Source organism: Lynx rufus, unplaced genomic scaffold, assembly GCF_022079265.1.
Source record: "Lynx rufus isolate CCGP_SWC_20201006 ecotype Redwood Valley unplaced genomic scaffold, mLynRuf1.p SCAF_11, whole genome shotgun sequence".
Lineage (NCBI taxonomy): Eukaryota > Metazoa > Chordata > Mammalia > Carnivora > Felidae > Lynx > Lynx rufus.
In genome coordinates this window covers 35797706-35901650 of record NW_025814825.1, presented here as the reverse complement: position 1 = coordinate 35901650, position 103945 = coordinate 35797706, and the positions used below count along the sequence as shown (strand labels likewise).

The 103945-nt window shown below is 37.7% G+C and overlaps 2 protein-coding genes and 1 non-coding gene across 4 annotated transcripts; 1 reads left to right on the top strand and 2 right to left on the bottom strand.

The window, feature by feature from the left end:
• Nucleotides 1–17996: 17996 nt before the first annotated feature.
• LOC124507012 (cytochrome P450 2C41-like) lies at nt 17997–50687 on the bottom strand. Of its 2 annotated transcripts, XM_047073199.1 has the most exons (9): nt 49884–50687; nt 48174–48336; nt 47867–48016; nt 43290–43450; nt 39627–39803; nt 35557–35698; nt 29383–29570; nt 20620–20761; nt 17997–18335 (listed from the first exon to the last, which is right to left on the bottom strand). In XM_047073199.1, the coding sequence occupies exons 1-9, from the start codon at nt 50049–50051 to the stop codon at nt 18154–18156; spliced, it is 1473 nt and encodes a 490-aa protein (XP_046929155.1). In that variant the 5' UTR covers nt 50052–50687; the 3' UTR covers nt 17997–18153. The 2 variants fall into 2 exon arrangements, with proteins under 2 accessions (XP_046929155.1, XP_046929153.1); XM_047073197.1 differs by lacking the exon at nt 49884–50687 and having other exon boundaries at nt 48174–48884.
• LOC124507327 (U6 spliceosomal RNA) lies at nt 43959–44065 on the top strand. The gene has a single exon (XR_006960982.1). It is a non-coding gene; the product is annotated as a U6 spliceosomal RNA (small nuclear RNA).
• Nucleotides 50688–65330: 14643 nt separating the features above from the next.
• HELLS (helicase, lymphoid specific) lies at nt 65331–103489 on the bottom strand. Its single transcript, XM_047073196.1, has 22 exons — nt 103336–103489; nt 102787–102908; nt 97052–97174; nt 93958–94014; nt 90570–90606; nt 90420–90484; nt 87654–87695; nt 84102–84326; nt 83558–83740; nt 82610–82753; nt 79613–79809; nt 79328–79424; nt 77367–77528; nt 76251–76390; nt 76026–76164; nt 74605–74688; nt 74404–74523; nt 72913–73029; nt 72441–72600; nt 69615–69711; nt 69460–69536; nt 65331–65899 (listed from the first exon to the last, which is right to left on the bottom strand). The coding sequence occupies exons 1-22, from the start codon at nt 103364–103366 to the stop codon at nt 65805–65807; spliced, it is 2514 nt and encodes an 837-aa protein (XP_046929152.1). The 5' UTR covers nt 103367–103489; the 3' UTR covers nt 65331–65804.
• Nucleotides 103490–103945: the final 456 nt, after the last annotated feature.

Genomic DNA, 103945 nt, shown 5'->3' with positions numbered 1-103945 from the left:
ATACATGTATGTATAAGTATATACATGCAGGGAGAAAACAGAAGATCATTCTAGCCAGAGGCAATAACATGAGATAAAACTTGAATTTGCTGCTCTGTCCAAGGATGCCCTTCCTGTTTTCTCCTACTGGTTAAACACACAAATGGAGACACACACATACACAGACATAGTAAGGCAAAGAATAGGGGAAGGTGATGTGTATGTATGGTTATATTTGAATACACATATCAGAAATATGGGTTTTTATGTATGTGTGTATACACATATACCTATGATTTGCTGGTGACATATTTTTACAAGTCATATAAATAAAAATACCCTGTTGTATGGCTATAATTTTTAAAATTATCTCCTTATTCAAGGGTATTTATTTTTGAATTTTTGTTGATATAAAAAGGCTGCTATACACTCTCAACAATAGCCAAATTATGGAAAGAGCCTAAATGTCCATCAACTGATGAATGGATAAAGAAATTGTGGTATATATACACAATGGAATACTATGTGGCAATGAGAAAAAATGAAATATGGCCTTTTGTAGCAACGTGGATGGAACTGGAGAGTGTGATGCTAAGTGAAATAAGCCATACAGAGAAAGACAGATACCATATGGTTTCACTCTTATGTGGATCCTGAGAAACTTAACAGGAACCCATGGGGGAGGGGAAGGAAAAAAAAAAAAAAGAGGTTAGAGTGGGAGAGAGCCAAAGCATAAGAGACTGTTAAAAACTGAGAACAAACTGAGGGTTGATGGGGGGTGGGAGGGAGGGGAGGGTGGGTGATGGGTATTGAGGAGGGCACCTTTTGGGATGAGCACTGGGTGTTGTATGGAAACCAATTTGTCAATAAATTTCATATATAAAAAAAATCAATATTAAAAAATTAAAAACACCCAAAAAAAAATAAAAAAAATAAAATGACTATTTACTCAGTAAAAAAAAAAAAAAAAAAAGGCTGCTATATGTGTCTTTCATTATTCAGGAATAAATGTGAAATGGCTGCACATACATGTGCACTTTTATTTTTCATACATACTGAAGCATAAGACAAAAATTATGTGTCTGTTTACTTTTCTATCATGAGTATATAATCAAAACAGTATTTGACCAAATCCTTGTATAATATTGAGGATTGAATTCTTTGGTAGATTTAGTAATTTTTAACTAAAACTTCATAGATTTTCAAGTAGGAAATCCTATCACCTGTAAATATTTCATTGCAATGACCAGGAATTTCCAGAAATAAATAACATCTATATATCTAGGTCTTGGTCTCTCTGTCTCTTTCTGACTTATCACACACACACGTGCATATAAATTTGTCAGCATGGAAAAAAGAAAGCTGTGAGGATTTGTGGGGACAAGATAACAGAGGGCTTGGGAAATCTATATTGGGAACTCTGATATTTGTATGATTTTATTCTTGAGGTGATTTCTAATTTGAAATCAGGTGCTGAGTGGCTGAAAGGCTAACTATAAAATATTTAAGAGCCTTAGAATCTGAAAAGAATTTTTGCAGATTCTCCGGAGTAGAAGAAAAAGAATAGAGATCAGAGCTGGCCAAGTAAGAAGGACCAAGTAAACACCTCCACTTGAGCTGAAGCCTGAAAGTCTTGGGGGAGCTGCACGCAAGGATCAAGAATAAACCTGGGGATGCCTGGCTGGCTCAGTCGGAAAAGCATGCAACTCCTGATCTCGGGGTTGTGAGTTTGAGCCCCACGATGGGTATGGAGATTACTGAAAAATAAAATCTTAAAAACAAAAGCCTGAAGCTAAACAGGCTGATTACTAGTAAGGAAATTTAATCAGTAATCAAAAAACTCCCAATAAAAACAAGTCCAGGACCAGATGGCTTCACTAGTGAATTCTACCAAACATTTAAAAGAAGAAGACCTAAAACATATTCCCCTTAAACTATTCCAAAAAATAAGTGAAGGATAAAAAAAAAAAAATCACATGATCGCAATAACTTCGGAAAAAGTATTTGACAAAATTCAACATCCATTCATGATAAAAGCTCTCAACAAAGTGGGCTCAGAGGGAACATACCACAACATAACAAAGGCCATATCTGACAAACCCACAGCTAACGTCAACCTCAATGGTGAAAAACTTAGAGCTTTTCCTCTAATATAAGGAAACAAAGGTGCCCACTCTCACCACTTTTATTCAACATAGTACTAGAAGTGCAAAGCACAGCATTCAGATAAGAAAAAGGAAAAAAGGGGGTGGCAGGGGAAGAAAAGAAACATCCAAATTGGTAAGGAAATAAAATTGTCACTATTTGCAGATGATGTGATACTATACAGAGAAAACACTAAAGCTTCCTCTGTGTATAACTTTTGACTCCCTCAAAACTTAACTACTAAAGCCTACTGTTCACCAGAAGCCTTACTGATAACATAAACAGTTGCTTAACACATATTTTGTATATTAGGTAGTGTATTCTTATAATAAAGCAAAGCTAGGGAAAAAATATTAAGAAAATCATGAGAAAATATATTTACAGTACTGTATATTTTTATTAAAAAATTTTAAAAATAAATATACAGTACTATATATTTATTTCAAACCTCTTCTGGTCACAGGTCAATTGTATATACAATGGAGTATTATTCACCCATAAAAAAAATCTGCCATTTGCAACAACATGGTTGGATCTTCAACACGTTATGCTAAATGAAGTCAGAGAAAGACAAATACTGTATGATCTCACTTATATATGGAATCTAAAAAACTGGATAGACACAGAGAACAGATTAGTGGTTGCCAGGGGTGGGTGGTGGGGTAAATGAGTTAATATGGTCAAATGGTACAAGCTTCCAGTTGTAAGATGAGTAAGTTGTGGGGATGTAATGTATAGCATGGTGACTATAGTTAACAAAACTATATCATATTGTTGAAAGTTGCTAAGAGAATAGATTTTAAAAGTTCTCACCATATGCAAAAAAATTGTAACTATGGAGGGAGGCTTGTGTTAAATAACCTTATTGTGGTAATCTGTAATATATACATATATCAAATCATTATGCTGTACACCTTATGTTTATACAATGTTATATGTCTGATCTCAAGGCTAGAAAAAATTCCTTATATAAAAATTAAAGAAAAAAACTTTATACTGATTTTATATGGCTTTAAGCAAAGATAAAGGACTTTCCAGAAAGGGTTTCTTAGTATTTACAACTGTATAAACTATATAAATGCATGTTGTACTGGGAATTAATGCTTCTAGCTCATCAGGAGCTTCGTGTCCTCCTGTTGGTAAATACATGAGAAATCTGAAGTGTTCTGCGCATGTAATTTTTTCTCTTTCATCTCAAAAGAAAATAGCCACACAGAATGGTATAAATGAGTTAGGTCAAAATATAAAGGAGATTGCCCTGTCCCAGCAAGTAGTTTATTTACATTTTTTTTTAAAGATTTATTTTTGAGAGAGAGAGAGTACAAGCAGGGGAAGGGCAGAGAGAGAGGAGGACAAAGGATCTGAGGCAGGCTCTGTGCTGACAGTGGAGGCTGAGCAGATGTGGGGTTTGAACTCACAAACCTTAAGATCATGACCTGAGCCAAAGTGAGGTGCTTAACCAACAGAGCCACCCAGGCAACCCCCTCACCCCCCGCTGCCGACCCCCAGGAAGGACTTTAAAGTTAAATCTTTAGCTCAAGCCATAGTCTGACCACACAATTACTGCAGAAAACAAAGAGCAAATAAAGAAATAGAAATCTGGCTATGAACTCCAAATGGATTCCCTAGCTTGCTCAAGAGAGTTTGATAGAATTTTTCCATTTTCTGACTATGAAATGTTTTCTTAACAAATTAGTTTACCTTGACTTATCTCCAAATTAAATAACTAATGAATTAGATTATAAATTTTCCTAAATTCAACAGAACTCTTTTTTAACTTGACTATAAAGGTTAATAAACATTTATATAAATTCAAAACAAAAGAAAATCTCTAGATGGGGCACCTGGGGTGGCTCAGTCGGTTAAGCGTCCGACTTCGGCTCAGGTCATGATCTCACGGTCCGTGAGTTCGAGCCCTGCATCGGGCTCTGTGCTGACAGCTCAGAGCCTGGAGCCTGCTTCAGATTCTGTGTCTCCCTCTCTTTCTGACCCTCCCCCATTCATGCTCTGTCTCTCTCTGTCTCAAAAATAAATAAAACATTAAAAAAAAATTAAAAAAAAAAAGGAAATCTCTAGAAAAGAAAACTTGAACTTCTAACACTTAAAATGGCAGATTTTTTTTTTTTTACTCTGTAACTCAGAGCAGAAAATTTTAACTGTGCCTTAAAATAAATGACCTGAATTACTAGTTTGCAAGATAATAAACTAATGAATGCAAATTGAAAGAAAACCATACTAAGTAAACTTTAGTAGTAATTTTAAAAATATCAGATACATGAATAGACACTTCTCTAAAGAAGACATCCAGATGGCCAACAGGCACATGAAAAGATGTTCAGCGTCGCTCCTTATCAGGGAAATACAAATCAAAACCACACTCAGGTATCACCTCACGCCAGTCAGAGTGGCCAAAATGAACAAATCAGGAGACTATAGATGCTGGCGAGGATGTGGAGAAACGGGAACCCTCTTGCACTGTTGGTGGGAATGCAAATTGGTGCAGCCGCTCTGGAAAGCAGTGTGGAGGTTCCTCAGAAAATTAAAAATAGACCTACCCTATGACCCAGCAATAGCACTGCTAGGAATCTACCCAAGGGATACAGGAGTACTGATGCATAGGGGCACTTGTACCCCAATGTTCATAGCAGCACTCTCCACAATAGCCAAATTATGGAAAGAGCCTAAATGTCCATCAACTGATGAATGGATAAAGAAATTGTGGTTTATATACACAATGGAATACTACGTGGCAATGAGAAAAAATGAAATATGGCCTTTTGTAGCAACGTGGATGGAACTGGAGAGTGTGATGCTAAGTGAAATAAGCCATACAGAGAAAGACAGATACCATATGGTTTCACTCTTATGTGGATCCTGAGAAACTTAACAGGAACCCATGGGGGAGGGGAAGGAAAAAAAAAAAAAAAAAAAAAGGACGTTAGAGTGGGAGAGAGCCAAAGCATAAGAGACTGTTAAAAACTGAGAACAAACTGAGGGTTGATGGGGGGTGGGAGGGAGGGGCGGGTGGGTGATGGGTATTGAGGAGGGCACCTTTTGGGATGAGCACTGGGTGTTGTATGGAAACCAATTTGTCAATAAACTTCATATAAAAAAAATAATAAAAAGATAAAGCAGTAATAAAATACATGTAAAATTTAAAAAAAAAAATATCAGATAACAAGAAAACCCCAAATATATGAAAATTAAACCACACACTTTCTAAGTCATCACTGGGTGAAAGAATAAGTCACAAGAAAAATATTTTTAATTGAATAATAATGAAAATACAACTTACCAGAATTTATGGGGATACATCCAACACAGGACACTTAGAGGAAAACTTAAAGCCTTAGAATACCTAAAATAGAAAAAGAAGAAAAGTCCCAAGTCAATGATATCATCTCCCACTTTAATAAAATATAAGAGAGAACATTAAATTCAAAGCAAGCAGGAAGGTGGAAATAAAATATAAAAGCAGAAATGAATGAAATAAAAAAGAGGAGCACCTGTGTAGCTCGGTTGAGTGTCCAACTCTTGATTTCAGCTCAGGTCATGATCTCACAGTTCATGGGATGGAGCCCCACATTGGACCCTGCATTGACAGTGAGGAGCCTGTTTGGCATTCTCTCTCTCCCCCTCTCTGCCCCTACCCTGCTTGTGTGTGGGTACATGAGTGCACATGCAATCAGTCTCAAAATAAATACATTTCTCTCTCTTTTGAAAAGAGAGAGAAAAGCAGAAGAGAAAAACTAATGAAAGCAGAAATTGACGCTTTTTAAAAAAAAATAATAAAATTTATAAACCTCTAGCTACAAAAAAAATGGAAAACATACATTGTACTGATATCAGTAATAAAAGAAGGGACATCACTATAGTGCCTTCAGAGCATTAAAGAATAAGAGATTATTATAAACACCTTTGACAACCCATGTAAGATGGACAAATTCCTTAAAAGACACAAGATCCATGCATGGGCACCTTGGTGGCTCAGTTGGTTAAGCATCCAATTCTTGACTTCAGCTCAGGTCATGATCCCAGGGTCATGGGATTGAGCCCCATGTTGGGCTCTGCACTGAGAGTGCATCCTTCTTAAGATTCTTTCTCTCCCCCTCTCTCTGCCCCTCCCCTGCTCATGCTGTCTTTCTAAAATTAAAAAAATTAAAAGAAAAAAAAAGACACAAAATCCCATATCTAACCCAACAAGAAATGGTAAGCTTGAGCAGCCTTACATAAATTTTAAAAGTTGTGTTAGTAATTAAAAACTTTCCAGCAAAGGAAACTCTAGGCTCATATGGCTTCATTGGTTAATTCTACCAACAATTAAAGGAAAAAGGAAAAAACAAAACAAAACAAAACATATCAATACTACACAAAATCATTCAGAAAAGTAAAGACACTTCTGAACTCATTTTATGAGGCCAGTAATACCCTGATTTCAGAACTGAAGACATCACAAGGCAAAAGAACTACAGATCACTAACGTTCATAAACATAGATGCAAAAAGACTTAACAAAACATTAACAAATTGAATTCAGTATTACACTAAAGGTATCATATGTCATGACGAAGTGGAGTTTATCTTCAGCATGTACGGTTGGTTTAACACCTGAAAATCAATCAGTATAATTCACAATATTAATAAAGGAGAAAACTATGTGATTTTTTTCAGTGGATACAGAAAAAACATTTAACAAAGCCTAATAGCCTTTCCTGTGTTAAAAAGAAAACCACAGGCCCCCCAAAAGAGTCACTTATATTATGGTCCCACATCAGCACCCCAAGACATAATGCCTAGCCTAACTGCAGTTTCAACCCACCTAGGAATGTAATCTTTAACCAGTCAACATAAAATTCACTAGCCAGCACTAGGAAATTTACAGATAGACCACTTCTGTTCCCCCTTAGGAGGGTTACGTTACCTAAAATAATGCATTTTTTCCAGCCTCCTCTCTGCCTTTATAAATCTTTCCTTTTCTTGGGCTCCATGGAGCTCCTTTCCATTTGCTGGATAGGATGTTGCCTTATCATGAATAGTTTGATAAGGCCAATTTGATATTTTAAATTACTCAATTGAATTTTGTTGTTTGACACATGATTAAAACTCTTAGCTAACTAGGAAGGAAACTTTCTCAACCTGATAAAGGGCATCCATGAAAAACCTACAGTTAATAACATATAAAATAAGGAAAGGCTGAAGTTTTCTACCAAAGATTAGGAATGGAGAAAAGACATCCAGTCTCACCATTTTTATTTAACATTGTACTGGACATTCTAATCAGTTTATTAAGACAAGGAAAAAATAGAAAGCATTTCAGCTGGGGGAAAGAAGTACAATTGTCATTATTTGTAGATGATATGATGCTGTAGGCAGAAAACACCAAAGAATCCACAAAAAAAGCCCCTGAAACTAATAAATTTAGCAAGATATAAGGCCAATGTCCAAAACTCAAGAACAAAATCAAGTGTTCTATGTACTAGTAACAAACTATCAGAAAATGACATTTCAAAAAAAATCCATCCACCAATAGCATTAGAAATAATAAAAGATTTAGAATTAAGAAATGATGTGAAACACATTTATATAGAAAACTATAAGACATTGCAAAGATAAATTATAGAATAATTTTCAACTTAATTTCAATTATCAACTGGCAAAATAAATTGAAATTTTGCCCTGTACTGCTTGAAATCATATTTAGAACCCCGAAGATCAATTTTTTTTAAGTACATCCAATGTAGGGCTTGAACTCATGACCTTGAGATTAAAGTCACATGCCCTACTGACGAAGACAGCCAGATGCCCCTCAAACTTCAGTTTTAATGGGGAAATCATGCTGCTTTTTGTAGTCTTCAAGCATATTGCCATATATAATCATTTTCAGTATAAATTTCAGTACTACCTTTTGAGGATATCCTCCAGCTTGCACGGTGAGAGGGCTCCCATTGATTTCACGTCACTCACTTGAGGCAAAGTTTATGCAATGAGATGGTTAAAATTAATCAATAAAATGTTTGTATTTATTGAACCACTGCTATCAATAATAGGAAATCTTTTGAGTCAGTCAACTCCTAAATAAAGTTCCTTCTTAACTGAAACATTACTAATTCTAAGTTTGGAGCAGAGTTTTTATATTCTTTGAAGAGAAAGACTGAAGTCACCAAGAAATGGTTTTCCTTCATTGTCAAGTGAAAAATTAAAGGGCTGAGAGACACTTCAGAAGCCAAGCTGATCATTGGACCCCTCAGTGGCTGTGGTTGGAGCTCAGCCCAGGCCAGTGAGATGGTTGCAGGCACAGTAATCACAGGTCACGGTGCTGGGAGGGGACAGTGGGTGCAGAGAGCCAACTTAGCGGGAGGCCTAAACAGAGCAGTTGACCAGTTATACAGTGCCAAGACAGTTTCTTTAAAAGAAATAAGAGCTAAGGACAGATTCATAGAAGACAAAATAAACAAAACTCAGAAAGTAATTGGTCACAGTAGAAATCTGGCAAAAGACAGCACCAATCTAGATCGTTTCCTAAAATACAGAAATATAAAAGCAGCTATTAGAGAATCATTATGCTGTTATTTGATATGCTTTGATTTTTTTAAAGGAAAAACAAGGCGTATTGGATTAGTAACTTGAACTCTGACATGGAAATATCCTTCACAGATGGCCTTGGAACAATATCATATTGAAAGATTTAGTGTAAAGTGCTTGGAACAATGCCTGACACACAGTAGCACTACACAAATATTTATGATCATACTATGGCTTTAGAATTTTGTCGTCTGCAAGCTGGCCTTGAACAAAAATTTTCTGAAATAGGATAGTACACAAAATGCTGGTAGAAAAACAACATTGCCCATTGGATGATTATAACAGCTTGTGACTCAAGCTTCATATCTCCCTGGCAAAAACTTTAAGTGTTTGAAATCTGGCTAAAACACGCTAGAAGCAAGTCTGTGTGCTCCTTTTTGTTTCTTGTAGGTCAGCGCAGCCAGGATTCCATGAAAGAAAAGTGACTTTTCCTCCATGACTACCAGACCCCCGGTTGCCCATCTCTGGAGATGCAAGCCTCTCTGCAGAAGCAGACAGTAACCAGGAGAGGCAGAGTGATGGCAAAATGCTATAGGGTCAGTCCTGTCTTCCCACTCCTTTCCCAGCAGGTCCCGGTGTGACTTCACTGCTTTTCTACTCAGGGAACTGTCTTGGCCACAAAACGTTCAGAATGTACCAAGCCAGAAAGGCTTGTTGTAAGAGAATGTATAGACAGCTTCCATTTTATTTTATTTTTTAAAAAAAAATTTTTTTTTCAACGTTTATTTATTTTTGGGACAGAGAGAGACAGAGCATGAACGGGGGAGGGGCAGAGAGAGAAGGAGACACAGAATCGGAAACAGGCTCCAGGCTCCGAGCCATCAGCCCAGAGCCTGACGCGGGGCTCGAACTCACGGACCGCGAGATCGTGACCTGGCTGAAGTCGGACGCTTAACCGACTGCGCCACCCAGGCGCCCCGACAGCTTCCATTTTAAAGAAAACAGTACTGGAGGGATTTTCCCAATTTTTAAAAGTAGTTACTGGGTGGTAAAATTACGTGATTTCTCTTAGGTATCTGATGTTTTGACACATACAACACAGAACATGTATTAGTTTAATTTATTTTTAAAAGTAATCTCTACACCCAGCATGGGCCCGAACTCACAACTCTGAGATCAAGAGTCCCATGCTCTACCAACTGAGCCAGCCAGGCACCCTGGGAACATGTATTAGTTTAGCAAAAAAGAAAACAAAATAGCACAAGTTATTTGGAAACAATGGTTTGATTTTTTAGAGCCTGGAGAGTTTCTGCATATGCACTTACCAGTCTGGTCTTAAATATTTTATTATTTAGCATCAGAAATCATTTTTATCAAGATTAACACTGTAATCAGAATGCAAAACATGAAGCCCAGCTGTACCTTGAAAGTAATATAAGCAGGCTGGGTCCAGAGACCCAGAGGGGGTCCTGCAAGACTAGCCAAGAAGGCCCTTGGCTTCACATAGATTGGAAATCAAACGTGAGGCAACAGGAGGTGGAAGCAGAGTTTACTGAAAACATAGAGCAGATACAGACTGAGTGTCCGGGAGACTCAGGAAGGAAAGGAGGGAGTCTCATCTTTGCTTGGTGTCTGGGATTTTCACTGACAACTGTGGTGTGGTACACACATCCCCAGGCATCCAGGAACCGGGCAGAACAAGGATAGGGTCCAGGTGTCCTTCATAAGTCACTTGTTCCCTGAAGCCCAGGGTCTTGGCGTCAAGGTGTTTGGAGTCAGTGGTCTTGGAGAACATTTATGATGAGGCTGCCTGGTCACTCCTTAGATGCTACCTATTGTGCTGGAAGACTCCAAAGAAATCATTAACCCCTGTAAGGAGGACATACGTTAAGGCATGTGTAAGGTGGGGGTGCAGGTCCCAGTAAGAAAAGAAGCAGGAAAAGCAAGGAAAAAGAATGGGTTTTTTTCATGGAGTCCCTTCACCCTCTCTGTCTCAAAAGGACAAGTATAAACATATGATCAGACAAGATCAGAATAGGAGAAAAGGCTTACTTTCAGATACTTGAAACATCTTCCCTTTTTGAAATGGCCTTAAACATCTTGCTCAATTGCAGGGGGGAGGGTGTGTCGGGGACTGGGGCCTTCTGGTAAGATCTGGGTTTATGGCTTATACAGTTTGGACAACCACCAGTAGCTGAGTAACCACATCGTATCAAGACACAGAACAATCCCATCCCCCTGGAAAATTCCTTCCCACCTCTTGCTGGCAATCCCCATCCTCAGAAGCAACCACTGTTTTAGCAATTAGTTTTTTACCTCTTTTAAGAACTTCATAGACGTAGACATTCTTCAATGATGAAATTGGCTCTTTGCAAACACAAATCTTCGAGGTTTAAAATTATCATTAATAAAATTATCTTTTTAAACGATTGAAGGAAGCCTTCCACTTTTGGAAGTCTACCTAGTTACTATGAGATTAGTCTCATACTTCAACCATCAAATGCTATTATATTTATACAACACAAAAATAAGATATGGGTAGCCTACATCTAATAATCTTAGGGAAAATAATCACTGGGAAGTTTGGGTGTGATTTGCTTCTGTTTCTTTTTAAAGAAACACTTCAAATAAGATCAGTTTAAATAAGCCTTGTTAAAAAACAAAATTCAACCAAGTAAATTTGAAGATCTGATTCCTGAATCAGGCAGCATCCCATCTAGCAAATAGAGGGGGCTCTAAGAAGACATACAAAAGAGAAGGCATTTATAAGAGGGTAGGGCAAGAGAGTTATTAGCAAAAGGATTGTTTCAAGACGTGGCTGCTTCCTAGAGAGAAAAGCAAGTTGTCTTTTCATACAGATTGACTCATCTTTCTTTGGGGGAGTGGAGAGGACCCAGGTGGCAGATTCATTGGCGCTGAATGACAAATTCTGGACTAACACTATGTTTCTGGCAAAGGTTGAAGTTGCACTTAGATTATGTATTAAGCCCCAGTTTGGGACTTCAGCCTAAATGACATCATTTTAGGCCTGTGGATTTTTTTTAACAGCCTTACTGAAATTTGGGCATTTTTTTCCTTATAGAAAAAAAAAAAAAGATATATGAGTACTTCTCGCAGGAGTTGAGGGACTTTCTGATATCCTAAAACCCTCTTTGAAGGTCTTCTTACTCTTTGATCTATGTGTTTAATCAGTAAATATTTACTGAACAATTAACACCAGGGTCTGGGCTAGGAATTAAGGGAAATACATGGGGCAGGGGGAGAGGAGTGCTTAAGTATCATATTTCCTTGTCTAGATGCCATGTCCTAACCCCAGGACAGGTGATTATATACTTTACAGGGTAAAGAGGAATGGTGTAAATACAGTTAAGTTCAGGATTTTAAAATAAGGAGGTTATCCTAAATTAGCCAGGTGGACCAAATGCAATGGCACAGTCCTTAGGAGAGAGAGGGAGCCAGGAAGATTAAGGTAAGCAGGGGAAGATAAGCAAGAGGATGGAGTGATGGGAGGAAGGAGTCATGAGCCAAGGAATTCTGGCAGCATCTCAAAGCTGCAAAGGCCAGGGAATGGGTTCTCTCCTAGAGCCTCAGAAGGAAGGAGCCTTGCCAGCACCTTAATTTTAGCCCAAAGAAACAGATATTGGACTTTTAACTCCAGAATTATAAGATAGTAAATCTGTATTGTTTTGAGCCATTAACTTGGTGGTAATTTGTTATACTAGCAGTAGGAAACAAATACAAATACTATCTTCCTCTTAAGTTTATGAGAAGGATTAATTAATACGAAACATGAGAAGTGGCAAAAACATTGTAAGGAGGTTCAGAATATGAAGGATGGGGAAAGTGGCAATGGAGAAGAGATTACAAGTTTCAGTAAGAATCTCAGGGTAGGTGTCATGGCACCTAATAACATTAGAACAAGGCACTTTGTGTTGGCACACACGTTTGCTAATACTACCATTAAAATCTTTTCATTTCCCAGCCTCTGCTCCTTCCTCACTCATGCTTTCTGTCTCAAAATAAATAAATAAATAATAAAAAAATTTAAAAGCAGGGGGAGGGGGGAGCACCTGGGTGGCACAGTCAGTTAAATCAAGTTAAACTTGATTTTCATTCAGATCATGACCTTACTGTTCATGGGATCAAGCCCTGCATCAGGCTCTGTGCTAACAGCTTGGAGCCTGCTTGGGATTCTCTCTCTCTCTCTCTCTCTCTCTCTCTGCTCCTTCCCCACTCACACTCTCTTTCTCAAAATAAATAGATAAATAACTTAAATTCTTTTACCAATCAAGGTTTAAAGAAATATAATACGGCTTTAGTTTGTGCATTTTTAAAACCTTTTCATTTGTTTAGTAACCATTTCATCACTTATTCTGTAATCTGTCCATTCAAATCATCTGCTCGAATTTTTATCACTTAGAACTTTCCCTGGCATACCATATAGTAGAAAACCAGCAAGTTGTAGAATATTATGTGTACTATGAGTCTAGCTGTAAAAAAAAAACAAAACATTTTTTAATTAATTTTATTTTTTAAATTTACATCCAAATTAGTTAGCATATAGTGCAACAATGATTTCAGGAGTAGATTCCTTAATGCCCCTTACCCATTTAGCCCATCCCCCCTCCCACAACCCCTCCAGTAACCCTCTGTTTGTTCTCCATATTTAAGAGTCTCTTATGTTTTGTCCCCCTCCCTGTTTTTATATTATTTTTGTTTCCCTTCCCTGTTTCATATCTTAAAGTCCTCATATGAGTGAAGCCATATGATACTTGTCTTTTCTCTGACTGACTGATTTTGCTTAGCATAATACCCTCTAGTTACATCCACGTAGTTGCAAATGGCAAGATTTCATTCTTTTTGATTGCCGGGTAATACTCCACTGTATATATATACTACATTTCTTTATCCATTCATCCATTGATGGACATTTGGGCTCTTTCCATACTTTGGGTACTGTTGATAGTGCTGCTATAAACATTGGGGTGCATGTGTCCCTTCGGAACAACATACATGTATCCCTTGGATAAATACCTAGTAGTAGCAATTGCTGGGTAATAGGGTAGTTCTATTTTTAATTTTTTGAGGAACCTCCATACTGTTTTCCAGAGTGGCTGCACGAGCTTGCATTCCCACCAACAATACAAAAGAGATCCTCTTTCTCCGCATCCTCGCCAACATCTGTTGTTGCCTGAGTTGTTAATGTTAGCCATTCTGACACGTGTGAGGTGGTATCTCATTGTGGTTTTGATTTGTATTTCCCTGATGATGAGTGAGTGATGTTGAGCATTTTTTCATGTGTCGGTTGGCCATCTGGATGTCTTCTTTGGAGAAGTGTCTATTCATGTCTTTTGCCCATTTCTTCACTGGATTATTTGTTTTTTGGGTGTTGAGTTTGATAAGTTCTTTGTAGATTTTGGATACTAACCCTTTATCTGATATGTCGTTTGCAAATATCTTCTCCCATTCCATAGGGTTGCCTTTTAGTTTTGCTGATTGTTTCCTTGGCTGTGCAGAGGCTTTTTATTTTGATGAGCTCCCAGTAGTTCATTTTTCCTTTTGTTTTCCTTGCCTCTGGAGATGTGTTGAGTAAGAAGTTGCTGCGGTCAAGATCAAAGAGGTTTTTGCCTGCTTTCTCCTCGAGGATTTTGATGGCTTCCTGTCTTACGTTTAGGTCTTTCATCCATTTTGAGTTTATTTTTGTGTATGGGGAAGAAAGTGGTCCAGGTTCATTCTTCTGCATATCTCTGTCCAGTTTTCGCAGCACCACTTGCTGCAGAGACTTCCTTTATTCCATTGGATATTCTTTCCTGCTTTGTCAAAGATTAGTTGGCCATACGTTTCTGGGTCCATTTCTGGGTTCTCTATTCTATTCCATTGATCTGAGTGTCTGTTCTTGTGCCAGTACCATACTGTCTTGATGATTACAGCTTTGTAATACAGCTTGAAGTCCGGGATTGTGATGCCTCCAGCTTTGGTCTTCTTTTTCAAGATTGCTTTGGCTATTCGGGGTCTTTTCTGGTTCCACACAAATTTTAGGATTATTTGTTCTAGCTCTGTGAGGAATGTTGGTGTTATTTTGATACAGATTGCATTGAATATGTAGATTGCTTTGGGTAGTATCGACATTTTAACAATATTTTCTTCCTATCCAGGAGCATGGAATCTTTTCCATTTTTTTGTGTCTTCTTCAATTTCTTTCATAAGCTTTCTATAGTTTCCAGTGTGTAGAGTTTTCACCTCTTTGGTTAGATTTATTCCTAAGTATCTTATGAGTTTTGGTGCAATTGTAAATGGGATCGATTCCTTGATTTTCTGTTGTTTCATTGTTGGTGTATAGGAATGCAACTGATTTCTGTGCATCAATTTTATATCCTGTAACTTTGCTGAATTCATGAGTCAGTTGTAGCAGTTTTTTGGTGGAATCTTTTGGGTTTTCCATGTAGAGTATCATGTCATCTACAAAGAGTGAAAGTTTGACCGCCTCCTGGCCGATTTAGATGCCTTTTCTTTGTGTTGTCTGATTGCTGAGGCTAAGACTTCCAATACTATGTTGAATAACAGTGGCGAGAGTGGACATCCCTGTCTTGTTCCTGACCTTAGGGGGGAAGCTCTCAGTTTTTCCCCATTGAGGATGATATTAGTGTTGGGTCTTTCGTATATGGCTTTTATGATCTTGAGGTATGATCCTTCTATTCCTTGTACAACAACATTTTTAACCTCATATGTATATGTGTATATATAATATATACTATGTGTGAATATATACTTTGGACATATGTATATGTACACTATCTCCATATGATATTTTAAAAATGCATGCTGATGGAAACCATCAAAACACTAGAGGAGAAAGCAGGAAAAGACCTCTCTGACCTCAGCCGCAGCAATTTCTTACTTGACACATCCCCAAAGGTAAGGGAATTAAAAGCAAAAATGAACTATTGGGACCTCATGAAGATAAAAAGCTTCTGCACAGCAAAGGAAACCATCAACAAAACTAAAAGGCAACCAACGGAATGGGAAAAGATATTTGCAAATGACATATCGAACAAAGGGCTAGTATCCAAAATCTATAAAGAGCTCACCAAACTCCACACTCAAAAAACGAATAATCCAGTGAAGAAATGGGCAGAAAACATGAATAGACACTTCTCTAAAGAAGACATCCAGATGGCCAACAGGCACATGAAAAGATGCTCAACATCGCTCCTTATCAGGGAAATACAAATCAAAACCACACTCAGATATCGCCTCACGCCAGTCAGAGTGGCCAAAATGAACAAATCAGGAGACTATAGATGCTGGCGAGGATGTGGAGAAACGGGAGCCCTCTTGCACTGTTGGTGGGAATGCAAACTGGTGCAGCCACTCTGGAAAACAGTGTGAAGGTGCCTCAAAAAATTAAAAATAGACCTATCCTATGACCCAGCAGTAGCACTGCTAGGAATTTACCCAAGGGATACAGGAGTACTGATGCATAGGGGCACTTGTATCCCAGTGTTTATAGCAGCACTCTCAACAATAGCCAAATTGTGGAAAAAGCCTAAATGTCCATCAACTGATGAATGGGATAAGAAATTGTGGTTTATATACACAATGGAGTACTACGTGGCAATGAGAAAGAATGAAATATGGCCCTTTGTAGCAACGTGGATGGAACTGGAGAGTGTTATACTAAGTGAAATAAGCCATACAGAGAAAGACAGATACCATATGTTTTCACTCTTATGTGGATCCTGAGAAACTTAACAGAAACCCATCGGGGAAGGGAAGGAAAAAAAAAAGAAAACAAAGAGGTTAGAGTGGGAGAGAGAGCCAAAGCATAACAGACTCTTAAAAACTGAGAACAAACTGAGGGTTGATGGGGGGGTGGGAGGGAGGGTAGGGTAGGTGATGGGCATTGAAGAGGGCATCCTTTGGGATGAGCACTGGGTGTTGTATGGAAACTAATTTGACAATAAATTTCATATAATAAAAAATAAATAAATAAAATAAAATAAAAAAATAAATTAAAAAAAATGCATGCCGAAATATAAAAGGTTTCCTCTAGGAGATGAGCAGGCAAAAGGTTAAATAGATTTCATTTCCTACATTTAAAGCCATAAGAAAACAAAAGATGAAAATTATTGGACTTGTATATGATGTTCTGTTGTCTATGTTTTAGATAAAGCCTTTATTTTTTTTCTTTTAAATGTTTATTTAGAGAGAGAGAGGGCCCACGTGAGTGGGGGAGGGGCATAGAGAGAGTGAGAGAGAGAATCCCAAGCAGGCTCTGCACTGTCAGCGCAGAGCCCGATGCGAGACTCAATCCCACAAACCATGAGATCATGACCTGAGCTGAGACTGAGTCAGATACTCAACTGACTGAGCCACAGAGGAGGCCCAATAAAGTGTTCAGATAAAGATTTTAGGATCATGGCATCACACTGCCATCACCCTTATGTTAGGTATAAAACAATGTGGTGGAAAGCAGAAAAAGATTATCTAGAGACGCCTTCCAGGGATTTTGTTTGAGGTTGGTGAGAAAAAAAATGACACATAGAAAAATTGATTAGGGGCACCTGGGTGGCTCAGTCAGTTAAGTGTCTGACTTCAGCTCAGGTCACGATCCTACAGTTGGTGAGTTCGAGCCCCACATCAGGCTCTGTGCTGACAGCTCCGAGCCTGGAGCCTGTGACTCCCTCTCTCTCTCTGCCCCTTCCCTCATCATACTGTCTCTCTCTGTCTCTCAAAAAGTGAATAAATGTTAAAAAATTTAAAAAAAAGAAAAGAAAAATTGACTAGCAATATGAAAGCATATGTTAATAGTTGACTCTAAGTTTGAAACACAAAGTAGTAAGAGCATGTCAAATCTTTGGTGTTCATAGTGGCACCAAAGCAGAGGAATGAATTTTAATGGTAATTATTCCTTCCTCCCTATTGCTGATCTTCCATTACCCGGCTCCTGGACACAACTCTGCTCACTTTCAAATCCAAGCCTCAAGTAACCCTAGGTGACATGTAGCCCAAAGAGCTTTTCTGCACTCTCCCCCTTTGCTCCTCTCTGTACTTATCAGTATGAGGACCAGTGTGGCCTCTTTGAACTTTATTTTTTTCCAATTGTTACCTGTATCATGCAAGGAAAAGTCTAAGAACTGGGTCAGCAAATAATAGTGCTTTCTATTTAGAACATGGAGAGGATAGATGGCTATGTGTTAGCCATTTTGCTTTGTTTCACAGTGATAACATAGTAATAGCCCAATATTTGATAATTATTAGTATACATGGTGGCAAATATAAGAGTTATTGAGTATAAAGAACAGCACGGCACGGCATTTGTGAAATGAAATTCTGGAAACTCTCCTTTAATTGAGGTTGGATGTTCAGTGGGTGTGGAGGCAATGGGGAAATATGAGGCAAGAGGTCAGAGAAAGCATCCCCAGTCGTGAGAAGAAGGCGGGTGACACCCAAGAGGAGGAGGAGTTATAGACAACAGCACAGTAGTGGCTAGATGGCCTGCCCTTCCTCACAAAGGAACAAAGCAAATCTTGTAGGGGGGTGGGATATGTCCAAACCCACTGGCAACTGGGGTGGTGTCAAGGTCCTTTATGTCGACCACAGGTTTCAGGGTAAAATTTTGTAAAATGGAGGTCAGGAATAAAAACAGCTCCATACGGGCCAGGCTTTCTCCCACACAAATCCGTTTTCCTGAAAATAAGAAACACAAGGGATTTTTTCCTTGAATATTATGTTTTGAACTGTCACAAGAAGTATGTCACAAGGAGTATTTGCTGAATGGCTGAACCGATGGAGAGCCGGCAGGAAGGGTCGAGGGACAGATGGATAGAAGGATGGGAACACCTGCTATTCACGTAGTGTCTTAATGGGAACCCTTCATTCAACAAATATCTATTGAGCATTAGGTCTACATCAAACACTTCATTATGTATTCCCATATTATAACTGCACTTTTCACATTTCCAGTTTCCATAAATCTTTGTAGAAACACACCCACTTGTCCAAGTGCATTGGAGGGAGGAGGACTGAGAGAAGGGAACTCATAAACCTGTGTCTCCCTTTCTACCTCTGGCACAAAATTTAGACAAAGTTTTTTCTCCTTCATGTGATTTCAGAGGCACATGTCTAAATGCGTCCTCTCTTGGAACGCCTGGGGAAGCTCAGTTGGTTAAGCGAACGACTCTTGATTTCAGCTCAGGTCACAATCTCTGAGTTTGTGGGATCAAGCTCTGCATAGGATCCGACCTGACAGCATGGAGACTGCTTGGGATTCTCTCTCTCTGCCCCTTCCTAATTCACACACATGTGTGCTCTCTCTGTCAAGATAAACATTTTTAAAAAATAAAAATAAAAAAATGTGTCACTTTCTCACTTTAAAATATTAATTTTTTTAAATGTTAATTTATTTTTGAGACAGAGGTAGACAGAGCGCGAGTAGGGGAGGGGCAGAGAGAGAGGGAGACACAGAATCTGAAACAAGCTCCAGGTTCTGAGCTGTCAGCACAGAGCCCGATGAGGGGCTCGAACCCATGAACCGTGAGATCACGACCTGAGCCGAAGTCGGACGCTTAACCGACTGAGCCACCCAGGTGCCCCTCACTTTAAATTATTAAATGCCTCCCTGATCTGTCCTATGAGATGATGTCAAATGGGTTGAACTGGCCCTCCACATTCTGTTCCCAGTCTGATGAGCCATAACCCTCCTTCCATCCTTCATATCTCTACTCTTGGTTCTAGCCATACCAACTCTTCATCGATCTCCAATATACTGTGAAGTTTCGAGCTGTATCTCCTGCTGTTCCCTTTGGTTAAGGCGCACTTCTCTTATACTTCTTCCAGGACCTATGTCTCATGTCATTTCCTCTTTATAATCTTTGTGATCCCCTTGGGAAGTATAGTCTTGCCCTCTCTGGGTTTCCTCAGAATCTTATTCGTTCTTCAGTTAAAGCATGGATCATCACCTTGAATCTCGATTCTCTGTTTATTTCTTTTTCTACCATGCTAAAATGTGTGTTTCCTTGTAGGGAAAGCTCAGTCTTTGACATCTTGGTATGTATGGCGTAAGACCCAAAGTAGGTATCAAAAGCTGTCAGATAAATAAAGGTGACTCTGTGGCCAGAGATTCAGAACACACACTGTAGATGTGGACACCCAAGATCCGAAATCTCTGATCTTGAGCAGAGGAATATCAGGTGCTTTGGAACCACTGCAGGGTATTCTGCCACTTGTTCAAGGTTTCCTTAATGCCACAGCTAGTTAGCACGTTCCGACTGCCCTGATCTATTGAAATGCCCTGCTCCTAAAGTCCACTCTCTAAAAGTGCCCTTCCTTCTCTTCTTTCCCTTGCTGCCTGTCCCCTGAGAGGCAGCACAAATTGCCTTTCTGCTATCAGAACGTTGCTTATTCCACTTTATGCCTCATAAAGTGATCAGGAAGCAGGCGGCTTCCTCCTCTGGTCTCCTGAGCAGCCTGTGCTTTCCTCTTCCACAACACCAGTCTCACTGGATTACAAGGACCTATTTACTAATCTGTTTCCCTAATTAGGATGTGAGCCCTTTTGGTGCCCATTCTGTGCTTGTGGATACTTGTAACCCTGGAGCCCACTCTGGGGAGTGGGGGATATCACATAGAAAATACTTAACTCAAAGTTGAGGAGTTATATTCCTTTTTCATGGCAGTGAGTAAAGTCTAAATGAGTTTCACCTGCTAAGAGGAGCTCTTGGTAGCTGTGTGATCTAGAGGCAGAATTCAATGAACCTATATTCACTTTGGAAGAACTGGGTCACCAAGCCAAAATTCTAATAATGGGACTGTATAGTGAGTGGGGGAAAGTGCATGGGCATTGGGAGTTATGCTTCCGGTCATGGACAAAGAACAATTCTATTCGTCCCAGACTAGGCACCATGTAAGTTTCTACGGATCACCCAAAAATATCTTGCCCCCTTCAGTACCTATGGAAATTAATTTTTATTACCTGCTGAGAAAACCATGAAGTAGTCACTCTTCTTAAAGTTGCCACTATCATCCAGGAAATGGGCAGGGTCAAATGTCTCTGGGTTGGGAAATTCTTTGTCATCATGTAGCACAGAAGTCAGTGATATTAGTACACTTGTGCCCTGGAATGAACAGATGAAGACAAACTTTATTATAAAGAAGTCGTGGAGCTGGAAGAAATTTTGCATATCACTTAGTTCACACTTTTGATCTATACGTGAGGAATCCCAGGTCCAAAAAGGGCAATGGCATTTCTAGTCAGACACACCAAGTAATAAACAGGGATGAGATTAAGACCAGTGCTAGTAAGGTTGCTAAAGTAGCCTCCCAATAGGATTTGAAATGCTGAGTGCTTAGTTACTTGGGTACCAGACCTCTGAATCCCCTCTACTGGTCACTATCTTTGGACGATGGTGTAGCTCCCACCCTCTGCTCTATTTCGTCACTTTGGTTTTCAAACATCTCACGTGGACTATGGTTTAAAATGGAAGCTTCTGGCATCCAAATTGGCAAGGAAGAAGTCAAACTTTCACTCTTTGAAGATGACACGATACTCTATATGGAAAACCCAAAAGACTCTACCAAAAAACTGCTAGAACTGATACATAAATTCAGCAAAGTTGTAGGATATAAAATCAATGTACAGAAATCTGTGGCATTTCTATATACCAATAATGAAGCAACAGAAGAGAAATCAAGGAACTGATCCCATTTACAATTGGATCAAAAACCATAAGATACCTAGGAATAAACCTAATCAAAGAGCTAAAATATCTGTATGCTGAAAACTGTAAGATGCTTATGAAACTGAAGAAGACACAAAGAAATGGAAAAACATCCCATGCTCATGGATTGGAAAAATACATATTATGAAAATGTCTATACTGCCCAAGGCATTCTACATGTTCAGTGTAATCTCTATCTAAATAACACCATCATTTTTTCACAGAGCTAGAACAAACAATTCTAAAATTTATATAAAACCAGAAAAGACCCCAAATAGCCAAAGCAATATTGAAAAAGAAAACCAAAGCTGGAGGCATCCCAATTCTGGACTTCAAGCTATGTTACAAAGATGTAATTATCAAGACGGTATGGTACAGACAGAAAAACAGACACATAGATCAATGGAACAGAATAGAAAGCCCAGAAATGGACCCACAAATGTATATGGCCAACTTATTTTCAACAAAGCAGGAAAGAATATCCAGTGGAAAAAAAGACAGTCTCTTCAACAAATGGTGCTGGGAAAAGTGGAGGGCGACATGCAAAAGAGTGAACCTGGACCACTTTCTTATAACATACACAAAAATAAATTCCAAAGATGAAAAACCTAGATGTAAGACAAGAAATCATCAAAATCCTAGAGAAGAAAACAGGCAGCAACCTCTCTAACGTCAGTCACAGCAACTTCCTACTAGACACGTCTCTGGAGGCAAGGGAAACAAAAGCAAAAATGAACTACTGGAACCTCATCAAGATAAAAGGCTTCTGCACAGTGAAGGAAATAATCAATAAAACTAAAAGGCAACTGATGGAATGGGAGAAGATATTTGCAAATTACGTTTCAGATAAAGGGTTAGTATTCAAAATCTGTAAGAAACAGGCAGAAGACATGAATAGATACTTTTCCAAAGAAGACATCCAGATGGCTAACAGACACATGAAAAGATGTTCAACATCACTCATCATCAGGGAAATACAAATCAAAACCACACTGAGATACCAACTCACACCTGTCAGAGTGGCTAAAATGAACAACTCAGGAAACAACAGATGTTGGTGAGGATGTGGAGAAAGGGGAACCCTCTTGCATTGTTGGTGGGAATGCAAACTGGTGCTGCCACTCTGGAAAACAGTAGGGAGTTTCCTCAAAAAGTTTATTTGTTTAAATGTTTATTTATATTTTTGTTTATTTTTGAGTGGGGGAGGGGTAGAGAGAGAGAGGGAAACAGAATCTGAAGCAGGCTCAAGGCTCTGAGTTGTCAGCACAGAGCCCAATGTAGGGCTTGAACCCACAAACCGTGAGACCATGACCTGAGTTGAAGTACAACACTTAACTGACTGAGCCACCCAGGTGCCCCATGGAAGATACCTCCTTAATAAATGACTACCTTAGCATCACCAATAATGATATAAATTGATATTACATGTCTCTAGCCAAAACGTAATTCACTGGGACGTATACAACATCATGTATGTAATGTTCTTCCCCAAAACACAGAACTTGAATCTAATCTAAAAAAACAAAAACAAAAACAAAAACAAAATTGCACAGGGCTTCTGGGTGCTTCAGTCGATTGAGCATCTGACTCTTGGTTTCAGCTCAGGTCATGATCGCAGGGTCATGGGATAGAGCCCTATGTCAGGCTCCGTGCTGAGCATGGAGCCTGCTGAAGATTCTCTCCCTCTGCCCCTTTCCCCTGCTCACATGCTCTCTCTTTTTCTCAAAAAAAAAAAAAAAAACAAAAAACAAAAAAAAACCCACCAAAAACAAAAACAAAAACAAAAAAATCATACAAAACCAGACTGAGGAATATTTTATATGACAACTATCCTGGACTCTTCAATAGTGTATTGAAATGAAATAAATAAAAGAAAAGGAACTGTTCTTTATAAAAGGGGCGTAAAGGGACCAATAATAAAATTGTATATTTATTCCTTTATTAGATACTAGATGCCCCCTCAAAAAAAGCTATAAAAGATACTTTAGGGGGGGCACCTGGGTGGCTCAGTTGGTTAAGCATCTGACTTCAACCCAGGTCTTGATCTCACAGTTTGAGTTCAAGCCCCGCATTGGGCTCTCTGCCATCAGCATGAAGCCTGCTTGAGATTCTCTATCTCCCTCTGCCCCTCCCACACTGGCATTCTAACTATCTCTCAAAAATAAACAAACATTAAAAAAAAAAAGATATTTTAGGATAACTGAAAAAATCTATAGCTATATTTTAGATAAAGTTATTGTATATATGATAATTCTTTGAGTGTGAATGCTATTACTGCTATGCAGAAGCCCTTGTTCTTAAAAGACACATATGAAATATTTAGGTGTTAAGTGTGATAGACAGATCAATGGATACAGATAGATATGTACTTAAAATATAGATGTATACACATTTTCATATGTATTATTTATATAAACATAAAACATTATATACCATTGTGTGTGTTTAAATGCTACTGAGATCTTTTTTATTTTTTAAATTCAAAATTGGAAGGAAGTTCCATCCTCTAAGTTTATCATATTTAAGGTCTATAATTTTGTTTTCAATATTATTGCCTTGTGCATTTTAAGACAAGTAATATGTGGAAGTGTTACTTTAAGATTTAAAAAGCAAGTGTATTTTCAATAAATGGTGCTGGAACAAATGGGTGTCCCTAACAAAAGGAATGAAGTATAAACTACTTCACACTATAAGTGAAAATGAATTTTAAATGGATCGCAGACCTAAATACAAAAGGTAAGAGCATAAAACTTGTAGAAGAATAGATAAGAGCAAATGTTTGGGAACCTGTGTTGGCAAAAAATTTTCCAGATAGGACACAGAAGCACAAGTCAAAAGAGAAATAACTGATAAATTGGACTTCATCAAAATTCAAAACTTCTGCTCCTTGAAAGACATTCTTTGGAGAAAAGAAAAAGAAAGAAAGAAAGAAAGAAAGAAAGAAAGAAAGAAAGAAAGAAAGAAAGAAAGAAAGAAAGAAAGAGGGAGGAAGGTAGGAATGAAGAAAAGGAAAGAAGAAAAAGCAAGCAAGCAAGCCCTTTACAGATTGAGAGTGAATATTAGCAACACTTACATATAATAAAAGACTTGTGTATACAATATATAAAGGATTGCAATAATTAAATAAGACAAATGACCCAATACAAAATAGGAATATAATTTGATAACTCAACCAAAGAATATATATGAATAGTCAATCAATACATGAAGAGAAGCCCAACATCATTATCCATCCAGAAAATAGAAATAAAACAAAATGTGACGTCACTACATAACCACTTATAGTACCTAAAATTTAAAAACACCAACTATGTGGCACCTGGGTGGCTCAGTAAGTTAAGCACCCGATTCTTGAGTTTGGCTCAGGTCATGATCTCACAGTCGTGAGTTCAAACACTGCATCAGGCTCCGCACTGACAGCACGGAGTCTGCTTGGGATTCTCTCTCTCTCTCTCTCTCTCTCTCTCTCTCTCTCTCTGCCCCTCCCTCGCTCATGTTCTCCCTCCCTCCCTCCCTCTAAAAATAAATAAATAAACATTAAAAAAAAAAAAAAAGGACCATCAATGGCAAGTGATGGAAGGTACCTGAAGCAATTGGAACTCTCACACATTGCTAGCAGGAATGTAAAATATCACAGCCACATTTAGAAAATATTTGATGGTTTTTTATAAAGTTAAACAGTTAAGCAAAAGTCCCACTCCTAAGCGTTCACCCAAAAGAAATGAAAATTTATATCCACACAAAAACCTGTATGCAAATGTTCACAGCACTTTTATTCAAATAGTCTCAAACTGGAAACAACCCAAATACCCATCAAGTAGTGAATGGATAAACAATTTGTGGTACTCTGTAGGATAGAAAATCATTCATCAAAAAAGAGAACAAATTAATGATAAGTGCAATAACAAAGTGCAATAAATCTCAAATACATTCTGTCACATAAAAAAGATAAAGGCTTATTTATATTGATTACAAGTTATTCTATTTATGTCACATTCTATTACATTGCATTCTTGAAAAGGCAAAACCGTAGAACTAAAAACAGATCAGTGGTTACCAAGAGCTGGAACTGGGGGAAGTGGATTGATTGTAAAAGGAGAATGAGGGAACTTTTTTGAGATGATAGAAATGTTTTACATCTTGGTTGTGGTGGTAGTTACTTGACTTCACATATTGGTCAGAACTCATTAGACTTTACCCTTAAAAATGTGAATTTTCTTTTGTATAACTTATACCTCAAGTTAAAAATAGAGGAATGCACTAAGTCACAAAAAGCACATATGGTGAAAAGTAGGTCTCCCTCCCATCTAAATACTTTCCAAAAACAACTGTTCACAACGAGTGATATGTCCTTCCAGGGAATATGCCCTTCCAGAGAGAATATATATATCAGGCAAATAAATCTACATGTTTATTCGGCCTATCACCTTCCTCTTCTTCTTTTTTTTTTTTTTATCAAATGACAAGCATCTACTACATCTTGATTTTTTTAATTTTACTTGAATTTGAGAGGCACAGCAGGAATTTTATTAGAAATTCTAGAATCATTGATGAAAATCATCTCAAGATGCAATGCTTCCATAGATGCATTGCTTAGCCTTCTAAACAAGATATAATTTGAAAGTGCATTTAGACTTACTTAGAGGCAACGATGTCATTGTCATGCTTTAGTACTTGTTTCATAAAAAGAAATAAAAATCTTATTTTTTATTTAATAAAATAATTTGGTACTGGCCCATATCAACACATGTACATCTGCCTTATTCATGCTATAGAATATGAATGTATCATTACACTACTGATGAACATTTAGATAGTTAAGAATATTTTTTTAGGGGCACCTGTGTGGCTCAGTTGGCTAAGCATCTGACTCTTGATTTTGGCTCAGGTCATGACCCAGGGTTGTGGGATCAAGCCCCATGTTGGGCTCAGTGCTGAGCATGGAGCCTGCTTAAGATATTCTCTCTCTCTCTCTCTCTCTCTCTCTCTCTCTCTCTCTCTCTCTCAGAAACAAAAACAGAATGCTTTTATTATAAACAGTGATGCAAGGACACATTTTTTGAACATTCCTCTGTTAGCACTTGTAGTAGATACCAAGAATTATAATTCTTCCGTTATAAGATTCTATATTTTATTTCTGACAGATATTGCCAAAATGTCCTCCAAAAAAGATGTAGTTATCTACAATCCTGCCACTAGTGATTGAAAGTGCTCATTTACACACTCCCTCACCAATACAACATTTTCTCAGCCTTTGACTTCATCAGTCTAATAAGTAAAAATGGTCATAGTTTTAGCTTGTATTTTGTATATGTTACCTGGTTGAATTCTTGCAACATTCTAGTGACGTAAAGGTCAGTGCTATCAACAGTTTACAAATGAGAAAACCAAGGCACATAGGATTAAGAAATTTATTCAAGATTATAGTAAAGGGTAACCGAGCCAGAGTTTATACAGAGGTTATCCTCCTGAATTTATCTCCTGCTGCCTTGCATTTCAAATATCTACTTGAGTTTTCCATTTTTAGGATACAGTTGGCAGAAGAAAGTGCCTGGTTCATTTAGAAAACCCAGAAGAGAAATAGCCCTCTCTGCACAAGTGTCACTTCTTTCACCCTTCTGCCCTAAGCATGCAACTGTGATTCTGACGAGGCATTTTCCTGGCTGGGAAATAACCTGAAAGCCAGATGAAGCCCAAATGGTTTCCTGCAACTCAGAGGAAGTCATCCCTCCCCCAAAGGTTTTTTGTTTGTTTAATATGTAAATCCATGTCTTTTAAAAATTATTTTAGAGAGAGAGAGAAAGCATGGGTGTGCACATGCTAGTGGATGAGAGGGGCAAAGGGAGACAGATTCCTAAGCAGGCTTGACGTCAGCGTGGAGGGGGATGCGGGGCTCAATCCCAAGACCCTAGGATCATGACCTGAGCTGAAATCAAGAGTCGGACGCTCAACCGACTGAGCCACCCAGGCACCCCAAAGTGTTTTTTTTAAGTTTATGTATTTTTTTTAGTAGTCTCTACACCCAATGTGGGGCTTGAACTCACAATCCCAAGATCAAGAATCGCATGCTCTACCGACTGAGCCAGCCACGCGCCAGCCCTCCAAAGTTGTTTTTATTAACCATTTCAAAGTTATATACAGCATGACTATTTTAGCTTATTTTTCTACATCAGCTCAACAAATATAAACATTTGTTTTCATGGAAGTATAAATACACAATCCTTCATCTGAACCTCCTGAGGCCTAATGTGTTTTCAAATTAAGTACTGTTTGATGATTTTAGAGAGGTATTATGATGTATATGCCATAAATTTTAAAATACTCCCAATAATGTGGTATCACATAATCAAACACATTGATACCTCTTTAGCAAAACATGAATATTCACACAAAGTGCATCAATAAGGAATATATAGATTGATTCACTTCAGTTCAAGATTCTGGCCACTGAAAGAAATTGCACTTCGATTTATTTTTAATTTTCTGAGTTTTTAATATTGCAGAATAAAGGTTTTAACATAAAGTTTCAAGTATTAAAAACAACAACAACAACTTAGATCGGTTCTGTCCAACACAGTAGCCTTGAGTGATCCATGATTATTTATATTTAAATTAAAGCTCATTGCAAGTATATAAAATTTAAAGTTCAAGTATTAATTATTAAAACAAATATTGGGGCACCTAGGTGGCTCAGTTGGTTAAGCATCTGACTTCGGCACAGGTCATGATCTCACTACTTGTGAGTTCAAGCCCCGCTTCAAGATTCTGTGTCTCCATCTCTCTCTGTCCCTCCCCTGTTTGCTCTCTGTCTCTGTCTCTCTCTCTCTCTCTTTCTCTCTCTCAAAAATAAATAAACATTAAAAAATATACATTAAACCAGGTTGAAGAATTCTGTGTATAGAAATTACAAATAAATCCACAAATTATTAGCAATAAGTCAATTTGGAAAGGTTGCTAGATGTAAAGTCATCAAAATAATAAAATCAAGTATATTTCCATATAACAAAAAAAGTAGAAAAGGCATTTTAAAAATTATACAATCTATAGTAACATCAAAAATACCACTCATCTAGGAAAAACCTAATAGATATTACAAGCCACTGCACTGAAAATATTGAAAAAATTAAAGAAAGTCCAAATAAATTGGGAGAATATGCCATATCCATGAATTGAAAGATTCAAGATACCAACATGTCAATTCTTTCTAAATTATTTTATTATCACCCTGATAAAAATCACAGCCAAATGCTTTGGATTATTGACAAACTGATACTCAAATTTATTTGGAAATGTAAATGGCTAAGAGTAGCCAAAACAATATTAAAGAAGCAGAACAAATTTGGAAGACTTACACAGCCAAATACCAAAACCTGTCATAAAAGTATGTAGCCTCAGTGGGGCACCTGGGTGGCTCGGTCGGTTAAGCGTCTGACTCTTGATTTCGTTCAGGTCGTGATTTCATGGTTCATGAGGTCACAATCTCATGGTTCATGAGTTTAAGCCCTGCATAGGGTTCTGCACTGGCAGCGTGGAGCCTGCTTGGGATTCTCTCTCCTCTCTGCCCCTCCCCCACTCATGCTGTCTCTCTCTCTCTCTCTTAAAATAAATAAATAGGGGCGCCTGGGTGGCTCAGTCAGTTAAACGTCCGACTTAGGATCAGGTCATGATCTCATGGTTTGTGAGTTCGAGCCCCCTATCGGGTTCTGTGCTGACAGCTCAGAGCCTGGATTCTGCTTCTTATTCTGTGTCTCCCTCTCTCTCTGTCCCTCCCATGCTCATGCTCTGTCTTTCTCTGTCTCTCAATAACAAATAAACATTACAAAATTTAAAAAAATAAAATAAATAAACTTTAAAAAAAGGTCTGTAGCCTCAAACTGGAAACAACACAAAATCCATCAAGCTGCCACATATATGAGTTTTGCACCTTTCTCATCTTGTATTGGTAGAGGACTGAGCCAATAGTGAGAACAGGGGAACTTCAAGAGCACTAAAGTCAGTGTAGGAGAAATATCTCTTACCTTGGGGATGACATAGTTTCTGAATTTAATGTCACGGGTCACTGCATGTGGCAGGTTGATTGGGATAAGGTCAATGTACCTCTGGATCTCATGCAACACTGCATTCGTGTAGGGCATGTGGCTCCTGTCCTGCATGCAGGGGCTCCGGTGTCTGCCAATTACATGGCCAATCTCTTCCTGGATTTTAGCTGATAAAACACAAATAAGACTGATGAAAAAAGTGAAAAATGCATAGACATGTGCATGCCAACTCAGGTTATCTGAACACTTTGAAGGTATTCCAACATCATCACAAACATCGGCTATGTGCCCAGAAGTACATCTGAGAGAGAGTTGCCGTAATATTGACACATATGACTCCAGACAAGCTAGGCTTTGAGATCAATCTGTGCACACCTATGATAAGCATAGGTTAATAGTACATTTTAACTCAAGAAATCACTGTCCTCAAAGAAAGGAAAACAGGGATTAAGTATTTTTTTCATATCAAAATAATGTTTTAAAAATCAAATTCTGTAACTGATGTGTATGTATGTATGGTTTGTGTGACTGTATGTATGTTGTATGTGTATAGTTATTTGCACCTTACAATGATATCTTCTCTCATCCTCACATTTCCCAAAGGTTTGAGATTTTGAAAGATTTGAAAGATTCTAGCAGTTTCTTCTGAAATTTATGCTTCACGTTTCTAAATATTGACTATTTCTATTTCTCAACTTACTAATTTTTTATTTTTTTCTTTATTCTATTTTTATTTCTTTATTTTTAAGTAGGTTTCACGCCCAGCACAGAGCCCAACGCAGGGCTTGAACTCATGACCATGAGGATCAAGACCTGAGCTGAGATCAAGAGCAGGACACTTAACTGACTGAGCCACCCAATTGCCCCCACAACTTACTCATTTTTAGACAATGTCCAATGATGTTCCGGTAAGAGAGCAGGACTTATGTTTCAACCCCCACCCCACACAAAATGCACACATCCACAGACAGATACATACACACACATGCTTCCCCTTGTTCCATTTTCCCCAATATATTCATATAATTTCTGATTATCTCAATATTCATTGTTTATATTATGACTATAATAAATATTACATAAGTGTGACAACTATGATTATGTTTCATTTTTTGTACATTCTTGGTTTTATTTGTACATTCTTTGCTTATTTCAATTCCTACTTTTTAGATGCTAATTTAGAATTACGGCAACTGCTCAGGTAGATGTTTCAAACTCCTAGTAATAATTTTTCTAATTACTGGTAAACCTCAAATAACTGATCCTTTCTCTTTTCTTCTTGGGTATGTCCTCTCACATCTGCTTTGTCCACCTAGTCCAATTTGAAATGGATATTTTCTAAGCCTGGTGCCCAGTACATTCTCACTTCCATTCTCCTACATGGGACCTCCTGATTCCTGGAGCCCATGACTTCCTCTAACTTGATTTCAGACGTCTGCATACAGCATACACTCTAGAATATTTTTTTTAATTAAAAATTTTATTTTATTTTATTTTTTATGTTTATTTACTTTTCAGAGAGAGACAGAGTGTGAGCAAAGGAGGGTCACAGAGAGAGGGAGACACAGAATCTGAAGCAGGCTCCGGGCTCTGAGCTATCTGCACAGAGCCTGACGCAGGGCTCAAACCCACAAACTGCAAGATCATGACCTGAGCTGAAGTCAGAGGCTTAACTGACTGAGCCACCCAGGCGCCCCTAATTAAAAAAAAAATTTTAAAGCAATCTCTATACCCAAAGTGGGGCTCAAACTTATAACCCTGATATCAAGAGACACATGTTCTACTGACTGAGCCAGTGTATTTCTAAGAAAATAAAATCAGAGGGTAAGTTTTTTGCCAACTTGTAGATCTGAAAATATCCTTTAATACTCAGGATATAGTTGCTCTTGAGAATTCTAATGCCACACAGTACTTGATTTATCTCTGAAAGTTTTTATGAATCTTTCTTTAATCATGGTATTCTGCAATTCCATGACCCTCTGTCTTAGGGAGGATATTATTATTTCATTCACTTTGCTGGGAATTTGGTGAGAATTTTCTGTCTAGATGGCAGAAGAGGGAGGTCTTTTCTCTGGAGTTGTTCATTCTCTGAGGTCTATATCTGGCTGCTGAATTTTAGGAAGAGGATAGAGAAAGGAGCTAAGGGTCTCAGAATTCAAGTAGACTATTACTTAGTCTTTCTTTTTCAGCCCTACACTTCACTCTTTCTCTGTCTCTGCCAAGTGTCCCTGAGGGCAAGGTCTCTTAGGTTCAGTTTCTCTAGAGAGTGAGCTCCCTTTTCTGTGGAGGGAAAACAGTTACCTGCTAAGAGAAGTTGTGGCAGGTAGCTAGGCAGGGAGAGCCTCCTGTTTTCTACTCCAGTCTCCCTCTACCTTTCTTGAGATTTGGTTCTTTCAATACTGAGCCTTATGTAGTTGTAGGGGCTTGTTTTCCCAGACTAAATCTTCCTTCTTTGACATTTAGCTTACAACTTCAATCTCCCTCCTGAGACAGTTATCAGCCCTCCATTCACTCTCTATGCTTTAGAAATTTGTTGAAGATTTGATAACTGTTTTGCTGTGCTTCTCTTCTCCAACTGAAACAGTAGTGCTCATTTATAATTAATTTATCATCATTTCAATGGGATTCTGATTCAGAAAATAATGTGTATAACTGATCTGCTGTGCACAACCAGAATATTCTTGAAGTTTTAAAAACATTTTTTAAGTTGTTCTTAGTTCGCAAAAGATAAAAACTTGACCCAAAAAGAAATTGTCGCAAACACCATTTTTCTGGACTCAGACTTCTGAAATAATGAAATTCCTTTAGAAGTGTGACATCAGTATAAGAAAAGGCTAATATTCCTGATGAACACAGATCAAATTCTCAAAAAAACAAAAACAAAAACAAAAACAAAACAACAAAAAACCCTAACAAACTGACTTCAACAGCACCCTGGAAGGATCATACACCATGATCAAGCTTGATTTATCACTGGGATGCCTGGGTGATTCAAAATACTCAAAAAGATAAATATGATACACTGTATTAACAGAATGAAGGATAAAAATGATACAATCATCTCAGTAGATGCAGAAAAAGCATTTGACAAAGTTTAACATCCTTTCATGATTAAAAAAATTCTCAACAAATTACATATAAAAGGAATGAACCTCAATATAATAAAGGCCATACATGACAAGCCAAGGACAACATCATACTCAGTGGTGAAATGCTGAAAGTTTTCTCCTTTAAGATTAGGAACAAGACAAGGATGCCTACACTTGCCACTTTTATTCAACATAGTACTGGATTAGCCTGAGCAATTAAACAAGAAAAATAAATAAAAGGCATCCATACTGAACAGAAAGAAGTTAAATGGTGTCTGTTTGCAGATGACATGATCTTATATATAGAAAATCCTACAGACTTCACCAAAAATTGTTGGAATAAACAAATTCAGTAAAGTAGAAAGATATAACTCAATATATAAAAATCAGTTGTGTTTCTATACACTAACAATGATCTATCTGAAAGAGAAATTAGACAATTCCATTTACAATGGCATCAAAAAGAATAAAATGCTTAGTAACAAATTTAACCAAAGAGGTGAAAGACATGTACACTGAAAACTATAGAACATTGATTAAAAAATTGAAGAGGACACAATTAAATGGAAAGATATCCTGTGGTCATGGATTAGAAGAATTAATATTGTTAAAGTGCCTATATTAACTAAAGTAATCTACTCCAATGTAATCCTTACCAAAATTCCAATGACATTTTTCACAAAAATAGAAAAAGAAATCCTAAAGTTCATACTAAACCACAGAAGACCCTGAATAGACAAAGCAGTCTTGAGAAAAAAGAACAGAGCTGGAGGTACCGTACTTTCTGATTTCAAGCCCTATTACAAAGCTACAGTAATCAAAATGGTAGAATACAGGGGCACCTGACTGGCTCAGTCAGAGGAGCATGAGACTCTTGATCTCGGGATTGTGAGTTTGGGCCCCACATAGGGCTTAAAGTTTACTCAAAAACAACAACAACAACAAAGGAAACAATCAATAAAATGAAAAGGTAACCTATGGAATAGAAGAAAACATTTGCAAAGCATGTATCTGATGAGGGATTAATATTCAAAATACATAAGGAACTCATACTGCTCAATAGCAAAAAATTAACAACCTAAAATGAAATGGGCACAAGACCTGAATACACATTTTTCCAAAGAAGACATACAAATGGCCTGTGGATATATGAAAAGGTACTGAATATCAGGGACGTGTTGATCAAAACCACAGTGAGATATCACCTTACATCTGTTAGTATGGCTATTATCAAAAAGACAGGAGATAAAAAATATTAGTAAGAATGCAGAAAAAAAGAGAACCCTGTAAACTGATGATAGGAATGTAAATTGGTACGGCAATTATAGAAAACAGTAGAGAGGTTGCTGAAAAAATTAAAACCTGAACTAACATTGATCCAACAATTCTACTTCTGGGCATATATCCACAGAAAAGGAAATCAGTATCTCAAAGAGATCTCTGCACTCTCATGTTCATTGCAGCATTATTCACAGTAGCCAAGATATGGAAAAACCTAAGTGTTCATTGATAGATGAATAAAGAAAAGGATAACAACAGAATATTATTTAGCCAATAAAGAAGAAAATCTGGCATTTGCAACAACATGGATGAAACTAAAGGATACTACACTAAGTAAATATGCCAGACACAAAAAGACAAATACTGCATGATCTCACATATATGTGGAATCTAAAAAAGTCAAATTCATAGAAGCAGCAAGTAGAATGGTGGCTGCCAGAGGCTGGGGGTGGGGGAAATGGAGAGATATTGGTCAAAGGGTTCAAACTTTTAAAATGAATAAATTTGGGTGTCTAATGTACAACATGGTGACTGTGATTAATACTGTATTGTACACTTGATATTTGCTAAGAGAGTAGATATTAAGAGTTGTCACCATACCCTCCTCCTCCAAAAGGTAACTATGTGAGGTGGTAAATATGTTAATCAGCTTGATTGTGGTAATCATTTCACAATGTACATGTATATGAAATCATCACATTATATACTATAAGTATATACAATTTTTACTTGTTAATTATATCTCAATAAGGTGGAAAAATAGTTGTTTAAAAAGGAAAAAAATGGGGTGCCTGGGTATCTCAGTCGGTTAAGTGTCTAACTCTTGATCTCAGCTCAGGTCTTGATCTCAGGGTTGTGAGTTCAAGCCCCGCATTGGGCTCTGCTTTGGGCATGGAGCCTACTTAAAAATAAACAAAGTTAAAAAAAAATTAAAAGGGAAAAAAAATCCTTTAAACCACATTGTGTCTAAATAGCATGTATCTTTTATAAATCTAACCTTCTAAAATACTTCCCAGACTGGAAATTTTCTCAGGCCATCTTACTAAGTTTCTGCTATACTTCAACAAACATAGTTCCCATCTTCCCTACCTTACCATTAGAAAACTGCATATTCAGAATATTTCCCTTCCCTTCCCTTCTTTCTTTTCTTTTTTTTTCTTTCTTTTCTTTCTTTCTTTTCTTTTCTTTCTTTCTTTCTTTCTTTCTTTCTTTCTTTCTTTCTATTTTTTATTTCTTAGAGCACAAGCAGAGGAGAGAAACAGAGAGAGGGAGAGAAAGAGAGAGAACCTTAAGCAGGCTCCACACTCAGCATGGAGCCCGATGCAAAGCCCAATCCTATGACCCTGGAACCATGACCTGAGCTGAAACCAAGAGTCAGATGCTCAACTGACCCAGCAAACCCAGGAAAGATTTCTCCAAGAACACACCTACCATTCAAAGTGGCCTCTTTTAAGAAAACTGATATTCAACTTATGCTGGCTGTGCCTGCTATAAATCCTTTCCCATAAAATCTAGACATTTATCCAAAGTTCTTTTTGTTGATAAAATCCATAGCTTTCTGCTTTTGCTATTATTGCTCACAGTGTCTTCACTTCTCAGTCATCCTCTGCTAGTGTGTGAATTTGCCTCACTTATCTCCCTTTTTCATATTTGGACAAATCAGAGCTGGTGGCACAGGAATTTCAGTAAGGAAGCTTTTCTAAGAGAAACAAGATGGAAGCCCATACGAGTGTCTTCTCAACATCATTTCTGAAATTCACCCTTCCTACCATGCTGGCGGTACCTGTGACTTCCGGGTGCTTCAGCAGGAGCAGGAGAGCATATCTTAGGGTGGTGCTTGTGGTCTCTGTCCCAGCTGCAAACAAATCACTTGCAGTGGCTATCAAGTTTTCAATAGTGAACTCCAACTGCTGACTGTGGTTTTCCTAGGAATTATTCAATGCCATTATTTGATGGTTTGCCAGCACATGTCATTACAATAAATCCCAAATAGCACATTGTTATCAAGGGAAGCAAACTTAGAAACTGGAGAGGGCAGTGTTAAAATAATAACTGTATGGTATGGAAAACTGTATGCATTAGCTGACCCAATCTTCATTTCCTATTCCTTATCCCTTGCTTGCCTACAAATTCCACTTCCCAGCCTCCTTTGCAGCTACATTGGCCAAGCAATCTATTTCTTACCAATGGCCTATGGATGCCACTTTCTCTTTCCTTCTTCTTACTCAAAACACAGATATGTAGGTGGTGGTGGTGGTGGTGGTGTAGACATCATCTTGAAACACGAGTATTTGAGCATGAACATAAAGCCTACACACTAAGTGTGCTAAAGAAAAATAGAAGGCACCTGAGTCCATGATACTTCAGAGCTACTGTACATGTCCTGGACTGCTCTACATGAAATTCGCTGTACATGAGATAAATAAACCCACTACACTTTCTTAAAATATTGCTAATTGGGTTTTCTCTTGTTGGTAGGCAAACACAATCTGAATAGAGAGAAATGAGTAAATTAGAGCAATATCTCAAAACATGGTATAAACCAAGATCGAGAATTTGCAATTCTCTTATTTGTTATAGAATTTATGTGGATTCTACATTGCTTAAAATCTCATTATGAGGTTGAAAATGTGCAAAAGCTAACATGACAGCACATCCTAGAACAGATTATTCTAGATGTGAGGCAGGAGGCAACTTGGAGTAGGAAACAAGTACAGGAATTAATGGGGATATAGAGATAGAAGAAATACTACAGACATGAAGACAGAACATTTAAGCATTAACTGCTCATAAGGGATGAAGGAGAGTGTAGGGGAAATGCAGATGTTGAGGATAAGAGACTGACTGAATAGAGGTCTCATAAACTGTACATTGGGAGAGCAAAAGCACTTCACAAGGACAACCGAAGTTGGTTTAAGGTAAGGATGACACAAAGTCGATAATAACCATAGGGCCATTTGAAATACTTACTATTGAGGTCACTAAAATACAAATAATAATAATAATAATTTCTTCCTATCCCTTCCTATAGACCAGCATTAATTTAATAAGATTTTTATAATCCCCAAGTGACCAGTAGCATGCCTAACATGTAATCAACTCCATTAAGATAGGCTTAACCCACTGAATAGCTGTACTTACTAGACCCACCAGTAACATCAACTTCACACAGTTTTCTAACATTGCCAACCCAAAATCACTCTAAAGCGAGGAAAAAGAATAGGGCACTAATAAACCATTTTTAGCATTTCCTACTGTTGAAGCAAATTTAAAGAATCAGTGCTTACATACAAATGGATTATCAATTTTAGCCTATTTTATGCCTAAGTTTTCTTGTAATTACGAGTTTTACATTTTCAGCTCTTACATTCAGGTCTTTGACCCACCACACTTCCTCCCAAGGTTAAATACAAAGTTATCATATGGCCCGGCAATTCTATCACCAGGTATATACCCAAGAGAAATTAAAGCATTTGTATATACAAAAACCTGTACAGAAATGTCCATAGAAGTTTATTCATAATAACCAGAAAACCAGAAACAACCAAAATGTCCATCAACCAATGAGTGGATATATAAAATATGGCATAGCCACTCCAGAACAATATTCAACCAAAGGAATGAAGTACTGATATAAGTTACATCAATGAACCTTGAAAACATTATGTTAAGTGAAAGAAGCTAGAACAAAAGACCACATACTGTAGAAGTCCATTAATATGAAACATCCAGAATAGCAAATCTATAAAGACAGAAAGTAGAGGTGTGATGCCTGAAGGGGGGATTCAGGGGCAATGGAGATTTCTGATGGCGCGTATGGGGCTTCTTTTCAGGGTGATGAAAATGTTTGGTAATTGATTGCTGTGGTGTTGCAGAACTCTGAAAATACACAACTCCTGAATTGTACTTGAAATGTGTGAAGGGTTTGGTATGTAAATTATACTCTATGAAGATGTTAACAACAACAAAAAGGAATAAGATAGAATTTAAATACTATGATGAAGACCAGAGGAACAATGCAATTTTAAAATATAGTATTAAGGAAATACTGTTAATTGAAAGAGAGATGTCAGAGCCTTAATTAGCCCAGGATCAGTGGAGAGGCTTCCCAGCATTAAGAAAATTCCTCAAAATATGTGGAAAAAAAAATTAATGTAGGTGCATTCTTCTGGGAAGATGTCCATACTTAAAAAAAAAATTTTTTTTAACATTTATTTATTTTTTGAGAGACAGAGAGAGACAGAGCATGAGCAGGGGAGGGGCAGAGAGAGAGAGGGAGTCACAGAATCTGAAGCAGGCTCCAGGCTCTGAGCTGTCAGCACAGAGCCTGATTCAGGGCTTGAAATCACGAGCCGTGATATCATGACCTGAGCTGAAGTCAGATGCTTAACCGACTGAGCTACCCAGGCACCCCAAATGTCCATACTTTTTAATCAGATTCTCAAATCAGATGATCACCAGAGAGATAAAAATAATTGCCCTATTAGTAGAGAAAGAAGAGGGTGGAAGTAATTTGCTTCGTCCCTCTTCCAGTTTCTTCAAACCATTCTGTCTTCTTCACTTCATTCCACCCAGAATACATGATTTGAGCAGTCCAATTGACATGCATGGACAATTCTTTGACAGTCACCCTCATGGGCATCTTTGACTCCTTGCCATTTTAGCTTACTAACTGGTTTCTCATTTCTGCCCAGAGTTACAAGGTGATTAGATAAAATAACGATGGCCTCAGATGAAGGAATTTCCTTCTCTAGAATTAGCTCCTTAGGATACATTCTGGATTTGGTCTCTCCCCAGTTCAAAGAGGACTTTGTACCTCCACAAGTGTCATTATGTCATCTACATTACTGTTGTCACATGATTTCCAACTTGATCCTATCACTCATTCAGATTTATTATCTAAATCTTTCACTCCTTGGTTAAACTTCTCAAATGCTGTATCTGTTCTTATTACTAAAATTTCCCCTACAGTTCCTACTTATCCTCTCCTCCAACTAAAACCAGTCTCTATAGATCCCTGAGATGTGACAAGATGAACAATTTGATTTGATTTCAGGATCCTCTGTATTTCCATGGTCCAGACTCTTATCAAGCCAAAGTCCAAAGAAATGAAAAATCTCACGGTTGGTCCTGGAGTCCATTCTTATCATACAGATCATTCTCCAGGGCTCCCAGGATAATTTCCTCCAATAATTACTTGCATTCCACTCTTGTGGCTCATACACCTACCTGATAAAATCAAAACTTGTCATGCCAACACTCAGGTTTACAGTTACTTGACAGACACCAATGTTCAACTCTGTATCTGTCCAAATTCATGTTTGGCTACACTCAGCGAAGACTTCTCTCTTCTATCCATCCAATCTCTTTGACAATACACACCCCTGAACCTCTCATCATACCACTCTACCAATCTGAAATTCCCTCCCCTATTCCTTATTGCAAATATTTGAGGATCTACATCAACCCTCAAAACAAGCAGGAGCCTAGCAAGGTTAAATCTTTCCTTCTACCTCTCCCACATGCTGTATGTGACATGATCACATCCACCTTAATTTTACGCCTCAATATTTTGTCATTTCTAATCTGTTTGTATTTTCATTTCCCCTAAAGTGTACATTCTCTTTCTTCTCAGGTAGAAACTTGACAAACAGGTTCCATGTATTCCAGGTATTTAGCAATTCAATCTTAGATCTTCTATGATGCTCAATCCAGATCCATGCATACATAAGAACCTAAAGTGTTTGGCCAAGCATTTCTTGCCTATTGAAACATCCCTGATAAGTACAGAACTAATCAGTGAACCCCAAAAATGCAGGCAAACAAATAAATGATCTGTCACCAACATTTTACCTGTTTTATTTTGATCAAGAAGTAATCAATGAAATCCCGAGGATTGTTAATGTCCAAGGATTCTTGGTGTTCTTTGGTTTTCTCTAAAATATAATTGTGTGTACAAGTAAAATTTTTAAATATTTTGCGATGACTTCCTGGGAGGTAATCAATGAGAGCAGGGAAACTATTGTAGATCTTAAGGATAAAAAAAAAAATAATTATTAAATTAAAAACATTAAAGAAATGAGATAAAGAAAAAAATGGTCTCTATCTTCTGGGGAAGCATTTAATGTGCATATAAAAGTAACTGTCTAATGCTCATAGGGATACTTAAGGGAACAAACTCTGACCAGATGATGGAAGATAATAATAATTTCCTATACACATACATCAACCTCATAGTATTAAGGCATCTTTATGTCAATTCTCTCTTTTTTTAACTTAAATTTTTTAATTTTTTAAATTGTCGTAGACTCTGGGTCTGGTGTTCTTTCTTGCTAGATAAGTGGTGCCTCACGTCTGCTGTAAACAACCTTCTGCCTGGCTGCCTGGCACCAGGGTTTTGTTTTGTATTGACCCAAACCCCTAACTCCACATATCTTCAAACCCCTCTTTCCCTCATGTCCATGAGTTAATGTTCACAGTTTCATTGTCCCTTTGTGCACGTCCATTACCATGTTTGTAAGCCTTCTGATCCTAATAAAAATGGAGCAAGGACCCTTAATCGGGGCTCTTGTCTTCTCCAGGACATTAGTCATCTCTCGCACTTTAATCCTGTGTCCTGCTTTCTTGCTGGGCAAGAAAGAACTCTAGACCCAGAGTCTACGACATTAAATGAGTTTATTTTTTCAAGTTTATTTATTTATTTTGGGAGAGTGAAAGAGTGGGGAGGGGCAGAGAGAGGGAGAGAGAGAATCCCAAGGAGGCTCTGTGCCATCAGCACAGAGCCCGATGTGGGGCTCAATCTCATGAACCATGAGATCACATCTGCACTGAAATTAAGAGTTTGGATGCTCCACTGACTGAGCCACCCAGGCATGCCTATTTTTTAATTTTTAGAAAGAATGAGAGAGAATACAAGCAGGGTAGAGGGGCAAAGGGAGAGAGAGAGAGAGAAACTTTTTTTTTAAGTTTATTTATTTTGAGAGAAGGTACATGTGCGAGTGGGGGGAGGGGCAGAGAGAGAGAGAGAGGAGGGAGAGAAGTCCAAGCAGGCCCTGTGTGCTGTCAGCACAGAGCCCAATGTGGGGCTCGATCCCATGTCCCTGGGATCATGACCTGAGCCAAAATCAAGAGTTGGATGCTCAACTGACTGAAGTGACTGAGCCACCCAGGTGCCCAATTCTCTCATTTTTTAAATATTAATTCCTCCCTACAACCTTGAAATATAGAATGACATGAATTACTATGATTCACATTTTATAGATGAAGACCAAGGTTAAGGGAGTTTGGGCAACTTGATATATAGCACAAAGCTACTCCCTAGTCAGTGTTCCCTGGTAGCATCTGTGATCCCAAACGTTTTCTCTTCTTAAAGGAGACATTCTTTTCCTTCCTAAATTAGCATACTTCTGTTAAGTAATGTGATGAAGAGGTCACTAAGTGAGTGGAGGACAAACCTTGTGGGCAATGGGAACCTTCCAGCAGGGGCCTGCATGCGCATGGAGTGATGTGGTCATGTTTCCAGGCAGTCACCAAAGTTGCTTATGGAAACTGAGGTTTGAGGTTTAGTGGAAAAATCACAGACCAGGGAACAAATGGGCTTGAATTCCACCAGCTCCATATTTGGACATTTGTCTTCTTGTCTGTGAAATAAAGGCTTCAACTATCTTTCTCAGATGCACACTCCAGGACGCTTGCCCTGGGCAGGAGTTCGGTATTCAAAAATTCACTTCACTGAGTATAACTGGTGAAAATGTCACAGTAGACAGCTCCAAAGGTTGGTCCCTCTCAAAAAAGGCTGAAAATTTTAGCAAAAACCATGAGAATCAACTTGTCTGAATTCTAGAAAACAAAGCAATCAAGAGAATGCTGAATTAAGAAAAAGGTAACTTGAAAATGGCGGGAAAGCTTTGTGAAGTTTTTAATTTGTCCTTGTCCCACCTCTTTCCTCAGTTTGGCAGGGGTCTTAACAAGGGCAGCTTCTTACACGGGACTCTGGTTTCTAGTTCAAGAAAGAGTAGAGCTGACCATCCTCACAAAAAATTGTTTTCTCTGTTGCCACTTCTCTGGGGCAATCTGAAGGGCTCTGGTCTTTGTCTCATCTAACTTAGAACTCAGGGTGGAAAAGTAGTAGGTATGTCTCCAAAACTCTGCAAGGCAAATGAATAACCCACAGCCTCCTCGGGCAAAGATTAGTTAAGGCATAGGATACAACATCAAAATCCTAGGAAGAAAAGCTGAGGGGAGAGTAACTTCTGGAAATTAGGGCATTCAAAAGCACCCATGTATACTGAGGAATTTAGAAATTTAAAGTTTAGGGGGCGCCTGGGTGGCTCAGTCGGTTAAGTGTCCGACTTTGGCTCAGGTCATGATCTCACGGTTCGTGGCTTCGAGCCCCGCGTTGGGCTCTGTGCTGACAGCTCAGAGCCTGGAGCCTGCTTCGGATTCTGTGTCTCCCTCTCCCTCTGCTCCTCCCCCACTCACACTCTCTCTCTCTCTCTCTCTCTCTCTCAAGAATAAATAAACATTAAACAAAAATTAAAAAAAAAAAAAAGTTTAGAAAGCAGGACATAGGCTAAGAAAAGACCTCAGAAGACCCTAAGCTTTCACCTCTGGATGATCTTGGCTCAGCACAAGCTGAGAAAGAATTGAAAACAGTCTGATGAAAGCACTGAAGGAGTGTCCCAGCACAGAGCCAATCTGGAAGAATTCATTAGTTCCTTCCTGCCTCCCTCCCTCTCCCTCCCTCCCTTCCTTCCTGCCTTCCCCCTTCCCTCTCTTTCCCTCCCTTCCTCTGTCCCTCCCTTCTCCCTTCCAGTTCTCTCTCTTTCTCCCCCTTCTCCCCCTCCCTTTCTCTCCCCACCCCCTCTTTCTCCCTTCATTTCGGCTCCTCACATTCAAGGAAACTTCCATCAAAACATTAGCTTAATACAAGCTAAAGGAACAGAGATTTCAGAGACCGCACATGACAAAGAAGAGACTTAGCAAAAACAGTTCAGAAAAGTCACTAAATAAACATCTACAGCCTATAGAAAGCAAAAAACCCAGCACACATGGGGGGTGCCTGGGTGGCTCAGTCCGTTAAGCGTCTGACTTTGGTTCAGGTCATGATTTCATGGTTCATGAGTTTGAGCCTCATGATCTCATGGTTCGTGAGTTCAAGCCCCACATCGGCTCAGTGCTAACAGCTTGGAGTCTGGAGCCTGCTTTAGCTTCTGTGTCTCCCTCTCTCTCTGCCCCTCCCCCATTTGTACTCTGTCTCTCTCTCTCTCTCAAAAATAAAATAAAACATTAAAAAAAGTAAAAAAAACAACACAAAAAAACACAACAGCACAAACCTATAGCAAGCAAAACAAAACAAATCTCAAGAAGGGAGAAGAATCTGATTTCCACAGTTACCACATTATAACATCCAAAATGTCTAGTTTTCATTCACTTCACAGCATGGTTCATACAGAATTTTGGACTTGGACAAAACAGTATAAGTAGCTTCTCAGGAAGAGAGGATCTTGACCTCACCTGGACCCATGAGGAGCTCAAAATCTTGATGTTTTCATTAAATTTTTCCAGGAAGCCAAGTAAAGTCTGATCTGTATAATCAAAACGATTTTGGAAAATAATGGAGCAGACCACATTACAGGTAGCACAGCCCAGGACAAAAGTGGGGTCACAGGGTAAGGCTAAAGAATAGGAGAGATTAAAAAAAAAAGAATAGGAAAGATTTATTAAATAGCATTAAAATATACATATAAAAGTCTTTGTTGTTGATAACAGATAAAGGTAATTTTAGAACCTCTAAAGCAATATCTACCTAGCAATCCCTTTATCGGTGAAAATTTTAGTATGCTTAAAATCAACTTGTCACTTTTCCCTTAAAAGTGAAGTCCATTCCTGCCTGGGTAGCTCAGTCAGTTGAGCATCGGACTTCAGCTCAGGTCATGATCTCACAGTTCGGTTCGTGGGTTCACGCCCTGAGTCCGGCTCTGTGCTGACAGCTTGCTCGGAGCCTGGAGCCTGCTTCAGATTCTGTGTCTCCTTCTCTCTCTGCCCCTCCCCTGCTTGCACTCTGTCTCTGTCTCTCAAAAATAAATACATGTAAAAAAATTTTTTTTAAAAATGTGAAGCCCATTCCATCCTCGTTTGTTTAATAATAGTTTTCCAAATACTCCATTTATATCACTACATTTGGTGCTCGCTTCAGTAGCACATATACTAAAACTGGAACGATACAGAGAAGATTAGCATGGCGCCTGCACAAGGATGACACGCAAATTCGTATATCACTACATTTGTTTACCTGATTTTTACCCAAGGGGACTATTACTTTGAAGAACAAAAGAAACAAATTTAAAGAAGTCCCTCCCTCCCTTCCTTCCTTCCTTCCTTCCTTCCTCCCTCCCTCCCTCCCTCTCTTCCAGTCACCCTCTCTCTCTCTTCCCTTCTTCCCTTCTTTTACTTTTTAGCCAACGCAGGGCTTGAACTCATGACCCTGAGATCAAGACCGACTTTACTGACTGAGCCCACCAGATGCCCCAAGAAGCCACTTTTAAAAATACCTAATAGGGGTGCGTGGCAGTACATGGAGCATGCAATTGTTGGTCTTGGAGTCGTGTGTTAAAGCTCCACGTTGGGTGTGGAGATTACTTAAAAATAATAATAATAAAAATAAATTTTTAAAAACTACGTAATGATTCAGGTTATGAATGAAGAATCACACCTGTTTGGTAAGCTTGCGATTAGCACTCATATAAGGAAGGGAAAAAATGACTAAGGACCTGGAAACCTTTTATGTACAATGAATAGTTGAAGTGACCCATGTGTAAAATCAGCAGAGGAAAAGATTAGAGAAAGGAAGATTATGGAAAAATGCAGATACTGGATGGAATGAATGTAAAAAAGCAAAAGCTATCCATATTATATGAGAAGAAAAACTAACACAAATGAATACAAATTATAATACAATTTGCCTAAAATAAAAGTAAAATAAGAACTCTTTATTTCAAACTTAAGTCACAGATAAGCAGACAAAAAAGATTAACTTGATAAAGAGTCCTGGGACGCCTGGCTGGCTCATGAGATCAAGCCCCACGTTCAGCATGGAACCTACTTAAAAAATTTTTTTAAAAACAGAAAAGGCAGGGGCGCCTGGGTGGCGCAGTCGGTTAAGCGTCCGACTTCAGCCAGGTCACGATCTTGCGGTCCGTGAGTTCGAGCCCCGCGTCAGGCTCTGGGCTGATGGCTCAGAGCCTGGAGCCTGTTTCCGATTCTGTGTCTCCCTCTCTCTCTGCCCCTCCCCCGTTCATGCTCTGTCTCTCTCTGTCCCAAAAATAAATAAACGTTAAAAAAAAAAATTTAAAAACAGAAAAGGCAATAAATAGAGTCCTTTTATTTCTTTATTGCAATATAGAAAAAAATAATTTTCTTCTCTAGGAAATAGTGTCCATCAGGCCCCACATTTATTTGGACAGCCTGCCCTCTTGTGGAATTCTGGAATATTACTATATATAGCCATTAGCAGAACCCCGTATCGTTGGTATAAATTTTTTACTTGGACTATCATTTAAGTCAATTCTGTCATTTTACAGATAAATGAAAGAAGAGGAAAAGTTTTATATTTTTAGTGGGAAATATTTAAATGAAATTGCTATAATCAAATGATCAATAAAGTTTATATGCAAAAGGCTCCAAATTCACATCATCAATGTAATTAAGGTGACCAGAATAAAAAATGAGGAAGAAATGAGACAGAATTAAAAAAATAGGAAACATGTTTAGTTAACTGCTCCTATTCCAGACTCCTTTTCAGTTGAAACACTCAAGGACAGTAAGCTTTTGGAAAAACTTATTCTAGAAGGTAGGGGATAAATTTAAGAAGGCCTTGAGATTTCTGTGTGTGTGTGTGTGTGTGTGTGTGTGTGTGTGTGTGTGTGTGAGAGAGAGAGAGAGAGAGAGAGAGAGAGAGAGAGATTCACAGCTAAAATTTGGTTTTTAATTTTTTGCTTCATTTTAGAGAGAGAATTAAAAAGCAGGGTAATTTGAAATCCACACTGAAAATCAGATTCATTGTGACAAGCACTTCATAAGTCACTGGAGCTGACAGAGGGGGGTAAAATAATTACCATATAAGTTCTAACCCAAATCCAATGATTTTAAAATGCACCTGGAATTTTTATTTAGATCGTGAGGCCAGTAGATCAGGAGAAGATAGCAATTGAAAAGATAGTTTGTTACTCACAGTTCCCAAGAGGGAAGCACCAAGGTAGATGAGGAGGCAAAAGGAACAGAGGGAAAGCATGGGCCAGAGCCTTCATTGGGGCTTTCATGGGAAGGAGTGAGCAAGGCAGGGTAGGTATGCTGAGTACATTTAGGATCAGATAGTTTGAACAGTTGCAGAGGGCTCTGGGTTACAGGGGTGTTCCCCAGTTCTTCAGTAATTGGCCCTGCGTTGATTTAGAGCAGGGAGAGTATTGGCTTGGTGTGTGAGAACTTGGTAAAGGAGGCAGCTGGGGGTATGGGCGGTGGATAGGCTGATTTACAAATCAAAGACATGCTCTAAGACAAGATGTTTGCTATATCTAGTAATTCATTACCCCTGGGAGGGGAGGTTGTTCCCTGGTTCTGCAAGGCCTCTAAGATGTCAAAACATTACAAAATAGAGAAAATTAGAAACATGATTAATAGACTATAAAGAAGGAGAGTAATATAAGGAAAGTCAACTAATAAGGGAGGCAGGGTAAAGAGTTATTAATAGCTGAAACTTAAATAAATCATTTTATAACTTGGTATTTGTGTAATTTTCAGGATTATGCTATAGCATATATTTCTTAACATATATTAAATAATACTACAGATTAGCGAGCAACAGTAAATAACTCAAACTGGTAATTTAAAAATAATTGTTTACAGTCACCCTGGAAAACAGTATGGGGGTTCCTCAATAAATAGAACTACTCTATGACCCAGCAATTGCACTATTAGATATTTACCCAAAGGATACAAAACTACTAATTCAAAGGGATACAGGTACCCCGATGTTTATAGCAGCATTATGTGCAATAGCCAAATTATGGAAATAGCCTAAGTGCTGATGACTGATGAATGGATAAAGAAGTGGTATATACATAACCAATGGAATATTACTTAGCCATCAAAAAGAATGACATCTTGCCATTTGCAATGACATGGATAGAGGTGGAGTGTATTATGTTAAGCGAAATAAGTCAGAGAAAGACAAATACCATATGATTTCTTCACTCATATGTGGAATTTCAGAAACAAATGAGCAAGGGGGAAAAAAAAGAAAGAGAAAGGCAAACCAAGAAACAGACTCTTAACTATACAGAACAAACTGATGGTTACCAGCATGGAGGTGGGGGGGGATGGGTTAAACAGGTGATGGGGATTAAGGAGGGCATTTGTGATGAGCACTGGGTAATGTATGAAAGTGTTCAATCACTAACTTGTACATTTGAAACTAATTTAAATTTTAAATTTAAAAAATTTTTAAATAGCTGTTTATAGGGAAATCACAACTGATAAGGTCTGCACTAAAGATTCCTGGGGAATTACAACCATAAAAAAAGTATCATTACTGCCAGAAATGTAGACGTGGGCCTGGGAAGAAACCTTCGGACAGATCAATGAAACTGACCAAACACATATAGACCAATGAAGTAAAAGCACATGTCACTTGTTACATGTGCTCCATCAGGGGGTGATGAGGTCACTTCCACTGTGTCCACTTGACAAGTATTCCCTGGTGACATGTTCTGAAACAGATAATGCACATATACATTATGGGAAAAACATTGTTCTCTAACTCTTTGAAAAAATGACTCCCCAAACGTTCTACCTTCATGACGTAATGATTTGGAAATTAACAAATTTGGGACAGAATAGGATTAAATGACCTTTTGTACACACAGCCTATGCACGGTCATGGAAGGACATACATAACAAGCATAGATACACAAAACCTCCCTTGGTTCTCTGCTGCACACCCTTTCTCCTCCACAAAAGGGCTGAAATGTTTCCAAGGATATCAGTAGACAAGAGAACAAACAGCCTGCCAATGTCAGAGTTATAGAATAACCCACCATTGGTTTTTCTCAACTCTTCCATGAGGTAGTAGGCTTCCTCTTGAACTCGGTTCTCAAGGTCACTCTTCCCCATCCCCAAATTCCGTAGGGTCATGAGGCAGAAGCGCCGCATCTCCTTCCATCTCTTTCCATTGGTGAAAAGGATTCCTACCAGAGGGAAGACAGAAACTGGGACAGAGGTCCTGGGCAAGGAGGAGGAAGCCTTGTAGATGGGCCAAGTTCTGCTGAGTTACCCTTCAAATTCCTGTTTTCCATCCTTCCTACTCCCATAACCAGTGCTGAACCTGCATACCAGCATACCTACCATGTCCTTTACTAATTCTTTCAGCTAATGGGAAACTTCCTCTTGCAGAAAACTCTTCTCCTAGATCAATCAGGGCTTCCTTCACTGCCTTATATCCATGCAGCACAACAGCAGGCTTCATGCCAAAATACAGAGTGAAAACCGGGCCATAGGTTTTTGAGAGCTGAGAAGCGCAAAGAAAATGTATATATTATTACCCAAAGAAGTCACAATTTGGCTATATTTTGTGCATTTGTGTGTATGTGCATGATTAAACCTGATATCATCATCATATTGTTGATGTTTTTATTCTGCCGAACGTAGCTTCACCTATTTCTGGATGTTATGTATAAATAAGATTGTTACAGCCGACACATAGAGAGGGCCACTGATGTGACAGGCAATGGCCCAGACTATTATTACTCAGATTATTACAACTAGCCATCACAGCAACACCTTGAGCAAGGTTTATTTACCCTGTTGTATAGAGAGACTGAAGTTCAAAGAATTTCCTATATATTTCCAGTGTCTAATAACAGAACACCCCAGTTTCAACCCTGCTTGGCAGACCTCTGATGCCTGAGCAATTTACCAGTCCCCAGTGCCTACCTGGGGACCAATACCCAGCTGATGGTTTCAGGATCATCTGTAAAGCTCATCCCCTGGAGATTCTATCTCTGTAGCCTTACGATGTACACTAGGATTATGTTTTTTTTTTTTTTTTAAATTTTTTTTTTTCAACGTTTATTTATTTTTGGGACAGAGAGAGACAGAGCATGAACGGGGGAGGGGCAGAGAGAGAGGGAGACACAGAATCGGAAACAGGCTCCGGGCTCTGAGCCGTCAGCCCAGAGCCCGACGCGGGGCTCAAACTCACGGACCGCGAGATCGTGACCTGGCTGAAGTCGGACGCTTAACCGACTGCGCCACCCAGGCGCCCCTATGTATTTTTTTAAAAAAATCACCACAGATGATGCTAAGGCCCACTCCACTTTGAGATCTGCTGCTATTACTAACATAAAAAGAGAGCAAGCATCACAGAGGCCAGCATCTCATAGAAGGAGAATTGCTTCTTTCTGGCAGCATTCTTGGGGTACAGACAGCAGTTCTGTACAGAATCCAAAGAGTGGATTTTTTCTTTCATTCACTCATGCAAATGAACTACTATTCAAAACTATTTCCTTGACATCAGGCACAATTTGCTTCTTCAGAGTTCAATTTTCATAACTATTCTGAATAAAACACACAGTTTATGTAGTAGATGACTTCTCGAATGAAATCTCCAATCACAAACTACCTCCCTTACCGTTTACCTCCAGCCAGAAGTCATACCAAATGTCTCTGAAACAAAGAAGGGCAGCAACATTCCTCACTTTTGCCATTTGATTATTTTGATGATACCAAAGAATGACCTAAATATTTCTCTATTCATAGAAAACATTATTTTATTACACTATTTTTTAAAAGTGATCTCTACACCCATTGTGGGGCTCAAACTCATGACCCTGAGATCAAGGGTCGCACGCTCTACTGACTGACCCAGCCAGGCACCCCTTATTCCACTATTCTTGACAATACTCCACAAGGAGTATTTGCTTTATAGATATATCTTGATGTTTTTATTTTAATATACTATAATTTAATATATTTTCATAAAGATATTTTATTTAAAAGCAGAGGTTAATGTACATACCCTTTGCAAACTGCTGGAGGAGCATAAAGCATACTTACATTGCATAAGGATTTGCCGATGTTCTTCACATCTACCTGTAGGATATTTCCAATAAAAGGGAGAGGATGAGGGCCAGACGGGAGCTTCCCCTTCCCAATGTTCTGTTTCCAGAGAGAAAGGAGAAGCCAACAGGAGAGACAGAGCACCAGAATCACAAGTGGATCCATGGAAGTGTTCTCTTCTTAGACAACTGTGAGCAAAGTCTAAAGCTTCTGTACACTCACTGCTAATTCCACTTGTGATGTTTATAAGGTAACTAATCAGCTAGATTTACCTTCATCTCTCTCTTAAAGGGACTTTGGCCCACTGATAAAGATAAAAGTACGGCGTACTTTACTCTTCTTTTGCTTCTAATGCCATGCCCTGGAGATTCTGTTCTAAAAGGTCTGGGTTGGAGCCCAGGGAATGTTTTTCTTTTTCTTTTCTTTTTTTCTTTTAAACACTCTAGATGGTTCTGATTGAGAGCCAGTGAAGTAAATTATTTGATCACAAAAACTGAAAAATATTCTGGATTTTGAGTAATGACCAGTTTGTGAATTTATGATTTGGGGGGGAAATCCTTGCATATAAAAAAGTTTATCCTTTAATGCTTTATCAAACACTATAGTATATTTTGTCCTAGAAAATGAAAGCCTTTTGAAATATTTTAGTGTACTGTATTAACATTACAACTACTTAAACATAAACTAGGTAATGTAACTCTTAAATGTCCAAACATGTAACAACTAATTAAGTAAATTTATACAGTAAAACCTTGGTTTGGGAGCATTATTCGTTCTGGAAGTAATCCAAAGCACTTGTATATCAAACTAAATTTCCCCATAAGAAATAATGGAAACTCAGATAATTTGTTCCACAATCCAAAAATATTCACACAAAAATGATTACAGTACTGTAATATAATACAAAATAATAAAGAAAATACAAAATATAAAGAAAATAAACAAATTAACTTGCACTTACCTTTGAAAACCTTTGTGGCTGGTAGGAGGGAGACAAGAGAGAGGAGGGTTATTGTGTAGGACAACTTTCACCATCACTAACAGAATCAGTGATATCTTTTGGCTCAATGGAATCTTTCTCTTTTCACGCAACTTTAACAAGAAACCTATCCAATGACACTTGCTTTTGCCTCCTTTTGAGGATTTCACAGAAATGTGACATTGCATTGGTGATCATCCACAACCCCACAGTGAGACAGAGAGAGAGAGAGAGAGAGAGAGAGAACCATTTTCTCAGTTGTGATCATGTGACATTCAGTGTCACTTACTACTTGTATTGCAAGACATCACTCATTTATCAAGTTAAAATTTATTAAAAATGTTTGTGCATCTTGTAGAACACTCACAGAACAAGTTACTTGCAATCCAAAGGGTTTTTTTTTTACATTTACCATATTACCATAAATACCATATTTACCATCAAACTCTTGCTCCCCCAAATACTGGAAAAAGGAATTTTAATTTTACAAATGGAGAAAGGGAAATTTGAAGACAACAGGAGACCCATTCAGTGTTGCACAGCTCATAAGTGACAAAAAGGGGATTTGAACTGAGATCTTTTGATGCCCACTGTGCCTATATGTGATACATTCGATCCACCGGTTGCCTCAACAATGATAGGAAAACAAAATCAAGCCCCAAAGCATTAGTTCCTCTGTATGTACACCTCATTGACTGTTCACAAAATAATAGACTTCACTAAATAGAAGCCTTTATTTATTTGATTCCAAGGACAACAGGGCTGTAAGTTCTCAAGAGAAAAAAATAAAAGATAGGGATTCTCCCTTCCTCATAACCGCAGAGGTAAAACTTGCTCAGGTAACTGAAAAAAGAGCCAATCTCAGAACTTAGGGAGCAAGACTTGGGAAGCTATGGTTTCCCCCACCTCACAGTCACCTCCAGACATAGCTGCTTCTGTTGCTTTTTGTGGCCTGGCATTGTCAGAAATAACGGAATGAAGTATGCATGGCAAGAAATGGAAGACTTTAAAACAAAAGGCATGGATTCAGTGAGTGGGAATGGGAACCAGGGGATTCACTATACAGACGCACAGAATTGGGGCACCTGGCTTGCTCAATTGGTAAAGCATGTGACTCTGATCTTAGGGTTGGAAGTTTCAGCCCCACATTGGGTGTAGAGATTACTTAAAAATCAAATCTTAAAAACAAACAAAACAAACAAACAAACAAACAAAACCCCACAGAACCAACACAACATGCAGACCTGAACAGATGACATTCAGTGGTCATGAGGATCTAGATATCACTGGAATAAGAGATGTACGTTATCAGATCACTAATAGTAATGCTTGTACAAAGGGATGTTCTGCAAATATCATATCTGTTCTAAACTGACTAGTGCAGATATTTCCAAGCTCTTTTACTAAAGTTTTACCAAGACCCCACTCACACAATGTTTTATCCCTCATATTTACAGGAATATTGAAAATTTATGGAATTTTGACATCTGTCATCTTTTTAATTTTTTTAATGTTTGAGAGAGAGAGAGACAGAGAGAGAGACAGAGAGAGACAGAGTGCAACGGGCAGAGGGGCAGAGAGAGGAGACACAGAATCTGGAGCAGGCTCCAGGCTCTGAGCAGTCAGCACAGAACCCAATGCAGGGCTCGAACCCACAAACTGTGAGATCATGACCTGGGCCTGAAGTCAGACGCTTAACCGACTGAGCCACCCAGAAGCCCCTATCATCTCTCTTTTGATACATTCAGTTACCTTTGCCTAAGATAAAATTATTTCCATTTTAGGGCTGAGGGAGCTGGGCCTCAGGGTTTTAGCTCCTTTGCCAAGGACACACAGACTGCAGGTGGCAGAGCTCAGGCCCCACACGCCCTGAGAGGTGTGTGCTTCCATATAAGAAAAACACTCAGTTCAAGCAAGTTTCCCATGTTTATTGAATGTATATATACTGAGTATGATTCACTATGCCAAGCACTTACCCCACCCAGTGACTTTTTTTTTTTTAAATTTTTTTTTTCAGCGTTTTTATTTTTATTTTTGGGACAGAGAGAGACAGAGCATGAACGGGGGAGGGGCAGAGAGAGAGGGAGACACAGAATCGGAAACAGGCTCCAGGCTCCGAGCCATCAGCCCAGAGCCTGACGCGGGGCTCAAACTCACGGACCGCGAGATCGTGACCTGGCTGAAGTCGGACGCTTAACCGACTGCGCCACCAAGGCGCCCCCCCCCAGTGACTTTTAAATAAACATTTGAGTCAATTATGGCAGCACAGGTTGGTTAAAACAGGAGTCAGAAAAGATTTGTAACCTTTAGCATTTGAGTCCAGGTCTTGGTGAACCTTCATAATTTATCAAGGGCAGAGGCAAATTTGCTGACTCACATACCTCTAGATTTAAAAGAGCCACACTACCTAATGAACTCCATAGCTTTTTTTTTTTTCTTTTCTTTCTTCCTGTTTTTAAATAGGCTCCAACACCCTAGGTGGCACTTGAACCCATGACCCTGAGATCAAGAGTCACACACTCTACCAAATGAGCCAGCCAGGCACCACCTCCCCCTGGCTCTCTGTAAAGCAATCATTTTATTACTTGGGAGATGGGTGTCCCTTCTTTGCTCTTCCTCCCTCTTGCTGAGGCTCCTGCCTCGCCCTTTCTCTTTTTACAAAATGAGTGACAGATGATTCAAGATAGAAGGGATCAGAAATCCCTAGTGTAATACCTACGTTAGTTTTTGGAGTAAGGGATTGGTGACTTGGTGAGGTGAAGTATCACCAGCCCATCAAGTACAAGACCTCTACTTAGAATCCACCTTAGGGTGCGTGGGTCGCTCAGTTGGTTAAGCGTCCCACTCTTGATTTCAGCTCAGGTCAGGCAGGATCTCATGGTCATGAGTTCAAGCCCCATGTCGGGCTCTACACTGACAATGCAGAACCTCCTTGGGATTCTCTTTCCCTCTCTCTCTGCCTCTCCCCTGCTCACTCTCTCTCTCAAAATAAACCTTAAAAAAAAAAAAAAAAGTCCCAGTTCAGGGACACCACACACTGAAGTGATTTCCCATCACTGCCCAAATAGATGGTCAGGGAGTCATCAGCATAAAGCCCTCCACAGTCAGAGTACTATAGACCTCAGGACAGAAGTGTTAATTAAAATAGTTTCTTCTTGGGATGCCTGGGTGGCTCAATTGGTTGAACGTCCAACTTTAGTTCAGGTCATGGTTCGAGCCCCATGTTGTGCACTGTGCTGACAGCGCAGAGCCTGGAGCCTGCTTCAAGTTCTGTGTCTCTCTCTCTGCCCCTCCCCTGCTCACACTCTGTCTCTGTCTCTCTCTCAAAAATAAAACAAAACATTAAAAACAAAACTTTAAAAAAAGTTTTTCTTTTTAAGGGCGCCTGGGTGGCTCAGTCAGTTAAGCCTCTGACTTTGGCTCAGGTCATAATCTTACAGTCCCTGAGTTCGAGCCCCACATCACAGTGCAGAACCGGCTTTGGATCCTCTTATTTTCCCTCTCTCTCTCTGCCCGTCCCCTACTCACGCTCATGCACTCTCTCTAAAATAAACATTAAGTTAAAAAAAGGAAAAAATTATTTCTTTTAAAATAAACCTTTCATTGAAGCAGAATATAAAGTTCTAAAAGTTCAGCTCAGTGAATTATCATCTGAACATACACAGTGAAACCAACACACAGGCCAAGAAAATTAATTTTGCCAGGACCCCAGAAGCCCCTTTATGCCTCCTCCTATTCAGTACCTTCCCCTTCTCTAAATGTGTCCAATATCACATCAAAGGTTAGTTTTTGCCTTTATATAAGGCAAAATGTTAGTTTGTGAGCTTCATATGAATGAAATCATACATTATTTTTTAGTATCGAGCTTCTTCACTTGATGTTGTAGATAGCACTCGGTAGGCTTTATTACAGTGTCTTATTTTATAACTATTCCAGTTTTTTTTCCATTGCATTGCAACGGACACATGGGTTGATTCTAGTCTGAGGCTATTATGAATAGTGCTGTTACTAACACTCCTATAGGTGGCTTTTTTGTATCCCAATGTATTGGATTTCTGTTCAGTATAATCTACAAGTATAATTGCTGGCAATGCAGGTGTTCTTTTTTAGTAAATGCTGCCAAAGAATTATTCAAATGGTTGAAAAATGTTACGATAAGATTGCCAGTAGCTCTACTTTCTTGGCAATACTAAATATATTCAGCTTATTTTCATTTTAGCCATTCTGACAGGTATGTTAATAACTCATTGTAGTTTTAATTCACATTTCCATGAAGCTTCATGTTGCTGAGCACTTTCTCAGATGTCCATTGGCAATGCCAATTCTTCTTTTGTGAAGGGTTTGTTTAGCTTAGATATGAGCCCATTGCTGGTTTCATATGTATATTTTTATATACTTACTCTTAATAACCCTAAGGGTATAGAAAAGTTTGAACTATGTACAAAGAATTTTATTTATTTTGAACATTTGAGTAAAATTGCTGACCTAAAGTTCCAAAACTGAAATATTTTGGTATGTGTTTCCTAAAAGCAATGCAATTCTCCCATAACCATAATACAAATTTCAAAATCAGGAAACTAAATGATGCATTAGAACCACTCAATCCCGGGGCGCCTGGGTGGCGCAGTCGGTTAAGCGTCCGACTTCAGCCAGGTCACGATCTCGCACTCCATGAGTTCGAGCCCCGCGTCAGGCTCTGGGCTGATGGCTCGGAGCCTGTTTCCGATTCTGTGTCTCCCTCTCTCTCTGCCCCTCCCCCGTTCATGCTCTGTCTCTCTCTGTCCCAAAAATAAATAAACGTTGAAAAAATAATTAAAAAAAAAAAAAAAAAAAAAAAAAAAGAACCACTCAATCCCTATTTCTACTAATGTTTCATCAAAAAGTCCCCATAATGTTCTTTATGTTCCATTCAGAAACCATAATCACATGTTGCAAATAGTTGTCAAGTCTCCTTAATCTATTTCAGTCTGGAATAGTTCCTCAGCCTTTTCTTGACTTCCATGACCCTGCCACTCTTGAAGAATATATTTGTAAAATGTTCCTCAGTGTCGGCTTGTCTGGGATTTCCTCATGATTAGATTCAGGTTATGCATCTTTTTTAAAAAATATTTTAAGTAATCTCTACACCCAACATGGGGCTCGAACTTACTACCTCAAGATCGAGAGTTGCACACCCCACCGACAGAGCCAGCCAGGTGTCTGCAGGTTATGCATCTTTGATATGAATACCACAGAATGTTTTTTCTTCTTATTGCATCCTATTAGGTGACAAACAATTTCCATCTGCCCATTACGGGTGTTCACTTTGATTACTTAGGAGTGTTTTGGCAGTCTCTTCCATTAAAATTATTTTAATAGCATTTGTAACTAAGAAATATTTTGAGCGTAGACCCTTTGAAACTATAGAACTAGTCATCAAATTTTCAATGGTATTTACATATCATTATGGAATCATGCATCCGACTGAGCCACCCAGGCACCCCAAGGAGTGATGCAATTTTAGTGTTAATAGCAGATGACTGTGTAACACGAAAAATTCACCACTTTGGACAACAAAAGATCCTCAACCTTTAAAAGAATTAAATAGTGTAATATAGATTATTTCCTATAATCCCATTTCAGAATAACTAAAAACAAAGTATGAAGTAAACAGAGCAATTGCTTGCAAATTTTGCAATTCCCCCCCCCCCTTTTTTTTTTAATTTATTGGAGTGTCTGGGTTAAGCATCTAACTTCGGCTCAGATCATGGTCTCATGGTTCATGGGTTCAAGCCCCGTGTCAGGCTCTGTGCTGACAGCTCAGAGCCTGGAGCCTGCTCCAGATTCTGTGTCTCCCTCTCTCTCTCGCTGCCAAGCCCCTGCTCATGCTCTGTCTCTCTCAAAAATAAACATTAAAAAAAAAAAAGTTTATTGCACCAAAAACCATAAAATACCTAGGAATAAACCTAACCAAAGGGGTGAAAAATCTATACTGAAAAGTATAGAAAGCTTATGAAAGAAATTGAAGGAGACACAAAAAGTGCAAAACATATTCCATGATCATGGATTGAAAGAATAATGTTAAAATGTCGATACTACCCAAAGCAATCTACATATTCAATGCAACCTCTATCAAAATAAAACCAGCATTCTTCACAGAACTAGAACAAACAATTCTAAAATTTGTATAGAACCAGAAAAGACCCTCAAAAGCCAAAGCAATCCTGAAAAAGAAAACCAAAGCTGGAGGCATCACAATCTGAACTTCAAGCTGTATTACAAAGCTGTAATCATTAAGACAGTAAGGTACTGGCACAAAAACAGACACTCAAACCAATGAAATAGAATAGAGAACCCAGAAATGGACCCACAAACGTATGACCAACTAATCTTTGACAAAACAGGGAAGAATATCCAATGGAATAAAGACAGTCTCTTCAGCAAATGGTGCTGGGAAAACTGGACTGTGACATGCAGAAAAATGAACCTGGACCACTTTCTTCCCCATACACAAAAATAAACTCAAAATGGATGAAAGACCTAAACATAAGACAGGAAGCCATCAAAAACCTAGAGGAGAAAGCATGCAAAAACCTCTTTGACCTCGGCCACAGCAACTTCTTACTCAACAAGTCTCCGGAGGCAAGGGAAACAAAAGCAAAAATGAACTATTGGGATCTCATCAAGATAAAAAGACTTCTGCACTGCAAAAGAAACAACCAACAAAACTTAAAAGACAACATATGGAATAGGAGAAGATATTTCATTTGACATATGAAATAAAGGGTTAGTGAACAGGGGCACCTGGGTGGCTCAGTCAGTTAAGCATCCAACTTCGGCCCCGGTTATGATTTCACCTTTCCCGAGTTTGAGTCCTGTGTCAGGCTCTGTGCTGACAGCTCAGAGTCTGGAGCCTGTTTCAGATTCTGTGCCTCCCTCTCTCGCTGCTCCTACCCCCACTTGCACTCTGTCTCTCTCTCAAAGCTAAACATTAAAAAAAGAGTGGGTTAGTATCCAAAATCTATAAAGAACTCATCAAACTCAACACCCCAAAAAAACCCAAATAATCCAGTGAAGAAATGGGCAAAAGACACGAATAGACATTTCTCCACAGAAGACGTCCAGATGGCTAACAGACACATGAAAAAATGTTCAACATCACTCATCATCAGGGAAATACAAATTAAAACCACAATGAGATACCACCTCACACCAGTCAGAATGGCTAACATTAACAATTGAGGCAACAACAATGTTGGCGAGGATGTGGAGAAAGGATTAGGAATGCAAACTGGTGCAGCCACTCTGGAAAACAGTATGGAGTTTCCTCAAAAAATTTAATATAGAACTACCCTACAACCCAGCAATAGCACTACTAGGTATTTATCCAAAGGATATAGGTGTGCTGTTTCCAAGGGGCACATGCACCCCAATGTTTACAGCAGCACTATCAACAATAGTCAAAGTATGGAAAGAGCCCAAATGTCCACTGACTGATGAATGAATAAAGATGTGGTGTGTGTGTGTGTGTGTACACACACACACACACACACAATGGAGTATTACTCAGCAATCAAAAGGAATAAAATTTTGCCATTTGCGACTATGTAGATGGAACTTGAGGGTACTATGCTAAGCAAAATTAGTCAGAGAAAGACAAATATGCAAAAATAATATAAAAACGAGGGGGACAAAACATAAGAGACTCTTAAATACAGAGAACAAACTGAGGGTTGCTGGAGGGGTTGTTGGGGTGATGGACTAAATGGGTAAGGGGCATTGAGGACACTTGTTGGGTTGTTATACATAGGGGATGAATCACTGGATTCTACTCCTGAAATCGTTATTTCACTATATGCTAATTTGGATGTAAATTAAAAAATAAATTAAAAAGATTATTTTGAGAGAGCAAGAGCAGGGGTGGGGCAGAGAAAGAGGGAGAATCTCAAGTAGGCTCCACACCATCAACAACAGAGTCCAATGTGGAGCTCAAACCCACAAACTGCAATATGGTGACCTGATCCAAAATCAACAGTCTGAGGCTTAACTGATTGAGCTACCTAGGCGCCCAACAAATTTTGTAATTCCTAAATAAATATTTGGATCAAAGGCACCAAAAGCAATATTGCACAATAATTTTAAAACACTAACAATGGATGTATTCACTGTGCTAGAACAGAGATAACATTCAATGAAGACACTTTGTGCCACTTAATACTTGAGAACATTTATGACATGTAAAAAGGAACAATAATGCAGCTTGAAACAAATTAAAAAGGCAAAAAAGTTAAAAGAAATTTTGACAAAATATTTAAGGCTCTAAAAATCAGAATTTTTCATACAAAAATGTATGCACTTTTCCTTTTCTGGATGCCCAGTGAATTATGTGGACTCTGCAGAAAGTTCCCCCAAGTAGTTTAAAATCCTGGTGGAAGGGTGCCTGGGCTCAGTCATTAAGCAGCTGACTTCATTTCAGCTTAGGTCATGATCTCAGTGGGTTCGACCCTCATATCAGGCTCTGTGCTGACAGTGCTTGGGATTTTCTCTCTCCTTCTGCTTGTGCACGCTCACTCTCTCTCAAAATAAGTTAACTTAAAACACCCTGGTGGAAAAGCACATACTCCTGGGAGGTTTGCCCGTGTAGCGGGAGCCAAACTCATGGTCTGGAACAGGTCTCCAGTCTTGGGAAACTGGGAGCTCTGTGTACAGATGTAGAAACAAGCGCAGAGTGACCCCATGTTCCCTGAACCTCTGAACTTACCTTCCTGTGGTGCCCAGATGCGTCAGGCCTCCTGATAACAGTAGCCTGGGAGGAAGGTGCTGGCATTTCAACCCTTAGCTGGCAGAGATCACATGAATGTTTGCCTGTCCTTTCCTAAGTGGGTGTAACTTGTGACATTCTCCCCAGCAGAGTATGAGAGTTCTAGTTTTTTTTTTTTTTTTTTTTTTTTTTTAAGAAAAAAAGCTCGAGTGAGAGAGGGGCAGGAGGGAAACCATGAAGCAGATCATAACTTGAGCTGAAGTCAGATGCTTAACTGATTGAGCCACCTAGATGCCCCCAGTCCTAATTTCTCTACATCTTCACGGTTTTTAGTCTTTAATGTTTTTTGTGGTGAGTAGTATCTCATCGTGCTTTTCATTAGTGTTTCTTTGGTATATGACTAAATGATTACTTTTTCACACACTCCATGTGCTTTACAGTTAACTGTCCTTTCAAGCCTTATGTCCATTTTAATTTCTTTGCATTTTTATTACGGAGATTTATTGTTTATTCATGAAATATGAAAGTTTTGAGTGAGATTATTAATGCAGAAGATACGGCTACCTTGCAACGGGACCAAGATTCGAAGAGAATAAAGAGGGCATCCTTATGGAGGGTTAGCCAAACATGGCAGATTAAGAACACCCTTACCCCAGGGAGGGTTTGGTGGCCCCTCCCTGACTTGCACGGTCTCTCAAAATAAACTCAAATTACATCACTCCTCTCTTCTTCTTTGTTTTAACCGCCTATTGTGATTGGCTGGCAAAGGATGGCAAAGGATGGATTTAAAACTTTAGGTTGGAATTTCACAGATTGAAAATTTTATGGTCTTATTTTTGTTAAAACATGTGCCTGTCTACTGATCTTTGTTCCTCTGTGAATGACCTATCTAGTTTTAAATGATTCTCTTTGAGGTTATTTTATCTACAATGCATCCAGGTGTAGTTTTCCTTATCCTTTCTGTCTAGCACCTGGTAAACTAAACTAATTCAATAGGAGGTCCTTCATATTTAATTCCAGGAAACAGTCAATAATAGTTTTTAATCTGGTGTGTCCATCTGGTTCTTCTTTGTAACTTTATTCCTGCTTCATGTTTCCAACATGCTCTTTTATGCAGTGAACAAGACAAAGTACCCAATGATGAGATGAGAGGCTGACAGATGGGAAAGAGCAAGATTCTTTGGCAGGAGGAAGGGATAGATGAGGGACATTCATTCTAAAGTGAACTGTGAGCTGAGACTTGAATGCCAAGGAGCCAACCGTGCAAATATCTGAGTGAGGAACATGACCAAACATCAAATCCAAATAATAATGCATCGATGAATTATGAATTGATGAATTGTAAGTTTCTGGTTATCTCTGGCATTGCTGGTGTAGAGTCCACTCAGATCTTAAACTTCCCATTCTCTTTCATGGAAGGATTAAATTTGTCTTGTGCCAAGTTATCTAATATTCTAATATCACTTCTCTCTTGCACCCTACTACTACTGGTACAAAAAGGGTTCAACGGAAGATGGAGGAACAAATAGGAACAACCTTGAAACTGAGAGAAATAGGGTGAAGGAAAGCTGCCTGCACCCAGTGCTCCCACGTGAGTCTGTGCCTGGTTCTGCAGCACAAAGTAGTCAGGTCACAGAGCTCATTTTGATAAAACAGTAAGATAGGATTCATCTTGTATCTTTCAAGTAACCAGAGAAATAAACTTAAGTGGGGTGCCTGGGTGGCTCAGGTGGTTAAGTATCCAACTCTTGATTTTGGCTCAGGCCATGATCTCATGGTTCAAGAGATTGACCCCACAATCAGGCTCTGTGCTGACAGCGCATAGCCTGCTTGGGATTCTGTCCCTCTCTTGCTCTTAAAATAAATAAGTGTTTGGGGTGGCAAAACACACAATCCTTATTCAAAATCCAGTAATAAATGGTACACAGAAGAGGAAGACAGGCAATATAAATGTAACAGATCTGTTCTCACCAGAGGTTCTCTTATTTTTTTTTTTTCATCTGTCCTGCAGGAAATGCTTTTTACTAACTTAATGTTACCAAACTTCACTAATGCATGTACCTGGCATAGATAGAACTAGTTCATGATGACAAATATTACAAGAGTGGTTACCATGGGGTAGGGTTTAATTAGGAGGAAGAGAGAGCCTTCTGAGATGCTACGAACACTAGATGGTAATACGGATTGGCAGTCACACAGTGGAAACCTGTGTATACAACTAAACACTTAAGATTTCCGTACTCTCCTGAAAAAAGTAACACCTTCATAAGAAGTAAAAGATATTTGTCATATTTCTCTAATGATTATGCTATTTTCATATTTCATTAAATAGCTTTTTAAAGCTCAGAGGAATGAAACCTTCATTTGACCACCTTAATTGGGTGGATGTTGTTAGAGTACTAAGCATGAAGAAAGGCATACTTTATTTTATAAATGTTATTTTTTTTTAACATTAATTTTTATTTTTAAGAGACAGAGAAAGAGCATGAATGGGGGAGGGGCAGAAAGAGAGGGAGACAGAATCTAGGCTCTGTCAGCACAAAGCCCGACATGGGGCTCAAACTCACGGACAGCAAGATCATGATGCGAGCCAAAGGGAGATGCTTAATCGACTGAACCACTCATGCACCCCTGTGTATTCATTTCAATCAAATCTAAAAATTTACAGAAGCTCATTCTAGATCACATGAATGACCAAACAACTTTACCTGGAGTTAAATGCTCAAGTAACACCTTGAGACACCATTTATTGTCTGGTTGCCATTTGCTTGGCATTGTTGTCAAACTCCTGTCCTATTCATGCACAATTGGACTACATTATGTGGTAGTTTAAGCTTAGTTTGCCAAAAGTATGTAAGATTTTGAAAAAATATAAAAATATTTTTATAAATTATTTTAATTTCTAATCAAAACCTATTTAGAATTAGCATTATTAGCTACATTAGGGATGTAAATGTGTATAATGGAAACACAAGCTTCACTAGATTTTGACAAGAAATGACATCTTCTCCGAATGTAACAGTAATGGTAGTTAAATCAAGTCAGGACCATAAATGACTCCAAAGAACTGAACAGCAAAAGAGATTTGTTAAAAATTTTACTCCTGGAGTGTCTGGATGGCTCAGTTGGTTAAGCATCTGACTTTAGCTCAGGTCATGATCTCATGGTTCGTGGGTTTGAGCCCTGCATCAGGCTCTGTGCTGACAGCTCAGAGCTTGGAGCCTACTTTAGATTCTGTGTCTCCCCACCCCTCTCCTACCTTGTCTCTCTCTCAAAAATAAACAAACATTAAAAAAGTCTTTTTAAATTTTTCTCCTAAGTATGATTCCTTGGGCTTAATTTAGCAACCATAATTGATAGTGAAGTAATAAAAAACATGTTATTTGCAGAGATGTACTGGCTAATACAGCAAACAGGATCATAAAAACTTAACTAGCATTAATTTAAAAAGAAGCTCAAAACCAAAATAATTTGAGTACAGACCTTAAAACTAATAGAAGTACCTAATGTTTTGATTATAAACGTTATTACTTTTCATAAATGTTATTACTTTTCAGTCTTCCCATAAAGTATTACTTCAAACTGATAAGATTTTTAAAAATAATATAATTACTAAGATATTAGTGAAAGACACTATCAAACATGTTTGCTTAGATTAGAAATGTTCAAATATCACTTTCACTACACCTCTGAACACATAAGGAACTGCCTGCCTAAGGATATGGAAGACTGAACAATAAAAAAGCTAGTATTTTTCATGACAATGATCAACCGAAGGAAGACAAGCCCTGTTTGAGAATATTCTTTGAGACAAAGAGTATGTGAGACAAAGCAGAGAGTATGTTTCAGCATCACAGAGTGAGAACATCTGTTCCCTTCTGCCCCTTCCTTACTAAAATCTAGAACTAAGATAACATAATAGGATGAAAGAGGTATTAAACTCCCAGAAGAGAAGAGATGGCAACACAAGATTATGGAAGCTGAAAAATAAATGCATGGTTTCTAACAGTCTCAACAGGTGGAGTACAAGCTCAGAAGCTCAGATTTGGGATAGTCTGAGTTATCAGGCAACCAATTAAACATGTCAAGTAGTCAGTTGGATATGAGTTCAGGGGAAAGAATTCTGGCTAGAGATATAAAGAAATCTGAGCCATCTACTTAAAGCAGTAACTTAAAGCAGTATCTTAAAGCAGCTAAGACCATCAAGGGAGCCCTAAGCTCTGCTTGGGACGTTCTAATGTCTAGGGGTCAAAGACATAAAAAAGAAATAGCAAAGGGGACAAGGAAGAATCAGAGAAGTAGGAAGGAAAACCAGGCCAATGTGTTCGCTAGCAATTAGCAAACTAAGGACATTGTTTAGGAGGTTACACTGTAGCTTAAAGACCAAGCAAACTGAGGTGACAGACCTCAGTAAGAACTGTTCCAATGGACAGAAGGGGATGAAAATCTGACTGGAACAGATCTAGGAAAAAAAAATGGAAGAGGAGAAACAAAAATAATTGTCTGTGTTGTATGAATTTTGTTTAGATTTGATTAAAATGAATACGCACAAAAAGCTAAAATTCTTGAGCTATATCCACAGATTTCATTATGAGAAACACAGCCCTATATCATCAATTGTAAATACAGACAATTTTTCAAGGAGCTTTTTATAAAAGAGAAATGAGGCATTTCTGTTGGCTCCAGACAGGAGGATATATCCATAGTAACAGGAAAGGAGGACTCATGAGCACAGATGCTGGTAGATTCACAGGTGCAGTGGTAGCAACTTCTGCAAGTTCTTTTCTGATTATTTCTATTTTCTAAGGGCCAACAGGGAACAAGATAAGAGGGAGGGGTTACATCTTACAGATGTAAGAACAGAAGTAAACCCATGAAACAGTCACTGGAAAATGTAATCCTGTAACCTGTGCCTATATCCAAGTTAAATGCTCAAGTAACACCTTGAGACACCATTTATTGTCTGGTTGCATTTGCGCGGCACTGTTGTCAAATTCCTGTCCTATTCTTGCACAATTTAGAACAGACTAGGGAAACTTAGTAGGACTACTAAACAACCAAGTTACAGGTATGATTAGCCAGCATGACCGACTGGTAAACATTCCCACTTAAAAAACACACCTGCTCTGTCGTCTGTTCATTTGAATATTCTCTCAGAACAATTTTCCTTCTGAGTCCTAGTTTGATTACTCTAAGGCAGAGATAATCTAATCTATATTGAATACAATAACATTTTCGCGAGAGACAAACAACCTACACAGAAATGTATGGTTCAGGGAGCATTCAGGACCTCTCTTCCTTACAATCTGACATACAAGCCCTAAATTGTTCCCATTTTGGCCTTTATATTCCTCTACTATATACTATGAATTTCATAGGAATTTCATTCCTACATCTTGTTTTCTTCTCTCTGGTACGATTTACTCCTCCTACTATATATACATTTTCAAGGTCTTTGCTCTCGTTATATTCTTGTTTTGCACAATATATTACCACTTTCAACTTCTGGCTTTTTTGGTCAAGACCCTACAGTTTCTCTGAGAGCCTTCTCTGCATTAACCAATGTCCAGTTGTAATCTTCATATGACGTATGTGTATAGTACTACTAATGAATAAAAATCAAGTCAACATAATAATACTGAGTCACAATGCCAGTCCAGACTTCTGCTATTACTTCACCTGAACCATTATTTTCCTGGGGGGTGGGGGGGGTGGGAATCTGAGATCATCATATAACAAACATTTATTTGGTAATTTATTTTATAGAAATAGACTCTAAAACCAAACAATTTCTTATTTAAACACCAGAAAGCATAATCCCAATCATTCCCCCATCAAAAGCCTACTCCATAAATGAAGTACCCCAAAGCCATGAACTGTACTCCTAAAAGGGGGGAAAGACTTTAAACTTCCACAGGAAGACTGTATAAATCTGGCAATGGTTAAGTACACATCAGCCTGTACCCAAGAATATTACCGAGCCCAAAAAATTAACGGAAAAATCTAAACTTACTATGAGTACTTCTTTGTTCTTAATAAGGCTCAGAAAATTACCATCTATTAATTATGCAATGGTACAAGTTTCATTATGTAAACTGATACAACCAAAAAAGTAAAGCGGATAATCTGGATTTTAAAACCAATACAGGTAAATCACTAGATGTAAACAAGAACTTTAAGGGCAGTCTTTAGTTCCAATTTAAAACAAACATTCAGGACTGGAATCCTCAGAATTTTCTAGTATCTTGAAAATCCCCATCTTCTCTTTAATCGGTCCTGAGGCATTCATTTGATCTAAGAGAAAAATACATAAATGTTTTTTATTTTTTTAAACAAGTATTTATTTTTTAAAAAGTATAAGAACCTAAAAAAGAATATTCAAAGAAATGTCCAATATGTTGTTATGAAGAGAGTCATCTGTCCAAAACCTAAAAAACCACAAAAATGTGAGCCACTTTATTCCTCAATCATTAATAGTCAATGTAACAAAAGCCAGAAAGTAAAATGTACTCTTAATATAATGAGAACTGGCCTCCAAGGAACAAATATCAGTTTGCTAATCAAAATCACTTCTGTTGAATTTAAGATATATTAAGTATAGGGAAACAGTGTGAATTACATTTTCAGAGATGTCTAAAAAATACCAAAAGCCTAATATTTGTTAGTTTAAAGGCTGGAAAGCATGACACCATGAAAATTTATCTTAATACACACCCCAGCTGATAACATGTGGTCTTTTACATTTTTGTCAATGATAGCTATGGAATGAAATCTCTACTGGTGTTGAGTGGCATTACTCTGATTTCTTAGGAAGCTAAAGCATCTTTAATATGTTCCCTGGCCACTTTCCTGCCTACTCACGTTGTCCTTTTCTCTTGTTGACTTTTAGTTATCTATATGTGATAAACACTTCCTTATCTGTTAGGTGTTGCAAATATATTTCTGTGGTTTGTCTCTAATCTGTTTACAGTATCATCTGCTTTAAAAAATTTTTTTAATGTTTATTTTTGAGAGAGACAGAAAGAGAGAGATGGAGACCCAGAATCCAAAGTAGGATCCAGGCTCGGGGTTGTCAGAACAGAGCACGATGCGGGGCCCAAATCCACTAGCCATGAGATTGTGACCTGAGCTGAAGTCCGAAGCTTAATTGATTGAACCACCCAGGCACCCCAGTATCATCTGTTTTTATACAAGTCTTTAATGTAATTAAATCTATCAATCTATAAATAAACAAACATAAAAAAAATATTTTCCTGTCCTAAAGTCATACATGTATTTTCCTGTATTTTTAAAGTTTTGCTTTTAACATTTAGGTTCTGACCTGTTAATTTATTTACAATTTGTTCTTGAGTGTGGTATGGTGTCCTAGCTGTTGATTAGAAATGTCCCGGGGCATGCTTAACAGACTGAGCCACCCAGATGCCCCAAAACTATAAAACTCTCAAAAGAAAACACCATGACCTTGGCTAGGCAAAGATTACTTACACATGACACCAAAACAGTAAGTGGTAACAAAAAAAGATAAACTGGACTTTATGAAAATTAAAAAGTTTTGCCCTTCAAAACACACTAATTAAGAAAGTGCAAGATAAGGGATGCCTGGCCAGCTCAGTTGGTAGAACATGCAACTAACTCTTGATTTCAGGTCATGAGTCCGAGCCCTATTTTGGGTGTAGAGTTTAGTTGGGGGGGAAAAAAAAGAGCATCCAAGATAAGCTATAAACCGGGAGAAAATATTTGCAAAACAAATATCTGATAAAGGACTTGTATCTAGAATATATAAAGAATTCTTCCAACTCAATAACACAATTTTAAGAAGAGCTATTTGAAATGAAGCTGAAGATATCACGAGACTATATGCAGTGATGTGCTTGTAAATGTTCAACAATTGGCTTCCCGGATACCCTGCCCCATCAAAAGGCCCTGGATTTGTAGTTTTTCCCTATTTCCACAGTATTAACATATTCCTGCCTTCACCAATACCACACTACCAACATAACAGTGCTGAAGGTAGGGGTGGGAAAAGATGTGCAGTAGTATAGCTTTATACAGTATTTCCCCTACGCAGTTACAATACACATAATTGGGCATAGATTACCAGTAGGTTATGAAATAATTAGGGAATGATGAGTTTTAAATATATTTGTTTTCAAAATAATTTATGGTCACCAATGTAGACATCAACTCATTATTCTAAAAACTGAAAAACAGAAGAAGCAATTTATCCTGCTTCACCTGTATAAACTATATCTCAGAATAACCAGAGTTGGTAGGGAAAAGTTCTTAATAGACTATTCTGGCTAATAAAGGAAAAACAAAACAAGAAAATCACCATTTTGCAATCCTTAAGGTAATAATTGTTCAAAACAATCATCAGTGGATACTAAAATCATCAGGCTTAATAAAAGACAGAAAACTTGATAAGATCAGCCTGAATGACCTGACCAATCTTAGCTCACTAAAAATAAGAAACCCAGAAAAGCACTTCCTGGTAGGATTTAAAATATGACAATAGCTATTTGGTCTCAGCTGGTGACATACCATCTAGACTAAGGAAGACCTGGAAACTTCAGGACCATGTGAACTGCGTCAGCAAACACCAGAAGTACCCAGGAGGCCAGGGTGATGCTGGTGGCATGACCACAGGATCCACTTCAACAAATATCACTATAGTTACTTTGGGAAAGTTGGAATGAGGCATTACCACTTACAGAGGAACCAGAGCCTCTGCCCACCTATCAACCCTGATAAATGCTCCCCAAAACAAGACTGGAGCTGATTCTACCATTGATGAAATGAAATTGGGCTGCAAACATCCGGGAAAGAGAGAGTTCCCAAAACAATCTGTCATCATGAAGGCTAAACTCTTCAGCGGAAGAGTGGAGAAGGTTACGGAAGAGTGGAGAAGGTTACGGGTGTCTATGTGGGGGAGCCTGGTAGATTAAAACCAGGTGGAGGGAGCTCATTAAATGCTAACAGGTGCTTTTCTCAAAGAGAGAAAGAACAAAGTATTACAAAGTATTCATAAGAAACAGAACCTAGGGGCGCCTGGGTGGCTCAGTCTGTTGAGCAGCTGACTTTGGCTCAGGTCACGATCTCGCGGTCCGTGAGTTCGAGCCCCACGTCGGGCTCTGTGCTGACAGCTCGGAGACTGGAGCCTGTTTCCGATTCTGTGTCTCCCTCTCTCTGACCCTCCCCCGTTCATGCTCTGTCTCTCTCTGTCTCAAAAATAAATAAACGTTAAAAAAAAGAAAAAAAAAAAAAGAAAAAGAAACAGAACCTAGATCTAATTAAGCCTATAGAGCTATTTACATAGCTATTTATCACTTTTCTGAAAATAAGTAGATTGAGGAACAAATCAACGAACACAAAATGGGTTAAAAAAATCAGCCAATTTCAAAATATAGGTCATTTTATAGGACAACCCACTTTTCCTCTATGACATGCAACAATGAAAGTGAGAAGGATGTTACAGAAGAGTCATAACAAACAATGAAATTTGGATCCTGATTCAAACTGTAAAAAAGGATTTGAGACAACTGGGAAATCTGAATATGGCCTGGGTAGTAGATGATATCAAGGTTTTAGTGCCAATTCTCTTAAATGTAATGACATAGTGGCTACATTTAAAGACCTGCTCTTCCCAGTAAAAGATGCCTGAGTAAAATGCCTGGGTAAAATGTCATGATTTTAAGATTCTGTCAAAAGAGAATCAAAATGAAAAAAGACTAGTTAAATGTTGTGGACTCTTGTGGCTGAATCAATTACATATAGGGGTACGTTAAGTATTACTATTCTCTCTTCTTACATGTCTGTTTCAGTTTCCAGTAAAAGAAAAATAAAAGGTTACTTGCCAATGAGATCACTTCGATCTAGCAACAACTCCAAATCTTTATCACTAATGACCTTCTCTCTTGATCCTTTTACTTCTCTATAAGAAAACAAAATATTCAAGTCCATATGATAAATCAAAACTATGAATTACATTTTTTAAATTAAAATATCTTACCTTTCATAATCTCTAGATTTTAATAATTCCATTAATTCCTTAGGGTCTAAGAAGTTCTTAGATTGATTTAATCCAGACTGACCACCTTTGAAATGATCTAGAAAAAAATTTTCAAGAAAATCAAAACATTGAAAATTGCCTTTAAAACCAAAATATACTACATTATAAACCAATCAGAATGGTGTATGTTAAAAAGTATAGGCAAAGTCAAGTGGTGATAAGGAGAAAAGTAATCACAGCTCTCATACTTTGCTAGTAGAAATGTAAAATGGTATGTCTGCTTGGAGAAAAAAATTCAGCAGGTTCCTGTAAGTAAACATGCACCCATCCAAAGACCAAGAACAAACAAATGCATGTGTCCATAAACACCTGTACAAGAACAGCTTATTCAGAAAAACCAAGATCTGAAAAACAACTTAAATGTCAACCAACAAAAGAATGGACAAACTATTAACTTCTAATATAACATAAATGAATCTCAAAATGTTCTGCTGAAAAAAGTAGTAGCTACATACATACAAATGAATCCACATATGAAGTTAAAGGAAAAACTAATTTGTGTCACAAAAATCAGAACAATGGCTGCCTTCTGGTGAGGAACAAGAGAGCATGGAAAATGACTGGTGTAGGGGAAAATGGTTTTGGATGATGGAACTGTTTACCTTGACCTAGAGGATAGTTACACTGTGTGTATTCATTTATCAAAATTCATCAACCTGTACATTTAAGATCTGGTTATTTTACTGTATCCATATTATACCTCAATAAAACACTGACAGTATTTTAAAAATTCTTTTCAAATTGTTCTTTGAAATTAATTTCTCAAAATACTGAAAACAGACTTGGGAAAATAAAACTAGACAAATTTTACTGAATTTAAACTATATTCAATAAAGAAAATATATTTCATCATTCAAATTCCTAAAGCAGCACAGGTGAAAAAATTTTAATTTGCACAAAATCTTCTTAGAAAAGTTCTTTTTTCCTCCAATGTAAATTCCAACTACAATCTGAATGTTCCATGAAGTCAAATTAAAGATTTCTAAAACCTAACCTCAATGTCAGATACACTGGAGGAAGTATTTGCAAGTAGAGAGCAAGAAGAAAAGTAGCATAAAATAAACTAATAGTGATTTTTGACATCATGTTCCCATTACTCTAGGCTTCACAACTTAACAGATGTTTTCAACTTTTGTGATGTAGCCATGAAGCCAATTTCTCCAAATAGATTTTCATACTGAATGAATAAAAGCAGAAACTTCTCCAAGGAATCTTAGGGAACAGAATGTAAAATGCCAATGCCTCACCTACTTCACTTCCCCTACTTCTCACAATCGAAAACACTGTATTTTAAAGAAGATTATATTTGAAACAATGAAAAGGACATTCTAGAGCCACATATTTTTTGAAATAGCAAGTTAGGGGCGCCTGGGTGGCGCAGTCGGTTAAGCGTCCGACTTCAGCCAGGTCACGATCTCGCGGTCCGGGAGTTCGAGCCCCGCGTCAGGCTCTGGGCTGATGGCTCAGAGCCTGGAGCCTGTTTCCGATTCTGTGTCTCCCTCTCTCTCTGCCCCTCCCCCGTTCATGCTCTGTCTCTCTCTGTCCCAAAAATAAATAAATGTTGAAAAAAAAAATTTAAAAAAAGAAATAACAAGTTAAATCAAGTAAATAGTTTTTATAGCACTACTTCAATGTATCCTTAATATTCTAAAACAAATTTTTTTCAATGTTTATTTATTTTTGAGAGAGAGAGAGATTCAGAGACAGAGACAGAGCATGAGCAGGGGAGGGGTACAGAATCTGAAGCAGGCTCCAGGCTCTGAGCTGTCAGCACAGAGTTGAACACAGGGCTCAAACTCATGAACCATGAGATCATGACCTGAGCCGAAGTCAGATGCTCAACTAACTGAGCCACCCAGGCACCCCAATATTCTAATACTTAATATACTGAACTTCCAAGAAGAGGCTTGAAACTTTCTTAAAGCCTTTCGACAGCCAAATCTCTTATCAAGAATAAGCATTAACATCATGTCAGAGATTAGGATATGGCATTTTAAAAGTGTCCTGGATAGGGGTTTCCTTGCCCCTCTGCTCCTCATCTAGACACTAATGTTTTTCCTTTGTGTTTATGGTTACACCAATCTAGTTTAGGTCTTTACAGCTGCAAATTCCCCACTGCTTACTAAAATCCTAATCAAGCTGTACTTATTTATATATTTTTTTATTTTACAGAAAGAGCATGCGCACAGGTGGGTGGGGGAGAGGGGCAGTAGGAGAGACAGCCTAAACAGGCTCCACTCTCAGCGCAGAGCCTGACATGGGGCTTACTCCCATGGCCCTGGGATTATGACCTGAGCCGAAATCAAGAGTTGGAGGCTCCAATGACTGAGCCACGTAATCGCCCCCGTACTAATTTCTTTTATAAAGAAATCAGTGGGGCACCTGGCTGGCTCAGTCAGTGGAGCATGCAACTCTTGATCTTGGGATTGTGAGTTCAAGTCCCACACTGGGTGTGAGATTACTTAAAAATAACATCTTTCAGGGGCGCCTGAGATGCTCAGTCAGTTAAGCGTCCAACTCCTGGTTTTGGCTCATGTCATGATCTCACAGTTTATGGGACTGAGCCTCGCATTGGGCTTTACGCTGACAGTGCTACTTGGGATTCTCTCTCTGCCCTTCACCTGCTCATGCTCTTTCTCGCTCTCAAAATAAATAAATACACTTAAAAAAAATCTTCAAAAATATAATAAGGAAAATATCAGTAACAAAATCCCACAACATACAACAGGCAACTGAAACAAAAAAGTTCTACAAAGTATTATTTACTTTTGTGGATGATCAACTTTTCCAGTTTTCTTTTAGCAGCTGCTCTTTCCACAATTTTCTGATCAATAGTATTTGCTGTGACAAGACGATATACAACAACAGGCTTTGTCTGACCAATTCTATGACATCTATCCTGGGCCTGAAGATCAGATTGGGGATTCTTAGAGTAAAAAGAAAAATAACATTTAACAGTTGAATATTAAAGTTACTTAAACTCATAATATGTGGGTAAAGTCACATGCATGCATGATCCAATCAGAATCTTTTAAATAGTGTCTTAAACTCATTTTAGATCTGTAGAATGACTTCAATGATAAAACATGTTCAAGTCTTTACACATAGGGTACTTGATAATGATTTTTGTTTTAAAATGGGATACCTTTTCAAAATAAAATTGCAAAGCATACAATGAAAGATAAAAAAAAATTCAGAATGGAAATATAATCAGCATATTGCTATACTTCTGACTTACCCAATCACTATCATAAATGATAACTGTATCTGCTGCAGTCAAATTAATGCCCAGGCCACCAGCTCGTGTACTGACTAAGAAGATAAACACCTCTGGATCTGTGTTGAAGCTGTGCATCTAAAAGCAAAAAAGGGTACAGACCCAAGGAATTAAGAAATTATTGCCTGGAATATGGATATGGTGTTGCATGTGGAGCAACCATCTTATAACCATGTGTTTATAGCAAAGGCAGGGGGGGAAGGCAATGCCAAGGGATATAATAAGCCAGCATTCTCTAAACTAGGTATGAATTCTTCCTTACCTACAGGATTTTTGATGTGGAGTAAAAAAATAATGAAAACCCCAGAAGTCATTACAGTTGAAAAAGACAGGGCACCTGGGTGGCTCAGTTCGTTAAGTGTCTGACTTTGGCTTGGGTCATGATCTCACGGCTTGTGGGTTCGAGCCCCATGTCAGGCTGTGCACTGACAGCTCAGAGCCTGGATGGAGTCTGCTATGGATTCTGTGTCTCCCTCTCTCTCTGCCCCTCCCCTGCTCATGCTCTGTCACTCTTGCAAAAATAAACATTAAAAAAAATTTTTTTTAAAAAGCTAGAAAAGACTAATTTGCTGGAAAGAGGTAAAATTATCAAAGACTTCCTTCCCACAAAATAAATAATTGTAAGCATATCCACTGCCCAAATTAAGACAATAAACCAGGGACTTTAAGAAGCACTCTATCAATTTGATCTTCAGAGGAAACCATGGACACCAAGGCTCAGATGAGCTTCCCTGGCTTACTTCACATGTGAGGTTACAAATTGTTCCTGAGAGAGCACCTGGGTGTCTCCAGTCGGTTAAGCGTCTGACTTCGGCTCAGGTCATAATCTTGTGGTTCATGAGTTTGAGCCCTGCGTCAGGCTCTGTGCTGACAATTCTGAGCCTGGAGGCTGCTGCAGATTCTGTCTCCCTTTCTCTCTGCCCCACCCTCACTCATGTTCTCTCTCAAAAATAAACATTAAAAAATTAAAAAACAAAAATTAAAACACCCAGGTGCCCCTGTTATCTCAATATTCTTACAGTGGTGGTGAAGTAGGATATCATGAAGTAAAGGTGGACCAAAAGACACATATAATTTAAGAATCATTAAGACTTAGCGGTGCCTGGGTGGCTAAGTCAGTTAAGCATCCGACTTCGGCTCAGGTCGTAATCTCATGGTTCGTGGGTGGAGCCCGACATCGGACTCTGTGTTGGCAGCCCAGAGCCTGGAGTCTGCTTCAGATTCTGTGTCTCCCTCTGTGTCCCTCCCACGCTTGTGCTCTCTCTCTCTCAAAAGCAAACATTAAAAAAAAAAAAAAAATCACTAAGACTTATTATAACTAAAAAATGCTTAGGTTTTTGATCCTGTTACAAGGTTTTCAGTCTATCAACTTGTGGGTCTACTCTGAACATTACTTTAGAAATCAAGATATGAATTACAAAAAGGAATTTGATACGTATGACATAGTCTTACATTTTTTTCTCTCTCTGAATAAGACATGGATCCATCAAGCCTGCTGAAGTTGAAATTTCTAAAGTGGCAGTAATCCATCAAAATATCTAACATTCTTGTCATTTGTGAAAATAGCAGCACCTGAAATTTAAATATATCTTAGTATCTATTCTGATTAATGGGAAGTAATTAAATAACCAAAAATCCAATCAAAAGTACCACCTTGTGACCTCTGGATTTTAGTTCTGGCAGCATTCGATCCAAAATTAAGAATTTCCCAGAATTTGTTACCAACTCTTCATCAATCTTAAAAGCAGACAAAGAGGGACAACAGAAAAAATAGTCACAATAATTATCAATAACTTTTGTCAAATAAAATCCAGATGAACAGTTCATTTTAATGACAAATAAGTCCCTATAAAACTAAAATTTTTAAAAATTGACCTTGTTATTTGATCTTTTTAAATAAGAAGATAGTTCTTTCTCAGGGAAAGACACACTCTAGAATTTAAAACCAATGATTTCACAAAAACAAAAATCAGTCTAAGTCCAACCTTGATCTATCCTCCCCACCCCTCTCCCAAAGGCTTTGTTTGTAATAAGAAAACTGTTAAGTTTAAACCTACTACACATGTTGAAGTTTTTCCTTTATAAATGTACTTTCAATAAAATATGAATATTACTGTTAGAATTCTCAGTATAAATTAAACATAAGAGCTTATAAGCAACCTAAATACTGAAGAAAATTTTCACCTGGTGACTATTAATTTCCTCATCAGAGATTATCTTCTTCCTTACTTGAATGAAAAACTGTAAAGAAGTGGTTTGCAAATGGGGGCAATTTTGCCCTCCATCCCAGGGTATATTTGGCAATATCTAGAGACATTTTAGGTTATCACAACTGGGGAAAACATATTTGGTATCCAGTGACCAGAGACTAGGGATAATGTTAAATGGCATATAGTTCACAGGCCAGCACCTTGTAAAAAAGATCTGGCCCCAAATGTCAATATTGTCAGGGATAAGAAACTCTACTGTGTAAGCTAGTGTGAAATAGGGTTATTGAGGATTACTAAAAACAGATTTATTTTAATACTATGCCATTTTTCCATCAAGTGCCCAAGAAAGTAATTTCATTCACCTAATCTGAATGCCTGTAACTTAGTAAACTTTTTGGTTCTGTGACTATCTGTTGAGATGTAGGTAATGAGCAGCCAGAATGATTTTGACAAGCTAAATACTAACTAAAAGTAATACTGAAAAGGTGACAACTATCTCTAATAGATAGCAAGTAAAACACAAAGTGGAAATAAATGGTATTAATAGCAAAACAAAACAAAACAAAAATACATCAATAAAACAAAAACTATTTTCACTATCACTCTAAATTTAGGGTGATTCTTAGTGTTCAGATAAAATATGTAAATAGAAATATTTCGCTTACATGTAGAAAGTGACTATCATTCTAACACTCAAAAAGTTCTTTCAATTTTGGGGGAGATGATCTTCACTTACTGGAAGGATTACAATCTTTATATTTTAAGGATTATAATACTTAAGTAATAATCAAAAAAACAAAATGACACTTTCCTTCAATACAAAAAAGTTACAGAAATCAAAACAGTACATTAAATGGTACTGACCTTAAACTCTTGTGTGACCGGGTCTATTGGGTATTCAATCAAATACGGATGATTACAGCATTTACGAAGGAGCATCATTATATTCTGCAGCTTCAGATTAACTTCAGACTCTAGAGGGATATTCGTTTCCACAACAGCTCTACCAAAAACACATAATCCACGAATGTGAGAAATACAAAAAGTATCACAGTATAAAGGATACTTAAATTTATTTTAAACTCACACCTTTCTCGGTCTACTTCTGGCTGTATTTGACTGATCAATTTTTCCAATTCATTAGGGAAATCATCTATTTTGCTGTAATTTATTGACTTTCTGGAACGCCGTCTTGGTCGTCCAGTGGGACTTAGCTCAACTGTTTCTTTCTAAAAGTGAACAATTAAAAAGGAATATGTTTAAAAAGCTATACCCTTGAATTCTAAATACATACAAAGTGTGATAGAATACTTTCATGTACAAATGTTTTAAGACATACAGAAATAATAATTTTGTCTTTCATCATCAACTTTAGTGATTTCCAAAGGCATAAAACCAAGGATCCATAAACTTTCGCCAAGTGCAAATGTGGTCATATGAAGCCTAATTATTTTAATGTTTATGACAATATCTGAGAATTAGAGTAAATGCCTTCATATCTCCATGGAAAAAATTAAGGATAGGTAGAGCTGTTTTGAACTCATATGAAGGAATTTAATAACTTAGGGGCTCCACATATCTGTAATAGAGAGTATTTCTTTGGATTAGTATTAACACTGCAATGAAATTCCTCACAATAAGGAACAATATTAAATTCTGAATAGCTAAAAAGCCAGATCTTCCCTTTAATTATATAATAAAAATTGGGGAACAGTCTAATGGTTGTACAAAACAGAAATGTATAGACCCATAAATATTTTGAAAAGAAATACATAGGTCCATAGCGTATAGTAAAAAAATCTGGACATTTAAACAAAATCTAAGGGTCTTTAACCTCCTATAAAGGGACTATGTGCTGTGTCTAGTTGGGAAATTCTTTTAGTATATTGTGTGCTTGATCAGATGTATTTCCAAGTCCATCACTCCACAGCATGACTAGGGTTAATCTGGGACAGGAATAAAAAATTTTAACAAGCATTCCAGATAACGATAAAGCAACTGATACGTGAATCATCACCTGAACTTCAGTAGGATCACAGAATTACTAGGACACAACTTTTGCTACTGACCTTATGCCTTATACTCCAGTTAGAAATTCACCCTCTACAAGTCCTAAAAACAGGTGATAAGCTCCAAGGCTGAAATTAACCACAAAAATTTCAATGCCAACTGTCATTGACAGTTTAGTTCAAATCCACACTCTACCTCACTGCATCCAAACATGTTTGCAATTGTACGGTTCACAATGGCTGTGTAAAAGATCTCTTGTTTCTTTGAAAGCGGTGCATAAACAACTACTTCTCGCTTGGGAGGAACTTCAAGAGCAACATCAGATTTTAGTCTTCTCAGTAAAAAAGGTGTTAGAATCTAAAATTTAAACATGAATAAACATGTGAATGAATATTAAGCATTTCCAAGTTTTCAAGGAATACTCTCTCCACAAACCTCTTTACCCTTCTTTCTCTTTTCTTCCTATATATATACTATCAAATCTTGAAAGGGGAGATAAAATATCTCCTTGAAATTTCCCCAAACCAGAACACATCCCAAACTCATGGTATTTATCCACAACATTCCAAAATTTAACTTTTTCAAAAACTCTTAATATTATCTTAAATATTTTAAAAAGTAGAAAGATGACATTTGTGCCTTTTAGAATTAAAGTGATAACCCACAACATTTACAGTGAGATTTTGGACTAGCATAAAACCAACACACCAACCAACCCAGAGATGTAAACATAAGAGTTTCCTTCTATAAGTTCTAAAATTTCAGGCTTGAAATTATTCTCATTCATCTTCCTACTGTGTGATGTCATGTGATTTTCACATTTATAAAACAACACAGCAGTAACAGGTAATTATATCATTATTACATTGTTGAGAAGTCTTCAGAAGAATACATAAACTTGTTTAAATAATTTTGTATTCTTTTTTTAATTTTTTTTTTTTCAACGTTTATTTATTTTGGGGACAGAGAGAGACAGAGCATGAACGGGGGAGGGGCAGAGAGAGAGGGAGACACAGAATCGGAAACAGGCTCCAGGCTCTGAGCCATCAGCCCAGAGCCCGACGCGGGGCTCGAACTCACGGACCGCGAGATCGTGACCTGGCTGAAGCCGGACGCTTAACCGACTGCGCCACCCAGGCGCCCCATAATTTTGTATTCTTTATAGCCTTATCTTGAAATACACATTGATAACTCATTTACATAAAGAAAGTTCATTTTAGGGCTCTGTAGTTGAATATTCCATAGGTACAGAGTCAAATACAAGAAAGGCTTTAAAAGAGAGAATATTACTACCAGTTTAAGAAAAAAGTATCTGTAAATAAGCTGCTCAGAAACACATATACCAATTGCCAAGAAAAAAAAATACAAATGATCTCGTAGGGAAAGTATGATTTGGGATTTTATTGTTACTTTCAATTTTTGTACTGTTTCACATTTTTATCATGAATATGTATAAACTTTAAAACAAAAAAATTACCATGGATTTTGAATAAAATTGTCAATGCACAACTGAAAAGCTTTTTTGGGCTCTCATATGGAAATGACCAGGAGGCCTTTGACAGATTAATATGTCTAAAGGAAACATAGGTAGGATTGGTGGAAACCACAGAAAACAGCAAAAAAACATTCATAAAAAACATTCATAAAAATCACCCTTTCATTTTTTTGGCTGACAAATATATCAGCAACCATAGGGGTAAAAAAGGAATATACATGAGTAGGGCAAACTTTTCACTTGAGTTCTGCTGTAAAGCCATGTGACATCATGGGGCGACTGGGTGGCTCAGTCGGTTGAGCATCCGACTTCGGCTCAGGTCACGATCTCACGGTTTGTGAGTTCGAGCCCCGTGTCGGGCTCTGGGCTGATGGCTCAGAGCCTGGAGCCTGCTTCCGATTCTGTGTCTCCCTCTCTCTGCCCCTCCCCCATTCGTGCTCTGTCTCTCTCTGTCTCAAAAATAAATAAACATTAAAAAAAAAAAAATTAAAAAAAAAAAAAAGCCATGTGACATCTGGGGGTGAGGGAAGAGAAAGGGAGTTGTTAAATTTGAGGGGTCTTCATTTTTCCAAATCTACTACAAAGGGTTGAACAGGTAATCTGTGGGGTTCCTTTTTTATTCCTAGTAGTCCATAGTAAGCATAATAAGACAAAGTCACACCTGGTGCAGCATATGCAATACATTCTGTTCTCGTTCTTTAGCAATAATATCTTCAGCAGTTTCTGAAAGACTAGTGATATCAAACCAAGATTCAAAGCTGTAAGAGAAAAAAGTGATTACAAGTTAACCTATTACATAAATCAATTGTATTAACATAATTATCACAAAGAACTTGCCAAAAAGCTATCATTTTATCCCAACTACTTAGAAGAAAGGAATTTTAACTAAGAGCACATATTTGAAAAGACTAGAAAAATAAAGTAGTTCAATAACTGGCTTACCTACCTTTTCAAGTCATCGAATACATCTGGCAACAAAAAGTTCAGTAATGACCAAAGTTCTGATAAATTGTTTTGCAAGGGAGTACCAGTCAAAAGAAGTTTGTTATCTGCATTAAATCGTTTTAACTCCCTGATCAGACGGCATTTCATGTTTTTAATCCTGTGTCCTTCATCTACTATTAAGTATTTCCAATAGCAGTGCTAGAAAAGGAATTTAGGGAAAAACTTTATAATTATGATCTCACAATTTTTCCTACAAACAATTCTAAAAATAAAACCTCCTTATTAGGGATGGATGTTCAATCTTAACCAATGGCATTTCTGTATCTACTGAGGTGACCATGTTTTCCTTCGAGCTACTGAAAGGGTAAGTAAATTTCCTAAAACGGGTATATACTTGTGTTCCTAAAATAGACCTCACTTGGCTATGAACTAATAATTAAAGTCCACCTGCTATTATGTATTTAAAATTTCTCTATTCACATTCTTTAGGCAAAGCAATCTGTGGTTTCCCTGTGTAATACTTTGTCAGGTTGATTAGTATTAAACTAGATTCCTAAAAAAGAACTAAAAGCTTTTATTAGTTCCATATGCTCTGAAACATTAAATATCATTATAATTTTCATTCTTGAGGCATACATCTGAAACTGACACTTATTTAATGTTATGGTGTTCTCGAGTTTTTACATAATTATTGGTTTATTTAAGTTTTTCTTTCTTCTGGAGTCAGTTTTAGTAATTTGTATCTTCACAGAAAGCCATCCATCTACTTTCATTAAGTTGTCATAAAAATTGTTTTAATTTCTCATTTTAAAAAACCTTGTAGGGGCATCTGGGTGGCTCAGTCAGGTTAAGCACTGGACTCTTTGATTTCAGCTCAGGTCATGATCTCAGGGTAGTGAGACTGGGCCCCTCATCAAGACTCTGCACTGGGCATGGAGACTGCTTCTTAATTCTCTCTCTCTCTCCCCCCTCTGCCCCTCTCCTTGGCTCCCTCTGTCAAATAACAAAAATTGACCATTAAAAAAAAAAAAAAAGCCAAAACAACACCCAAATTTTTTATTTCAAGCATTATAATCTCAAAGGAGAAAAAAAAAAAAAAACCCTTGTAAAAAAAGCAAAACCAACAAAACCAAAAAATCTTACTCTCATTTTTATTATCTTTCTCTTTTATGTTGATTGGCAAACTTAAAGCTCATCTATTTTATTGCTTAAAAATACAGAAACATGGAATATTTCTGGGAAATATAAATACCAACTTGTCAAGTTTAAGTATCCTTGGATAACAGGATTGGCAGATTGGGGGAAGAGGATGAAATGGGGCATTTTTGCATTTCACTTCAATACATTCAAAGCAGAATAAAAATTTTTTTCAAATAATATTACGACTTTAAGAAAAACAAATTGGGACTTCTTTTGCTGGTAACATGACAAACCAGATAACCTGAATAATCTCTGTCAGACATCTGTCTTAAAAAACCCAAACATAAATAAATGAATATGCACAACAATCAGAAAACCCAATGCAACAGAAATGAGGGTTCTGAAAAATGAATTAAGTGAACAGATACTTCTGTTGCCACTCAGCAATAGGAGCCCTGCACCCCCAAAGCTAAGATCCTAAAAATAATTTTAAGTTCAGTGAAAGAAAATTACAAAATTCTAGCCACTAGTGAATGGACTTGACAAGAAAGCTTATCTGTTTCAATATGGGTGGGATAGGGAGATCAAAATAATTAGAAAGGTCTTCACGTTATATTATTTAGTAGGAAACTGAAGTTTCAAGAAACAATGTATAGTACAACCCTATATATAAATTATATTTATATGCTAAGAAAAATATTTATATAGCAGTAGCATTCTCAGAATTAAAATTGTTTTTGGGGTGCTCACATGGCTCAAATGGCTAAGCATCCAATTATTGATTTTGGTTCAGGTAATGATCTCACAATCCGTGGGTTCAAGCCCTACGTCACGCTCTGTGCAGACAGTGCAAAGTCTGCTTAGGATTCTCTCTCTCTCTGTTCCTCCCTGCTTGTGCTCTCAAAATAAATAAATAAGCTTAAAAAAAATAATAATTAAAATTGCTTTTAAGTCTGCATGCTTTTTTCTACAAGCAGTATTATTTTACTGTGAAGAAGTAACATAACTGCAATTCATATTCCAAATTTCCACTAGCACACAAGTCATTTTTTTTTTTAATGTTTATTTTTGAGAGAGAGAGAGAGAGAGAGAGAGACAGTGAGTGAGCATGAGTGGGAGAGGGGCAGAGAGAGAGAGGGAGACACAGAATCCGAAGCAGGCTCCAGGCTCTAAGCTGTCAGCCCAGAGCCCAAAGCGGGGCTTGAACCCACAAATCATGAGATCATGACCTAAGCCGAAGTCAAAAGCTCAACCGGCTGAGCCATCCAGGCGTCCCACATAAAATCTGATCCATCAAACAGAGAAAGGAAAAACAAAGTAGTAAAGAACTATGTGAAATAGGTGAAACAGTGATAAAGTATTTCAAATACCAAACAATGAACTGATGCTAGAGGCAATGAGCAAAAGTTAATATTCCAATTGTATTAAAACTTGGGCACTAATTGGTAATGTTATGCCATATATCATATGAAGACAGTCTAAAATTAACTTGTCTTCATATATTGTATTCTTATTTAATTAAAATTAAATGGATAAGTACTATATACTTAAACCACATGTCAGACATGTCTGTAATACATTCACAGATTAGGTATGTCTACTTGATTCTAACACACTAAGATGATATGGCTAAAGGCAAGGTACTATAGGCCTTAATTTTCTTGTTAGAAGACTACAACCTTCAGCTCAATCTTTCTGTTAATATAAACCTCTAGTTTCTAAAACTAGAAACTGTAAAACACAATCTGACTTCCATTAGGAAAAAAAAATTAAATGCTACTGGATGATAAGAAAGTGTCATGAACTAAGAAAAATATGGTTTATAAGTTACAAAGAATTCAATGTAAACAAATCATACCTGTAATGCATTTCGGTCTCTCATGGCTATTTCAAATGAAGTAATTACCACAGGATGAATCTGCAGTGTCCCTTTCCGCTTGTGAATATTCTTTACTAATTTTCGACGTTCCTGCTGGGTTCCATGATATAACATAGTAGGAATCTAGAAGATTTTACATTGGAACAAAATATAAGTATCAACAATTTGGAAAACATAATACTAATCATTTAGGAGAGAAAAAAAGACAATTTAATTTAATCTTAGCTCTATTTCTCTATACCAAATGAGTCAATCACCTCTACTAAATTATTTTATTACTATAAGGGAATAAGGAAAAGTCATAAAAACAAATTAAGTTTAAAGCAAGGATATAGCTAAGATGACACACATATATGGAAGGTAATCACAGTAAGAGAAATAAATTCTACCTAGGTCAGACTTAGGTGAATCAAATTTCCCAGTACACTCAAAATCATCCAAGCCAACCCCCTGTTGGGTTCCATGTTGGTAGCACAGAGCCTGCTTGGGATTCTCTCCCTCCTTCTCTCTCTGCCCTTCCCCTGCTCGCGCTCTCTTGCTTGTTCTCTCTCTAAATAAACATTTAGAATTATTTTTGGCAAATATCCAAAATTATTAATACCTACTCTTTTCCATATACACTAAAAGTAGATTTTGCAGACATTTGAAAAATAACTTATACAAGAGTGTGTGGCTGGCTCAGCCCGAGGAGTGTGCGACTCTTGATCTCAGGGTCATGAGTTTGAGCCCCAAGTTGGGTGTATAGATTAAATAAACTTAAAAACGAAACAAACAAAAAACCCCACACAAAACCTCAAATAAGATGTAGTGTTTCTGTAGTGCAGAAATCAACATAATTATAGTAACAGTTCTACAATTTAATTCAGGCAACAAAACAATAAAAATATTTGCAATGAAATGTATTCAACAAAAGGAAACATATCTTACGTCTGGTGTAAATCTTTGGAATTCAGCCATCCAGTTAGGAAGTGTAGACAAAGGTCCACAGACAAGAAAAGGTCCAGGTACTCCTCTCTGAATCATCAGTGCAATTGTAGCAATACACTGAACTGTCTTTCCCAATCCCATTTCATCTGCTAAAATGCCATTTATTCCATTTTCCCAAAGCATCTGGACAAAATAACACACACTGTATTTAAGTTGATATAAACACCTATTGAATTAGCAATAGTTTATTCTTTTTACCCAAAAATAATTCTGATGAGACTGACACGTTCACGGTTAATAACACTTGTGAGAAGTCAGTTATCAAAGCCATAAAAGTGTTGGCAGTCTTGAATAAGACACCAAAAATTTAGTCTTGATGGATGGATGGATAAATAAATTAGAAAATAAGTATTTACACACAAATGTTCATTTCATATTTAATAATGAAACTTGGAAGGAACAACTCAAGTTGTGTTACAGCACATTAACAGGTTATTATATAGAAATGAACCAGTATCTTGTATTAAAACTGAGAATTCATTACCCTAAGCCATTCCATGCCTTCCACTTGGTACCACCGCATCACTCCTCCCGTGAAGTGTTTTGGTTGTTGAAAGGGTACGGGTTGTCCATTACATTTCCGAACTGGGTCAAAAAAGAATTTAGTATTCTGCCTAACCGTTTCAGACAATCTATTTTTAATCATACTATTTGAATCTTTGTTTTTCTGAAGGTCTTCTACACAGAGATTAGAAGAGGAGGTTTCATTCTGTAAAGAAAAAACTTTAATTAGGAGTTTGGTATATAATGCTACTACCCTCTATCAGAAAACTGAATAAATTTGGAGGGCCTAGGTGGCTCGGTCAGTTGAGTATCTGCTTCTTGATTTTGGCTCAGATCATGATCTTGCGGTTTGTATTGAGTTTGAGACCCCTGTTGGGTTCCATGTTGGTACCACAGAGCCTGCTCGGGATTCTCTCCCTCCCTTTCTCTCTGCCCTTCCCCCGCTCCTGCTCTCTCGCTTGTTCTCTCTAAATAAACATTAAAAAAACTAATCAAAATTTACCCAGTCCCATAATCATTAAGTATGGAGAATTAAAACCATTTGTTAATAAAACCCTAGAGATGCTACTTCCATTCTCCCATAAATGCAAAGCCACTGGAGAAAAAACAACTTCTGAAAATAACTCTTACAGATTATAGGCACACACTACTGAAATGACCTTTACAAATTACACCTCCCAAACCTCTAAAATGAACTACTCAAAAATTTATTAAACTATTTTCTTCATAATTTCTTTCACTTTCTAAAGCAAAGATAATGGATAATGTCTGTAAAAAATAGGAAAGAAAAAAAAATTTCTTATCAAGGAAACATTTACTTCCATCCAAATACTTTCACTGCAGAAAAAGGGGCAAAGTTTAAGAACTCACTACATCACACCTAAGAGTATCAATTCATCTGTAATGACACTCATTACCAACTTATGACTAATGACAGACTTTACTGGTTACCAATGTCCACAACTCTATTTTAAGAATAGGAAAACGAGGGGCACCTCAGTGGCTCAGCTGGTTAGGTGGCTGGCTCTTGATTTCAGCTCAGGTCATGATCACAGTGTTTACGTGGGATTGAGCCCCACATAGGGCCCTGTGCTGACAATGCAGAGCCTGCTTGGGATTCTCTCTCTCCTCTGTTCCTCCCCCTTCTCTCTCTCAATAAAAATATTTAATAAAAAAGAATGTGAAAAGGATGACTGAGTCAATTCAAATGAAAAAAGTCTTATAAATGAGAACTCATAAATAATGCCACAACTGGATATTCAGCTAGAAAATTACAAACTGAGTTTCACTATTCCATATGTAAAACTGATTTGCGATAAACATCACAATCAAATATCAAAACATCAAAACCAGAACCATCAAGCTTTTAGAGGTAAACGGAATTATCTTGTGACAGGCAAAAATTTCTTATATAAGACAAATAAATCACTAACCATCAAAAGGGAAAGTGATAAACTGAGCTACTCCAAAACTTAAAAGTTCTGTTTACTAAAAGATATCATTAAGAAAATGAGTAAACAAGCCATAGACTGAAAGACACAGTGTATAAATCTGACAAAGAATTTATACCTTATTATATAAACAACTCATGTATCAAGAAAAAAAGCAAATAACCCAACAAATGGGCAAAAGCTATGGGCAGAAACTTTATAAAACATACAGCCATTAAGAACATGGAAATACCCATTAAGTAATTAAGAAAATGCAAAATAAAACCAGAATATTCATTTCACATTCAAGAAAATAGCTAAAATTAAAAGACTAATATGAATTGCTGGCAATAGCATGGACAGATACTTTTATACATTGCTGGTGAGAGTAAAATGATGCTCATTCCAGGAAAGGATCTGTATTTTCTTATAAAGTTTAACACACATTTACAATATGACCCAGCAATTCCATTCCAGGTATTTACCCTAGAATATGAAAACATGTCCAAACAAAGACTTGTACATAAATTATCATGGCAGCCTTACTCATAAGTCACAAACTGGAAATAGTTCAAATGCCCACCAAGAGAACGGATAAAGAAATTTTAATATTCATTCAATGGAATGCTACTCAGCAATAAAAAAAAACTTCAACTAGTAATAAACTCAACAATACAAGTGAATATCAACTAGCTGAGTAAAAGCAGGAAATAAAAGGCTATGTATTTAGATTTTATTTGTATGGAAACTAACCCATGATAAAGGTTAAAAAAAAAAAAATCAGGCAGATTTAAAAAAAATGTTCATTTATTTATTTTGAGAAAGAGAGAACACCAGTGAGGGAGGGGCAGAGAGGAGAGACAGAATCCCAAGCAGGCTCTGAGTTATTAGCATGGAGCCCGATGTGGGGCTCAATCCCACCACATGGAGATCATGACCTGAGCTGAAATGTAAAGTTGGAAGCTTACCAACTGAGCCACACAGGCACTCCAAAATTCAGGCAGATTTTTGACAGAAGTCAAAAAGCAGTTGCCTCTAAGTCTGGGGGTGAAGAAATGATTGGCAAGGGATACAAGGATCCTTCTTTCACGTGGAAAGATTCTAGAGCTTGATTTGGATGGTGGTTACCCAGATGTAAGTATTTGTCAAAATTCATCAGATTGAACATGACAGCAGTATCCTTATTTATCATATATTATAAAATGAGGCCAAAACTCCACAGTACATCAGACAAGATTTGATTGAACCCTTATCTTTAAAAATGCAACTAAGGGGTGTGTGGGTGGCTCAGTTAAGTGTCCGACTTTGGCTGAGTTGATGATCTCATGGTTCGAAGTTCGGGTCCTGCATAGGGCTGTCTGCTCTCAGCACAGAGCCTGCTTGGCATTCTCAGCAACCCTTGCTCCCCGCCCTGCCACACCCCTCCTCCACTCACATTTTCTCTCTTTCTCCCCAAAAAATAATACATTCCTGAAACCATTATTACACTAGGTTAACTAACTTGGATTTAAGTAAAATTAAAACATAAAAAAGCACAACTAGTATAAAAAATATGCTAAATCATATTTACATTTAACATTAAGTTGTAATTGTATCATAAACTAATCCTTATGCTGAACAAAGCATAAAAAAATGCACTTAAAAGATGTAAATTTGGTCAAAATTATGGTGGCCAAACAGAATAGCTCTCACTTATAATCATGTCATCAATTTTCCCAAGAACCTATTAATCTTTGATAGGTAAGTTAATTTTTATATCCCTCGGTGAACATTTTTTCATGTTAGAATTGTTTTTGCTTCCCTAAGAAATCTTGTAATGGAAGGTACCTGGATAGTGAATACTCAGGTAACAAGGAATCTCTCTACATAAAACAGGGGGTGGGGTAAGAATCAAACCTTCCCCAAAAGAACCAAAGACAATCTTTAAGGTCAGAAACAAGATTAAGACATCTCTCACAGCTTCTACAAGCTGTGAAATATATACACATGGAATGCACATATCCATATGGTTATAGGCACTTGCATCATTATTGAACTCCCAAGGACCCATAAACTATTACTTACATGGCTCCTAAATTTAGTATATCTCATAAATCTCTTACCTCATTCTCCTTTTTATTTTTTTTAGCCACAGACAAAATTTCCTAGAACATTAGAAAACAAAAATAAAGTAACAATGCATGTGGTTCATTCATTTATTTATTCAACATTTATTCTGTTCTGACTTCATGCCAGGAAATGGGGATAAGGCTCTCAAGCTAATTAAAGTACAGAGGACTCAAACTGGTGGACCTCAGGCAAAATTAAACCTATAGTGTCTCATAAAACTCTTCGCCTTAGTTAGCAACTCTTAAAAATTGGGGTATTTCCTCTTAAATTTTCAAGGTTTTTTGGTTTGTGTTTTAAATACAAGTTTATCTGAAGAGACTTTGGTCCAAATGCATACATGTCAATAATTCTCTAGTACAGGGGTTGGCAAACTACAGCCTGTGGACAAACTCCAGCTGGCAACCTGATTTTGTAAATAAAGTTTAATTAGAACAAAGTCAAGCTCATTTGTTTAATTTGTGTAGGACTGCCCTCCAGGCTATAATGGCAAAGTTCGGCATTGAGTAGTTACCCACTAAATTATTCAAAGCCAAAAACATTATCTATACCCTTACAGAAAAGGTTTTCTAAACTCTGCTCTAGAGTCTGCGTTGAGGTATTCTTGGTATTTAAAGATCCTCTTCCAAATGTTTTATAGTTCCACCTCTTGCCCACTTTAGGCCTCTGTGGATAGACACCTGAGTCTGCAATCCTGAGCAAGAGGTAAGGCAAATAAGTTAAAATTACAGAATAGGGTCACCTGAATGGTTCTATTGGTCAAACATCTAACTCTTCATTTTGGCTGAGGTCACCATCTCATGGTTGTGGGATCAAGCCCTGAGTTGGGCTCTGTGCGGCATGGAGCCTGCTTGAGTTATTTTCACTCTTTTCCCTCTCCCTTTCCCCCTTGCTGCCCCTCCCCCACTCTCCTTTTAAAAAAATCTCTAAAATAAAATAAAATATAAAAAAACAGAATTAAAGTGTTCTGATTTTTAAGTATTTACTAGATGCTAAGGGTATGAAGACAAGCAATACCTGAGTGCCACTTGGTGACTTAGGTGAGTATTACATCAAATTATCTGAAAAAGTTGTCATCAGGGCATAATCACTTAAGATGAAAGTTAGGGTTTCATTTCAAGAAGAGAATACCATGTGCAGAGGACAAAGGGGATGAAATAGTAGATACATTCACGAAACTGTGAACATATCTTAAATTTAAGATGCATAGGAGAATGATAGGACATATCAGTAAGTGGCTGACACATACATACATATATACACGTCGATTTATGTGTGTCATGTGTGTATGTAAGGTATTATGCAAGTATAGGAATTCATACCCTAAGGCTGAAGGGATATAGTGAACAGGCAGGAGAGTGGTCTTTTAAAATGACTAGCTAAGCTGAATCTTTTTGAACAATCTGTGAATGAATCAAAACATAAACATAATACCAGCTATGAACTATTGTTAAAAACTAAACCCCATAACTAACCTCCTGACTCTGCTTACCTCTAGCTTCATCTTTTACCACCTTTTCCTTTACATACAAACTGGAAACAAATATGTATTTTCAAGTTCTTAAAATTTGCCAGGATCTCTCCTGCTTCTGGATGTTGGTCAAAGGTTATTCTCTCTTCCTAGAACACTTCTCTACTATCTTCCCTGTATCTTACTTTTCCCTATTAACTACCCTCAACCTCCGGATGATTTAACTTTTATCCTTCAAGTCTCAACTCAGATGTCACCTTCTAGAAGATTTTAAGAACCTAACGCCTGAGTTTAGAGAGTCCTTCTATAGGCTCAACAGCACTCAATTATAACTGATTACTTTCTATATATTTCTCACTGGACATAGGCTAAGGCAAAGACAGTCTACTTTCCTTTACTAATTGATCTTATCCATGTAGGACAACATCTGCCAACAGCCAATGTGCCACCAACATTTGCTACATTAAAGTAACAGTTGTGACTGGCTAAACTATGATACATCTAAAAAATGGTGTTTTTCAAACTGCAGGCCATGTTCCATAATCAATAAAATGGGTCCTGACCATTATTTTTAAATGAAAGGAAAAAAATAAAAGGAAAATACCAGAGTGCATCCCTAAAGTAAAGACAAATACTATGTGAAATTTTATATTTTAGGAAGATCCCAAGAGTTTGAATTTTAGGTTAAAGAAAAATGTAGTAGATAATACTGTTAGAATTTTTTTTAATGTTAAGAATGTAACACATTAAAATATGCCTAAGGAATATTAAGGTTTGTCATAAATGAACATGTTTTTTAATTCCTATTTTATGAGGTCACAAGTAGGAAGGTAAAAAAGGATCTAGTTTTAAAAATGAGTATATGATGGGGAAGCTGGCTGGCTCAGTCAATGGAACATGCGACTCTTGATTTCAGGGTTGTGAATTCAAGCCCTACACTGGGTGTAGAGATAATTTAAAAATAAAATCTTAAAAAAAAAAAAAAAAAAAGTCAGTATATTTTAGTTCCCCTAAATTCCTTAACAAGGAACAAGAACAGAGTTCTGAAGATAAGGTCTTGAAGTTATAAGAAATTATAACTTCTGATTAGGCCAAGCTCATGCTCCTTTAACAAACAGCAAGATGGTACCATCTTCTTGCCTGAAACAGTCCCTCAACAGTCTGAAAAACTTCCCATAAGAGTCTGAAAAGCCAAATAAGTAACAGCAATCCATATAGCTTTAATGTGGTTCAAAATCCACAATAGGTTTTACTGAACACTGAATCTTATGTGCCCTCCCCACTTTTTTACCTCTTTTGACATGACCTCTGAAATATTGTATGATTCATCTTCTCTTCCTCTCTTCTTTCTCATAACTATTAAAAAAAATCATTTTATTTTTGATAGCAATGAAAGCAAAAATAAAAACACATGCTTCAAAAGCAGAAAAAGGAAGTTCACCTGGATTCTCTTCACTTGCATCAGTGGAATTTTTACCCTATAAAACAAGAATTTAAAATATTATTTTTCTAGGGACTTCTATGGTATTAAATATTAAAAGGCACTGATTAAGTAAATGTTTCTTGCAGTTGAACCACATCCACAACTCTTTACTATTGTATTTACCAGCGTGTAACCTTTTTTCTACATTTCCCTATTAAAAGTTGTTTGTAACCATATTCTTTTTCCTGCCAACTCTACTTTCCTTAATTTTTTTTCCATTTGAGAAATTTCTAAATTAAACATAGAAGACATTTTTATTTTTATATTACTACACACATCTTCTGTAACTGTAGGTCTATGCTAAAGATATTCAGTAGGTATGGTATGGAAGAACTACTCATTTTCAGTAAGAATTTTAAGCTAAATACAACTGAAAGCAGAAATAGAAGAGAATACTAGTTGAAAAAATATTAATGAGGGGAAAACAGAGGAAAGGAAGAGATATTCAAAAATAAAGTTTCAAAATGAAAGCTGGAAAAGACAACCAAATGTAGGGAGAAAATATGTATAAGAAATCAAAATTAACAAGGTAAATTTTATTTATTTATTTAATGTTAACTCCACACCACACATGGGGCTCAAACTCACAGCCCAAGATCAAGCTCTATCAACTAAGCCAATCAGGCGCCTCAAGAAGGTAAATTTTATTTATTTATTTTTTAAATAAATGTTTTTTTTTATTTACTTTTGAGACAGAGAGAGACAGAGCATGAATGGGGGAGGGTCAGAGAGAGAGAGAGAGGGAGACACAGAATCTGAAATAGGCTCCAGGCTCCGAGCTGTCAGCACAGAGCCCGACGCAGGGCTTGAACTCACGAACCGCGAAATCATGACCTGAGCTGAAATCAGACGCTTAACCGACTGAGCCACCCTAGCGCCCCAAGAAGGTAAATTTTAAAATAAAGTAAAAAGAAGATTAAAACAAGAAAGTACCAAAAGGGATCTGTGAGATGGAAGAGGCAGAACTTAATGGTTGACACCTTTAGAAAACCCTGGCATAAAAAGTTAGCTAGGCAGAAGTGAACAATGGATTAAAACAACAAGTTGAAGAGTAGGGAGTAAATGATTAAGCAAATAAAATTATCTTAGGGGCGCCTGGGTGGCTCAACAGGTTAAGCATCTGACTCTTATCGGCTCAGGTCATGATCTCACAGTTTGGGGTTCAAACCCCACAATGGGCTCTGCGCTGACAGTCTGGAGCCTGCTTGGGATTCTGTCTCCCTCTCTCTCCGCCCTTCCGTGCTCACGATCTCTCTAAAAAAATAACAAAATTAAATAAATAAATAAATAAATATTAAAAATTATCTTGTATCAGTTTTCAAAAATTGCTTTTGTTGCAAAATTATCTATGATATACTTTAACATCACCAATAACCACACTAAGAATAAAGTGGACTTGAAGGTACCCTTATTGGCATTCTGATATTACCTGATCAAGCCAGATTAGTAAAGAAGTGTGGGGTATGAAACAAACTCCAACATTACTATTTATTGAATATGTAACTATCAGCAGGTTAGTGAATTCTCATTCTGTTCTATACAGTAACTACAAATACTAGATTAGTGAACAACGAATCACTACTTCTGGAAGAAATACAAGCTCAGGCTCCTGCAAGCCTCTGGTCACAATTTCATCAACTGATCAACACATAACCCTGTTTTATGTGTGTTGCTATTTAAGGACATCTTATTTAATATAGATGTTGATTAACAGCAAACTCAGAGCCAACAGCACTATAATTCATGCCTGAAGGAAGTTTGTCGAATACATTTATTTTCTCCATAAGGCACATCATAGTCTTCTTGCATTAGAAACACTAGATAGCACTTCAGCACAATATGGCTGAGGGCCATTTTAACAGCAAAATCAACAAAACCCATCAAAATGAAAAAATCATGACATTAAATAAACCATGAAAAGGGCATTTGTTTATAGTAAGCTTAAGTAAGGCAGAGCACCACTGTGTTTAACTTCAGTTAGAAATTTGCGTGTTGGAAGACAAATTTTTTGCTATTCACAGGAACAGGTCTACAAATGACCATGACCATGAAATCCCAAGTACTGATTTTGGAGTTAACAAATTTTAGCAAGTAGGCTAACTGGCAAATATGGAATCTGTGCATAATGAGGATGGACTGTACTTTATGCATTCAGCTTCTTTATATGGAAAATGGGGAGAAGTACAGTACCTCTATCTAACAGAGCCTTTTGAGAATTAAAACAAACGTAGGGGCACCTGGATGGCTCAGTCGACGGAGCATGCAACTCCACAATGAGCATAGAGCTTACTTAAAAAAATAAATGCAAAGTTTAGAAATACATGACACATAGTAAGAACTCAATAAATGTTGCCTTCATTATTTCTCTTTCACGACTACAGCTGTTCTTCATACAATTCCCATCAGGACAGCATTAAACAGCCTCATATTAAAACATATTCCCCTCAAAAGACCACATCTAAAATTCAGGCCATCCCTGGGCCACCTGGGTGGCTCTGTCGGTTAGCATCTGACTTTGGCTCAGATCAAGATCTCGCGGTTTGTGAGTTCAGGCCCCACGTTGGGTTCTGTGCTGACAGCGTGGAGCCTGGAGCCTGCTTCACATTCTGGGTCTCCTTCTCTCTCTGCCCCTCTCCCACTCACGCTCTGTCTCTCCCTCTCTTTCAAAAATAAACAAACATTAAAAAAATAATTAAAAAAACAAGATAAAATAAAATTCAGGCTATCCTGAAACAAATGCTCTCTTATCTGAAATGTTTCTCTCTCCAATTTTGGCTCCACTGCTGTAGTCATGCATAAGATACAAATTTAGATTATCATTATGGATGCAAGTTGACATGAGGAGGCTGGAGACATTAAGGAGAAAAGATTAGTAATCATTATGAGCACCAAAAGAGCTGGCCACTTATAAAAGTGAAATTTTGCCGTTATGAAAAACAGAATGAGAAACAAAAGGGTTATATTTAGCTGTCTTTCCATATCTAAATATACTGAGAAACATATTTACATGTTTCTATGCAGCTCGTAACAAAGATAGGTTTTCAGAAGGTTAAAATAAAGTAGATGATCAATAAAGTCAGACTATAAAAGAGGGGTGCCTGGGTGGTTCAGAAGGTTGAGCGTCTGACTCTTGATTTTGGCTCAGGTCATGATCTCATGGTTCATAGGTTCGAGTCCCCATGCTTCGGATTCTCTCTCTCCCCTCTCTCTCTGCCCCTACCTGACTTGTGTGCTCTCCCTTACTCAAAATAAATAAGTAAACTGAAAAGAAAAAAAAAAGAATTACAAAAGTATTTCTTCAATATTTAAGAATGCATACAGGATTTTCCATCTTACTATATATTACCTTAGTAACTTTTAAAGATTCCTTTTTTCTTTCCAATTTCTCTTTCTTCTTCTGTTCCTGCAAGATAATGTTTTTAGTGTCACAAGCAGAAAGTGCAGAATCTAGAACACACACCTCAAAAAACATGTTCACAATGAAGAAACTATATAAAGATTTAAAAACAAGGGAGAATTTGCACTTCAAGCCTTTACAGAGGAATAGGGAACAGATTTCCTCTCCTGCCTGAAGGAACACAAAGGCCAGGAAAGAGCCACCAGAAAGAAGCTGGTAGAACAATCTTTGTGCTCACAAGGAAACAGGAACAGTTCACACCCCTGTCAGGCAAAGTAAAAGGGCCTGCCAACATAGAAGGCATCAAGCAGAGTGCTCAGAAGAGGGGCCAAGTTATTTCTAGACTAAAAGCTATTCCATATACACCCTAACAAAGCTTTAAAACACAGACAAAAAAGGATTCAAAGCATTCCCAAGAAGTGGTTACAAGATATTTTTCTGATAACTCATTAAGCATGAAACAACTCATTAAGCATGATTGTTTTATTCTCCTATACCTGTGTTTCATTTTACCATACAAAGGTTTAAAAAGGAATTCAAAAAAGGAAAAAGAAGATTTAGCAAATACAGCAAAATCTTGACTGATAATTATGAGATGGGAATGATGGGAACAGGAAATTACTGTAGTCTTGATATTTGCAAATTTATAAATCTTCATACATTCTAGTGGGCAAAAATAATATATCTTACTAAGTGCAATGGGAAGACAAGAACAAGGTCAAGGGTACTAGGAGTGTGCTGATGGAAAAGGTGTCAGATAGCAATTTCATTTAAGGTTGTTAGGGTAGGCTTCATTGGGAAAACATTTAAGCCAAGGCTTGAAGGTGATGATGAACTTAGCTATGCAGGTATCTATGAGAAGATGGTTCCAAGCACAAAACAGCCAGTGCAAGGCCCCCAAGGCAGGAAACACACCTGAAATGAGGTCTGAAAGGTAATGGGGTTGAGTGAGGCAACCAGACTTATGGTCTTGTGGGCCATTATTAAAACTTTGGTTTAAAGAAAAAAATTTTTTGGTTTTGTCATGATCAATGTAAACTAGAAAGCAGTGAAACATCATCAGGGTAGGGACACCAGGACAGGAGTAAGAAAGCACTAAACAAAAATAAATTCTTTGCTCAATAAAATATCTTCAGGCGCAGGGTGGCTCAGTCGATTAAGCATCCGACTTCTGCTCAGGTCATGATCTCACAGTTTGTGGGTTTGAGCCCTACACTGGGCCCTGTGCTGATAATTCAGACCTTGAAACCTGCTTCAGATTCTGTGTCTCCCTCTCTCTGCCCCTCCCCTGCTCACACTCTGTCTCTCTCAAAAATAAAGATTACAAAAAAAAAATAATCTTTCAAAAACAAAGACAAATGAAGAAATTTTCAGAAACATAAAAGCTAAAATAATAAATTCCCAACAGAAAGTGCAAATGAATTTATAATGATGGGAAGTGGATCAGTGGCTATTTGGTGATGAAGACAGAAAGTGAAGGATGGGAAAAAATTCTAAAAGGGGCAGGAATTCAGCCATAAAAAAAAAGAATTTTGCTATTTACAACAACATGGATGAACCTTGTGGGCACTATGCTAAGTGAAAGGATTCAGAGAACGACTAATACCACATAATCTAACGTGTGGAATCTTAAAAACAAAAACAAAAACCCTCCAAACTCATAAATACAAAGAACAGACTGATAGGTGGTGGTGGGAGGACCTGACAGGTCAAAAGGTACAAGCATCCAGTTATAAAATAAGTCAGCGGTATGTACTATACAGCATGGTGACTATAGTTAGTAATATTCTACTGCATATTTAAAAATTGCTAAGAGGGGCACTTGGGTGGCTCAGTTGGTTAAGCGTCCAACTTCGGCTCAGGTCATGATCTCATGGTTCAAGAGTTCAAGCCCTGTGTCAGTCTCTGTGCTGACAGCTCAGAGCCTGAAACCTGCTTCAGATTCTGTGTCTCCCTCTCTCTCAAAAATGACCAAACACTAGGGGCGCCTGGGTGGCTTGTCGGTTGGGCGTCTGACTTCGGCTCAGGTCATGATCTCACGGTCTGTGGGTTCGAGCCCCGTATCGGGCTCTGTGCTGACAGCTCAGAGCCTGGAGCCTGCTTCCGATTCTGTGTCTCCCTCTCTCTCTGGCCCTCCCCTGCTCATTTTCTGTCTCTCTCTGTCACAGAAATAAATAAAAACATTAAAAAAAAAAAAAAAAAAAGAACACTAAATATATATATATATATATATATGTATATATTTATTTATTTCTCATAAGAAAAAAACTTTTTTAACTATGTATGGTGACAGATGTTAACTAGATGTACTGTGGTGATCGTTTCACAACATATACAAATATTGAATCATAACCTGAAACTAATGTTATATGTCAATTATACCTCAATAGAAAAAGGGGAGGAGTTTCTGAGTTGATGGTTATGTCATCACCTTATGGTCACTTTATGGGTGTATTCATGTTAAAACTTATAAAATTATACACTATAAAGGTGCAGTTTTGTGCATATCAGTTATATCTCAATAAAGCAATTTTCAAAAAAAATGGACTGGGAAACAGAGTTCACAATTTCCATCATCCAAAAAATATGACTAGACAAGATAAAAATCAGTCAATAGGTAACAGAAAAATAAATGGTGGTATATTCATATAATGGAATGCTCAGGAATAAAGAAACGGCCTGTATGAATAAACAAAATCTCAATATGCTGAGCTAAAGAAGACACAAAAAAAGTGCTTACCACATGGTTCTATTTATATAATATTCTAGAAAAAGCAATACTAACCTATAGTGACAGAAAACAGAAATCACTGGTCTGGGGGCCAGGCATGGGGATCGCTGAGACAAGAGAACTTCTTGGGGTGATGGAAATGTTCTTTATCTTGACTGTATTGGTGGTTACACAGGTGTATACAGTGGTCAAAACTCATCAAACAGTAAACTTAAAATGTGTGCAGTTTACTGTACGTAATTTCTTTCTCAATAAAGCAGTTGTTTTTTTTTTAATTTAAGGTACCAGTTATAATCAATCACGTACACATACCTCTAGTTGTTGCTGTTCCATTTTAGTTAATAAAAATTTGGAGTAGATATTGCTTTTTTCAAGCAAATGTTGAAGTCTACGGTACCGAATGTCCACGGACTCTCTATCCCAAGACATGCGAGCCTATCCAAAAAGAAAATTTCCATAATTATTAAGTTTTCTGACATATGTGATGTTTTTCATAAGACGTAAAAAAAAAAAAGTATAAATAAATGCTCTTCGGGTTTAATAGTTTTTCTGTTATTAATGGGGGGAAAAGATTTTTATAATTTTTACTTTAGTAAAAATGGTTTATTTTCCAAACCAAAAACTAGAACAAAGCTGAAAAAATTTGATTCCTGGGTTCAACATGCCATTTGGTATGATGCAGCTTGGATACCAAAATATTGAAATTTTAGACACTGGACATGTTTACTGGCATCCACTGAATTGAGGGTCCATTTTTTAAATATATAAAATTAACACTAGAAAGTAAATATTTAATTCCTAACACTAGAAAGTAAATATTTAATTCAAGTAGATTTAAGTTTTTAAACAATCAAATGACTTCAGGAAAGAACATTTTTAGATACCAGGTTTATTTGAAAGAGCATTTGAATTAAAAACTCATTTCATTGGCTAGGAACTACAACATCTATTCTTAGAATTTTAAAATTGTATGGCCGGGGTGGCTCAGTCAGTTAAGCACTGGACTCTTGATTTCAGCTCAGGTCATGATCTCATAGTTGGTGAGCTGAGCCCTGCACTTGCAGAACATGCTAAGGATATTCTCTCTCTCTCTCTCTCTCTCTCAAAACAAATAAATAAACTTTATATTTAAATAAACTTTAAAAACAAAAAAACAAACAAAAAAATATATTACTGGGGTGGGTGGGTGTCTGACTGGCTCAGTCAGTATATAGCATGTGACTCCTGATCTCAGGGTTGTGAGTTTGAGCCGCACACTGGGCCTAGAGATTACCTTAAAAAAAAAAGAACAACAACAACAAAAAGAAAAGAAAATCCTAAAATAAAAATTTTTTAAAAATTGCATCATTAAAATATTTCAACATGCTAAATCTACTTATGATTTATCACAAGTTTCTCCTGCTTCCTCTTCAGCGTTGTGTTCCCCAGAGCTTTGCCATTCTTTTAGACTTTACTCTCCCCTATGGTTAGCTTTATCTTTTACTTCTGTATATCTTCAACTCACAAACCTGCTTTTCATACTACTTTTACACACCGTTTATTTATTAAGTGATTTCTAAGTCTACAATAGTCTAGTGGCTGAGAAGGAATCCTCTCACATTAATCACTGATCATCCTTTATCACACTGATAAAACATAAAAGCAACAAATAAATACTATAGTTCGGTGGTCCACAAATTTTTTTCTGTAAACAGCCAAAGGGTAAATATTTAAATATTTAAGCATATGGCTTATAAATACTCAATTCTGCCTTTTGCACAAGAACAGACAATATGTAAACAAATGGGAAGGGTGATGTTCCAATAAAACTTTATTTACCTAAACAGGCACAATCCAGTTCATAATTTGTCAACCCAGTATGATCTCAATTAAAAAAAAAAAAAAGCACTAAGTGGGCTGAAGTGAGCCAAGAGTTGAATTCATCTACCAAAGCCAAATACATGCAAACCTTACAAACCAGCAGTTCTACTCCTGGGACAAAATGTGTGAGTAGAGTGAGTGAGTGAGAGAGAGCAGATGCAGAAGCTGAGTTAGCATAACCTAACTAACTTTAATTTAATGGTTAAGGCCTGACCTTGTAATTCAGACATCATTGTGTATCGGCTTGTTTTTCCTAAATGTTCTGTTATCTCTCTAGCTTTTCTTTCAAAATACATTTTTCTATTACAAAAGCAATGACAATAAGATACCTAAAAAGAAATCCAATGAAAATAATAAATACACATTATAGAAAAATATTAAAAACAGACCCATAAAACAAACACCCGTTATTCTATCCATGAAGATAATCTGTTGACATCTTACAAAACTCTATTTTCAGTTCTTTCAGGACAGCCTTTCTTTTACTATTACCAATATATTACTGTGATTACAACAGGAAGTCAATGAATGAAACAGATATAAATTGGGAGATGAAATTACTTAGATTTTGAAAAAAAATCTTAATTTTTAAAATTTGTTTTAAATTTTAATTAAATATTCTGGACTTAATTTAGATATATCTGCTACCTCAATCCTGTCCAGAATAAATTAGCACACATTTTTTTTTAAGTAATTAAAGATTTAAGATAATATCATGTTATACTAATTTGTATATAATTAAGGAAACGAAATCAATGACTAACCTTTAAAATAACTCCATATTTCAAAATAATTTTGTAGTAAACCTTACCTACCATTACTGTTCTTTAGTAATTTTATTTGTTATATTAAAGTAAATTGTAGTTCCAGCTGTGGAAAGCAATGAGTGCCTGGCACGGAGAATCTCTCGATGACTAGAGTGAAAGAGTATGCCAATGGACACCAAGGGCATAAATTCCCCAGGGCCTATACTTCATTATCTCTCCCAACACCAACACCAGATTTGGGGGCATGGGGGTTGAGTTATATTTCATTCTCACCATACGAACTGTTTTCCTTTTGCCTAAGACTTACCCCAACTCTTACCTTTCCCCTCCCCCTCTACATATACTTTAAGGCTACTCTTAAGTCTTAGACTAACAATGACTTCTTTCAAAAGGAAATGAAGGTGAAAAACCAACGAAAATAACTGCAGCAAATCAATGTCAGAGCCATTCTCCACTCTTCACAAATCTTAAAATCTCCTAAAGCAAGGTAAATGCTTCTCATTAAGGAATTTAAGCAAGCTCTTCCTCTCTTAGGTACTTCTAAATATATGCCCATAAATATTGTGGGCATATATTCTTCTAAAAGAAAAAGAATCTTTATTTTTGTATAGTGAATTTTTTGTCCTCCAAAGACATGTAGAGAGAAACTATTTCTTAGAATTTTCCCCATGGTCAAGTAGGGAATAACTTAGAAATGAAAACTATAAAAATTAATCAAATTCTTTCAATATTTATACACAAAAAGAAAATATAATAATAATAACAATAGACCATAATACTGCTAGCTTTTTGGCTATAAAAAACTGAAAAGAGCTATATACTTTATTCATGGAAGGACTAAAAGTGGATTAAAAACTGCTGTTTTAAGTTCTATGATGAAATACTGAAGAAATGCTACATTTACTGTACCTATCCCTCAACAATAACTCCAAAAATTTTGATTATAAAATGCTTGCTCAGAAACTTAAAAATTTTACTGAAAGTATATGTCATTTGATTCTAATCAGCAAATACTTATGGTACTATAAATTTTGAGAGATCTTTCTATAAAATGTGAAAATGGGGTACCTGCCTGGCTCAGTAGGTGGAGCAGGGGACTCTTGATCTTGGGTTTTAAGTTCAAGTCCCAAGTGCAGAGATACTTAAATAAAAATCTTTCAAAAGAAAAATGTGAGTTTTCATCTCCTGAATTAATGCATGCTAGAAATGTATTCATTCTTACTGCACCTCATGATCTTTCTTCAAATAGTACTTCTTTACCCAAAAACCTTCATGAGTCACAAAACTGAAGATATACTACTCAAAATGAAGGCTTCATCGGGTGCCTGGGTGGCTCAGTCAGTTAGGCATCTGCCTCTTGGTTTCAGCTCAGGTCATGATCTCAGGGTTCATGGATTCAAGCCCTGTGTAGGGCTCTGCACTGGCAGTGCGGAGCCTGCTTGGGGTTCGTTCTCGTTCTCTCTCTCTCTCTCTCTCTCTCTCTCTATCTCTCTGCCCATCCGCCCCTCATGCTCTATTTGAAAAAAAGAATGAAGGCTTTATCATTCTCATAATCTCTGAAGTTGATTCAATTCTGGACACTTGCCCCAGGATTCACCCTTTATAATTATCATCCTATTACATGGCTAGTAAGTACGTATATTTTATTTTATTTATATAATCTTATATATGCTGTGTAATATAAAATATTCTTTTTTTTTTTTTTTTTTTTAATTTTTTTTTTTTTTCAACATTTTTATTTATTTTTGGGACACAGAGAGACAAAGCATGAACGGGGGAGGGGCAGAGAGAGAGGGAGACACAGAATTGGAAACAGGCTCCAGGCTCTGAGCCATCAGCCCAGAGCCCGACGCGGGGCTCGAACTCACGGACCGCGAGATCGTGACCTGGCTGAAGTCGGAAGCTTAACCGACTGCGCCACCCAGGCGCCCCTAAAATATTCTTTACCACAGTTTGAAATTCAAGAACATTCACTGATTGCCTATTTGCTAGGTGCACAGCCTATGAAAACAAAACAGTAAGTGACATGCTTTCAATAAACAAAATGAGAATCAAGTGAGTAATGATAATACTGTGAAACAAAGTACTATGGAAATTCATACCATGAGGAAAGGTGGCTCACAGTCAACTTCCCAATTCTATTAAAATTTCTTGACATTACCGTAACTGATTATGGTCAACTATGGGTGAGTAATAACAAAACTAGTATTACTGGAGTGAAAGTATAGCATGGTGGTTAAAAAGTGTGAATTCTGGAATCACATGGCCTACAAACAATCTTGGCTCTACCACTTACAAACTGTGGGACTTCCCCCTTTCCCTACCTCCTCCACGCCTCAGTTTTCTCATCTGTAAAATGAGGTGAAAACAGATCTACTTCATAGAATGCTTTAATAAAAATAGTTTATACTAGTAATTAAGCCATTAGGTTTAATAATATAATAATGTATTTAATAACCGTATCTACTTTATAGTCTAGTTGAAGATTCAATGGGGAAATACGTGTACAACATTCACAAGTGTTCACAGTGCCAGCAAAAGAAATCATTACTGTTGATATAAAATGGCAGAGAACCAACTGATTCATTAGTTGTCTTTGGGGTGCATTTCCCAATTTAAGTAATTTTGCAATTACATAGAGTTAATTAAACATTAACGTACATTTCTTTAGGTATAGGGTCAAAAACAACAACTCTGAAGACAGCCAGAGTTCAAATTTGAGTTCACTGTTGTGTGACCCCAGCTGCCCCAGTTTCCTCATATGTAAATGGAGAGATACCAAAAGTACCTGCAGCATCACAATATTTGGAGTGCGAAATAAATTATTACAAGAAAATCACTTCACTTGGTAGGCAGTACCTACCAGCTAGTGGCTATCATTCCTTTTCTTGCACAGGCAAGAATTAATAAGCAAGATGGCACTTTCTTACTGAGTGAAATATACTCGAGGATTGAATTTTCAGGAGGTTGAAAGCTGCTTTCAGTAATCTACAAAACACACACCCCGTACAAGGAAACCACTGGCATAATAACTTAATCACTGAAAAAGTACACCCCCATTTTTACCTAAAGAATCTTCCTTCGCATAGGTCCAAGAAAGCAAAAGGAAAACGGAAAGCAAGTTTATCCCTCGCGTGGAAAACGGCACTGAAATACCTCACTCAAAAACTCACTACCGGTTTTGGAAGAACGGCTACGGCTAAAGGAGCACCTTGAAACGCTCCACGGCCAAGACTACGTCTCACAGAAGCATCTTTCAGAGCGCGAGCAAAGGTGTCTCACAGATAGCGTGCGTAAACATAGAGATAACCAACAAAGCCCGTTTGAAAGGGTCTGGAAGAAGCCGACCGAAGAACCAGACAAACCTCCGAGGAAGCGGACTACCGGCTTTAACGACGATGAACTTGAGTCCTAAAGTACCTTTTCTATCATCTTCCGCTCCCTCTCGAGTCCAGCAGCCTCGAGCTGCTCTTCCTCCTCCAGCATGGCTTGGGTAATCACGGCGGTCTCGGGCTCTTCAACCGGATCTGGAGCCAGGGACTCTATGAGGGGAGAAAGCTTTTCAACTGCAGTCTTTAAACACTGCCAGTTCACTGGGTCATTACCAGTTCACTCCCACGTTGAACAACCTTCCTGGATGCATTCGAGGCAAAAGCTGAAGACCCACGGGGACGCCAGCATCAGCTCTCTCAAGACATCCCAGGGTCTCCACAATGTCAACAAGTGGCCAGGACCCAGTTTACCAATCGGGATGCTCGGGGAAATGCAGCTCCCCTGTGTAAAATCTCCTATATCGTGCACATATGTGCAATTCCGGGCGCCCTCCACAGCCTCTGCACCTCCTTTCCTTTCCAGTCTCTGCCCGGAGTCCGCTCTACTCCCCAATCTCGGCTGCCGCCTCCATGCTGTCTCCCTCCCCGCGACCCGGACGCCGCCGCCCGCGCCGGGAGAAAGGGTCTGCTTACTCACCATCGCTGCTCGCGGGCCGCTGCGCCGGCATGGCTGACACACACTCCAAAACTGGGTCCTCTCCTCAGCGTCCGCAACGGAGCGCGCTAAACTCTCTCGGCTGCCGCCTGCCCAGCCTCCTCGCCAAATCCCCGGCCAGGGAAAAACGCGCGCTTCTCCTTCGCGGGAAAACGCCATCATCTCGCGATACCTCGTGCTCCCCGCCCCGCCCCGCCCCCGAACCGCGGCGGCACGAGATTTGGCGCAATTTAGTTTTCACCAGAACCCACCTGGGCGACGGTGGGTGTTTACGTAGAAGTCTTATCTCGGGAAAATCAGTTAGCTTTCTTTGTGACACTGGATGCGTCTGCCCACAGCGGAGGGCCCAGTTTCCTCACGTATTGGATGATGGCTTTGAATTACACAATACTTTAGTAGCGCTCTTATTTGCAAGGCACCTTCACATACTGGCTGATGTGATTAAATCGCGCCAACTCATGATCCTTTAGGTAGGAAATCTGTATGAGTATTCAGGTAAGGATGTCAGAAGCAAATATTGCCAATCTCGCCCTCCATCCTTCGTGCACAATGTACATTGTGGGTGAAAACTGCCCAGAGTGACCCAGAAGAG

What these genes read in the sequence shown, in the direction of transcription:
- LOC124507012 (XM_047073199.1), bottom strand. Translation starts at nt 50,051, where the DNA reads ATGGATCCACTTGTGATTCTGGTGCTCTGTCTCTCCTGTTGGCTTCTC. An exon ending in AAGAATTAGTAAAGGACATG is followed by an intron (nt 48,017 to 48,173) that starts GTAGGTATGCTG and finishes TCCCTCTGGTAG; the next exon opens with GAATCCTTTTCACCAATGGA. An exon ending in TGAGCTCCTCATGGGTCCAG is followed by an intron (nt 39,804 to 43,289) that starts GTGAGGTCAAGA and finishes TTTATCCTTAAG; the next exon opens with ATCTACAATAGTTTCCCTGC.
- HELLS (XM_047073196.1), bottom strand. Translation starts at nt 103,366, where the DNA reads ATGCCGGCGCAGCGGCCCGCGAGCAGCGATG. An exon ending in AATCTTTAAAAGTTACTAAG is followed by an intron (nt 90,607 to 93,957) that starts GTAATATATAGT and finishes CTTGTTTTATAG; the next exon opens with GGTAAAAATTCCACTGATGC. An exon ending in CCAGAAGTAGACCGAGAAAG is followed by an intron (nt 76,165 to 76,250) that starts GTGTGAGTTTAA and finishes TGTTTTTGGTAG; the next exon opens with AGCTGTTGTGGAAACGAATA.